The sequence below is a fragment of the Ambystoma mexicanum genome, chromosome 1q, assembly GCF_040938575.1.
Source record: "Ambystoma mexicanum isolate Mex_15411 chromosome 1q, UKY_AmexF1_1, whole genome shotgun sequence".
NCBI classification, from domain to species: domain Eukaryota; kingdom Metazoa; phylum Chordata; class Amphibia; order Caudata; family Ambystomatidae; genus Ambystoma; species Ambystoma mexicanum.
Window position 1 is genome coordinate 312,902,687 of NC_090922.1, and position 144,179 is coordinate 313,046,865.

Consider the following 144,179-nt stretch of genomic DNA (forward strand, 5'->3'; position numbering starts at 1 on the left):
AATGTTAGAAGTGGATTTTGTAGAAAGAATATATCAGAGCGGTCACATCTGAAGGAATTATATGTGTTCAAAAGTCTCTGATCAATCAAGGATACTAAGAAAATAATATGAACTGTTAATGCTATGAAAACAAGAATGAAAGCTGGGAACAAACAGCTGAGGGGAGCAAGTGAAGTGTGAGCAAAATGCTGAACGAGCAAAAAAAAAAGCTGAACAAGTGTAAGTGAAGGCTGCACATAAAAGCCAATAAAGTGGAATTTGGAAAAGCGCCAAGGAAGTGCAAAGAAAGAGAAATCATTCATCTTGAACTTGTGAGCTTCTGAGTTTGTCATGAACCACCAAACCAATCTAGGCCAAGGTGGCAGAAAGCTGGGGCAAGTGTAACTGGTTGTGTGACCTGTAATGGGTGGGCCGTGTGGCCCGTCAACTGCGCCTAGACCAGGAAGCCCCAACAAGTCCAGGATAATTGTGAACACAACCTTGAAACAAGATAAAGCTGAACATTGTGAGGTTGTTTTGTGAACCATTGCTTGAAGCTTGGGGAAGGGAACCCTGAGATCCTTTGTAACATTGTTTTCTGAATCAGTACTTGAAGCTTGGGGAAGGAAACCCTGAGCTCCTTTGGAACATTGTTTTATGATTCAGTGCTTGAAGCTTAAGGAAGGGATCCCTGAGCTCCTTTTGAACTTTGTATACTGAAAGCAAGTGTTCTTAAAACTTGGGTAAGAGAAACCCAAGTCCTGACAGAACATTTGAAACCCATAATTGTTGGAACTGTATCCTGAACTTGGGGAAGGGAGCTAGAGACGGCTTCAAACCTTGTGTTGAACACTATTGAGTGAGAATAACCCTACAGTACATTTTTCTATTAGACGCAAGGGCAAGCATAGGTTTTGACACAGGCAGACTTTTGATTTAGACTTTCGGACATAGACTTTCTTTAGTTTCTTTAGGTAGGGAAATCCCCACCATAGCTATAGGACAAGTTAGGATTTACACCCATCCTGATATTTAATAAAGGTTCTATTGCTGAATTCACAATCTGTTGTCTGTATCATCTCTTGATACCATGCCTGTCTCACAGCGCTCACTCCCCCTTTGCAAGGAGGCTATGCAGCTGTGCATCTGGCTGTTGGAGAATCAGATCTTGGTCTCAGCAGTGCATCTGGTGGGGATGGAGAACGGACTGGCGGATGCTCTCAGAAGGCAGAGCACAGTCTCACACAAGTGGGAAGTATGCCAGGAGGTCGGACTTGTTTACCACAGAGTCCAACAAGAAGGTCAAACAGTTTTGCTTGAGAGAATTCCTGGCAAGAGGCGCAATGGGGGATGTGTTCCTAGTAGAGTGGAACTTTGACCTCCACTATGCCTTCCCTCCGATTCCCGTCATTCAGTGGGTTCTCAGGAGGTTGAGAAGGATTCAAACAACTATGATCTTGATCGCCCCAGAATGGGCGACAAGGACATAATACGCATACCTTGCAGATTTTACCATCTGCACACCTCTCCGGGTGTCTCGTCAGTCAGACCTCCTATCCCAGTCAGAAAGGCGGGTACTACACCCAAACAAGGAATCCCTCAATCTACATGTGTTCCGAGGATGAGATATGACTAGGACCACTCAGAGGAGGTACTTAAGGTGCTGCTGGCTGCTCTTCTGTATGGACACTTGAGAAACTGTCCCATCTGATTACTGGCCGAAACATGTCGACATTTTATATCTCATCAAATGTCTAAATTTAGTCATTTTGTATATTTTGTGTATTAGGATTAGAAGGTATATTAAGTTGCCTCACCTTTTGTGTCTGTTCTCTTTTTGGCTTTTTGTTATCTGTAGCCTTGCCTTATTTTCCCTGACACAAAATACTGCAATTTTATTTTGTGCGCGCGTCTACTTGTTGATGTATTAGTCTGTTGTTTTTTAATATGTTTGACACCCCTAATTAAAATTACTTTCATTTATGCTCACGTGTATGGCTGCCTACAGTTGCTGTTTGCACAGATTAATGTTGTTATGTAAATGTATATATGTGTGACCATAAGTTTTCCAACCCATCTCTGAGGTTAGAGTAGTGAGGGGTAAGCAATTCTCCAGTGCCAGTTCCCTGACACGCCTATATATTTGCAAGAAGACCCTACACAAGATCGATGTACGCATGCGGATGGAGAAGACTTGAGGCATGGTGCAGGGAACACGGGATGGATCCTATCTCTTGCCCGACCACTGCAGTGATGGAGTTCCTTCTGTCACTGGCCTCGTCAGGCCTTCAGGTTGCAGCAGTCAAAGGATATTTAGTGGCCCAATTCCTGAAATAAGTTTCTGCATGTTCCTTTTGTTGTCACAGACTGGGACCTTAACTTAGTTCTCACTTTCCTCATGGCGGCTCCCTTTGAGCCTTTGCATTCTTGCTCCATTCGCTTGCTTACTCTGAAGACTGCTTTTTTGCTTGCCATTATGTCAGCCAGACGGGTTAGTGAACTGCAGGCCTTATCGTGCAAGCCACCATATCTCTGCATTTTCAAGGAGACGGTTTCTCTTAAGGTGCGACCGGGATTTTTACCCAAGGTTGCGTCTGAGTTTCATCTGGTCCATGCTACCGACCTCCCAGTTTTCTATTTGCCCCCTCATCCACCAAAGGAGGATGAGCGTTTCCATAGGCTAGACCTGAAAAGGGTTCTTAGCTTTTATGTTGCGAGAACGGCATAGTTTAGAAAAATTGACCAACTATTTATAGCCTTCTCGTTGGCAAGAAAGGGTTTGGCTGACTCCAAACAATCCATCTCTAGGTGGATTACGCTTTGCATTTCAGAATCGTATCTCAATGCGGGAAAGGAATTACCTTCGGGCATCAGCGCCTACTCCACTAGGGGTGTGGCTGCCACGTCAGCTATACAAAGGGGTGTGCCAGTGATAGACATCTGCAGAGCGGAGACTTGGTCTTCACTGCATACCTTCACCAAACATTGCTGCCTACATGTAGTCCGTGGAGCTGACTATCGCTCTCTCAACCTGTGGCATTCCCCAGGGATCTAACCTATCTCCCTGGTTCTTCAACGTCTATAAGGCTGCCCAGGCACAGGCGATTGCCACCTTCACCTCTATCTTCCAGTGCTATGCAGATGACACACAACTATCTTTCAGGCTACCCTCAGCCGCCTTCTCCTCCTCACTCATATCTGACTGTTTGTCTGCCATTCAGTTATGGTGTGCTGCAAATGACCTATCCCTAAACACCACTAAGACTGAGATTGTGCGCATTGGGACCCCTGCTCCCGCTTTCCCACTTTCACTCTGGCCGGCCTCCCTTGGTCCTGCACCTGCACCTACCTGCGAAGCAAAAAACCTTGGGGTCATCTTTGATTCCACTCTCTCCTTCTATTTTCACATTTCAGATATCTCTAAGAAATCTAACTATCAACTACACCTCCTCAGAGGTATTCTACCCTTTCTCACTTTCCCCCAGAGGCTCACTGTTTCCAGAGCCCTGGTTCTCTCCAGGCTGGACTATTGCAATAGCCTCTTCCTCAACCTCCCTTCTTCTTCCCTGCGCCCTCTACAACTCATCCAGAACAGAACCGCAAGACTTATTCTTGGCCTCAAGCCCAGGGACCGCATCTCTCCAGTGCTGAAATCCCTCCACTGGTTTCCTGTGGCTGCAAGTATGAAATTCAAGACCCTTTGCATTGTCCACAAGGCTGTCTGAGGCCTGCGACCTACCAACCAGCAATGCTGCCTGCCTAAATACTGTCCCTCACGAGCCCTCCGCTCATCAACCTTCTGCAAGTGAGCCGGTTCTCCAAGCAGAGATTTGGTGGGAGATCCTTATCCTCAGAAGGTGCCTCCCTCTGGAATAGCCTCCCTGCCGCCCTACGTCTTGAGCCGAATCTCCTGAAATTCCAGAAATTCCTCAAGACCTTCTTCTCCTCTTCCTTCTCTCTCCCTCCACCCTGCTAACCTAGCTCTCTCTCCTTTCCCTCTCTCACTCCTATTCCTTACAGCACGCTGACTGGCCACCTGGTGTACCTCAGAGTCTCACTGGTCCCTGGCACCCCTGCCCCGTCAGTCCTCTCACACTTGCCTCAGGGCCCTACAACCCACCCTCACTCAACGCGCTGAAAATCTTTACCCAAGAGAGTGGCGCTCTCTCTCTCTGCACTTACCCCTGTCTCAACCAACTGGGTGCACTTGACCCATCCCTCCCTGTGACCCTCTGTGCACTTCTTGATCCGTACGCCCCATGCCTGAAGATTGTCTTGTCTGCCTCTCCCCTGTCTCCACCCCAATTGTACTGTTAAAAACATGCAGAATTGCCGTCAGGCCTATTTGCTATAGCCCACACGGTTAAATGTATTCTATGCACTTACTCAGCCTGTGCAGACGATTATCGTCTCATAGTTTCAAGGGCTCTGAGCGACTGTTGTTTTTTCCCCCGTGTTCCCACCCTCCTTGAGCGCTTTCAAACACTTGCCTGTGTATAAGCGCTATATAAATAAACAATTCAATACAATACAACCAGGGAACAGAGTTTCCCCAAACATTGTTTGAACTTTGTAAGAGACTTGAACTAAACCAGGGAAGGGAGGCATTCCTGAATAGTTCATGATTGGACTATTGCAGAACTGTCTTTTGCCCTGGGGATGGGAGTCATTCTCCTTGGGCTAGAAAAAAAACTTAGAATGTGAGGTACAGAGTAGGATTTTGACATTGGAACTTTTGCTTTGGACATTGACCCTCCGTGTCAGAGTCTTTCTTCTGTGCCCATACAGTATGCACACATTATACACAGAGCCATCACATGTTACTGAGCCTGTCACCAATGTGCCTATCACAGGTAACACACAGGGTCATCACATAGAATAGTGTCTGTCTGCTATGTGCCCATCACAGGTGATACACCACGCTATCAGGTGACTGAGTCTGTCTGCTGTGTGTAACACCTCTCACCAATCTGTGGCCTTGCCGCATTGCATTCATTCATAAAAGTTCACCTTTGTGGGGTTTTATTCCTATCCCACCTTCTGTGGCAGTCTTTCACGTGTATGCCCTTTTCCCGTAGTTTATTTTCACATGGGCACTTTAATTGGTTTTCAAGGTTTGCTTTGTTCATAAAGTTTTTAAAGCACTCAGTATTCAAGATATCTAATTTAGGGGTTTCATTCAGTTCGGTATTCAATATACTTCTGTTATGTATGATTTCACATTTTCATTCAGTTTGGTGTTTAAAATGCATTTGTGAGGTTTGATTTGAAGTTTCCATTGAGTTCTGTAATTACAATGCATTTGTTATGGTCAATTGTAAGTTTTCATGCAGTTCGGTATTTATAATGCACTAGTTATATGTAGTTTCAAGTTTCTGCTCAGTTCGGTATTCAATATGCATATATTGTATTTGTTTCAAAGACTGTTAACAATTCCGGTCTGTTCGGAGCGCTCCGGTGCTTACGTGTTCTCTCTGACACTTACCGGCTGATGGCAGACCCTCCGACATCCCTCGCAGCTTCTCTCTGCACATGAGGCCCGCGGGCCTTCTGATGCAAGCCCTGCTCGTCTGCCGGGCAGTCTTCCCTGCACTCAGAGGATTCTCTCCCGATGCAGACGGTGTTCTCTCTCTCCAGTTTTATCCCACAGCCCCTGCTGCTCGCACTCTGCTTTGGAGGCTCCCAAACCTGTGCCACAACATTGCCCACTTGCCTTGGGCCACACAAGTTCTTCAGGGTCTCTGCTGGCAAACTGGCTCCTGCGCTGGTCCCACCAAAGCTGTCTCCATACACAAGGGTTCAGCTGCTGGTCCCTCCCACGCAGCCTCCCTGTTGTGCTTCTCTGACCCTTATTTTATACACCTGCAACCGGTTAACAGGTTGCACGTGTGTGTCTTTACTTAGGCTTGCCTGACCATGATTAAAGGGACATGCCTGACTCTCTGCAGGCATCTTCTTCGTCCCAGTACCAGAGTGGTAAAAGGAAGGTATAGTGTTTACTACTCTCAGTCTCCTCTTCCTCGTCCCAGAACATTTAACAGTCAAATGGGGGTAAATGAGGGGAGGAGTCTTGTAGTAGCCCAGAAAGGTTGGGGGAGGGTTAGGCAGGTCATTTTTAGGGAAAGAGGGATACCATGCCCCTCCTAAGGGTACCCCAATTTTAACCCCTCTCCTTTTCCCCATCCTCCTGCTGCCTCTAGACTGGTGAAATCTCTTATCATTTTCTTTGTCAATGGGATAGGGGTAAAAATATTCCATGATTTTGTTTGGGATAGGGGATTCTTTGAGAGAAGGGAATGTGGAACACTGTGTCTCACCTGAGGACATTGCATCTCCAATCCCCAATGATTCTCCACCCAGGTGCTGCCCATTCGCTTCTCCGACCCCATGGTTGGGATCCAAGAGTGATGGACTTTCCCTGGCCACCTGAGAAGAGAATCCAAGGGAATTATATGTGATGACGCCCTCAGGTTTCTCACAGTACCTAATAAAGCTGATAGACAGAGCCATCATATGACTGCGGGTCTGCCACTTATGTGCCCGTCACAGTCTGTACACAGAGCTATCACATGTCAGCGCGTATGTCTGCACTGTGCCTGACACATGTTATACACAGAGACATCACATATCAGCGCATCTGTTGGCTATGTGCCAATCACACTTTATACACAGAGCCATCCCAAGCAAGTGAATCTGTCTACTATGTGCCTATCACAGGTGATACACAGAGCGATCACAGGTCAGTGACAATGTGTGCTGTGTGCATATCACGGGAGATACACAGAGCCCTCACATGTCAGTGAATATGTCGGCTCTCTGCCGGTCACATTTTCTACACAGAGCCATCATATGCGAGTGAGTCTGTCAGTTATGTGCCTATTACACATTATACACAAAGCCATCTCATGTCAGCAGGTCTGTCTGCTCCATGCCTATCACAGATGCTACACAAAAACCTCACATTTTAGCTACACTGTCACCAGTGGGCTTATCACATGTGATGCACAGACTCCTCATATGTCAGTGAGTCTGTCTGCTGTGTCCCTTTCACATGTTAAAAGCAGAGCTGTCAGGTCAGTGAGTCTGTGCCTATAGTGGATGATACACAGAGCCATTACATTAGTGAATCAGCTGTGTATTTATCACACACAGAGCCATGTCAGTGAATCTGCTCTGTACTTATCACAAACAGAGCCATCAGCAAGTCTGTCTGCTGTGCTCCTCGCATGTTATGCACAGATCTATCACATACCTTTTTGCCTGTCTGCTGTGTGGAGACAGGCCAATACCATACCCCATACCATCCATCAGGTCCTCCTTGGGCACCTTTGAGTCAATCTGATCAGAACCTTACAATATTTATACATGTGTCTGTGGGGCTGTGTAAGGAATGCATGGTATCAAACAGTAAACAAGACACAAGTGATGGGTGTTTATTGAACTTTAATTGGGTTTGAAAAATGCCTATCTAAACCTAAATATAAAGATGGGAGCAAGCTACAACCATCAAATAATAATAACGCAGTCCTAGCCAAGTCTGTCAAAATAAAAGGGCCTATACTAATAAACCTATTGCCAATCCTTACCTCTAAATAAAAATAGTGTGGGAAACAATGTTATGCAAAAGAAAAGTGTTCAAGAAATTATATGGCAGGATATTCAAGCCGTTGGCTTTCCTTCCTCACGTTTTTAGCACGGGACAAGGCGTCACATTCGAGCTTAGCACACTCTTAGGCTTCTCTAGCATGAGGATACAGTTCAAAACTTCAACATCAGGGCCTTTTGTGCCAAACTCTCTTTGCCATTCAAAGTCTCTTATTTCGCAGGGCCTGATGCAATACGACAAACATTAAAGTTCCTTTCTTCATAGGATTTCACATATACAAGTTCTCAGGTGATTTTCTGTTCACCCTGAATGCCCCCCCCCTTGCCGGGATCAGACCCACTTCAACACAAAACCTTCTTGGGTGATTTTCGCTTCACCCTGGACACCCCTCTGTCGGGCTCAGACCCACTTCAACACAAAGCTTTCAACTCATCTCCCTCTGTCGGGCTCGGACCAACTTTATCAACTTTGCCACAAATGTTCTTTACTGTATCAATATCAAAGACTTTCGATTGTGCGCAGGGTTTTGCTTGACCCATCGCAGGACCACTTTGATTCACAGTTCTCTACAACTCTTTCACTGTTCATCTGGATACATTAGGGAGACCTTCGATTGAGCACACACGTGGTGTCAGATCACTCTGTCAAAGGTATCGTATCTTCGTTTCAAAGTTCAATTACTCATCAGCAGTTCAACTTTACTTGCGTCTTTTGTCACACATATTTCAAACAATGTTCGTTCCATTGCTCGCCATCCAATGTTCCCATTTGCAACCTTGGCTTCAACACATACCAGTCTTGTATCGGTCTCCCCAACTCACCGGCTGTGTTGACTTCACTGACGCTGCTTTGTTCTTGGAGCCAAGGACAGTACCACGACATGTAATTATCCCCGCCTTGATTCTTGACACGGGAGAGCCCCGGGTATCTCTGACACACAATGCAGGATTTTTTGGCCTGATTTCCTGGTCTTACGCTTTCCAATCTCAAGGGCTCATAAAAGCAATGGATCCTTGTCGAAAAGATCAAGGGAACTTCCCTCATTGCAATACTCTTCTGTTTTGCCTTCTTTCTACTCTTGATAAACTGCCATCTTGGAGCTGCTGTTTACTTGTGATTTGCCTTGCTTAGAGTTTCCTCTCGTGCTCTGCCTTTTCCGTGTGGGAAGCTTAATGGAAGTCAGGTGTGTGTGATGGTCAATAATTGCCTGGCCTTACCTGACCATTGTACTGGGACACATCAGGTATTCGGCTCGGGTGTTAGTCCGTTTTCTCTTATAGCGGGCTGTCCATGAGAAAGTGTTTGTGTTTGTTACCACCTCCTGTGCCTTTAAGGCACCAGCCCCCCTGTTGGGGGCGTGCACTATGATGAGGGCTGGAGGGAGAAGTATCAGCGTGGAGACGCCAGTTCCGGTTGTATGTTTGAATAAAGAAGGTTATCTGCAATTCCTCTCCAGCTCCGCGTCCTTAACCTTAATGTATGAATGTCCGGGCACCAACTGGTGACGAGGATTCCCCCACAGGCCGGAGTCCTCCCCGCGGGTGATCCCACTATGTATCTATCCACAGCAGCTGGTGATCCCACCGAGCTGCTCTCCTCATTCTACGCAACGCGGCCCTCACCACATGAGTGACTGGCGACCCCGCCACGTCACTTCCCTCCTCCTGGGCTGTCCTCTCTGCAAGTCGCACAACGCAGCCCCAGCCACATGATTGACTGGCGATCCTGCTACCTTCCAAACCTCCTGCAACGGACACCCAAGCCCGCGAAGCACCCCCGCCCGGAGCGCAGAGAAGAGCTCGTGATCACCCAGCAAGTGGGCTATCGGCGTGATTAAGAGGCGCGCATTTCCCTTTACCCGCCGACCGTTAAGGGACTGAATCGCCTCATATTCATGCGCGGACAAGAGCGCACGCACGTGATTAGTGGGACTTGGCTCTGCAATAAAACTGCCTCACCTGACACGGCCCCTTCCTCACTCTCCTGCTCACAGAAGCCCAAAGCCTGCAGGGAGCACCAGCTGAGTGTCTTTGGGACCCCCCCCTTACCACACCTCGAGTGGGACTTCAATCCTCCACCCACCATCAGATCCACCCACCACCAGTTCCAGAACCTAGAGTGGGGGTCTGACTTCCAAGACTAGGGTGTTAAACCCACCTAAGAAAACGCTACCACCCTCATGGGCGAACCAGCTTCTCCACCACCTGCACGCAGCATGAAGTCCATCCAGCTCCGTATGCCCCTTCCTTTCTCAATGACCCCACAAGTGCACAAAGGGCCAGGATGGACCGAATGGATGGAAGACTTCTACCACTTTGTAAGGGTGTCAGGCGAGGGCGACTCACCTCACCTAAGGGATGTATTACTCAACTTAGTGGGGGGAGGTGAAAACCATTGTTAAAACCATCCCAACAGCAGACCAACTTGATTTTGCCTCCCTGATTACCGCCCTGGATAGACTACTCATCATAGAAACCAATAGAGACTATGAAAGGTACGTTTTCAACCAATGTACACAAAAACCACAAGAGACAGTAGACGTATGCATAACCCGCCTGAGGGTCAAAGGGACCCACTGCTAGTTTGACGCTTTCTACCTGGCCATACACCTGCATGTCATTGAAGGCTGCCTGTCACCATCACTCAAGACACAATTGCTAAAAAAGCCCCTCACGATCCCAGAAGTCAGCAAACTTGCACGGATTTTCGAGAGAGTGGAAGCCCAAGCTGCATCAATGGCGGGCACGCCAACACCAAAGCATGACACTACTGAATTTATCGCTGCCGTCCAGCAGACAAACCCTCGACAAGAGAAAGGGGTGGCACTCCATACAGGCAATCCAATCAGCCGGGGCCCAGACGACAGAGACAGTGCTATCGATGTGGCATGGCATTCCCCCACTCAGGGTCGTGCTCGGCCCTGTCCCAAAGATGTGCCAACCGTGGGAAAGAGGGCCACTTCCAATCCGTCTGCAGGGAAGGGAGACCACTTCCCACCCCGAGACCCCAAGGACCCATTAGGATGCCGCATCGGCCACCGCAACCCCAGTTTCTTTCAGCATAGGTTCTACCAGCCCAATCAACGGCGATATGTTCATGCCGTTGATGAGTGCCACTATCCAGACTATCCTTAAGCATATGGATACCATGACCAGCCATCTCACTTGGCAGGCGAGTACGATGAGCCCCCTGAAGGGTACACAGAGGAAGACAACCAATATACGTTTATGCCTAACCCGGTCACTCAATACTACGACTCACAAGCACACAATGAATTTGTCAACCTCATCCAAGATAGCAAGGAGGCCAGATATGCCCCACGAATCCCCGACAAGATGGGCAACTGCCTTTTTCACTTCCTGGTTGACTCTCCAGCTATCGTGAACATCATGGGGGAGCAAGAATATTTGAAGATCCCTGACAAGCCAACATGAGAATTGAGATCAGTCCAGAATCTTCCAATGGGGCGCAGCCAAGCCCCTGCAGGCCATCGGCCATTTCAAGCGCTTTCTCCTCCTCAGAGGACGGCAGGCAGACACCACCATCCACATCATTCGATGCCCCACCAAAAGACGATGCCTCCTCAGTTACTGCACAGCCTCGTGCCTTGGGCTCATTGACATTCACGTTGGGGCTGATGACGTGATTACTTCAGCTACCATCAACCAAAGGCGGGAGGATGGCGTGAGAGCTGTTACCGGCAGCCCCCAAGTTCTCATCACCAAACAAGACATTGTGGAAAAATTTGCCCAACTATGCACTGGCCTGGGGAAGCTGAAAGGCAACAGCCCAGGCATGTCGGATTCCACCTTCAAGAGGCAGTCTCCAGAGAGCTCAACCAACTGCTCACAGATGGCATCATAGAACCCGCCACAGGGCCCACTCCATGGGTCTCCCCGCTGGTCATAGTGCCAAAGGAAGGCGGGAGACTATGCCTGTGCGTTGACATGAGGATGGCCAACACCACTAACCAGAGGGAGAGTCACCCAGGCCCATGAATAGAGGACATGATTGTGCAACTCAACAACGCCAGAATGTTCTCCAAGCTTGACCTGATACAAGGATACCATCAGCTGGAGTTACATCCTGACTCAAGAGTGATAACGTCGTTTGGCACTCACAAAGGGCTGTTCCGATACTAGCGGCTGAACTTCTGGATCTCCTCGCCAGCCAAAATGTTCCAGGAGGCTGTGAGGCAAATCATCAGGTCAATCCCTCCGGGGTGCACTGAATTGCAGTGATGACATTCTCATCTTCGGGGCCTCCAAGGAATCTCATGACACTGCGCTCCTCGCCACCTGTTCAGCGATCCAGGCCACAGGCCTAACACTCAACATAGACAAGTGTCAGTTTAGTAAATCTAAATTGAAGTTCTTTGGAGACATTTTTTCCGTTGATGGAATGACCCCCGAACCGGAGAAGGTCGACACCATCACCAAGCTGAAGGGACCCCAGCAAGTCGCTGATGTCCAATCTTTTTTGGGAATGGCGCGGTACTGTGCGAGATACATTCCCCATTATGCTTCTATTACCGAGCCACTCAGGAAACTACTGCAAAAAGAGACTGTGTTTGAATGGTCCCCTGCATGCCAACATGCTTTTGAGGCCATCAAGAAGGCTTTGGCAGAGGCCCACTGCCTAGCCTATCTCGATCCGTCAAGGCACACAGAAATGACCATGGACGCCAGTCCCATTGGCCTATGTGCTATCCTGGCACAGACAAGCGGAGCTGACATTAACCCCAGGCACATCGTGGCTTAAGCCAGCAGGGCTCTGTCCACACCGGAGTCCGCCTACTCGCAGGCCGAGAAAGAGAGCCTAGCCGCTGTCTGGGCTTGTGAACATTTCCACAACTTTATCATCGGCAAGAAATTCACCTTAATCACAGATCATCAAGCTCTGTTATCTCTGTTTGGTAACCCACGCACCAAGATGCCCCCGAGAATCGAGTTGTGGGGCATCAGACTGCAAGAGTATGATTACGACATAGTGCATAGACCCGGGGGTGAACTGAACCCGGCAGACTATCTCTCCCGACACCCAGCTGGGCCCCCAATCACTCGGGTCGGTGACATTGCCTACATTGACTATGTAGCGGCCAGCTCGCTTCCCCCACATTGTCCCTGGAAATGGTCGTGGCTGCGTGGGCTGCCGACCCAACGACCTCCCTGACCATCAGCCTAACAAACAACAACAGATGGAAGGACTACCGTCATGCAACTCTGGCTCACCCGGGGTTGTGCAAAGAAGAGGTGAAGAGGTTAGCAACGGTGCAATCCGAGCTCGCTGTAAAGGACCACAACTTACTCCTGAGGGGTTGCTGAATTGTCATCCCAGCAACGCTAAGGGCTGATGTGGTCCGAAAGGCCCATGAAAGACACTGTGGCGCTGAAAACACCAAGAGGCAACTACGCTGCCACGTCTGGTTCCCCTTCCTGGACTCGCTGGTAAATGAGTGGATCAGGAATTGCCTGGCCTGTCAATGCACAGCACCAGCCGAGCCCCTGGCACACCCTACAACACACACAACTCCCGGAGCGGCCTTGGGAAAGGGTCGCCATTGACTTTTATGGTCCACTGGAAACCGGGGAATACTTCCTCCTCCTCATCGATGAGTACTTGCGGTTCCCCATTGTGAAGCGAATCGTCACCACAGTGTTCCCCCAGGTTGCGGCCACCCTGGACGAAGTGCTCAGCGAGTGGGGCATCCCGAGGGTGATTAAGTCAGACAACGGCCCGTCATTCAACAGACACGAGTTCGGGGCACTGGCCAAGCACCTAGGGTTCAAACACTGCAAAATAACACCACGATGGCCCCAAGCGAACGGCATGGCAGAACGCTTTATGGCCTCAAAAAAGAAAACCCTCCAAAGGACTTGTTTAGAGGCAACCAATCCTCATCAGGCTTTGTGCCGACTCCTAAGGGACTATCGCAATACTCCCCATGAGGCCACCAACAAGACCCTGGCGGACCTGATGGTACGATACGATGTCCATACCCACCTTGTGAGAGGTTCCTCAACGCCAGGAGAAGCAGAAGCTTAAGTGGCACAGAGGGACATGGAAGTAAAAGAGAAGGCGAAGCAGGAGTCCGACACAAGGCGAAGGGCGGTACCCAAGGACTTCCAAGTTGGGTACGAGGTGCTTGTCCAACAGCCAATGGTCAAGAAAACAGATTCTCCCTTTGCCCCGAAGCCCATGTGTGTCACAGCCGTCAAAGGGACAATGGTGACCGCCCAGAACGAGTACAAAGAGATCACGAGAAATTGTTCCCTATTCAAACACCTAGTCAAGAGGGAAGATCGTGAGCCCCTTCCACCGGAACCAGATCCGGTAACACGCCAGCCACAGGACAAGTTATGGTCCCCCCCCCATGGGGCCCCAGGCCAAGGAGTCATCAAGGGCGTCCTGTCCGTAAGGGATGCAAGGCCCCAGCGAGTGACGAAGAAGCCACTACGATGGGTTGAGGAGTGCTGACCCGGTCGTGTGGACATTTTGTCCAGGGGTGGTGTTACCGCCTCCTATGCCTTTAAGGCAGCAGCCCCCCTTTTGAGGGTGTGCGCTATGATGTAGGGCTGGAGGGAGGAGTATTGGCGTGGAGACACCAGTTCCGGTTGTATGTTTGAATAAAGAAGGTTATCTGCAATTCCTCTCCGGCTCGGCGTCCTTAATGTATGAATGTGAAGGCCCAGTCCGGGCAACAGTGTTGTAAAGAGGGGTGAGTGGTTGGAGTTCCTAAATATCCTACTTGGTAGGATGGGGTAAAGGTGTTATAAAGAAGGAGATACCCAGTCTCGGCATCCAGTGTCCCAATCCCATTCCCCAAAGAGCCCTCACCCAGACGATCCTCCCGCACTGGTCCACCCCCAGGAACTGAATCCAAAAGCGATGGCCGTGGCCTGGCCACCTGGATGACAGATCCCCGGGGACTAGTGGGTGAGACACCTTCTGGCTTCTCACAATGGGAAGTCGATAAGGGGACTGAAAGCCCACATTTACAAATAAAATGGTCAGCAAAAGGGCTAATTTTCTCATTTTAGGGCGTTTGTGAAGACCTAAAAATCACCAAAGTCTCAAGCAACGCTGTGGACAGCCATCATCTCTGGGTGATGTCAGAACAGCCATTCGAATTAGACGATTGTAGTTTAGACTTCAGCATAGGAATATTTTAGTATAAACATCAGCACTAGATATTTGCCAGTGACGACAGCAATAAAAACGTTTGGAACATTTGTACATCTGAACTCCGGTGACATACTGCGGTGGACTGTAAAGGACCTACAAAAGTTGGTAGAACTAACAGACTATCTCTGAGGTGGGGTCTGAGAGCCCTAATGCAGCCCATCCCACGGCCATGCATTAGAGTGCTGATGGCCTCAGACAGGAAGCAATGGGGTGCATGTAGTCTCCACAGGTATTCCAAGGCTTATCAGGGTCCTGTCCGTGGGAATAGGATGAAATGTCCGAATAAAAAATTACCAACCCCACCAAAAGACCTAAAACACACACCATGAAAAGTTGCAACTACCAAAAGTTGTAACTTTTCGTGGTATGCGTTTAGGTGTTTTGGTGGGGTTGGTGTGAAAAATAGTTTTTTGACAACAAGGCTGCGGGGGGCCGGTGGGGTGTCCCCCGCAACACCCCGATCACTACAGTGAGCGGGGGTTGCGGGGGACACCCCCGCAACTATCCAGACAGAACCCAAAATAAAAAGCAGGATCAGGGGGTGTCACTACACAGTATAGTGAGCAGGGGTTGCGGGGGACACCCCTGCATGTTTGCATGGGAAATGTACTAACATTTTGTATTCGTGCATTTACCATGCGAACATTTCCGTCATGGGAAAATCTGCCACCGAGATATCACGTAGATCCTGGCCGTGGACTGTGGACTGTGGATAGGTGCAAAACGCTGAGTCGTGCTCCTGTAGAATCTGCTTGTTGCACAACAAACAATCTGCAAAAATTATAAACGAATTTGGGCAAAAAAGAAACAGAAAGTCGCTTATAATAAGCGGACCTGTAGTGAAATAAGATAATCAGCCAATCCCAGTGACAGAGCTGTTGGAGTTCAGGGTCTATCCGCGTGGCCACACTGTATTTTCATTTTCATGCTGTATTTATGGCTCTAAGCACCTGTGGGTGGGTGGGGCTACCCTGTTGCCCTATAGGCCAGTCGAAGCCTGGTCCCTGCCTGCAGCAGAAAGTGGTTTACCATTTAACATTGTCCGGAAGGTGAATTGTAGAACCATGGTGTAATGTGCTCTTCGGCCAGCTGTAGTTTGGGAGGCAAGTTGGGGTAGAGCAGGCGATCCCAGGGATTTGAATGCCAGGCGCCGCAAGGCACACTTGTTCGCACAGCAGGATTTCTTTTTCCCCATGTGAACTTCCGTCTGGTTGCTTGCAAGCTACTTTCATTTTTACACTATCATCTAAGGCTATGCATTAAAGGGAGTTTTCTTCGGATCCCAACCACTTTTAGGGAAAGAAGTTCACCAAGGGCATGGTTGAACCCTTAAGTGACAAGCCTCTAAATGAAATCCTGTTAAGAAGGCACACAGGACTGACATGATATGATATATGTGGCACTGTGCTTACACTTGCTGCATGTGGCTAGTAAAGAGCACAGGATATGTGTGTGCTCTGTTACACATGTAGAATGCATTTTAAAATGATGGAAACACGATTCCCGTGGGGGTGAGGACCACAAGTAAGCTATGCAGTCGCCATATTTAAGTCCTTCAAATGGCAGTGTTGTACAGGGGTGCAGTGAAACCTACATTTCTGGGGGGGGCTAAGTGGTGATGGGAGGGGCCCCTTCAGAAAATAGCTATGGCAAACTTGGAAGCTCTGCCCCACTGTTCTACCTCCCCTATTCCCCATGGTCTGGTGTGGGGACCAACTATCAAATAGTATATTTTAAAGCACAATATGCAGAGAGGTGATGGAAGTCTTTCTTGAAAGTAACAGCTCTAAAGTTTTACTGCGTTTGTTCGAGTACATTTTTGAAAAACAAATTAAAACTTTTACACCGCCAGTTTGGGGGAAAAGGCTTCCCTCACCTCTCTGCCTAACAAAATACAAGTGCGCACATCCAGGGGTGCACCTAGGCTAAAATGTAGGCAGGGCTAACCCTTCAAATGTTGGGAGAGGCGCTCATTTCAGAGATGGTGGACGAGTGACAAACATACTTGAGAAGGGGCATCTAACTTCATTACTCATTGTAATGAGACTATACTAGTGAAGCTTCAATGTTACAATCAGTTAAGTCTCTCGTTTAAGTCTGAAAACACCCACTTCTTGCAGATCCTGAAGGTTGTAGAAAGTGTGAAAATGGCAGATGGTGTGCAATGAAAGACTCAATATCATAGCATAACAGGACACACCAGAGTCGTCTCGGGAGGAAGCTCAGTGGCAACTTGCTCGCCTTAGAAGCAAGACGACACAGAGCAACACAGGTTCGATCCCCGGGTCCGCACTTAGAAACCTCTGGGTATTAAGTGCGTTATAAATAACCTATCATATCATATCATAAGCTATCATATCAGAGCGTGGGGCAGTACTCTGGACGGCCTAAGAAACTTTGGTGGCTAGGAGCAACAGGGGAAAAAATGTAATGTTGGTTCTACCATAGACAATCCGCTATACAAGAATCTCTGTTGCACTGCCTGTCAAATCAAGTTATATGAGACTGCTGGAGGGCCAGTGCAGCAAGAATGCAATTCTAGGTGAGAGTATTGGAGCCTCTAGCAGAGGAGCACCAGGGTACACCAATCTTTCCTATTGAAAGGGTGTAAACGTAATCACTTATAAGCACTCCAATTTTTGCAGTTGAAGTCAGCGTGAGATTACATTATTTGCCGGGGATCAAACACGCTAAACAGCGAAGCTAAACCCACTCTGCAATTTGGGCACGGCGACCTTCTTCCACGCTTTACTTGGAAAAAAATCTTTACGTTTTGGGTGTCAAGACCTACAGTAATACTGTCCTACAGAGTTTACTTACAAAATCCACAAATTGCATAGTAAAGCATCATGACAACATGTAAATCCTTATAGCAGCATATTGGGCCAAAAAATTATAAGTGTACCTTTATTTTCAACATCGTGAATGGAAAAATATAAGATGCAAAATATCTATTTACCCACTTTATTTTCAGTGCTTTAAGAAACAATCAAATAAGTTGTGTCATAAACTCACTTCGGTTTGAAGATTCGTCACAAACCCCCTGAGTATTTAAACATGGTTTTAAGAACATTCAACTAAGGACATTAAAGCAAACTTGACTTTTTAGCATATCAAGCTATTCCACGTTATGGATATGAACACATTTTCAAAGGGTGCTTTATTGTGTTGCTGACTTAACTGTAACAGATTTGTAAGGTGACTGGTGGTCTTTTAGTTGGAAATTCACCATCATGCACAAGAAAGGCTATGCTACCGATGACAAAAGAAACGTGTTGTCGAATTCATTATGTAGCCTGTATATCTGAGGGGGCTGTGGCTCTGGGCAAGGTATAGTGCTTGATGGGCCGACCAGATGATAGATTTACCTGGGAAAAAACAAAACGCCCCAGAATCACGTCCCTGACCCTTTAAACTATTAAAGGACACGGAAGCCCCGCCCCTCAGCTAACCGCCCAGTCAACTCCATGTTACTCAATGTCAATGACGTTCGCTCCTGGTGTTGTATGATATTCTGCAACCCCCACAGATGACTGGGTGGGCAGGTGAGGATCTACAAAGATCATCACTGGCCAATCCCAGGAACAGAGCTGTTGGAGGGCGGGCTATCACGCCGAATTTCCAATGTTTCCTTTTTAAGCTGTTTGCATGGCTGTAGGTGGGCGTGGTATCCAAGTGGGCGTAGTCTAAAGACGTATCACATGTTCCATGCAGCACTGCCTCGCAAATTCCCGTCAACACCCACCTGCTCTTCAGAGTCTAGTTTTCAGACCCCCTTTCTCCATTCTCCAATACTCACCACCTTATTAATAACCTGTAGCCAGATGCCACCACCTGCGGCTCTCGGGCTAAGCAGGATGCCAGTGTGACGAGCAGTCGGGCTTATTGTGGGTCCCGTCCCACCTACATCTGGTAGTGTACAATGTGCATCTACTGGTAGCAGGTCATTGGGCAGTTAGAAGCAAAGAAGCGGGGCGGGGAAGTTTTGTACATGAAAAGTACGTGTAAGTGACGTTCTGAAAGCACGTTGGTAGAGCCGTTCCTCTAATAGGAACTTGACAGTGCTATTTTGTGTGTCTTGTACTTGAACTTTCACATTTATGGTGTTACGGACTATGAGCTTGAGCAGTAAACAGAATGACAAATGTGTTGTTTAGAAATATTGGCGCATTTGGTCTGTATTCCAAATAACCCTGTGCACTAGTCTTTTCGCAACATTCTGTCTATTATGGTAAGTGCATTCTAACTTTTTCTTTAGTGTGTGGCAATTAACAATGTTTATCTTTTTTTAATTTATGGATTTCATTGGGGTATGTCTTTTATTTGTAGAGTTCTTTAAGAACTAGAGGAAACGTGCTTAATGACAGAAAAGTGAGGCACCCACGGACTCCATTGCGATAGGATACTTGCCAAAGTTCTTTTGCTAAAAAAGGGGTCGATTATTATTATTATTCATTTTTTTTTTAAGTTTCAAAAATAGTTATTCCCATAATAATGACAGACATTTAGAATATAGGGCAGATGACCCTGATGTGAAGTTCTGGTGGTTTTTCTGTGCAAGCACTGCATGTATTGGATTTATAAAGCGCAAACCTAGCTCGGAAGCAACATAGTGGACGCACCCACAAGGTACAATAAATGGCGCTATGCGAAGGGAGTAGCATAAGGGCAGGGTTGGATAGGGGAGTGGGGGAAGGGTGGGCTCTAGAGAGAAAGAATTAGTGTGAAGTGGAGGAATCAGCTATTGGCGAGATGGTCTTTTATTCCTGCATGAAATGTAAGGATGGAGGGGTCCAGTCTTATAGAGACTTATTCTTTTTCTCGTGCAGATTCCTATTATGGCGTTAATCCCCGTTCCAAGGGCTGGAATGGGGGGGTAACGGCCCGGCAGCCCAAGTTATCGGCCTGAGCAAAGCGGGGGCGGATAACAAGGGCTCTGTGCTGTTACCCCAATTCCAGCCCCTGGAACGGGGGATTAAGGCTATTAGCACCCTGCGGTTGCAAAAGCTAAAAAAACGGTATTTTCCTTCGTTCGAAGGGATGCCGCGTGCGTCTCCTTGAATGAAGGAAAATACTTTTCCAAGATGGCCACCATGGAAAGGAAGAAGAAGTGGCTGCAGCGGCGGCACTTACCACTGCAGAAATAAGATAAGTGGGGGGGTTGGAGTGAGAAAAAAAAGGGACCGAGGGTGGGGGGAAGATAGCGGCGGAGGGAGCTGACTATCAGGCATCATCGAACGCAGCCTTTCACTGGAGGTATTAACCTGTGTTTCTAGCCACCCGATTGGCTGGCTCCCCCCACCAGGGTGCTTATTGGAGTTGTGATTTTTGTTCTGTCCTGTGCACTAATGGCACTTGTCTTCTAATGACACCTTTCAAGTTTTAGTCCTATCTGTTCCTCATATTTCATCTTTTCAAGAAAAGCTGCACAAATGCTGCCCTCTGGTGGTTGTGGCATTGGTTGTATTGTCTTATTATTGGAATGCTTCTTTTCCTTCCAGGAGAAGAACATTGGGAAGCGACGGGGTTGAGTGGTCAAAAGGGCTCTTAGTGAATGCAGGACTGCAACATGGCTGTGCAATCTATCTGCAGAGTGTCTCAACCAACCTGGAAGGTGTAGCTAAGAGCAGTGCCTTAAGTGGGGTGCTAAATCAAAGGGAGGGGGCTCTTGTTAGGGGGCGTGGCCTGAGTATGGTTGTACTTAGGCCACACACCCTAACAAGAGCCCCAGCACTCGTCTTATATTGGGAGCTTGGGTGCACAGGCATTGCTGAGCCCCTCCTTTCAAACAAAAGAAGGGCTGGGCGCACCAAAGGTGTGACACCAGTGTGCCCCAGCTCTCAGACAAAGGATGCAACCCTTTCATTCAAGGAGCCGCATTGTTAAAAACCATGGGTTACTTGAGTGAAAGGTCTGTCTGCTGCGTTATGACTATATACTCAGAAACAGGGGAGGGCTGGAGGACCCGGCTCTCCTTTTTTTTTTTTTTTTTTTTTAGTAAAGTGTCATCAGGCAGCATGAAAGTCCTTTAACCGCAGCCAGCCAGTAGGGTTGCATGAAAAGCAGCACCTAGCACCTAAATCCATAGAGTTCGCAAGTTATAGTGATGCATGGGAAAGGTTTGAATTAATCGTACCCATTTACGATTGTCAGGGTAGCCGCATCCTTCTTTCCATTCCATCGTTTTCAGATTTCGGTCCCATTAAAGAAGGGGAAACTTTATCCAAATTGGGCTTCGTTCCATCTGAAAAATGGCTGCCTTTTTATGGTACATGTTTTTAATGAATTGTAAAAAAGATATACAGAAATAGGCCAGGTAATAGAATAAGCAATCAATACTATATTTATAGTTGATTATAAACCCAATGTGAGTAATGACGAACATATCAAGAATGCTGCATTTCATAGTATAAAATAATATAGCATAAATTATACATTCAAGATCAAATTATTAAATAGTCATAGCATTGCAATATATGTGAATTCATATATATTTATTAAGATGTACTCTACTTGTAACAGACTGTGTAATGACCTGTGCCTAAATGTAGAAGGAAACCTATTTCTTTGGTGGACATTTTCAATTATTGGTTATGTCATTATTGGTTATGTCAGTAATAGGGTGACCAGATTTAAAAAGTAAAAAACCGGGACAGGGCAACTAACATAAAAGTAGGACTAACTCTTGAAAGTGGCACTTTCAAGGCACTACACTTAAGTAGCGTTTGGAGGAGAGGCGGTTTCAGTGTTACTGTTAAAATAAACACATTTTATAATCAATTTCTAACAAACGAACACTATCTTAATTTGTAAAATGCAGCATTTCTTCTTTGCGAGCTATGCCTGCCAGCTATGAAGACACACTACCAAAAACCGGGACCACTGCAGTTTCCAATGGGAACATAATCTTGAGAAAGGGGGACAGAGCAGCAAAAACCGGGGCAGTCCCGGAAAAACCGGGACGTCTGGTCACCCTAGTCAGTAACCCTTTTTGTAAAGACTAGCCTTGCCCACCAAGTATGTATAAAGATGGCGTTCACAGATTTTCATGTAGAAGTAATGCTTATAAATGTAGTCGACAATAGAAGATCAAGGACTTCTTATGATTGGAGCTGAAGGAAAGTGAAGCATCAGCATATGTTAAGAATGATGAAGCAAATGTTACATTTCCCAGTACTGAAATAATATTGCTAATCTTCCCAGACTTAAGTCCAGAAATAATGTTACAACATTTAAAGTTCAACATAGAATGTATAATGCTATTACATGTAATCCTGGACCATACAATTACATTCTGACGAACATACTGCACTGCTCTACTGGATCTGAATAGTAGAATATAATAGCAAAAAATATGAGCTGGGGTACCCCTTCCTTGTTCCACATTGGACTTTTTTCGGCACAACGGGGCTGTCTCCATGATTGAGTGGCACCCCGGGTATCATTGAGTACATGGCGTACCTTGTTACGCTTGTCTGGTGAATCAGTTCTCTCCGTATTGAGACGTCCTCCGGGTCCACCGTAGTTGGGATTATAACATATTTTTATTTGGCATTTTTTATTTGGCATTTTCCTACGCCTACTATCCCTTCAGGGCGTTCATAGCAACAGTTGTCCCGTTGACAACGCGCGGCTGGGGCCCACACCAAGACGGGGATGGCTGTCATGGCTCTCCGCGCGCGTGCGCCATGATGACCTTATAAACATTACCTGTCTTGAGCCACTCGAGAGTAGGCGGTCGGCTGGTCCCGGGATCTTTAGTGCTAGGCAAGATTTACAGCACATCAGGGAACGACAGTCCTCTGTGCAAGGTTTCTTGACAACAAACATGATTGTCACAGCAGCCAGATCCCTGGGGCTGCGGGTGTCCGCATATGGCGGCTGGTGACTTTATCCTTCCCGTATTGTTTTACATAGCACTTACATGTCAAAGACCGAATGGGACTTTCCAGTCTCTATATGCTGTATCGAGCTTTTGTCCCCGTGGCACGGGGGAACTCTTTGATTCACCCTCCGCTGGCTAGGTATTTATTGCACAGACGTTAATGCGCACTACTTTATGATCAGCCTCGTTTTTCCCATATAGAGTGGCAGCCGCCTCTTCATCTTCTTATTTACATTAAGGGACCTGGTTTATCTATGAGGGGTGTATTAGTTAGCCCTAGTTCTGCACCAATGTATTTTTTAAACTTGATACACCTACCAGTGGCTTTCCCCTGTATTGGTCTGGCCAGACTGATCACGACTTCTTTCATTTCTTGTCATCAGTATAGAGATTGCCTGCTTGACCGCGCTATCACCATTGCCCAGCATTTCTCGACCTCATCCACAAGATTGGGTGAGTTATTTTTGTCTTTACCCTCTACGCAGCTTTGATTATAATAGTAGAGATACTTATGGACACACAATACTTACGGCACACATTTACCACTACAGCTATGTCGACTGGGTTTGTTCGAAGGAACAAGGAGGTCAGTTCAATCATAATTTGAATTTAAATTGCAGTATCTATCCAGAATAAACTCATAGACATTCTTGATACTGAATGTTCGTTTTTTTGCAACCCTAGAGGGTCCTATACAAGATAAATACTGAATAGGAACATATAGCTTCCACCCTGAAGATGGATTTTGAATCCGAAACGCGTTGGCTATAGAGACACAGATAAGGAGCTACGTTGGTGTTACTACAAATACTTTATGACATTTGTTTAAGTCTAAGTGTGAATGTTGTAAACACTGGATATTATGTAAACTATGCAGACTTCTTCACAGTGTTAATCGCTACAGCACTTATATGTCAATATGGACGAAGGTCTGTGAATTCTATAACGACAATAAATGTGATTCTTCTTTGTTTATACTACAATAAGTAATCTTTATTGAGGTAAATGTCGATGATGTATGGTGGAATCTGCCTCTGAGCATTTTAAAACTGTGTAATGTTGTACTAAACAATGATCCTCAATGTTCTGAGGGAACTACATAGGTAATTATATTAACAGATATTGGGACAGTTGTCCCCCTAGGAGTGCATAATTGGGCCATTGTGTAGCGATACATGATATCGTTTTTCTGCTGTTCTTGTTTGTCCCAAGTGGACTTGTGACATTAGTCCATTTGCACCTGAAAAAATCTTTGAATTTTGTACAGGATAGGCTTACTACTCTTTCTAAATTCATATCTCTGAAGACATATGAGTTACTCTCCTAGAGGTTTCCGATAGGAGACGGTACAGGTCTGTGCTTCCCCACTTTTCCCTTCTTTTTCACATTTTGGGAAGGTTGTGCCATTAACGAAATAGATGCTTGCGGTCCTTGTATAAGGCCTTCACAATGAAGATGAAAAAAATTCCAAAGCGGAAGGATTTCTATGTATTCAAAACAGAGTCCTGTGACACATATTACATGTCCTTTTCTGCATCCAAGGCCTTCGGTTCCAAAGGTGACTTAATCAGTGCCCAGACGGAAAACATGTGGCAAATCAATCTCGTGTTATCCATGTACAGACAGTATTCAAAAGAAAATCAGTTTGATCCAGATGGACAATAGATTTTATGACTCGAGATAATCGGTCAGCCAGGATTTGTGCATACAATTTAGAGTAGCTATTAATTAATGAAATAGTCTGATATTTATTTTGTAATTGTTTTAATTGTGTTATGGTTTAAAGTACACAAAATAAGTTAAAACCTTTCACAGTAGTAAATCAATATATATATAAAAACAGGAAAAGGAACAAACGATAAATATAACTACAGAAATCCACACATACACAGATAATCCATTAATTTAAAATTCATCAAGTGTTACCATTCAATTAATTCCAGCTTCCTAAGGAACTTTAAAACTCTGATTGTTAGGGGAACAGATCTACCCCCACAACACTGAGCGCAAAACCGATCTGGATCAATATAATAAGGGTTTAGCATATACTTCCTAAAATAGCGAGTTTTCCCACCCCCAAGATAGGACACTATGCCAAAAGATGTTTTAGTGATCAATCTCCAAAGGTATCTTATAATAACAGCAGGTTGGAGCAGGGAATTTTTATTCCAAGGGTATCTTATTTCGCCAGTAAGAAGCAGGTTAAAAGCAGAACCTCATAAACCGGTACCGTAGGTTGGCGTTCAGACATTTTTCCATGTTGCAGGGCAGTATACTCCACTTTTTATTCACTCCCGCCAAATTCTGGTACGCCTTGCATCTTGGTAGGGCTTTGCAGGTACCAACCCAGTCGGCTTCCCACAATCCCTGCTTAACCCAGTTAGGATAGATCAATTTATTTTTTCCAGAAGCTCCCTGCACCTCCATACCCATTTAGACATATAACCAGAGTCACTGCTTGACCACAGTGCGTTAAGATGACAAAATAGGAAACAGGAGGGAGGGTTTAGAAATGTCCTCAGGAGTCGTACAACATTGCACAGAAGTCTACTTTTCAGGGACAGCAAACCGAACTCGAAGCAGACGACCACCAATGGTAAGCAGTTTATAAAATGCAAAATCGTGCGCCATGACCTGGCTTCCAGCATATTTATGGCCTCTCAATCTAATGCAAGCTTAGATTCTCACACACAAATCACTTAAGGGACCACTTTTCGGGTTGTTAATTTTCACAATAGGCCTCAGTGTAAATCTCATGTAATTTTTATTTTTTATTTTTATACGGTTTTTACAAACCTTTAAAAATAAAAGAACATATACTCTTTTCATTCTCGGGATAAGCATCTCCACCTCTGCCTGCAACAAATATAGTGTGAATGCCTTACTCTCTCTATTCACAAAGGGGACCTGCATGTGTGAGCACACATGTGAAGCGCTGCCGTCCTGAAAGAAAACTAAAGATAAGAAATAAGGATGACCATCCAAGGATCATATAAGTGAGAGCACAGTACCAACATTAAGAACATTGAAAAGGGACGACGTAATTTAAAGTTTTAAACATGCAAAACAGTGACCAAGTCAACTATCCGGGAATAGTGAACCATCCAATTTATAGACAAACTCACACTTGGTATAGAGATATTGTCACCAAACGGTTGCATTAAAGCAAAATATTGGCAGATCAGTAAAGGAAGCAAATATCCTCTGAGATACTAAACCATTCAAAGAATACATATAGAACAACTATAACTTAAGCCTATTGAAAAGGAACCTTGGGAAGGAACTTTATAAATATAAATAGTTGTGGACATTGGATCATTGTGGAGAAACGACAAGATGAATAGACAACAGGGAGAAAACATGCTTGAACCATTGTGATGCAACGCTGTTGTAACACATACAAATGCTATACATGAAACCTAGTACTGTATATGCAGGTGTGTGAAAGGTGAATTTGCTAACTGATTAGTACAGGCTGTTTGGTTCATAACTTTTGTGTAAACTACTGTGCCTTGATAAAGCCCAGGTACGGGAGAAACATAAGCACGTGCCTCCAACTGGATAATGTTGGCACCATTGTTCATACAAATTGAATACTGCAAATTGTGGAATTATTGTGGGAATAAAACATTTAGTGTCTTTTATAGTCAAATAATTTTGTTGTCTCATAACACTGGCTACTCACCTATCTTCTGCATGCGTTTAAATTGGTCCTCACCATTTTTCGAAAGCCAGATTAAAATGTACTACTACGTCCCACCTATGTAACCCATTTTTCAACCTCACAGAGTATTACGGCATATCTAGTTTTGTGATCGGACGGTAATTGGATGGGTCGAGTAGATTACCCTTTTTGTAGATTGGGAACACATACCCCAGTTTCCAAGAGTCAGAAGTCCTACCAAGACGAACCACGTTAGTAAATAATACATAAAGATGACCACAAGGGTGGTGATTATTTTAAGGTACTGTTAGAGAGGCAATACGGCCCCCGGGCACAGGAGTTACTGGCTCTCTTAATCCGAAGCAGTATGTTGTTAAAGTCAAACTGCAATTCCCATTTAACTTGCTCCAGAGACGCTGCCACTTCAGTGCACTGACCTCCAGCATAGAGCTCCTCAAAATATTTACCCCGTGACTCCTGTGAAACTGTATTGATTTGTAGCTCTTATTGATCCCTCTGCATATTATTATTCACCAAAAATCCCTCCATTGTTTTACTCCGATTATTTGCAACATTGCTTCTGCATCACTCTGAGCCATTACATGGCGAAGCTGCATAAGATGATTTTTATATTTCTGCTTATATAGCTGAACTAGCATACTATTAATTGCTTGCTCTTCTTTACTGGCTTTAATGGTTCTAAGTTCCCCTTTCCGCTCCTTTTTCATATTTGAGTCCTTCACATTAAAGACCTGAAGATGTGCCACACTTTTATTTTCAGAATTGGTCTGCAAGTGGGAGAGCTTCTTTCATCAGAAAAATAGTTACAGTAAGAGGAAATAGAATGTGGTTGCCCTCATCCCACATCAAACCCAACAATTTAACCATCAGTTCCAATCTCGGGAGGATAGCCCAGGGGCAACGTGCTCGCCTTGGAAAAAAGACGACACAAACCACCACAGGTTCGATCCCCGGGTCCGCGCTTAGAAACCTCGGGGTATTAAGCGCGTTATAAATAACCTATCATATCATATCATATCATATATCATATCAATCGGTTGCATTAAATTCCATTTATTTAAAAAAAGATGCCCACATCAAGCCTCTACTCTCTTTGGGCCCAGTAGTTCCATTGAACAAGGGTACCTCTTCTATATGTAAGCAAGGGATATTAGAATTGAAGTCATCTGCCAACAGGAGGGCACCCTCATGGTCACAATACGGCCAGTCCTCCAATAGAAGGGATAGCTTGTTAAGGAAGGTCTAGAGCAAGGTCATTTTAGGATTACAATAGAGGTTAATTATAAGCATCTCCAAACATGAAGAAGCCACAGCAAAGGCGCATTCAATCGGCAGGCATCCCTAAATTCTGCCCCAACTTTTACCTACATTTATGTCTAGATTGTTATGTATTGCCATTAGCAGGCCCTCAGCCAGTCGACCTTGTGTCACTAGTTGAGAAAACACTTTAAAACAGTCAAACATAACATTCCCCGTCAACCATGTTTCCTGAAGGATGATCACATGGGATTCCAGCAAGATCTCGCATAAAACATTGTTTGTACACAGCTGGAAAAAGAATTCCAGCAAGATCTTGCATAAAAAATTGTTTGTACACAGCTTGGAAAAGCCTCTAGCATTCCACGAGACAACTTTTAAATTCTGCGCGGAGCTAAAGGCTACGTGGGTTAACTTTCCATTCTGGCTTTCCATTTGAGAAGATTGCCGGTAATCAGAGCCACTCAATGTTACTTAATGGCCGGTTCTTACGCGTCATAACTGATCTATCCTCCATACCGCTCTCCCCATACAATGGCAGCGTAGTGAATCATTTCTCCAGCATTAGATCTTTCATAGATTCACATGCTAGGAAAGATTCCCTGTCGCCAGACTGGGAATCCTCAGTTAACTTTACAATAGTAAGGAAAAACATTTAGGTGTCTATTTTGTGCTCCTTTTGGGCACTTTTGGTCCCCAACAATGGGACGTCGAGTATGTAGTTCCTCCTTTCAGATTCAAACTGCATGTCATGCTCGGAGGAGTCCTTGTGTGTTTCTTCTGAGAGAAATCTCCACACCTCATTATTTCTACATAATCTCTTCAAAAACTCTCTAGATGTATCTTCAGGACCTTCTCCTTTTCTCACATAAGTAAAAGGGGGGGATATGGAAGGGAATAACTTTCTTCTTTATAGCCTGCACTAATTGTAGCTTACAAAAAAATTGTTTTTGAGGGGGACAAACATGAAGAATGTATTTGTCTTCACCCTCATCATTCTGTGAGTGAGGGTGACATTTGTAAATGTTTCAGCACAAAAAACACTGAAGGACAGGAAAAGACACCTGGTATGCTGGCTAAATGAAGGCCATCACCCCCCTTCAGAGGTGGAGTTCTCAAGGAGTCTAGCAGCCCCCAGATGCCCAGAGAAAAGAGAACCTGGGTAAAAAAGGGCAAAATCAGAAGAAAGGCCATCTAAAAGGCCTAAGTTGATAATTAAGCAGATAGCTGCAAACAAACCTAGCACTGCTGTCATCCATAGCAGAGGTGGCGAATCCCTCGCCGACGATGAACATACCGCCAACAGCTCCACGCTCGACAACAGGGCAACCGTCAAAAGGGGGTCCATCGATGGAGCGATGGTCGACGACAGAGCGGTCGACAACATACGCCAAAAAAGGGCATTCCCCCTCGACAAGCTTGACGATGGAAAAGCGGTCATTGACGACGAACAAACACTTGTTGACGACACACTCGTCGACAGGCTGCTCTGTGGCGGACAAGCACTCGTCAACAGATCACCACTAGACGACAGACAAACATTTGTCGACGGCCCGCTTGCCGACAGCCCGCTCGTCTTTAGACAAAAAGCTCTTGTCGAAGGGGAAGAGTGCACAGTAGACAGCAAAAGACTCATTGACGACAGATAAATAGAAGCGCTCGGCAACAAACAACAAGAGCATTCACATGCTGCAACCACGAAACCATGCAGGGAAGAGTCCCTGGCACAGGAAGAATGAGGACATGAAGTTGAATTGGGCGTGCAAGCTCACAATACAGAGCCAGCCCAACTGGTTCCGCAACACCAATCAGTGGAGCAAGAATAAATCCACCTCCAGCCCATCTCTGCACTAGTCTCCCCAAATACGTACTCGCAGATCATGTGTGAGGACATCCTACTGTACTAAGTGAATTCCGAGTTTGTGGCAGTTTTCTCTGACTCCGATTCAATAATAATGGAAAAGCCTTCTAAAACTCTTCTACCATTAAGGTCACCACGCCTCCCACAACAGTCACGACACAGCCCTAGGGAGCTAGGGGATATTCCGCCAACGAGGCCACAAGAGCTGCTACTCAATTCGCACTCCCTACTTTCATTGCAAGTTCTGTCCACACTCTGGAACCTGCTTACTGAACTGGACACCAGACTCATGACTGGGCCATAGGCCCTCGCAACTCTGCAACGCCACAAGGCCATCCAGAGACACCGTGGGTAGTGCCCACATCAGAAAATTTGGCGCCTTCAAAACCCCAGCAACAGGCGCAAACAACCGGTTTACCTCTGCGAAAAGCAGACAAAAAGCAGAAACACAGTGAGAGGTCACTCTCCCCATACTACCGCAGCCCTAAAAAATTAACTGCATCCAAGGACAATGGCCCCAATGCAGTGCTAATACCCTGCAGGGAACCAGCGGGGGGCTCTCACTGATACGGATACCGACCAAGGCACGCAAGATACAGCCACCACAACTACTGGATCTCCTCCACGAGAGGACCCATGGGATACAGACGACCAGTTAGCCGACCAAGTGGAGGATGCCCCAAAGCCATCACCACACAATGATATTGGGGGGCATCCACACGCTAATCACAAAAGCAAGAATTTGGCCTCATCCCCTCTGAGGAGAAAAAATTATGTTTTCTGTTCGACCATATGCACAAGAGACAAAAAGCAGTAGTGTTGATTCCAATCCTCAACCATGTGTGGGAAGATGGGCACTGTACCATGAGACACCCCTTTACAGAACCAGCTTTTAAAGGCAGGCTAGAAAAAAAGTTCAAAGCTCCATACCCCACTCCTAAGTGTCTCACATCGCAGCCTTCGCCGGAGGTGTCGTCCCAGCGGCAACAAGCAGAAAATCACACACACAGGCACGCAAGTGTGCGGTGGCACCAAAGACCGAGAGCCGAAAGTTGGATGCACTGGCGAAAAAGGTGCTCACTGTGGGTGCCACTAAAGTGAAAGCGGTCAACGCGCTAGCGATTATGTCCAAATACAACCGTGAAATGTGGCACAGGTTGGAGACCTATTCTGGAACACTTGCCAGAGCAAAAACATGCCGAAGCTGTTGCCATCTTAAAAGGAGAGGAAGCCGCAAACCAGAACATCAGTAGTGTGGTGGATCTGGCCGAAACAGGTTTTAAGCAGATCAACAACAGGGTGGTTCTGCGAAGACCAGGATGGCTGCACTGCACAGACTTTAGACCAGATGTGCAGCAACATGTTTTAGACATGCCATTCGAAGGTGACAGTCTGTTTGGGCCCAAAATTGATGAGACCCTAAAGGCAATTAAAACCGACACAGACACTGTCTGCTCTCTCACCACTCTTCAAACTAAATGTAATTTCGGTATGTTTCGAGGAGCAGCAAGAAGATCAACCTCCTCTGGAAATGTCAGAGGCGCCAGGCAATATTGGAAAACCCTGCACTATTTGCAAGGATATAAAAAAGAAAATCCCATGGATATCAACGACCAAGGACTACAGACAACAGCAGCAGCATAGAGGATCCTCTGGCTCTCAGAGGGGTAGAACAAAACCTCAGGCTTGACGGCGCAAACCCAACAGCACCGGTAGGGTGAAAAGTATCACACCATCTATATCGGTGGCAACAGATAACAACGGACAAATGGGTACTGCAGGTGGTAGAGTTCGGCCACGTGTTACAATTCAACAAAAAGCTGCCAAATACCCCACCGTAAAAAAAACCCACATCGCATCTAAAGGTGCTCAAACAAGAAATAAAACAAATGTTATCAAGAAATGCGATACAAAAAGTACCCAGACAGTAAAGAGGCAAAGGGGTTTACTCTTGATACTTTGTCGTGCAGAAGCCGGACAAAAAGTGGCGCCTGATACTAGATCTGCACAAGCTAAACAAGTCTATCAAAAAGCACTTCAAAATGGTCACTCTACAGCAAGTCATACGGGCAGTGCAACCACACGATTTCCTAGCGTCTTTAGGCCTTAAAAAATGCATATTTCCACATCCCGGTGCACCACAAACATTAAAAGTAACTGCGTTTTACCATAGCAGGACAGCACTGTCAGTCCAAGGTGCTGCAAACGTTCACCAAAAGCCTGCCACCAGTTGAGGCAGCTCTCCAAAAAGGAGGCCATCACGTCTATCCATATCTAGACGATTGGCTAGTGCAAGCACAGACAATGGCAGGAGCTCGCGCATCCATCGCAGCGATGAAGCTCTTGCTGCTGCAACTGGAATTTGAGATAAACTTTGAAAAATCCTCTGTCGTCATCCAAAAGCTTGATTTTTCTGGGAGCTCACTTAGTAACATACAAAGCCCTGGTCCGCCCCTCCAAAGACCGAATACAAACGCTCAAGACGCAAATTCCCCTTTTCCAGCCAGGAAAATGGTTGTCGGTCAGAAAATGCATGGGGCTCCTAGGAACTATGGCCTCCTGTATTCCCCTCATACCGCATTGCAGACTAAACATGCACCCTCTACAAGGCAGGTTCGTGGGACGACAAACTGCAGATCACACCAAAACTCAAGCACCAACTACAGTGGTGGGCAACAGCAAACAATATCACCATAGTATGCCATTTTCAGGACCCCATACCGCACAACACTCTGGTGACTGATGCCCTGCTATCCGGCTGGGCCTCTCCACATAAAGGGCAAATGGACGGCAGAGGAAGCCAGTCTATACATAAAGGTGTTGGAGCTCAGAGCGGTCGCCAGGGATCTGAAATCCTTTGTACCAGTGCAAAAAGTTTTTTTCGCATCTTGACCGATAACACCATGACTGTGTACTACCTCAGAAAACAAGGGGGAACAAGGTCTCCAACCCATTCCCAGGAAGCCCAAGCGATTTGACACTGGGCCATTGCCAACGGGATAATGCTACAAGCGTTTCACCTTCCGGGGATAAACAACGAGGTGACAGACAGCCTCAGCATGGCCACAAGCCAGTGCCATGAGTGGGAGCTATGCGACAACCAGCTCCGGCACATATTTGCCAAGTGGGGGCATCCGCAAGTCGATCTGTTCGTAACAAAGCAGAACACAAGGTGCGCTCACTTTGCAAGCAGGATGGAGCAGCAAGGGTTGATGGGGAAGTGTTCTCGTTCCTGTGGACTGGTCTGTTCACCTACGGCTTCCCACCTTTTCCAATCATCCACAAAGTAATCCAAATGATTCAATCGCACACATGCACTGTAATACTAATAGCCCCAAACTGGCTGAGACAAATATGGTACTCTTATATTCTACACATGTCCGGAGGCAAAAATTCTTCTCCAGAACCGAGCCAACATAATATCCCAGAACCGCAGGAAGGTTCTACATCGCGACCCGCAGTCACTCAAGTTGACAGCGTGGCTCCTGACTTTGCAGAGTTTGGGCACCTAAACTTATCACAGGAATGTGCTGACATTCTTACCGGAGTGCGGGCTCCAGCTACAATTAGCTCCTATCAAAGCAAGTGGGAAAGATTCTGTGCCTTGTGCGCAAGACAGCAAAACATTGAACCGTTCTCAGCATGCCCGAGACTATTCTGTCATATCTCCTGTCATTAGCCCAAGGAGGGCTCTCCCACGCCTCAAAGGTACACCTGGCCGCCATCTTCAGGTACACCTGGAAAAGGCGATCGACTAGTCAAGCATTTTCTCAGGGAGTTGTTCAGAACCTTTCCCCCAGTAAAACGAGTTCCACTACAATGGAGTCAACGTTGTCCTGACCGGACTCATGAGAACGGCATTCAAGCCATTAGCAACGACTCACCTAAAATCTATTTCCTGCAGTGGCATTCCTCATAGCCATTACTTAAGTGAGAAGGGTCTCAGAATTGCAAGCACTAACTATCACAGAGCCATACCTGCGCTTCTACAAAGACAAAGTAGTTGTTACAACCTACGCGCACTTTATACCGAAAGTGCCATCGGAATTCCATAAACACACATCAGTTACGCTACCCATTTTCTTCCATGGAGCAAAAACCACGGCGTAGTTTGCGCTTCACTCCTTAGATGTAAAAAGAGCACTGCCATACTATCTATACAGAACATAGTCCTCAAGGAATTCCCCTCAACACTGTCTCGCCTACGGACATCCAAAGAAAGGAGAAAGGCCATCTCTAAGCAGGGAATTGCAAGGTGGATATCCTCCACCATATCATTCTGTCACAGGCGAACAAACCATTAATTGGACCCGCACAGGCCCATTCAGCAAGAGCCACGGCAGCTTTGGCGGCAATGTGGTCCGGAGTGTCATTCAAAGACATTTGACAAACAGCCACCTAGGCCCTGCCACACACCTTTACTAGGCATTACTGCCTCCAGGAACAGCACGCTGCTGATGCAAGAATGCAGCATCTATTCACATAAGGTAGGCTTTTTTTACCGTTTCCTACCTCCATCTAAGTTCATACTCCTTTGAAATCTGTTCATAGCATGTGAATCTATGAAAGATCCAATGCTGGAGAAGGGGTGCGTTTCTTACCTGGATCTCCATTTCTCGAGCATTGGTGTCTTTCATAGATTCACATGCGCCCTCCGGCCATCCCCTACAGTAAATAGCTTCCCTCAGATACTGTAATTTAGCATGTACTGGGTAGAATCTGAAAGAAGGCTGCAGCGGAGGAGCTACATACTCGACGTCCCATTTGTGGACCAAAAAGATGATAATGGGATACAAAATAGACACCTAAAAGTTTATCTTTATTTACTATTGTAAAGTTAACCGAGGATTCCCAGCCTGACGACTGGGAATTGTTCCTAGCATGTGCATCTATGAAATATACCAATGTTGGAGAAATGGAGTTACAGGTAAAAAAACGTACCCCTTCTCCATCGCCTCTAAGCCCAGGCATTTTAATTCACTTTGAGTGTTACCAGGAGGAATCTGGAGCGAGTACTCATGATGGGGTGTGATGTTGTAACCCATGGTCCTGACGCTTTCGTGCTCTGCTAAAAGCATGTCTCTAATCACCCTCTATATTTGTAACGAGACAAGATCCATTCTCGCCTGTTCCAAAAATACAACCAAGTCAATGTCATTTGAGATGATAAGCCTAAGAATAGGAATCTCATACAACAGGGCCAGAATATTAGATCTATTGAGGAGAGGTTTTATTTTGTACTGCAGGATGAATCCCAAAGTAAGCCGAGGGACCGCAGTCCCTCAGCTTAGTTCCTTGAGGTCCATTCAGTCTCCACTTCCAACAATGGTCCGTACAGGGGAGAAAGTCCTCTGGATAGCCTCCCCTGCTACCACAGTTTTAGGCAAAGGCACCACCACCTGGTCCAATGATTGATTAGCAGTGGCTTTGGCCATATCGGCCTTCTCCCCGCTCTTATCATTGATCCCTTCAGTTAATGTAAAAAGGCCATCTGGTTTAGCGGTCAATGCTTTGTGTGGCAACCCAATGCCATAATTTTACCTTTGCTCGACCATTCCTTTTTCTCCCCATTAACTTGATTCTGTGATGAGGACGTATTAGAGTTTCCCCAGACTTCATGGAGGGTCCAAGACCTCAGAAATTTATGAGATTTCCTGTGAGGTTTTCCCCTCTATTAATTTTTCAATGTTTTTTTCTCAGCTTTCCCCCCCAATTCTTTTATATTTAGCATTTGCGAGGGGAGGCGAAGGGGAAGACTGGTCGATGATTCCCCATAGGACTTCAATTGATTCGCCTTGGGTACCACTGAGGTTAATTTCCATAGACTTAAAGGAGTTTCGGAGTCTGGTTGATGTTTCAAGAAAGTTGTGTCTGGTGGGTCCTTCTGTGGATAAGATTCAAGCAAAAAAGAGCCCCAAAGATAATTTGCATATATTAAGGAGTGCAAACTCTCCTAAAGTATGGATAAAGTTGCCATGTTTTGTTTAACTTCCGTTTAATTCTTTCTTAGAGATTGAAAATAGAGGTGAGTACTAGATTCAGCACTGAGATGGATGTTGGTCCCAGGTTACCAATCTCCGTCTGGGTCGCAGACTCTAAGGAGATCATTCTAGATGCAGAGTGGGAAGAGCTTGAGCAATGATCTAGTGCCCAATTCCCGGAATTCTCTGACCTGTGCCCACCTCTTAATTAAAAGAAAATCCTCAATTGTTCTCTGGCATCAAGAAGCCAATTCGGCAGATGCCGAGATTGACAAGTCCGAGTTCAAACACCCCTTACCACCGGCATACAGTGTCAAGGAGACCCCATTGCAGTCTCGCACATCAGATTTGTGCTTTTGCTTCTTAAATGACACATTGTGAGTCAACCAAAAACAACTAAACGTACTCCCACAAGAAGGCCAATATTTAGCTGTGCGTCTGAACACAGTTTTTGTACGTGGCACCATAGTACTCCAAGGTGCCTAGCAATAGTGGGCCCTTCCTGTCTCAAAGTGTACAGACTGCTGTAAACTTTGGCATACCCTTCACTTGCCATACCAGGATGCAAGGAGCCCTGGAGAGACATGGCCTGAATAGGCGAAAAAGAACCCAGAGACATGGAGGAACGTGAGATGTGAATCCACACTGACTAGCACACTAGCAGCCGCTTCTGACACACAAACACAGCGCAACAAATGTACAGTAGGGGCAGTAACCAAGTCACGGCCGTTCCCCTGCGCTCACCTCTGTTTTAACAACAGAGGGTCAATGCTTTCAACCTACTGCTGCTCGTTCTCCAAGCCTACACAAAGGGCTGATGTGAGCGGGCCCCCAACAAGCCAGCCACAGGTTCAAGACATGAGCAGGCAGGCACCACAATGCTGTACCACAGTAGGCACTTGGCAAGTGATATACAGCACCACAGTTACAATGGCACAGAGAACACGGAGCAAGACACCTGCTTCTGGAAAGACTAGAGGAATGCAACTTTACGCGTGGGGACATCAAGCGGCACCATCAACGTGGCTGCCTCCGGAAATCTCTCCACAGAAAGTTAGTCGGCTACTTCCTACCACTAGATACTCTCGTTTAGTTTAGTAAAGATTTTAGTATGGTCCTTCCCGGGCCTTGTTTATCACCACCACTAAAGTATTTTTAAAAGAACCTTTAACTTCTCTGATATTAGCAATGTATTTAAAGAGGGGCAGTAAATGTGTTGCCAGTATATTTTCAAAGTTTCTATACAATTTGGCAAGAATTCCATCAGGACCAGGCACTTGGCCAGAGCTGGTTGATTTAATGGCCAATGACAGTTCAAATAGTGTTTGATTGTTTTAGTAAAGCTTTTCACTTGGGGGATAATTTAGGGATAGCACATTTATCTAGCAAATGTTGAATCAAATGATTGCAAGAATGGCATGATGCGGTATACAAAACTTAATAAAACTGGTGGAATTTCTTTACATTATTGAATCTGTTCACCAGAAACCCTTTGGCAGATAAGGGAATATCCAGAACCGTGTTTCTCTCCATTTGAAGACAATTAACATGCAGTCTTCCAGACCTACAAACCCCCTAACACTTGTTTGGCTTTTTTATTCTCAAAAGTACATCCTGATGTATTACTTAACAGGCAATAATATTCATATCTTAGTCATTTCATTTCAAGTTTATTTCAGAAAGCAAATCAGAATTTTAATCAAAACATCAGTGATAATGTAAAATCAGTATAAACAGTTGCAAATAATGCTTCTCAATAAGACATAACTTTTATATCCAGTTTGAATCTTACAATAAATGTGCCAAGCATGTAAACTCGAACAAACAACTGACAATCGCAAAAATAGATAATAAAATGTTAAAAAATGATTTTAGTGTAATTTCCACAACAAATTGTATTACTAGGCCATTACTGAGCATTGCCGGAAACTTGGGAGCCCATCTGTTTTTATGATAAACCATGACCACTGACTTTACACTGACGGTCAGGTCAAGCTTATTCATGAAAGCCATATATTCTGAGATAAGAATCTGTAATGCTCTTGGGTGTGGGCACTTAAGACTACATCAACCGTGTAAGCGGGCAGTGGTAGCAATCTATTCCTAAGTTTCGGCACGTCAGCACCTATCTACACCAAAACTTTGTATAGTTAGTTATGTATAAACATAAGAGCAGCGGAGCGAAGACACATCCCTGTCTTACTCACTGAAGTTCATCTCAATACTCTGGGTTGCTGAAATAAGTATCTTATTTTTCAACTCTCAATCTCTTTTTCAAAAGGCCTGATTTTAAGGTTAGCACTTTTATTTATGCAGGCCATAATCCCAATGGCAGTTCCCTGCCTGAAAGACATCCAAATTATTATGAATATTCAAATCTTCAGGAACATTAGAATAAAAAAAAATGTGGACATTCTTTCTAAAACTGCACTCTCATTTTCATTAGCTGAAATAATTTCAAAATGTATTCTCCACCGACTAGAAGATACAGGAAGGTTGGCAATGTTAGAATCCAATGGCAGCATGATCACAGATACACATAGGTTGAATTTTAAGATTTAGAAAAACTCTGTTACACAATAAGAAGGATGCTAATAAGTAATCCAGTATGGATTGTGAGTTATGTTGGTGGCGGGGTGGGATAATTGTTTAGTCGAAGGACATTTTAAACAGCAGGGGTCAACAAGTTTGGTCTTCGTTATCAGATTCCTAAAAGCCATCTGAGCTATGGTAACATGGATTTTATCCTTGTGGGGGGCCTGTTAAGTAGAGGGATAGTACCATATTGATGTAATCGCGTATGGTGTGAAGACCACCAATTTCAGAAATTGTTTGAGTGACAGAATCCCCCAAAAAGGTGAGTCTGAGGAAGAGCCATATATATTAGCAATAGATGTTTTTATTGTTAATACGTTTTGCCACCCCTTATTTTTTTCAGGAGACAGAGAGGCTAACACGATATCTATAAAGCTGAATTTAAGCATTGTATCCTCTAAAGTTGCTAGATGTGTTTCCTGGATGCCTGTAATGTTGTCTCTATGGCCATAAAAGAAATCAACGATTTTTGTGCTTTTTGCCAGGGTGGCACAGACCCTTGCAGTCCAGTTGAATTACTTTAATATCCTGAAAGGCCATACTGAGACAGGATTACAAGTAAAAGATTCTCAAGGTGTAATGAGTAAGTCATGCCTATGTATTCTCAGTGACAGGTCTCACCTGCGTAGTCTTTTTGGCTGTGGACATGAAGGGATAAGGCCTGTCTCCTCGAGAAGCCACCTTCGCTTCTCTGAATGAAAGCACAGTCCCAATTGGGGAGGAAACCCGATCCGAGAAAAAACCTCTTTCTATAGTTTCAGATGCGAGGCAAACCGGCACTCCAAAGGCAACAAGAAAGCAAGTCCTTGGTAACAAAGAAACAGCATGCCAACTGAATCCGAAGCGATCAGGGATTGAACACAGTTTGAAGGAACAGCAGGAAATTTGAGCAATAGCAAAGAGAATACAGGAGCGAGGAAGGAACAAGGAATGAAGCCTATAGGAAAAAGAACTGGAAAGCGGAGCGTAGGCAACTTGAAGGAAGCCAGAGATGCGACACGAGGCTTACCGGGCTCTGGTTTCCTTTATACTTGTTTCCAGGCTCTGAGCAGTCCGATGGATCTTCGCTTTACCTGAGGGAAGGTACCTGTCACTGTCAGCGTCTCTCTCCTTAGCTGGCTTCTCTCTGCAGCTTTGTATTTCCCATGGCCAATCCCAAAAGGGCACATTTATTTGTCTGTTTATAAAGTGCCGTAGACCGCAGGCATCAGGGGGCAGACTAGACAAGTCATTCTGAGACTCACAGGTGATCCTCTCAATGTCGGTCCTCTTCTTCATCGCTGTTTTATCCCATGGTCTTAACTGGGGATACACAAAAGTTTGACTGCCAGTTGCCATATGAAGTTCTAATGCAACCTTACAAAATGCCATGGGGATTTGTGGAATTTCGGGGTATGATTATTTCCTAGGGGAAAAGGGGGATAACATGTCTCATTTGATGCCTGTCCCTCACCCTGTGGGTCGCTTCCCCTCATTTAGTCCTCCGTAATATAGCCGCCCCTATGGTCAGGATCAGGTAGCGGCTGCTGCCGCCTGTCCCCGTGAGGAGGGCTACCTCCAGGAAAGGAGTGGTGACATCAGATTCATCACAGTATATATAAAATTGAGGAGGCAAGTGACTTTTTGAAGGTTGGCCAGTAGCTTGAAATTTGAATATTTGCCCCCTGCACAAAGCACCCAACTTCTTATTTACCAAGAGTTAAATATCACTTGCCAATGGCTGGTGGTAAATACAAATGGTGCACCTTGAATGATACTACTTGACACAAGTTTGACATGGAACATGACGGCCAAGTAAACCAAGTAAACATGCAATGCAAAGTGGAGGAATGCTCCTGTAGTTTAAGAAACCTCCAAAATATGTACACTCCAAATTAAATCTAGACAGGAGCACAATACACCTCATGCCTGAACTTTGAATTTCTAACATTTGTGCTCATTCCGACGCTGTCGGTCCTGAAAAAAGTGCTGGTATTTTCTTAGCTGCAACAAGTAGCATATTGCGCGTCTTCAACACTCAATATATTCTTGGCTCTTATGTTTGACGAGGAAGGCAATTTCCGCTGGCAAGTAGGAGTCACTGTAGTGCAGCCCTGTGATGCTTTCCTTTAGAAAGAGGACACCTGATGTCCATCAAAAGGTATTATGTATGCCCTCGGAGATTATGCAAAGAAAGATACTTGTTTAAGGAACGCCATTGGTCTGTGAACTTTTGATATTTATAGTGCAACAAAGCTGTAATACAAATCCCGAGAAAACAAGCGACGCCAATAATGTTTCAGTTGGGTTTTTAGTTCAATCTGTGCTGATAAAGAGGCATTCTATTTGGCACTTGCTACTCAATTATTATGAAGAAATACTTGCTACGGTTAACATTGGTGTAAAAGGCTTAGCTTAAAAATGGGCGGGTCTATGCACAGGAATCCAATGCAACATAACAGCGTTTACCATGTCTTGGTCTTTTGTCTTTGGAACCCCAAAATAAACCTATTTTTATGTGTAACAGGCCTGATCCACTAAAGTAAACGGAGTGAATTGGACCAAACATTATCTTTGTGGACCTGCTTGTTACAGAATCTCTGACATTACAGAGCTGTTTTTACCAAATGCTGCTACCTCAAGGGGAATTTGAAATACTTGTGCAATAATGTGATAACCATGTTATACTGTAACATTGATAGCAAGTTACTGTGACATCAGTAGTGGCCAGCATCTCTCCTAGTTAGCCCAGCAACATCAATTTGATATCTCACATGTGTGAACCCTGTGAGCCCAGTTCAGCTGTGGAAGAGTTATGTGTATTTTCCCCAGCCAGGTTGTCCTTGCTGCAGCCAGCAGGCCTTAAGTCCTGGGTAATGCCACTCTTTGTTACTGTGTGAGGATAGTTAACACCCTAACCAGAGAGACTGCAACTCCACAGGAAGCTGTCATGGGAACAGGAATCAAAATGAGTAACCTTACACGACGGTGCTGCATACCAAAGGGCCATTTGATTCTAATTAGAAGGGAAGGGGGCATGGTTAGTGTAGAGAGAGGGTGCTCCTTAAAGCTGGAGTACGGTTCCACTATCTTGTTTCTCTCTGCCTTTATCTTTCCTTCCTGTCTCCTCCACTTCTTGCCGCACAAACCGCTTTGTGTGGGATATCAGAAGGCAAAGTTCACTTGTTCCAAAGACAGGGATTAGGGATTAGACCCTTGAAGCAGGTTTGCCAATCATCTATAGACATTTGACTTTAAAACAAGAGATCTCCCTCCACTTCTTTGAATCATCGCTGAACTTCAAACCTTCAAGAAGATTTTGTTGTACCCTGTTGGGAGAGCAGTCCTTTAAAAAGTCTTCCAGTTGAGTGTTGAACACAGGTGTTCCAAGGCAGAGGCAAGAGTGTCACCTAACCATCCCCAGGTGGATCAATTGTGGGTGAATTGCTGCTGGAACAAGTCCTGCATCTCTGGCAGCCACACTGCTTTGCAGAACCTCACTGCCTTCAGCACAGAGAAGGTGTGTGCCAGCCTCCTCTGTGCTTGAGAGCCTGAGAAAAGGACTCATCTTGTTCATGAGACCCTTGAGTGGAACTTGCAGCCCCTGAGAGCCAAGACAGCCAGTATTCTTGCAATTTTACCAGTGAATCACTGTGAGCCATGAATCAAGTGCATTCGACCCACTTTGTACCAGCAAGACGCTCTGGAGTTGCCTTTAGTACTCACCAACATTGGAACTGCATTATTCGAACCAGTTTGCCACTGTGCCACCTAAAGTGCGTCATATCACCTCGAAAAAAAGAAGCATCGCTCAAATCACCTGTCTCTTTATTGCCACTCCAGTCAATGATCGAACTGACTATCTCCTAATAGCATCCTTTGAGCCTTCACATCGAACCGACTCACCTGTGCATCCCATCACAAGCGTGACTGCCTCAACCTCCGAACCAAACCTGATGCACTCCATGATTCGCATTGCTTGAGTAACACTTCGGCATCCTTACGACCCCGTCTTGACATCTGCTTGCCACTGGTCCACTGTCACTGCTGCATCTTTGAACAGCGCAGAGACGCCTGGTTCGCCGTTGCCAAACCGCCAAGACACTGCAAAGCTGGTATTGCCTGATAATTGATTGCTCCACCGCCCCCCCCCCAATAGCCATTGTGGGCCCTTGAAACTGGCTAGGGCACATTAATCAATTTTTGTAACTTAGCATATCCTTTATGAAAATTGTGGTTTTTACTGTCTTTACTCCCATTGTGTCATGACACAAGGAGCTGCATCTTGATATCTTGCATATTGTGTGTTTCTTCTGCATAGGTGCGTTTTTGTAGTGTTTTCTATTTAATTATTTTTGCATGTGGTGTGATAAAGTTTATTTTTTTATAGAAACTTGATTGGATGTTCCTTTATTGTGGGCAGTTATATTTCACTATTTGGGTTGCTACTGTTTCACATTCACTCCCCTCTTGCGAGTATAGCCTACCCTCAGCCCACGTTACCACAAAAGGCAAAGGATGGATATCTCTTAACTGTGCCTGTTTTACCTTTTATATTTGTGTTGTCTCTTGGTTTGTAGACGTGTGATGTGTGAGTAGGCACTTTACCCTCCTGTATTCCTGCTGGGCAGAAGTCAATTAGGCATACCAGCGCAGTCCCTGGTGACTTTTTTTTTCACATATTAATCTGGGGAGTTTGAATTTTAGCACTTCTTTAAATTGGCTTCTTTTTCCAAGAACACACATTTTGTTCCTCAAACTGTCTTTCCTTCTTGGAAAAGGTCATGCTCAGTGTAAAACAAATGATCTCTTTAATCTCTCTGCACCAGGGACATTTTTAAATATTGCTTTCTGGTTCCTGAGTGGTTGGTAGTGCTGCTAAACGGGCACATTTCGTACAGCATGCAGCCCATTTATAATTCACAAAAGGTAGAAAATAGAGATGATGCAGCCTATTATTCCTCTGGACTCTTACACGTTCTGCCAGTACCCGAATACTTCTTGCAGACCCTATCTGTGCCACCCTCCTCTACTACATACCGGCAATGTGCCCATAGTGTGATGGTGATACACGCGTAATGGCAAAATCTGCCTCTGAATACCAAACCAGTTCTCACTTCGGGACTGCCTCTCGCTGCTGCTCTCACTCTACTTTTAACCATAAAAACACATCCCACCCCTTTCAAGATATATCAGTGTTCTTTCTCTGGGCACACTGCTGTCCACAACAGCTGGTGTTGCTCTAGCAAGCTTACACCTGACAATGCAGCCCTTGTCCGCAGAGAGTGAGAGAATGAGTGCGAGCGACAGAAAGATATCCTATCAGATGACATGTGTTGCTAGTGTATAATAATAGTGACTATTGGTAATACAGCACACCACAAAACCATTTCTTTCTTGGCTTGCTCACGGCAGCACCACTTGAAAACGATGGTGCTCTTCTAATCTCTGTACGTGTTCACATATGTGCACCTTTGTTTGCTTTGAATCCTTATCTTCTATATTGCTATGCTTACTGTGACGGGGTGTCCCGCCACAAATAACCAGGCCAACTCTTATGTCAAGTCCAAGGGTGTTTATTGTAGTTGTACAGCAAGACCAGACACAATTTTAGGTGCGTTCTGCAGTTTTCTGGGCTTGGGGTTCTCGCACTAGGGGCGTCCCTCTCTGGCTCGACTTCCTTGGACGTTCCCTCGTCCCTAGCCCAGGCGCCTGTAATGGGGATGTTAGTTCTATTGAACAGTGCCACCTATCTGTATGATCTTCTATCTGGGATTAAGGATGTTCCACAGATATTTTGGGATGGTGACTTTTTCCCCCGAGGCCCACCTTCTCCTCTTGTACACACAGTCTCAGCTGACCCGTCCCTGCAATATGTCCCAAGATTCTCCTCTTGCCGTACTACTGTCCCTCTGATCTCTCACTCCACCCTTTCCTCTGACTTGTCCTCCTACTCCTGCTCTAACTTTCACTTTGATCTCCAACTATCACTCCCAGAGACCTCTGCTGTTATATTTTCCTTACTCCTGGCTTCCTCCACCACTACAATGACTGCCTCTCCTTTCCTACTGCCTCTTCTTCCACAACTCCTATCTCCCACTCCCTATCGCTACTAACACCGCTGTGCAGCCACTGCTATCTCTTGCCTCCTCTACTCCCTCCCAATGCATGCCTGCAAGTCTCCCAGGTGCTTTCTACCGATACATGTCCCTGATGGTTTAGTGGATGATAAAGGCCCCCCAGAGGGTCTTGTATTTAGTAGAAATAGCCTCCCTGGTGGGCTAGTGGACTCCATACAGCCATGTGCTTCGGCAGCTCTGCGCTGTCGCACCTCTTGATTTCTTTTTACCGGGCCGTGTCCCTATGTTGACCGGTGTAAGGTTACTTGCCACACCCCGCGGCATAGCGTCAGCCTCCGCTATGTGGCTAAAGCGTCTTCCCGCAGCTGCTCCCCTCTGGCTGTGGTGCTGCGGTGGCAGGGACTGCTCTGGCCCGCCACCAACATCCTCCAGGCAAGGAGGAGTGGGAGGGTGTCCGCCCTCACTCTGGCCCCGAGGAGGGGTGTTGAGAGTCCAGCTTCCTCCCCGCTTGAGAGGGTCACAACGCTGACCCTGTCACATTACTTTCTCCTTTGCTTCTAATTAGTCTGTTGTACCCATGCGTGAGCACTTGTACATTATGTGATGCAGCTAATCTGTGCCCTGTATCAATAATGTACGTCTTATCCCGTTCCTGTATTTGCGCTACAGCACATGCAATTTGCTCTTTGCTTCCGATCTGAATCTTGTGTTCATGCTAACGATATACACCTCCTGCTTCGCTTCTGATCTCGTAATTGAAAACATATGCTCTCGTATATATGTACCTTCTGTGTTATGTCTAATCTAGTTTCTGTATCTTTGCTGGGGTATATGTACCTTTTTTTATGGATGCTAATCAGTATTCTGCTTCTATGATGCAGCCTATAAAATGTAACTGTGGCTGCTATTAATAAAATGTGGTCTATGTCTATGCTTGAACACATGTTACCCTCATCCTGGACAGCTAATGCCACTTGTTACTTATTCTGATTCCAGCAGAGGTGACGAGGGGAGGGAGGGGAGTATTTTAATCCCTGCCAGGGTTGTTAGTTGTGAATGTGACAAAGCAGGGCTGAGGAAAACTGCTTCTTCAGTACCTTAATTGCTTTGGTTTGGGTGGGGCCTGAAATTGGTCTGTGCTTGAAGTTGAACGTCCTCAGTTACAGGAATATTGTAAGATCAGTCAATATGAAGCATACCTAAACTCTGTGTTGTTGGTTCTAATATAAAACATTTTTTAAAGCTTCTTTTTTTGCATGATGTAGTTGTGTTTTAAACAGCCAAGTGTTATCAGATGCATAACTTTTGTAAATTCTATTTCTGCAGATCATAAGTTCTTGCAATTCAAGGTGTACATCAGTCAATAAACCACGACCAGAAACCTAGTAGAAAAGACACTTTACATCAAAACTCATCTCACTTAACTTGGTGAGCGTTAAGTTAACTGCAATGAACCCGATGTTGAAGCACTGGAGGGAAGCTGCTACTTTGATTTTAGCTGCAAATATTAGAACTGGAAATAGAGTATTGAAAAATAATTTACCACAGACAAAGGGCTGGCCACAGAATATTGACTTTGATTATGATGTGCTTTTGCTTAAGAGGAGCCAGACAAGTAGCTTTATGCCCAATGCTTTTGTCTTTCCCGGTGGACTTGTGGATCCTTCTGATTTTTCTAGTGAGTGGATGGAAGTATTTGCTCATCATAAGGAGAAGCCAAACTTTGGACTGGGGTTAGTTAAACAGCACTCCACTACCAGGGCCCCAATATTTGCTACCGACAGGGCAACGTTTGGGTCTCCTATTCCAGGAGAGGTAGCCTTCCGCATCTGTGCCATCAGAGAAACATTTGAAGAATCTGGTGTTTTGCTTGTTGTTTCTGACATCTTTAAACCAAATGTCAACCATGGACTGACAAAGATGATGCATTTCGATACCAAGGAAATAAGTACATGGCGACTGAAGGTTCAAGAAACTCCAGCCAAATTTATCGAGATGTGTCAAGAGCTGAACTGCATGCCAAACATCTGGGCATTACATGAGTGGTCAAATTGGCTGACCCCTGTTTCTGGTAGAACTGTATTAAGCAGAAGATATGACACTGCCTTTTACATCTGCTGTTTGGCAGACCAACCATACACTATTGATGACCAGAAAGAAGTTACTTCCTTTAAGGTAAATGTTTTTTGACCATGGATGTATTTTTAGAGATAGTTTGTTTGCATTGCGTTCCTCTGAATTGAACAATCACGTCAAATAGCGTAGCGTACATGTGAAAATCTCAGTAGTTCAGGATTTGAGAAAAGATGGGCATTGTCCAACTTTTGAATATTTAATCGAGTGACTTGTTTACTGGCCTTCACATTGTTTACATGCCACGTACTGTATGAACAATACAAACAAATCTCATACCTGCAAAATCATTTTTCCTAACCTAACAAATGTAAACAAAACACATTTCAATTGATTACACATTACTACTAAATCATAACTGCAAAGCACATTACTTTGAAGGAAGTAGCGACACATCAACCATGTCCTCTGAACTCCACACACCAGATAACCACATGCGCTTTTCTCAAAGTTTTAAAAGTAATAAACTATGGCATCTTTAAAAGTATTTATTATTAATGTAAACCCAGATAGGTCACCTTTATATTCCTTTCAATTTTTTTACATATGATTTTAGAGCAATCGATCCAGTCATAAACACTACATTATCAAATTAGGAAACAATTCATTGGTTGTAACGTTGACCAACACCATATAAATGCACGCCATAAAGTCCAACTCTGTCCATGGCGGGTTGTGTAAACCACATCAACTCTGATCATGCAGAACATGTTATGTACACAACAACAGAACAAAAAGTGGACACTTGACACTCTAAATATTCCCAAATCAACACACAAAACAACACAAATATGCGAAATTGGGTGCAAAATCATATGCACATAATATAACCTTGGGTCTTGGAGCTAATTTGGCAATATAATTCCCAAACAATGAATATGATACTACCTTAAAAACAAATACATGTTTGGAATTTGAGGTTACTATCTATAGATATTGTTTTATGTTATGTTTAGTGTGTAAACCTTCACACAGACATTCCCAAAGTTAATAGAATTCAACTATTTATAGATATTAAATTTAATGTTTGAAAGTTTTCCTCGCTGTGAATAAGGGGAACACTGGGCCCTAAACTATTTGTGAACAAATCACACAGTGCCATGCCTTTTCCTCTGGTTACCCACAGCCAATGTCTTGGAGCATTGCACTGTAAATCAGTTGGTCAGGGATGTTTGCATACGTGTTTCCACTGCTGCCATTAAAACACTAGTTGGTACAGAAGATGCAAGGGTCTCACATGACATCTGGTCACTGTGCACATCTGAGTGAGACAAGTCTTGCATCACCAATGAAAATTCCTCCTAATACTCTTACTCTAACAGGAAAGGATCCAACATCCAAATCATTATACATTAGACATAGCAGCTTGGCTTCCGAGGTCATTGAGTTTGGATATTTAACTGCCAAAATAATGTATGGACATATTGAGGGAAAAATGCAAACCGAGCACAAAATTCTGATACTGTAATAAGAGGGGCAAAGTTTGTTTTTTGGTGTGTGCTGCGACTGGTGAACTAACATTAGTGGACAGAAAAAGATTTTTTTAAAACTATTTTTATTAATTCCAACAAACAACAGAACAAAACTAAACAGTAAACAACAGTTATTTATACATTGCTACCATCATATATAGTCTCATTATGTGTCTACTGTCCACCCGTTACCCCCCCTCCCCTACCTCAAGCCTACCCCACATCATCACCTTCTACTCTTAGTTCTGGGACCATCCCTTCTTCTACTTCCTCTGAGGAGTCTTCTTCATCCAGGCCAGTCTGAGCGGGCCCTGACAATGTAGCTACTAAGTGCCTCCATGCTGTCAGTGTCTCAGCTTCTTCCTCTCCCCCTCTATGAACTGCCTCCCCTCCACGCCCCTGTTTCTGCATCAGCCCATTTAAGGAGGTCGTGCCACCAGACTTCCACTCTGGGTCCACTACTTGCTTTCCAGCTCATGGCAATTCTGCGCTTCGCCAGTATATAAGCCAAGTCCTTGAGTCTGCTCACATCAGTTTACGCGGCCTGGGGAACCCCCCCCCCCCCACCATACATGCCCACAAAGACTCAACATCTAACCTAATTTCCTTCTCGGTTAATTGGAGTGCGACCTCCCTCCAGAACCTCCGTATGTCTGGGCACGCCCAGAACATGTGTACCAGTCCCGCATTTTCCTCCCCACACTTGGGACATGTTTGTGTTCCAGCATTCTTTAACCTTGCTACCTTCTGGGGGGTCATGTACGCTCTGTGGGTGATATATTGCTGAATTTGTTGCAACCTTGCATTTCTGGACACTTTTTTGTGGTATCCTTGCGCCCTCACCCACAGCCCATCCCTCATGGAATCCCCTGCTTCTTCCCAATCTTGTCTCGGTTGGACCACCTCCTTTCCTACCCTTGACATCAGCAGTTCGTAGATCCGGGAGACCTCATGGCTACCCCTCTGACACATCATAAAATGTTTCCCCGGCCATGTTAGGCTGGTTTCCCAGCTCTATTTCCGACCAGGTGTCTGTTATCATCTGCAACAATCTAATGTAGGTGATGTACTGTCCCTGTTGTAATCCAGTGTCTTCCACCAGTGTGTCAAACTCCACCGCCTTCACATCCTGCCATACATCTCCCAGTGTTGCTATACCACTCGGTTCCCTGTGCTAATGTACTATCTTCCTCATTTGCTCACCCACTCCATTCAGTGCCGCTAGCTGCGTCTGTGGGGAACACGGGTGCAGGTTTTCCATAGCCCGGCACACCCGTTGCGGCATATTTTCCATCCCAAGTCCAACATTCTTGTCCCTCTGTCACGCTGGGATTCAGGCAACCATATCCATTCTTTCAGGAAAAACAGGACACATTCAGCTCTCAACAAACTGGACTCTGACGTGGGGTCTTCCGATAACCACCTTGCCACATACTGTAGCTGACTGGCCAGGTAATACATCTCGAAATTGGGCAATTCAATGGCCCCTTGGTCATACGTGTTTTGCAATTTCCACAACGCTATTCTGTTCCTAGTATTGTGCCATATGAACCCCCTGCATATGCCCTGAATTTTAGCAAAGAATCACCTGAGAATCATATATGGTATATTCGCACAGTAGTGTAGCAGCCTAGGTAGCACCACCATCTTTAGCAGTGCAGCTTTCCCCATCATCGTCAAGGGGAGCTTAGCCCAAAATATCATGCTGTTTTCAATGCTGGCCACGCCTTCTCTGTATTTTGTTTATGTTTGCCCTCTACACTATGATGTACATCGATCCCCAGATATCTAAAGCTCTTTCTCCCGTTGTATTTGTAATACTGGCAATTCCTCCCACGGTAACCCTTTATATCTACCGAGGGGAAATATGCATGATTTCTTGGGGTTCACTGTGATACCAGACAGCACTGCATATCGCCCCATTACTTCTAGAATGTATTGTAGGTTCTCTTCAGGGTATCTTAAGAACAGCAGCATGTCATCCGCGTACATTGATATCAAGTGTTACCTTTCCTTTGTTCGGATCCCAACCTCCCCGTATTGTTGCCTCAAGTATATTGATAGGGGCTCTAACGCAAAAATGAACAGCATCAGGGACGATGGACACTCTTGTCTGGTACCCCTGCCGAGTTGCCATTGGTCTGAGATGGTCGCTCCCGTCCCACTCTAGCTAGTGGTTTACTATACATCAGTTGGACCCATCTCAAGTATATGGGTCCCATCCCATATTCTTTTAGGGCCGCCATTAGCCAAGTCCATTTAACAGAGTCGAAGGCCTACACCGCATCTAGCGAAATTATAGCGGCCTGCTGGGGGTCCTTTTCAGTTGGTTCTACTACGTGGTGGAGCCTTCTAAGATTGTCAGTTATGTTCCTGCCTGGAACATACCTCGTTCGGTCAGGGTGTATGAGTTTTTTGATAACCCGTCTCAGCCTATTTGCCAGCACTGCCGTGAGTATTTTGCTGTCTTGGTTTTCAGCATGGATGGCGGTCTATATGAGCCTCTATATGAGCCTCAGTCCGTGCTTGGTTTGTTAGGCTTCAGAAGTGGGATGATAATTGCCTCCCTCAGACTCTGGGAGTGCCCCCCTTTCCAGTGCCTCGTTAAGCATTGCTAGTAGCGGGGGGGAAGCAACTCCGCTTTGTACGTTTTGTAAAATTCGCTTGGGAGTCCATCCGCCCCTGGAGCCTTACTAGTAGGTAGAAGCTTGATCACTGCTTCCAGTTCCTCTAATGTGATGGGGACCTCCACGTTCTCCCTCTCTTATACCTCTAGTTTGGGAAGGCCAATGTCTTGTAATGTTTCTACCACATCAATCTCCTCTCCATCTTTGACATCTGCATACAATCGCTGGTAGAACTCCAAGAAGCAAATATTTACCCCTTCTTGGGTATCTAACAATTGTCCGTCCTCCCCCCTTACAGCTCTGATTACTTGTCTGGGTGACTCGTTCTTATACAACCAGGCCAGCAACCTGCCCGGTTTGTCCCCCTCCGCATGCTGTCTTTTAACGTACCTTTTGTAATTCAGGTTGCATAATCTCTCCCAATGTTCCCCGCACTCCTGCTGTAGTTGTCGTATGGTTGCAGCCTCCTCTGGGGAGTGCCCTTCCTTGCGCATCACTATCTCTAGTTTCTCTTCCGCCTCGTGTAACTTCTGCGTTATTCCGCCATGTAGGCCTTTAGATTTGGATATTGCAGCCCCCTCACCACCACACTAAATGCCTCCCATAATGTGCCCACCAAATCTATGCTCCTGGTGTTATTTTCGAAGTATTCCACTATTTCTTTTTTCAAATCCTCTCCAAATCCTGTATCTTTAAAGGCTTCGGCTCTAAGTCTCCACGTCAGGATCCGTGCTCTGGGCGGCAAGTACTGCCATATCGCAATCAATGGTGAGTGGTCTGATAGAACTCTCGCTTTATATTCTGACTGCACTTATACAAAGGAGTCTAGACGCAGACAGAGCTGTTAAGTTTTAGATGACTATAACACTCATAACAAAGACAAGCCAATTTATCTTGCCTTTCACAATTGCACAGAAAGGATATCCCATCAACAAGGAAGGAATCTCAAGATGGGTAGTGCAGTTTGTCTAAGAATGTTATAAGCCTGCACACAAACAGACACTTGACAAACCAAGGGATCGTTCACCCAGGACAACAAGAGCTAATCTTGATTTTCTGGCAAACATACTACTCCAATCCCATACACAAGGCTGCAATTTGGTCTTCTGTTTTTCGTATTTTCACAATGAACTGCATGATCCACAAACAATATGCACTTAATCGCAATAATAAGAAACATATATTTTACACTGTCCCTATCTTACATCCTCTTACAGTAGTGAATGTTGCTAACTAATCTATGCATAGCATGCAAATCTAAAACTGATTCACAAGCTGAAAAAGAAAAATGTTACCTACCAATAATAGTCATTTTGATGCTTGTATTTTTTTAAGCCACATGCTTCCCACCCAATCTCCCCACAGGTGAGTACTGTGTAGAAGACACATTCTTACTTATACTAAGATGTGCATAGATGTGAAAAACATACCTTCTATGGTATATTTATAATATATATTTTGCCGTGAAAATACTCTTTTCAGAGTTCTTTAATGACCTGTTCCATAAATAGGTTTTCTAATAAAGTGTTTTAATATAAATACACGCAGATGAAAATATACAGCGGCATCCACTAGAAGGAACATTTCGGGTAGAATGTACACATAATACAGGTATCGTAATACTAGAGGCCTCTCTCTGTGGACTCACTGCTGTTCAGTGACCATTTTGGAACATTCTTGGCCATCCATTTGATAGTGGATTATGCATAGCATGGGTCTCTAAAGAAGATCCAAGCTGCAAAATACTATTCCTGGCAAGTAAAGTTTTTCTTCTATGCTCAACAGAATGTTTGGTGTTTTGTAGAGATTATTTACCTTAGATTAACACTTTTTGTACTGTTTGGTTAGTTCTTGCACTTTTACACCACTCACTAGAGAGACACCTAATAGAAATTAGGGTTAGACCAGAATATTAGTCAGTTTGGTGATGCTCTTTTTCTGCTTCCAGTTTCCAGAAATTCTTAATAGTGATACTGGTAGACTGGACCGATCTGGGTTGCAGCATCCTAACTGGCGTCGTCCTTAATATGTTACAAATTAATTTTATATTACTGCTCCAGATTCATTGAGTTGTATTATTTTTCAGCATTACTCTAGTGGTACAGGATTGTGACCATTACAAATATGTGTACGAGTTCTATTACCCCGTCTGTTAGCAAACCGTATGCTTGTTGATAGTTGACAGTAATCTGTACCCAGACTAAATTAAACGGTACCACCCTAATAACTACTATTATTCACCAGCAAAATATTTTAAACAAGTATTGACAACGCAAGTAGATTTTACTTGGCAAATATACAGTGGGATGCCTTTTGGTGTCACGTGATGGTGATACAAAAACATTGTACTTTACAAAAAGGCAGACATATTGTTAGACAATTTCCTTTTACGTTAGCTGGGAAGAAGCAGATCCAACTAATCCAACTTCTCTCTTTGACTTATCAAGGAATGTGGTGGCACTCATCAAGGAATGTGGTGGCATTGATGGAGATCGGGATACACTATTTATGAGATCACAGGGCCTTTAAAAGACCATCTCTTAACATACATAGTGGTCTGATCAAGTGGTGGGAAATAAGCGAGGAAGCTAGATCCTTTTATCCTTAAACAAAAGATACAGGCAATATGGCACAGTTCCTCAATAAAGTACAAGGATTCTGTGTTGTGCAAAGTTGCAGTGTAATGCAAGCAAGTGTAAGGATTCTATATATCACCTGTTGAAAATACATTGCATATTTTATGTCCTAGAATGCAATCGTTTGGTGTAAATCCTATTAAAATCAAATCAATGCCACCTTTCCTGGAGAACGTGCAAGGGATCTTGGCCTGCTGCAAAACAATTCCTGTTCGTTTTTGAGTTTTTCAACACACTTATTCTAAACTCTCTGGTTTTCAGTAGTTTGGGAAATAATTTTGGTTTGCATATAGGAACAATCACTATATCAATCCATGCAGATCATTTTGCTGGTTATGGGATAAACTTTTGGGTTTTGATGGTCAATTTTGCATTTTGTCCTTTTTTGCCCATCTATCTTGATTGTCATCCTCCTAATTTTTGTTTTTAATATTTGGTTAAAGTATATGAACTGCTGAACAGCATAAATGCTGTCTACGCAGACTGGCACAGACCTGCATATACAGCAAACATACTTGGTCACAAGGCTTGCATAACCCCTTTTGCACCCAAGAACAAGTCTACATTTACAATTTCTTGAGACCCTCAGCTGGTGATATGCTCCAAACTCACCCCACGCCACATGGCCAGGAAAATTATATTCATCTAGGGGTTGTAGGCATCATTGTGAAACTACTCTACTCCTGCAGCACCCGTTCCATTCTATACCACACACTCGCCTCCTAAGAAGTACAATCTCAGAGCGCAAAGCATGTCATGAACCTTAATAGATGAACAGGACAGGCTCTACTTTCGACCATCCTTGATGCTTCCTACAAACCAAAAGTGCCATCCTAGAATGGCAGTGTGTTCTTTTCAGTACCAATAAGTTAATAAATAACCATACTTCTCAAAAATCCCTACAACAACTTAAGTATTGTAATGAGATAATACCTTTATTTTTTAACTTAAAAAATAGTTACAGTATATATATATTCTGAAGACACAGCTGTTATTCTGTTTTGTGTTGCACTGTACCATTATATATTGCACACATGGAACGCGAACACTGAAAATAAATGTTACTATGGACCTGACATATGCAAGTACACAATAGCAGAGTCCTCCATATCCCACCATTTCAAAATAGTGCCCATGAAAATGCTCCTTTAATGAAGATTTAACAGCACATTCTTATAGTAATCTTTGACCACACCGTAAAGCTGCCAAACATTGGAAAAGGATGTCAAGGTACAAGCATTGTGGAAATAAAAGAAGCTTTTAAAAGTAACATTCAGAAATCCCCCACCCCCAATTAAAGCAGTCATAATTGTTTCTGTAAAATAAGCAGTACTGTAATAGTGCTTTCTCCAAGATGTACTCCTAATGTACCACAAGAACAATAAAGAAGGCTTTAAGAGCTCTGGTCCGGAAGGTATGCTCTATCTAGCTACATCTATAAAGACCAGAATAACCTGGCCCTAAAGAATAATTTGGTCTTTTTCTTTTACCCGAGTAATGCTATTCCTTAACATAGAGGGCAGGGTCATAGGTTATACAAAGGGCTTGCAACCCTTCTTGTGTACTCACAAAATCATTTATTGTATGGTTACTCATTATAGGTCCCTCCATATGTTTTGTACTTTAACTAACAGCTTTTCAATTCAAATCTGTTCCATTGGTCACCCACTACCAGGCACACTGTCGCCATATAACCCTGTTCTCACTCCAAACCATTTGTGAAGTGGGTATGGCTTTAAAAACAGTTGGCCTGGGGGTCTACACGAGGTATGAAGACATGTCGTCATGCAGTGTCTTGCCAGATATATCACACAATCAGGACGGTTCTAAATAATTTTCTGGTCTACAGATCGGCATGTTCCCGCAGCTCTGTGCATACTCCTTTGAAAGAATACCCTATAGTGACACCTTGACAGTTGACAATTGTTCTCATTTGAGACTGTTTATATATGAATCCATTATGGAATCTTTACTCAAACAATAAACATCATGCTAGATGGGGGTACTGGATGCAAACACTTCTAAGAAGTTATTATATAATTTTTGTATGTGTTCATTGGTAGTCTCAGTAGTTCAAAGAAAATACCTTCCAACGGCCTTTAAATTAGGTGTTTTGTTTTTCATTGTATTCTGAAAATGGCCAAGATAAACATAATCTGCACATGCCAGCAAGGGAGCTAGTTGCTCTGAAGACAATCGCCAATGGCTCCTGGATTAAATCAATCAATAGCCGAGGTTACTTCTCTTTCCCATGGCTCCTGCATTACTGCCAGTTTGGTGTCCTGATTTGAAAAAATGTGACCAATATATGCAATTACCTATGTAGCAAATCACAAAGGCTGGAATAAATGTAAATGTCTGGGAGAGTTATAATTCTGTACATTGTTCACATCTCATGTCTTGTTTCTAGTGGTCTACTCCTTCTGAAGTAATTGAGAATTATGAATCTCAGAAGATATGGATTGCACCACCACAGTATTATGAATTAAGTAGAATGGCTCGTCTTCCTTCTTTACAAGAACTGTATCAGTTTTGTCTTGATCGTGCTTTGGAAGGGTGTGAACGTTGGATGCCTTTTGTAGTGCCAGCTGAAGATCGCTACATACAGATTTTACCAGGTACCGTAATAAGCTAATTTTGTAAAGAATTACAGATAGTATGTAGTTGTTGCTCCGGTTTATTGTGAAACTTTTTTTTAACAATTCTTTATTGAATTTTTCGAGTCCTAACAATAAACAACCACACAGAGCAACAGGCTCTAATACAATACACATCAATTACTTAATCATATTTTCCCCTCTTTTCCCTAAACTACCTCTACATAAGACCCCCCCCCCACCCTGCTTCGCCTGCCTATTGATTGATCACTCGGACATATTACTTGCATCAACTTCCTCCACACGTTGCACGCTCCCGACCTCCCGTACATTAGTGAACAGTGTTACCGTCAGCGCTATCCATCTTTGCATGTCTAATCCTGACTCTGAGTTTTGCGCTCTTAGTGCCTTCTCCCACACCCCTGTTTCTGCTCTACAGCACTTTTCCAACTCCTTCCACCATCTGATCAAATTTGGTTCTCTCGTATCCTTCCACCCCATCGCTATGCTGGGCTTAGTCATTATATACATCAAATCTTTGAGTTTATTTAATGGTTTATCTTTCACATTCTTCTTATACCGACCCAGCATGCATGCTGCCAGTGTCTTATCATCTAAATATATGCCCCCTTTGGCTGCTTTGTCTGCAACCTTCTGCCAGAACCCATGTATCACCAGGCACCCCCAAAACACATGCGTAAACCCAGCCTCCTCCCTCCTGCACTTGGCACACTCTTGCCTCACGGCCCCTTTAAAGGTGGAGATAACTTCAGGTGTAAGATATGCTCTTTGAACTATATACATTTGTATTAGCTGTAATCCGGCGTTCCTGCATGCCTTCTTGTGCAATCTTTTTATTTCTCCCCATTCATCCTCCTCAAATGTCTTCCCCAATTCCTGCTCCCATTTGCTCTTGCATTTCAGTTCCGTCCGCGAGGTGCAGCCTATCAGATTCTCAAAGTCTCGAGACAGCGTGTCTGCCCCCCGCCCTCATTGCCAATATCCCCCTCCGCGACATTCGGCCATCTTTTCTGTAACATCCCCATAGCTGTGTTGTACAACAGGTGTGACCCGATTGTATATCCCGGTATAGTACAATTTTACCTAACCCCAAAAGTTCGACTCCCAAAAGTTCGACCCCCCAATTTCCAATATATATATATATATATATATTTTTGTGTGTGTGGGGATAAAGTATATAAAAAAATTATAGTGGTGAGGTAGGGGGGCTGTGCGGGGTCTCCTCCAAATATATATTTGCGGGAAATAAAAAAAAAATCAAACTTTTGGGAAGTCGAACCTTTGGGTTCGATAAAATCACTTAGAACCTTGTATCCCTGCTACTTCTCGCACCTCCACAAACATTTTCTACCCACCCTCCTCTCTCAGGTCCCCCACTGTGGCCACCCCACACGTCTCCCACCTGGATTCTATCATGGCTCTGTCTCCCCTCCTGCCATCCAGGATCGCCACTTTTGGTATTTGTGGGGAAAGTGGGTCCACCATCCTCACCACCCCACAGGCTCTGTTCCAGACTTGGATACCCAGTTTCACTAGGTGGGAGCTCCCCTGTTGCTCTTTGGCGGGAATCCACAGCAGATCTCTCAGGTGCCTGCGCCGCAATACAGGCTGCAACAATGCCATCTCTATCTTAGCCTCATCGGCCATCCATTTCACCACATGCTGCAGTTGGCACGCCAATAAATACAGCTCGAAGTTTGGTATCCGCAATCCTTCCTGGTCGTACGGCCTCTGTAGTGTGGACAGGGCTCTCCTATTCCGTCCATCTCACCACAAGAACCCTCTACACATCTTCTCTAGTTCTTGAAAAAACCTCTTCGGAATGTCGTATGGGACATTCCCAAAGCAATGTATAAGATGTGGCAGAGCCACCTTTTTTAGCAATGCCGCCGTCCTCATCATTGACAGAGGCAGTCTACTCCAGAACAAACATGATTTCTTCTTATTGATGCTAATACCCGTGAACATGCTAGAGATATCCAGCACCTCCAGTATGTATGGCAGGTTTGCTTCCAGATCACACACACATATAATGGCACATCATCCGCGTACATAGATTATCACATGTCTCACCCCGTTTATGTCTATGCCCACATCCCCGTATTCCTGCCGCAAGTACGCTGCCATGGGTTCTGCTGCCAAGATGTATAACATCAGGGACAGCAGGCACCCTTGTCTGGTGCCTCTGTGTAGCCGGCATGCCACTGAGTCGCACTTCCTGTCTTGACCCTAGCCATTGGTTCCGTGTATATCGAACGCACCCATCTCATAAACACTGGGCCAATTCCCATTGTCAACATTGTGGCATACAACCAGTTCCAATGCATTGAGTCAAATGCTTTAGTGGTGTCCAGGCAACTGCGCATTTTGTTTCGCTACCCGCTGTGTTATATATCACATGGTGAAGTCGTCTAAGATTCTCCGAGCTGTTTCTCCCGGGCACATATACTGTCTGATCCAGATAGATCAGCGTGTGTATTACCCGACGAAGTCTGCTTGCCAGAATAGCTGTGAGAATCTGACATCCTGGTTTAGCATGGACAGAGGCCTATAGGATCCACAATCCGTGCTTATCTTATCTGGTTTAAGCAGTGGCAGTATCGGGGCCTCTCTCATGCTCCCAGGCAGGATGTTGTCCTCAAACGCTTCATTATACACCTTGGTCATCAGTGGTGCCAAACATGTCAACGTAGGCTTTATACAACTTGCTCGGGAGCCCATCTGTACCCGGCGCTTTCCCTGTCGGCAGGGATCTAATAGTGGCCACCACCTCTTCCAGTGTTATGGGCGCCTCTAGTGCTTCTAGCTGGGGACTATCGCATTTGGGTAAATGTATCTGTGCCAGGACATCCTATGTATCTTCCTGGGTGCCGCTCTGAGGGGCGGCATATAATGCCTTATAATATTCCCAAAACACCTGGTTTAGCCCCGCCTGCGTAGACACCTCCTCCAAATCTGCATTCCTGATGGAGCAAATCGGTGTCCTGGTGGTCTCACGCTTACTCAGCCACGCCAACATCCTCCCCGGTTTATCTCCTTGCGCATGACTCCTCTCCAGGGATTTTGCATAATTAAACTTCCCCAAACTGTCCCACTGTGCCAAGCCCACCTGTTTCAATGTGATCATCTCTTCCAGGTGTTCCTTGCTTGTCAAGGCCTCCCCCTCCCACTTCTTCAGTTCCCTTATCAGGACCTTCTGTACCCCTCCAGATTCTGTGATCATCACTCCTCTAATGACCACTTTGTACGCTTCCCAGACTGTGCCCGCCTTTTGCACACTCCCCTCATTTACTGTAATGTATTCCTCCATGCTTTTCCTGACATTCCCAGCAAACGCCATATTGTGCAGCGCTTTGCTTCTCAATTTCCACGTGGGAATGGGCAGACTGGGGACGGACACTCTCCATTTTACCACCAATGGTGAGTGATCCGATAATATTCTGTCTAGGTACTCTGATTCCGAGAACTCAACCCCGCATTCCTCTCCTGTGAACATAGTCTATTCGGGTGTATACTCTATGCGGTGCTGAGTAATGGGAATACCCCCTTATTTCTGCATGCTCAGCCCTCCACAAATCTTGCAATTGGAAGTGTTCCACCAGCGAGTTCAGCACCTTGGATGGTGGGGATGGCCGTTTATGTTTGGTATCAGACCTATCCCAGACTGGGTCCCTCATGCAGTTGAAGTCTCCACACCAAATTAAAGTGCCACTTCTGTGTGGGCCCAATCTTGCGTATAGCGACCTGAAAAATACTCTGGCATCATGGTTTGGGGCATAGGTGTTGACCACACAAACTTCACGATTCTCTAAGAGCCCAAATACCATGACCATCCTGCCCTCATTGTCCCTTGTCACCTTCAGCAGTTTGAATGGCATGTTGGGGGCTATCCAGATAAGGAAGCCCCTTGCGTATGTCGAATATGTCAAGCCCGCCAGCACTCCGCCCCACGCTCTTTCCAGTTTCTTTTGCTTCTGTGCATCTAAGTGTGTTTCCTGTAACAGCGCTATCCCAACCGTATTTTTTCGAATGTACGTATGCACTCTCTTGCGTTTCACATAGTTGTTAAGGCCCCTGACATTCCAAGTCATAATTCTAATTGTATCTGCATAATAGATCCTGCCAAGGGTATTAGTGGGGCTGCCAGCCAGTGGCCAGCCTTAGTAGGAGTTAGATGCAGTTTACAAATAACTTTGGTAGGCTCCCCCTTATTTCCCTGCCCCCCCTCCCTTGCACCACACACAACGCACTACAAACCAAACTCATCCCGCTATGCCACGCATGCTGGGATAATCCGGTTTCCGCTCCATTCAGCCTGTTCGCAAGACTAGTTTCCTGGTGCCTTATGGGCAGGCCGCATATATTGGCCCCTAACTACCTAAGAGGGGGTAGAAGGTCTGCTTTACCGGTCCCTCTACCGGGATTCCGCAGTGCTCTGTCTCGCTCCCTCCAATTTAACTTATCATATCTAGCCATTGCATTTAATTGTTTCCACAACTAGCAAAGCTGCACCCCTCATCCTGTCCGCGCTACTTGGTGCTTGCAGTTATAACGCCAGCTTGCTCCTCTTCTATCTTCGTTGTTCCGGTGTCTTAGCTGGGGTCCATCCATTCTTGCGTTTGCTCTGGCGTTTCGAAGAAGTGAGCCTTGCCATTGTGAAGCACTTTTATCCTTGCTGGGTATATCACCATATTCTTAAGTCCTGCCTTCCATAGTCTGGCTTTCATGGCGATGAACTGTGCTTTCCGTTTCTGCACTTGAAATGTATAGTCGGGATACACTGCTATCTTTGCAGAGTCTCTTTGTATCCCCCCTCCCCCAGCTCTGGAGGACGGCAGTATTCTTTCTCGATCTTTAAAGTTGAGCACCTTTGCTATCACTGGCCTGGGTGGAGTGCCCGGGAGCAGTCTTCTGATGAGGGAGCGATGCACTCTTCGTATTGTGAACCGCTGGTAGAGTTCACCTGCTCCAATTTCCTTTAGCAGTAGGTTTTCCACATACGTGGTTGTGTCTGCTCCTTCGATCCCTTCCGGCAGGCCAGTGATGCATATTGTTCCTTCGGGCCCGTCCCTCCGCTTCCTCCGCTCTTGTCTTCCACTAGCTTCACTTTATGCATGAGGACATCCACGTCTTTTGTCATCTGTGCCCTGATATCTCTGTTTTCTTTTACTTGCTCCTCTAGCTTACTAGTGCGGTCCGCAATTGCTCGTACATCCTGGCGCAGCAGTATCAAATCAATTTCCACAGCATCTATTTTGCCCTGCAGCGGGGTTTGTAGTGCTGCAATCGCCTCCAGGATCTACTGATTTCCCAGTTCTGATTTATCTGGGGTCGGTGGCTGTTCCTTCATTTTGTCACTGTCTTTTTCTTGCCGAGGAGTTTGGCCTGATGCAAACGTTTCAAGCGTGGTTTGCTTATGTTTTGCCTTGCCACCCTTAGTCGTCATTCTCCTTCTAGGACCTGTAGGGTTCGCACACTCCTTAAGTCCTGTGGAACTTCTTTACATCAGGATCCGCGGGGTCAGGTCTTTCGATGTCCCGCTAAGCGTTTGACTCAATTATGGCTTGGCGACTAACTGTAAGCAGGTGCCTCGATGCCGTTGCCTTTCATCAGTCTTCACATGGGTGGGTGTGCAATTGTGCTCTGTCGTGCAACTCCGCCCTCACCACTGCTACTGGATCCACACTGTGCCCTGTCCTCAGCTGTACAATGTACAGGGGCGTCTGTTAGCACCCTTCCATTGGGGTCGCTTCCCTTGTTTCTGGTGACTGCCACCTGCGCCCTGCCAGTGGGCCAAGAATCTGCACCCCAGCTGCCACTGTCACCCTTCCAGTAGCTACTCTGATGTATGTGCCAGGTTCTCTCCCCAGCTACCAATTCTCACCAGCCGTGTTAAATGTTTGCTGGCCCAGTAGTGCTCCAGACCCTAAACCGAGAGGCCAATCCCTCTTCTGTCTCAGGAAGTGCCAGGCGGCAGGGGGCCTTGTGTTTGTAGGCACTCTGTTGTATTTAGATAAGGGCCCCCACACCCTCATCATCCGCCTTCAGGCTGTCTGAGGACTCTTTATTTCCTTCACACCACACGCGCCTCTTGGGCCGCTGTGTATGGCCCTGCTTCCTTTTTCATTGTGTGTCCTTGCCTCCGATCTCGCACGTCTCCTGCCGGGTCCCAGCCAGCCGCCCACTGCTTTTTCGGATGCCGCAGTGGTGTCACTTCCCAGGCCGAACTTCCTTTGTTCTCCCTGGGCCGCCTATATTCTGTTCTCTTCGGAATCCGCCTCCTCCACGCCAGTTCCATCGCCACCTCTACATCGGTCTCACAGCCACCTAGGTCGGGCAGAGCAAACGACACCGCTTCTGTCATGCAGTTAGCATTGCTCCTCATCAATCGCCCCCTCCTCAGCGCTTACTCAGTCCCATCTCGGCAATCGCCATTTTGGTCCTTCACCTCGGCACTGCTGTCCTTCGCTAATTCACCTGGAGTGCTGCTCACGTGTGCCTCGTCCTTTCGCACAGAGCTACCCTGATACTTTAAGCATCCATGCGTTCTTCAGGGTACCATTTAAACTGTTTTAATTATATTTGCTATTGCTAATCGTTTTGCGGATCCCGGGAGCTCCTAGGGTCTGCATCCTTCTCACATGGCCATAAGCCACGCCCTGTTTATTGTGAAACTTATCAAAAAAACATATTAGTACCCCCGGCAGGGGGCTGTGGGAGAGTGTGCCGGCCTCCCAGCCAATCAGGAGGCTCAGAACGGGGGCTTTACCACATGTAAAACCCCAGCTCTGAGCTTCCTCAGAAGCGTGAGGCCGCCATCTTTGCTGCCAGGAGTCGGGTAAATTTCCTCTCCTTCCTACCCCCACGCCAATGTCAATTTCCACCTGTAATGCCCCCGCCCGTCAGGTTTATTGCTTAAATGTTAATGTTAAGATACTAAGTATGAAACAGTAAAAAAAGATTCATTATTTACAAAGTCAACCCAAGAACCCCCACCTGTAGAAGTACATACGCACACCCCAAGCATACAAACATATGAGAACTCTGTGTATGTAGATTTATGAGACAACAAGCAGTATATTAGTTACAAATGGGTTTAAAGAACACTAAATTCAAACATATTCACAAGATATTTGTAGTTTCTCTTCTTCCAATGGATATATTGTACCATGTGGTTACATAACTAAGATATGCATAATAGGACACATGTTTCACAATACGTAAGCTAAAAACATTTTGCGCAAGTTGAGTGCTTCTTCAGTGTTATGTTCAGATGATTTTCCAAAGTAGATTCAACAGTCTGAAAAAATAGAAACGATGAAGAAACGAAAAAAAGATCCATCAGTAATGAAATAAGGTTATGTTGCGTTAAAATATTCACTCATTTAAACTGTCAACTCTATTAGTTATGAAAGAAATTACATAACTCACTTATGGTATAATCTTCATAGCGAGGTAAGTTTGTTCTTCTTAATTAGTCAGATGCAACAAGGTTTGGGCGTGCTACAAGTTATGAATCTTGAAATGTTATGTCTCTGTATGAGTACTTGGTTTAAAGATTATGGGCCTGATTCACAGAACGTTTTCCTATGAGATTGCACCGTTATAAAACACTTCCATGAATCGTGCCCTATATGTATATATCCAGTAAATAAATTGAATATATATGTTTCAATGTTTTTATCAAAAAACTGTATGATTTTGGGTATGTATTGTTGAATACCTTAGTAACACTTATTTGTTCAGCTAGTGAATGATTCAAATGTGAATAACTTTTCTTTGTCAGTGACTGAATAGATGCAATCTTAATGACAAAAACGGTAAAAATACTGCTGTAGAACCTGCATACCCTATTTGTTTTCAATTCGCATGTCTTTTACAGTTATTAATCGATCAAAGTCACCTTATATTATTGAACTGGTGCATAGGTAGCATAGTCTGCAGACTGTGTGTTCCCGATATGCATTAGTTCTCAGGACGGCGCTGTATTACATATCTATTTATGTGCGTCCGCAGGTAATTTATATTAGTAAAGATGGTCTAATGCTTGCAATCAAGAGGGCCATGCTGTAATAGTGTATGTATAGAAAGTAATATTTTTGTTATAGACATGCAAGTTACTCCACCATTTCCTTACACTAAGGACTACGTGCAAGAATATATGCATTTTACCCAAAAAAAAGTTTCTCTTAATTTAACAGTTGCTACTTAATGAGTTATATTGGCCAAGCTAGTGATGTATCTATATGGATCCAATCCTTTCTTTCTGGCCAAACCACTAGAGGCACCGAAGCAGCTGACCCCATCCATGTCTCCCATGGCGTCTCACAAGGCTCCTGCCTCTTCCCCACACTCTACAATATGTACACTAAGCCCCTCTTCGATTACCTGGATACCCTCAACATACCGTAAAACAACTTCGCCCTGAATACGCAAGTAATCCTTAAAATCACTGGCAACCACCAACTAGACTCAACCAACATTATCCTTATCTTCAGCATCATACAAGCATGGATGTACACTCGCCATCTGTGTCTGAATGCTGAAAAAACAGAGCTCCTTATCATGGGCACTCCACACTGCCTCGAACAGCTCAGTCCTGCTTTCACCTCCTCCTACTTCGATGGAAACACCATCCCTGTTTCCACCCACGTCAAAATGCTAGGCGTCTACCTTGACGCAGAACTAAACATGCAGAAATATGTCAAAGCAATCGCCTCCTCAGCGGCATATTCCACCAAGCTAATCAACCTTACCAGAACATTCCTCACCCCGAACAACGGCCTCACCCTAGCCAGGGCAATAGTAGGCAGTAAACTGGATTACTGTAATGCCATCCTAGCAGGCACCTCAACCAAAAAACCTATTACAAAACAACACAATCGGAGCAGTCTGGGGCCTAAAACGTTCTGACCACATTTCACAAATCCAACAGGAGGTACATTGGGTCCCCATTAAAGTTTGCATTGAATTCGAACTCCTCACCAGCACCTACCGCTGCCTACAAAACACTGCCCCCCCTTACCTCGCGAACCATATCACCAAGATACACACCACCCCCTCTTTCCAGATGCACCCTGTCCCTTGGTGTATTCCTGTGTTCTGTTGTGCTCTTCCTTCCTCTGTCTTTCCCCCATCGACTGCTCTGTTGCGTGGTATTGCTTTGTGTTCTGCTGTACTCTTCCATCCCCTGGGATTTTATTCATTGACTGCTTATCGACTGCTCTATTGCATTGTACTGGTCTGTGTATGATGTACTCTTCCTTCATTTAGGTTCACTCATCGACTGCTCTGTTCTTCTGTACACTGTTCTGTGTTCTGCTGTGCCCCACCCTCTCCTAGGTTTCTTTTGTGGTTGCTCTGTTTTTTGCAGTTGCTCTGTTCTTGATGTCCTGATAACCTGATTACCGTTACTATTTGTTCTTGTCCCTTTCCATCTCGTCTGCTTGCAACACTCCCTGCATTCTGCCCCTAATTCCCCCCCTTACTGCCCTTTCCCGCTCCCCTCCTCCTCTCTTCTTTCTCTCTTCTCTTTCCCCCACCTCCTCTATGGTGCTCTCTTTCTACTAGCTTTTCCAATTGCTTCTCTATTGACTATCCTTCTCTTCTCACTAAGTCTGGTAGGAAGAAGTTCAAAATGTATATCCTGGTCTCCAACCCAGGCCTCCTTATTATTGATACCTTCACCAGGGCTTCCTCCAGATAGGCCCCCATTGACATCCTATTCATCGTTCCTTTGCCAGACCTATGGACTCCTCATATGGTTTCTGTGCTCTCTCCTTTCCCTTTTTCTAACATTAATGCTGGCACCTGGTGGGAGGCCCTCCTGGCCTCCTTCCACTCCTCTAAGGTCATCATTAATGTTTACCTGAATGGCACTGTCCTGGCCCGCAGGCCAACCTTCTCCTCTTTGATAGACGCTCCCCATGCCTCATCAATTTCCTTTCTTCTCCTGCTGTCCCTTTTCTCCCTTCTTTGGCTTCCTTGCCTCCCCCCTCTGCCTCCTTGCTGGCTACCTTGCCCTCTCCTCCTTCCTCTTCTGCTCTCCCTCGGGCTCCTTCTACACCTCTATAGGGAGTACCTCTAATTTGTATGCCTCCCCGGAAGTCTTTCAAGGTTGGCAACCTTCTCCATATTGCCACTCCCAACTCTTGCTCTGCCGTCAAACACTCCTCTGACATCTGCCGCCTCCTAGAAGAACTTGACCTTGATATCCTTGGTCTCATCGAGACTTGGTTGACGGCCAGCTCTGTTACGAGCTTTGACACTCTCCTACCTGATGGCTACACAATCCTCTCTGCACCCAGATCCAAGTGTCCTGGTGGGGGTGTAGCCCTGATCTTCCCCGAGTAGATCCCTGCCTCTGTCATTCCTATGCAGGCCTACTCCTCCTTCAAATGCCTTTTTTGTAATCTCTCTCTCTCTCTCTCTTTCTCTCTCTCTCTCTTTCTCTCTCTCTCTCTTTCTCTCTCTCTCTCTTTCTCTCTCTCTCTCTCTGCTGGCCCCTCTCTCTCTCTTTCGCTCTTTCTCTCTCTCTCTCTCTCTCTCTCCTGGCCTCTCTCTCACAGTGGTTACTATCTATCGGCCACCTGGCCAGATCACCTCCTTCCTCTCTGAGTGGGTGGACCTCTCCTCCTCCCCCCTGGCCTCGACTACTCAACTACTCCTCCTTGGAGACTTCAACATCCACCTGGATGCTTCATGGCCCTCCATTGGACTTTTTTGCGACCTCTGCGACTCTCTCTCTCTCTTTCTATTCTTCCCTGTGGCCCGACTCACTCTGCAGGGCACACTTTGGATGCTCTGATCTCCTCAGACCTCCCCCTCTCTAACCCTCTCACCACTCCTCTCTCCTGGAGTGATCACTTTCTCCTCTCCTCCCATCGCTCCCTCTCTACCCCTCAGGCCAAGCCAACTCCAGCATTGCCACCTACCTTCTCTGTCATTCGACCCATGAAGCATCCTCCATCTATAGCTGACTCGCATCCTGACACAGCCCTTTCCATGCTCCACTCCTCTATCTCTGATACTCTTGATGTTCTTGCCTCTGTCATGAGGATCCACTTGAAGCCCAAAGCCAAGTGCAGCTCTTGGTGCGGCTCTGACCTCATCACCCTTAAGCGCAAGTGTTGGGTGGCTGAGAGGAAATGGCTGGCTTCTTGTGCACCCTCTGCCAAACTGGCCTGCCGCCTGCTCCAAAGGCAGTACCGGCTCTCTGTTCGCTCTAAGAAGTGAGCACACATCCAAGCTCACATATCTGCGGCATTTAACAACTCGGCCGAACTCTTTCAAATCTGCAAGGAGCTGGCCAATCCTGCAGGTTCCTCCCTGTTCTTCCAAAACCGTCAAGGACCACATTGACACCCTTGCTACAGCCTTGCCCGACTTCTGAAATTACTCCTTCGCCACTGGAGCCTTCCCCTCCCCCTGACGTACTCTCTTGTGCACCCTCTTCTCAAGAAACCCTCTGCTGACCCCTCGTGCTTGGCTATCTACCGCCCAATCTCCATCACTCCTTTCCTGGGCAAACGCCTGGAAAAGCTGGCCATCTCGCAGCTTAATCTTCACTCTGAATCTGTTGGTTATCTCCGTTACCATCAGTCTGGCTTCAGAGCAGCCAAAAACTGCTCTCCTGAACATCTGTGAATACCTGCTCTCTAACCTTGATTCGCATCTCCCCTCTGTCCTCATCTTACTCGATCTCTCTTCTGCCTTTGACACGGTCAACCACACCATCCTGCTCAACCGTCTGTGATAACCTTGGTATCGCTGATCAGGCCCTGGCTTGGCTGACCTCTTTCCTCTCCGACCGACCCTCCCAGGTCCAACTTGGGTCCTTCCTTTCCTCTATCTCACTCTCTACTTGTGGTGTTCCGCAGGGGTCTAACCTCTCTCCCTGATTGTTCAACCAATACCTGGCACCCCTCGACCACCGCATTGCTGCTTTCTGCTCCAACATTCAGTGTATGCGGATGACGCTCAGCTTGTTTTCAGGCTCCCCTCAGCCACCTCTTCTCCCTCTCTCATCACCAACTGTCTGCAATCCAGGAGTGGTGTGCCACAAATGGTCTCTGCCTTAATGCCACTAAGGTGGAGATCCTCCTCATCGGCATACCTGCACCTTCCTTTCCTGTCACTCTCTGGCTGGCCTCCTTTGGCCCTCTTCCTGCTCCCATCTGTGAGGCTAAGAACCTCAGGCTCATCTTCGACTCAACACTCTCCTTTTCTCCTCACATCTCTGATTTCTCTAAGAAGTCAAACTACCAACTGCACACCTCCTGAGAGTTATTCTTCCTTTCCTCACCTTCCCCCAGAAGCTCACAGTCTCTAGAGTCTGGTTCTCTCTAGGCTGGACTACTGCAGCAGCCATTTTCTAAATCTGCATGCTTCTACTCTTCGCCTTCTGCAACTCATCCAGAACAGGATTGCGAAACTTGTCCTTGGCCTGAAGCCCAGGGATCGTATCTCTCTGGCCCTGAAACCCTTTGGCTCCCAGTGGCTGCAAGGATCAAGTTCAAGACCCTCTGCGTAGTCCACAAGGCCTTCTGGGGCTGGTGTCCTCTACCTCCAACTCTCTCTTCAGAAATATTGTCCTACTTGAGCTCTTCGCTCCTCCTTCTCCAACTCCCTCAGGGTCAGTCGCTTCTCCAAGCAACAAGTTGGTGGTAGATCTTTCCTAGGCTGGGGCCTCCCTCTGGAACAGCCTCTCTGCCTCTCTGAAACTTGAGTAGAACCATCTCTGGTTCCGGAAGCACTTTAAGACCTTCCTCTTTGCTTCTGCCTTCTCTCTTCCTCTCCCCTGTTGATCTCCTGTCTGATACTGCACTGATAACCTGGCTACCCTTTGAATTCATGCCCAGCTTCCCTGCCCGCCTAGTTGCACACCTGCACTGCCTCTTGGCAACTATTGCACTTGGGGCCTTATCTGTAACCCTACAGTCCCCTTACCTGCACTTACTGACATCTGGTGTCTGCACTTACCCTTGCACTGACAGCTGCTGGCCGCACTATTTGTTATTTGATCCTTTGTACTGCACTTGTCCTTCCTTCCCCTCCACTTGCACTTTTCCCCTCCCCTCTCTCCTGCACTTGCGTGATCTCAGTGTCACTTGTCCGAGTAAGATTGTTGTCTCTGTCCTCCCTCTGTCCCCCTCCCTTGCCTTGTTGTGCCTTGAAGCACTTGTGTATAGGCACATTATGAATATCATATCATATCACCCGGAACCTCTGCTCCTCCTCTCCATTGGTCTTGGTGACTCCCAGATTCACCAGAAAGAGAGCTGGCGGCTCCTGCTTCACCACCATTGCTCCTTCCCTCTGGAATGCCCTTCCCCAGTACATCCAAGATGAACCTACTTACTCGCTCTTAAGAAAGAAAGTAAAACATAACTGTTTAACAAATATGTATAATCTACACCACTTTCATATCCTGTCTTTACATCCTTATGATCCATTATATTAATCTATTGAACGAAATTGTCACCCCTGTGTTTAAACAAATAAGTTAACTATTTCAGACCTGTAACCTGCTTGTCTTGTACAAACTACTTACCTACACTACTTCTCTTAGTGCTGTGATACCTCCGTATCTGGGCGCTATCAACAAATAAATAAAATAAATGTGTGTCCCATTCAAGGAGAGCAACTACAGATATGGTTGTATTTATTGTTGCTTTATTCTCATTAGGGATTATTATGCTGATTGTATTCTGAATATATTCAATATCTAGAAACACTTGTATGTTTGTTTTTTTACATTAATACGCTATGCATGAAGATAGGGTTTGTCTAACACTGTTGATTTTTCTGTTTAAATGCCAATAATGTTTTGCTGTAAAAATAACAAGGACATATTTTATGAAGCCTTTATCTTGAACCAGATGGGTCTATATTGGGACATATTTTTAAAGAGCTTTTGACATCAGATTGTAGGTTTAAAATAGTACATACATATTTGGTGTTGATAAAAATGTACTGCAATCTACTGGCTGGTTCTGGGACCTTTTGTGGGATGCAAATCTGTTCTTACAGTGAAAACGGCGTTGGTGTCCATGTAACATCAACAAACAATGGAAAAGATACTAATTGAAGCATTTGACAGCTGTGCCATCAAAGTGGGCCGACCACTGATTTGATCAGATTCTGAACTGCTTTTTGTTCTCATAAGCAACATTTCATTAATGTGTAATGTCAAGATGTGTGCAAAATGTGCACTTACCTCTAGCATTGGCTACTGATAATAGACCCTTGGTGAGTAATAAATGAGTAATAAATGGTGTGCTGTCAGTATGTATATAACGTAGGTGGCGAGTGATTTTTTTTTTTTTATGGCTGGCTTTTAGCTTGCAACTGACATTTTGCACCTTGGGCCACTGTTTAACCTAACTAATTTTGCACCACTTCATTCAGTTAAAAAAAAATGCATAGAAAGTACTACAAGGAAGTCAGTTCATAGTGTCTGCAATGTATTTATGAAAATTAATTCTGTGGATGCTTACATGAAAAGCATCCCCGTACAGAAAAGACAGCAACAATATGTATTCCAGCTATCTATTGGGATGGTGGAGCTACAAAAGCCTTTGAGGAGCTGGTGTCCAAGCTGTGCAATATCTCCATGATAACCATGCCAGATTTTTCCTGTGAATTCATGTTACAGCTTCATTGCTAGGTCTATGAGCAGTCCTCTCTCTGAACTGTTTAAAATCCTAAAAGAATTGGAAACACCTGGTCCGCCACTGGAGAATCTGCAATCAAAGATGCAGAATGGTGTGCCTCTGTACAAAAAGCAATGTTAAATAAACTTGATGGGATTAAACAAAATATAGAGCTGAAGAGAAGTAGTTTCAGTCAAAGTAGACAGTGAGCAAACGTAACACTATGACGCCTGTAACAGAGACAGAACTTACCACAATCATTGACAAGATATGTGCTAACCCTTCACCAAACCTGTACCCAGCAGGAGAGAAGCCATGCCGCCAGCAAGCACTCAAACTGGACTTTATTCCTAATAGTGTGAAAAGTTTCACTTGCAGAATCAGACATTCCTGCCCCTGTTGTTCAAGGAATACAGGGGCAAGTGTATTCCGCGCCTATGTATCATGCCAATCTGAAAACCAAGACAACTTCCACCATGTTACTTGACACGTGGTGAAAAATATTAGTCATCCCACTAATGTGACCCTCTGGATGTCTAAATACACATACAGATGGACGAATTGGTTGGAAGATGGATCCCACAGAACACCAGGCTGTAAGGAGGTGGGGAAAAGGCACTGTTAACCACAATGTCAAACTACAGTGCAAAACATAGACTATCAACGCACTTTCTAACCTGCACTGGATGATGACTTGAATATTGGAGAATGACAACCAGGTGAAGTAGTTGGATCTAAACAAGTAAATCTAAACAAGTAAATCAAGGTATCAGCAAAGTATTCTAACCTGAAGTACACTGATATGGAATAATTAGGCGTAGATCTTCCCCAAGAATCCGATGACATGTGATAAGCAAATCGGAACGGATGAAGAACAAGGAAAGCAAATATGGGAAGATTGAACTGCGGTGTACCAAAGGCAATTCCTAAATCCAGACAGAAGTAAACCAGAGTCTCCCTCGGTGCGCACATTTGTGTTTCCACTAATGATCCAAAGGAGGAAGAAACAGCTGCTTCCTCGGTGCGCGCGTTGAAACGAGAATGGAAGAAATGACCAATTGGAGGTTACTTAGTAGTAGGTACGGAATGTTTTCATGTAGATGATGAACAATGGGAATGCACAATACATACATTATGCAAATTATAATATGATGTAAATAATCACTTGTGCTGGGGACAAGTGCAGTCAGACTGCACTTACATTTGTCGGAATTACGCTGACTGCGTTTGTGGAGATTTGCCCTGGCCGACGAGCTTGGAGAGGAAGAGGAGGAGCTACTATTACTTCAGCACGGCTGAGGATAAATGCAGTTTGACTGCAGTCCGACAGAGGAAAACTGACATTTAGTAGCTGCGGCTTTACTATCGTTTGTAAGTTACCATCTTTACAAGTGCTGGCTCTGTCTGTTGTGCTCTACCCCAGTGTTACAATCTCGTAGCTGAGGCATGCATGTTATTAACTGATTCAGTTGTTGTGCACTGACTTTTATTAGCACTTCCTCAGTGCCAGACTCAAGTCTGCAGCGTGGCCAATTTTGGCTAGTGAATATTCAACAGGTTTCTCCCACCCTGTTTATTTGAGGGGCACATCTCAGAGAGGTCTATGTAGCTCCTACTCTCCACGTATTTTTGTACTCTTACCAGTGTCACGATGCAAGGACGTTGGAAGCACTACAATTTGAGAGACAATTCGAGAGGCAACAAGGTGACACCCTTGGCTAAGGAACTCGTGCAAGCTTTAGGTAATGCAGAGCTTTAGGTAACGCAGATGCAATGGTATCTGCTGACGGTATCACGCGAGAAAATCACGTTGTCCTTCCCACATATTTCTACAAAACTTTATTCCGAGGGAGGAGGTTGAGAAGTCATGTGGACCTACATCTGAGCTGTTGGGGCCGGCTGTGGCGACTTCTCCTCCAAGGGAAGGCTTAGATCAGGCCAACACATCTTTAATGAATGTCTGTTTGAGCCTAGAGGATGCAATTCGTGATTTGTACTTGCCGGCTACTCGCTTAAGTGATTTTCTGAGTCTTATTTTTTAATTACCAGGTAATTCTAGAGCATCTATGGTGGATTTAAGCGACAATAATAAAGCTGAGCCCAGCACTGGAACAAGAAGTTCTTTATCATTCCAGGGGGATGAATCCATTCATCCTTATTCGACAATGATGGGGGTAGTTCACTATCTGCTTTAAGTCTTGTCTGACTAAATGACATTAGTCTTGAAGTAAGGGCTCACTCAGGGATTCTGACTGATAGTAGGACTTTTCTAAGTGATCTTACTCTTCGTCCTCTTCAGTCGGCTCCGGCCACCTGTCTCAGGTTTTCACTACTGGCTCCAGCCCTCTCAATCCATAGATTCAGGAAGCCTCTGTGCCAAAGTATTCCCTTTGGGAAACTCGCAAGAGGTGGCAAAAAAGGCAAGTTTGGAGAAGTCCCAAGGTAAAAAGACAGAATGGGCGCACTGGCAGCCATAGGAGCTCGAATGTTTCTTCGGAATATATCACGTGCCTCTCTGGCTTGTGAAAATTGTGACTGTATCTCTGAGGCTATTAAGGGCTTGGACGCTGAGGTCATAATCATTCATGAATCTCTGTTTGCAGTCCTCTGTACTAATCAGAGTGATGAAATTGAGTTTGTGGTTCCGCCAGGGTCAAGTCCTGGTGATGATTTGATTAGGTCCAAGCCTTCTAAAGAAAGAAGAAAGTGACTAAATGGAAGGACAAACAGTTCTTCCCTGCCAACACTTTGGAGTTACCTCGAAAGGAGCCGGGCCCTTCAACTGAGATTCCCGGATCCAAAGTGACCCCTAATGGAGATAATAACTTCCCTATTTGGGACCCAGAGTATACACAGTTGGGCTTGGTTGTGGGCTCAGCTGTAATGCATGAGGGGTCAGTGTTGGAAAGTGAAGAGGCTGTAGAAATGGTTAAGAAAGTGCAAAGTCCTGTTGGTAATGGACAGTTAAATCGGGAGATGGTCACAATTGGCTCTCCTCTGGCACTATGTATTGAATTCAAGGATTAACAGGATGCTCCTTTGAACAGGTCTAGCATCCTGATATGATATGATATGGCATTTGTAACGCGCCTATACACAAGTGTTTCATATATTATATATGGGCGATACCTGCGTTGTCTTCAATCTCCGGGGCTGATCTTATCAAATTGAATTGTTTGATGACCACCATCTAGATGGAGGCATAGTGCACTTTTTCTCTCCTCTCATGTGGGGTTTAGCAAAATCTTCTTATGTTGATCTATTACAGAGGGGTTTTGAGTTATTTATTTCCAGTGCGAAGAAAATTCCCCTAAACATGGTTTCCAACAAGGGCATATTGGGCTCTGTTCGAATCAGCATTTGTGAAAATTGGGTTATAAAATAGATACGTCAGGGTGGAGATGTATGGTTTATACAGCCATTGGAGCTACTGGGACAGGCGATTAGATCTTGATGGCCCTTTCAAACAATTTAATCTATATCTCTATTAAGTTGGAATACACGTGGTGTTCACGTTTTTTTAAACCGGAAGATGCTGGTACATTTAAAAAAAAAGTGACATTTTATTTTTACAGAAAACTTGGTTGCAAGAATTGCCTGTTATTGATGACTTTCCTAGAATTAGCAAGAAAACAAAAAAAGGCGGCAGAGGTCGACCCTCAAGGGGACTTTTTACTGCCATAAAAAACATTCCAGGTTGGGATTTAGCACTTGTTAAATCAGAGACTGATCAATTGCTGGTTACAAAATTGTCAATATAGTTCAGGCATGTTATGTTGATATATACCGCGCTCCGTTACCACCCAAGGGCAGCCTCCAGGTGTCTCAGTGGGGATAGGATGATAGGATAGGTGCAGAACCAGGAGTAATCGGCGTCTGCGAGTGTTATTTCGCATGTGGGAGTTGGTTCGGAAGGCCCTTGTTGTAACCGTATGGGTAGGACTCAGTGCCTCGAATGTGTGCTAGTGTTGGTATGTGTGTCGTGTGATGTTCAGGTGGAAAGTGGTTGTGGCACTGGTTAGCTGTATCCAAAAGGGTCCAGAGGATGGCTGTTCGGTGTATAAGTAACTATTTCATTGGTTTGTATTGGTTTAGTATTAATGGATTTATGGACTATGTGCCAGTAAGTTCCCTCTAGGTTTGCTTTCAGAATCTGAGAGAGAGATGGTGGCTGTTGGGTGGTTGTACCTTGCGTGTTCCAAAGGATTTCCTTTGTCAGGCCCCTGTTCTAAGGGCACCTGTCTATCAGAGAGCTTTCATTGTGCAGGCAGATGCCTCTGAAACTGGGATAGGTGCAGTACTATCGCAGCTAGGTGATAAAGGCAGGGAACATCCCATCTGTTTCATCAGTCGCCAGCTTAACGACTGAGAGCTCAGGCGGTCTGCTGTGGAGAAGGAATGTTCTTCCATAGTTGGAGCCTTAGGAAGCTGATACCCTACCTCTATGGGACTCACTTCACTGTACAAACTGACCACAGGCCCTTAAAGTGGTTGATGAACACGAAGGGAGAGAAACCCATGTTGCTGAAGTGGTTCATAATTCTTCCCGGCTTTGACTTCACCATAGAGCATAGGCCAGGGGCACTACATTGCAATGCTGATGGTCTGTCCAGAATGTATAACCGACTGGAACAGGAAACCCATCCAGGGGTGGATTAGACTTAAACAACCATTTTAAGTTTATTAAACAACCATGAAGGTATACAGAAATCGAGCCAATTGTGTCTCTGAAACCTCTTGGGTTCAGCACTTCTGTACCCTGTTTGCGATTGCTGAAGGTAATAGGACAGATATGCTTAGGCTTACAAAGTCCCCCTGGAAGCTGAACTTTGAGATGGAGGGTTTGAAATTGGTTCTTATCAACTTTAAGAACTCCAGGGCCTTTGGGCCGGACAGTGTCTAACAAGGTTTTAAAGGGCAATATTGCATTATGGTCCAATATCTTGTATACTCGATTTGCACAAGTTGCTTCTGACCTGATTCTTCCAAGGTCCTGGGTTGAAATCCTGAAAGTGTCTATTTTCAAAAAGGGTAACAGGATGGCCCCTCAAAGTTATAGGCCAATCTCATTGATAGATACTTAGTGTAAGGTGTAAGGTTCTGGCAGGTTTTGTGTGAAAGGATCTGGTTGGATAGATACTACAAAAAGGGTGAGCATCTTCTAAACAGGTTTTTTTAGAAAGGGTATCAGGACATCATTGAATGGATTGATATACACCCTTTGTCTGACTTTTCAAGAAAGGCTTAACTTCCGATCCAAATTGTTACCGCCCAATATCTTTGTTGGATATGTCCATTAAGCTTTTTAATACATGTTTAATGGATGTATAGACTAGAGGAATGGGCTGAGAGTAATAATATTGTCAGTGCATCCCAAGCGGGGTTCAGGAAGGGTTTATTCCACTATAGACCAATATTTTATATTGAATGTTTTAATTGAGAAATACTGTAGGGGTAGCGGGGTAAGCTATTTTTGCGTTATTGCACCTGGAAAAGGCTTTTGATTCCGTAGACAGGAACATCCTATGGAGGAAACTGGATGCTCTCAAGGTCACTGGAAGCCTCTTGAATCTTATTCAAGCCTGTTACTCGGACACCCATGCTGCAGTTTATTGCTTCTCAGAGGTACGTTTTACCCAAAATGTTAGTACTAATAGAGAAGTAAATTAAGAATGCTCACTGGCTCCACTTTTAGGTATACCATTCATCTTGGATTTTAGCCCCTAACAAAGTGGGTCAAGAATTGTCCCTATAGTTCTTCAAAAGGTGTCATATGGTTTGCTCCTGTTTGCGGATGATACTGCATTACTGGATCTTACACCATGAGGCCGCCAACCGAGTTTGGAATATGCAGATAATAATTTTCGCTTTAATGGCCTAAAGCTTAATATGGGGAAAACACAAATTCTGGTATTTAGGAAAGGGGAGAATACATATGCTTGGAATTTACTGGGCCATATAATTGAAGTGGTAAGCTCTTTCTTCAGCAGGGGGTCTGGCATGGATTCACATTCCCATGAATATTCCCTGTCAGGCTGGGAATCCTCGGTAAAAGAGAAAACTGTTTAACTTTCACTTTAAAACTGTATTTCCTCTCTAAACCAATCACTGTCCTCTGGGGTCATACTTCCCCCCCCCCCACCCCTCCCCTCGTCCCCCCAACCAATGACAGGCCTCTCCCTAAGCTCTACCCCTGGTGGCCATCTTCAGATTGTTACTGCAAGCTTTAGTGTTGAGAGTCCTCTTAGTGGTCTCTGATCTTTTCCCTTAGATTTCACATTTTTGATAAAAAGTTTAGAATTTTTTGACCGATTTTGAATCCTCATTCCGGGCACCCTTTGTTGGTGAAGATCAAGCTTTATCGAGGATCTTCGTCAGAAGGCCCAGACTTGGGCCTACTTCGTGCCTTTTTTCACTATGACCGAGGAGAAGAGGTGCCTCTTCAAACTCTGCGTGTAATGTGGACTAAGAAATGTGAATCCATGCCAGACCCATGCTGGAGAACAATAGTTACAGCTAAGTAACTAAACCTTCTGCTATTTGGGGCTCACCTTCGATAAGTCTGCAAGCTGGGACCTGCATATTAATTCAGTAACTGTAAGGCTGACACCAAGGATGGCTGGCTTGTTGAGGTTCTACCATAAATACGGGGCCCAGATTTGAAATAAATGTCTACAACTCTACAGAGCCAAAGTTGGGTCAATGCTCCTATATTGGAGTGAGATCTGGGGGTTTGCCAAATGTGACCAGCTGGGGCTAGCTCAGAACAAACCTCTTTAGAAACTAACCGGCCTTCCCCTGGGTGCTCCTAACCATGCAGTTAGGTTGGAACTGGTGTGTCATGCCTGCGCCATGGGCGCATACATTGGCGATCAATATGGACAAATTGTTATTCATTTATCTACAGAAAACTCTTGGATCAACCGCTATTCACTATTTGGACTTTATTTCCCATTTGCGAGACTTTGGTGCTTTTTTATTTTTCCCAAAAAACTACACTTACCATAATGCACTTGGCTATAACCATCCTATTCCTATTTTTCTTCATCAGAACAACAATCCCCAGAAGCCCTAGGGATTTGCTCTGCTTCCACCAGCTCAGGAACAGAGAGGGAGGTGGTCGATTGTCTGCAGGTGTGCTGAGCCAGGTGCAACCAATTAGCCTGCCTCTGTGCTGGGCTGGGCAGTATAAAAGCTGCTGCCTGCCAGAGCTCAGTCTCTTGCATTGAGAGTCCTTCCGGCACCTTTTTGCTTCGAGCTACAAACTTTGTATGCTGTTTCCTGCTTTCACCTGCTTTTTGTTCCAGTGCCCTGGCGGGCTCCTGCCTTGCAGTCTGCTACACCCTGCTGCCTACAGCCCTAGCCTTTTGGGCTCCCTGCCTCAGCCCTGCTCTTCCGGGCTCTCCACATTGCAGCCGATCACATTCTGCTGCCTTCCAGCCTCCGCCCTTGCCCTGCCGGGCTCTCTACATTGCAGGCGATCACGCTCTGCTGCCTTCCAGCCTCCGCCCTTGCCTTGCCGGGCTCTCTACATTGCAGCTGATCACGCTCTGCTGCTTTCCAGTCTCAGCCCTTGTCCTCTGGGCTCCCTGCTCTGCAGCCTGCCTCACTCCGGCTGCCTACAGCCCTTGTCCTCTGGGCTCCCTGCTCTGCAGCCTGCCTCACTCCGGCTGCCTACAGCTCTTGTCCTCTGGCCTCCCTGCTCTGCAGCCTGCCTCACTCCGGCTGCCTACAGCCCTTGTCCTCTGGGCTTCCTACTTTGCAGCTTATCACGCTCCGCTTCCTACTACCTACCTTTTTCCGCTGGGTTCTCGGCCTAGCAGCCCTCTACAGTCCTCTGCAACCTTCTACGGTCAGCGGCCCTGCCCCTCAGGGCTCACACCTTGCTGCCCGGCCCTTCTAGGTTCCTTGCCGTGCAGCCTGCTTTACTCCGCTGCCCTAAGCCCTTTCCCTCTGGGCTCTCTACCTTACAGCCCTGCTCCTGTGGGCTTGCTCATTGCTTTCCTGCTCCTCTGAGCTCTCAACCTTGTTCCTTACTGTCCTCTGCTATCCAATCCTGTTACACGACTTTCCCTTCATTTCCTTCTGCTAGTTTGCTATCAACCTCCTTTTCCTGGATTTGTCTGTAAGTATCTTCTCTTGTACTGTTTGTAGACCCTTTTGTACAGAGCTTGTCTGTTGGTTCCCATCAGTCAACCTCTGCCCCTTCCCCTGTCTCGTTTCTACATTACAGACACCCATAGCTGCTGTTCCAAGCCATGAGCAAACAGCGTGGGCCTCTGTTATAGCAAACTGTGCAGAAGGCTAGAGTTTTTCCTAAGGTTCGTGGAATACTCTTTTCCTATATCTGCATACACCCCAATAGGGAATTCATTCTGTACCTTTTTCCTTGCTACTCTTGCCTACTCTTCGTTCTCTTTCATTTCAGCTGTGTGTGTACTTATCTGTCCACTTTATTTTGGCACAACCACCCAAACCCTTTCTGGGTGTCCTGTGCCACTCTTAATAGAGTGCCATCCCTGACCTGGTGTGCCGAATATGGTCACCCTGGCAAACCTTAGAATGGCAACTTTGTATTTAAATGCACATCTGTTGGGCTTGAAGAATCCTATTATATCGAACACACTGGGGGAGATGGCCTGTTCTGATGCTAGTAGGAAATATATTTGGTACAATGAGGGATGTGCTCTTCTAACTAAGTGGGGTCACAAAAAAGTGAAGAATTTGACTGCACAGGAATTATTTAAAATAAAAAAGGAGTTGTCAAACCAAGCCATCTGTCGTGACAAAAGAATAGATGGAGCTAAGGTGTGTACTTTACCCTCTCTTGCTCTTTGTAAGGCTACCCGGCTGTACCTCAAGGTCGGAGCGAAGTTTGTAAGATTAACTGATACGACTGCCGGAGGTGTATGATGATGATCAGACTTAATGCACTCCCTTTAAATGCCTACAGGCCCTGGAGAATGGCATGATTTCTCTGAAGTATAATTGTGAAATGGGAGCTGAGGAGGACCAGGGCCCTTTTCTATTAATCTGTGGGAATTATGATGTTCAAAGTAAAAGGTTGGCTTAGGCCCCATTTTCTAAAGGCAGGGATTAGAACCTACCAAGAGGCTATGTTTTATATCATGAACTGTAATAATGAGGATTGTATTTTTTGTTTGTGTGAAGATGCCCGTGAAGCTTTTATTATTAGGGATGTTTTAATGAAAAATTGTTCTTAGTAATTTCTCATGGTTTATTGGGACTTTTTAGGAAGTGATGTTTTGAGAGTTGTTCTATTATTTTAGGATGGGTCATTTGGGATGTTGGGATAATTGAAACAACTATATAATTGTATTGTGCATTTATTGGTCTTGATTTAATGGAGAAAACCGAATAAAGCTATTTGACGATGATGATTATTAAAGCAGGTTGGGGAAAGAACTGTTGCCTGTACTCTGCCAGTTTGGTCTTATCCGCCGCCTTTCACAGGGTGGATAGAGCTCGGCTCTAGGCGGAAATTGGTTTTGTGGTGTATTAAGCCAGGCCTGTTAAATATTTTTGCTTAACAGCTCCCACTTGAACCTTAGTAAAGAAAATATTGGGGCTAAGGATGTTGCTTATATCTCCCTTATGAAGATACTCCAGGCCAAATATTGTAGCTATTCTCCATGTTCACTGTTAGAATTTGATAAAACAAAGGTCACTCCTTCAGTGTTGTATGGGTTGGAGCTTCTCACAGTAAGGAATAGAAAATGGCTTGATATCCTTGAGAGTAAAATGTGGAGGTAAGTGTTGGGCCTCCCACCTTCATGACCCAATGGAGCCATCAGGCTTGAGTAATTAATTATTGGTGGCTAGTGTACACGTTGTCTACATTGAGGCTCTTTTTTTAAGGTAAACAATGGTAAAGGTGATTATCTATTTGCTAATTCGGGAGATATTTGTTTCGGTCAGAGAGGGATGCCTCTTTTGAGGTTGTGTGAATGCTTCTTGACTGAAGCAGGAATTTATATGGATGTTCCCAATGCTGAAATAAGAGAATTCTTCAACATCTACAGGGCCCCCCTGATTAACCTCATCAAAAACATGGGCTCGCCTGCTACAACTACAAAGATGACACTCAAATCATATACAAAATCAACACCAGCGAAGAACAAAACCCAACACTCACCAACTGTTTCACTGAATTAAACCAGTGGATGAGCACAAACGGCCACAAACTCAAGACTAACCAAACAAAAATCAAGATTACATCCAAAGACCCGTTGAATAACCACCACATGCCATGGCCCATCGAGCTGGGAAACCAACCAGAACCATCCAAAGTGATAAAAAATCTTGGAATCCAATTGGCCAAGGAACTCGCACTACAGCCGCAAGTCAACAAAGTAGTTAAGAAAAGCTTAAGTGTTCAACACTAACCGCTGTAGACTGGTGGCAATTAATGTTTGATTAGACCGTCAGGGCATTGACGATAACAGTAACTTTTTTCCCTGAAGAGATATTGCTTCAATTTAGTGCTGTAAATGAGGATCTTTAATAAGTTGTTTTCATCTCTCTGGATTTTCATTTGATACATACTATAAGGTTGTGAGCTGGAAGGACCAGCATATGCACTTGATTTACTTTTATGCATAGTGTTCATACCTAAGCTTTTCTTGGTGGCTATTTGTTACCTCATTTGCAGGATACCTGTGCAGTCTTTTTTGAAGTGTGATGATTTTACTGATTAAGTGTTGATGTAATTTATGGATGGTGTAATGTTTGCTTTTTTAAAGGTTTGTAATAAACCGTATAAAAGAAAAAGAAAACAAAAAAGAGAAAAGCTTTTTCCACTTGCACACAATCAAGAGGATACTTCTCTTCTTCACCTTCCCACACGGAACACTTGCCGTCATCTCTCTCGTCATGTCAAGGATAGACTATGCCAACTATCTCAGAATGGAAAAATACCTTATGGGAAAACTACAACAAATACAGAACTCAGAAGCAAGACTACTCATACTCCCTAAGAGAGAACACATCACATCAACACGAAGAACACTACATTGGTCACCAGTCAAAAAACAAAACTTCTTCAAAACACTCTGCATAATACATAGAGCAATCCCCACCTCCAAGGAGCGGAAATTCATATGGGGAAAAATGTCAGTCTACAAACCAACATGAACACTATTGCCCAGCAATGACATTCACCTTAAACCGAAACAGTACGCAAAACACAAGTTCGGAGGAACAACATTCTCCTGCATAGCAGTGAAACTTTGGAACTCACTCCGAAAGGAAATACAAATAACAGAAGATCATCTAAAATTCAAGAAACTGTTAAAAACATGGCACTTTAACTCCTCAAACTAAAAGAGGGAACCCCGGAAAAATAAAAACCACCAACGCGACACAATAACAAACTGCAGAACCAGATCACCCAAAGAAAAAACTTGATCCCCAAACTCAATAGAATAAGATTAACCCAACGGATCAACCTAATTCACAGAAATAGACCCACACAACGCCCAACTAACCTTACCAAAAGCTCTCTAATGCTCTGCATACCTACCACCCAACACTGAAGACACAAGACACATACCTTCATCACAAAAACACTATAAACTACAAACACTCTACCGACTCTCCACAGCAACCAAGACGCACATAAAACACCTGCATTCAACCACCCACCAAACACCACACAAATATCTATCAACTAAAAACATACCAGCAAACAGTGACTGGTTTTTCCGAATCAGACGCCACCAACAGCACATCGGTGCACTCTTGCGCTTTTTCCCTCTCCATCCCACTAGCTAACCCATCCCAACCCCCTTCCTTTTCAGATCTGCATGGGCGTGTGGAAACAATGAAAATGGCAGTGGTGCATGGTATAAATCAAAATAAGATAACATAATTTAGAATCTGTGTAGTCCTTTTTCAATTTAAAACTCTGTATACAAATAATTACTATTATTCGTAGTTGGTCAAAGTGTCCGAAGCCTTACTTTATTAAATTTCGATCTAAAAGCATTAGAATGTGGTTCCTTCCTAAAACGCAGGCTCAATTGTCTACACACTCTAGAAGTAATTTGCCCTCGAATTTGATTACCCAGAAATATGCATACGTGCAGATTGTGTGAACTAGATTGTTTGAACACTTTACACGACCTAGTTATTTAATGGCCATTTCTTTTTTTAAATGAATTTTATTGGCATTTTCTCAAAGTGAACATTTAATTATCAAAACACCCCATTCGTTCCCCCCCCCCCCATCACTGCAAATCCATATCATTAAGGGCACATAAGTTCACATCTTTCCGTTGGGATTTCTAATGTAGATGAGAATTTTATTTTTTTAGGAAGATTTGTTTATTCAGTCTCGGGTTATCTCGCAGATTTTATGGAAAAGGTTAAGGGGCATCTCTGACAATTGCCTTAATTGCTTTTCTAACGTAGATTTTAGTGGGGGAAGGTGAAGAAGAGAAGTATCCTCTAAAATAGGCGATATTCCTTGTTTAGCCCAGTATCTGCTGAGTTTACAGGAGTACATATAGGGAGTTACTCACTGTTAGTGGCTATGAAATTGTAAGACTTTTTTTGTTTTGTTAATTTAACCAATTTGTTTTATAAAACGTTATTTTATTAAGAGTCACATCAGTAGCAACACAGTACAATTAAAGCAACGTTCAAACAATCTGAGTACGACATCTTACACATGGAGTAAAATCAATGAATCATGGTGTGGAGGTTGGAGACAAGTCACTATCTGACACCATATCACACAAAAAGCCTCTGCAAGGTGCCCAAATGTCCTTAGGGCGGCTCACTGCTTGTACAGCCAATACATATTGCTCCTCGCATTAATTGACAAATGTGAGTTCACAAAGGAAATCAGTAATTAGGGGTGCACTCATGGCTTTCCAGCATTTCAATATACAACGTTTTGCAACAGCACAGGCCACATTGAACAGACGCCTGGTGGTTTCAGCCACCTTACCAATGTCTCAAGCAGATAATTCAAGGGGGATAGTGATGCTGGGATTGATGTTATTTTCTTATTTTCTTCGAGGATCTCTGCCACATGACCCCAGAACTCCGAGACTAAAGGGCATGCCCAGTACATATGGAAAGCGTTTGCATTTGGTTCACCACATTTCAGACATTCCCCAGAGCAGGTCACCGTGAATTTGGCCATCTTGGCGGGGGTTTCGTTATGGCGATTAAGAATTTTGAATTGGATCAGGCGTAGGCCAGCATTCAAAGACACAGATTTTGTCAACTGGCAACATCTGAGCCATTGTTCCTCGCCAAGTGTTACACCCAGGTCTGCTTCCCATTTCGTTTTTATTTTATTCAGGGATTTGGAATGTGCTTGTGTCAAGGTATACAAATTAGAGACCTCCTTCTTCACCCCATTTTCAGCTGTCATTGCACGTATACACTCATGCGTAGGGGGCTCTGCAGGAAACAACGACCATCTCGCTGCAGACGCGGCTTTCATGCAGTGATATTGGAGCAATTTTAGCTGCCCACCCCCAACAGTGTTTACAGAATCCACAGAGCTCACGTAAGTACCCTCAGGAAACATATCCTGCATCTTTAGCTGTTTATCTGGGTCCCATGCCCTCTGCAGTGCCCCGTCAAATGTGAGGGAAATACCAGGGAAGTGCCATAGCGGGGCCTCAGGGCCATAGGGTATTTCCACCCCTATTCTTTTGTATATCCTGGACCATGCATGAACGCTGGTGCTAATGGGGTTGAATTTGCATGTGTCTTTGTGACGGGGACTGAAGATGACAGATTTAAGGTCGGTCAGGGGCGCTGCATATTTCTCTATGGGGATATGTATGGCAGTATCGTCTGTGTCGTACCAGTGTTTGGCGAACTGGGCCTGAGCCGTCAAATAAGAGTTTGAAATATGGCGCAGCAATACCACCACTCAAATATGGCTCTGCCAGTCTGTCCCATTTCATTCTTGCAGCCCCTCACCCCATATGAATGAAGTGGCTAGGGATTGTAGTTTCACGAAAAATGCCCTTCCTAGCCAAAGGGGGGCATTTCCAAAATAGTATAGTAGTTTGAGAAGGATTACCATTTTAAGGAGCGACACCCGGACATATAGGGATATGGGGAGCATAGCCCATAACTGGAGTTTGACTGTTGGCACGTGTAGGAATGGGAGGAATTGTTCTGCTATCAGACAATTTGATGAACATGAACAGGAGTTAACAAATTGGTTGAGAGAATGAGGGTGCCCCAACAAATGTATAAAAAATATGAAAAAGAGAGCCAGGAATATCAACAGGAAAACATGCCTGACAAAACACAGGAAGAATGTGGAAGAAGGAATAACCTGTGTAACAACGTACAGTCCGATAACCTCAGCGATAAAAAGAGTGTTTTGAAACACTGGTCCTGGGTAACTACGCCTGACTTTCAGCCGTCAAAACCGAGATTTGCCTTTAAGAAGACCAACAACCTTAAGCAAATGCTTGTACACACCTACAAAGCGGAACAAAAATCAAAATCTGACCAGACAACACTGTGGGCACTACCGTCTGTAACAGGCCACCACAAATGCGGACAATGCTCAGTATGTGATTTAACAACTATCACAGAAAGTATTAAATTATACCATATTGAGTGGAAATTAAATGAATTTTCAAATTGTAAAGCAGCATGGGCCATCTATGGCATCAGATGTCCATTTAACTTATGGTATATTGGAAAAACGAAGAGACCTGTACGACAACGCATCTGCGAGCATCGATCGTGCCTAAAAAAATTGTGTTCCAGATAAACCTCTTGTAGATCACTACCTACAAAAAAACACAAGTATACAGAGTTAAAAAGGTATGTGATCCAAATTGTAAAAGCAAAAACCAGAGGCGGCGATAGAGAGCTAGAGCTAAAGAGACTGGAACAAAAATGGTTCCGGAAATTGGACAGTGTAAAGAACGGTTTAAACTCCGCTATGGAATGGAGCTTATTCTTTTAAGATCACCAGTGGCTAAAGACAATAACATCCACACATTAGTGGCCTCTTTTTTACTGGTCTCACCCGACATAAAATATTTGTGTAAAAAAAACGTGATGATACAAATGTGTAACGACCAAGTTTGGGAACCTCAGGGGCACCAAGTTTGTGACAAAGGTGAACCAAAATACCTTTTGTCCACCATGATGTTTCTGAACTCGTGTATATATAAGCTTTAACTAATATCAAGATGTTGGAGATGTTGGTGACTAGTAGTAAGGGAGGAATCCCGGTAGTCACTAGACCACTGGACAAAGTGTCTACTCTGTCTATACCCGGGAAGGGAAACACATTAAATTATATATGAGACAGAGCTCAAAGGACAGGTTGCACGATCAACATAGGTTTACGAGGAAACCCGTATACAAATTTTTATTTCATACACATTAAAAATTAGTAAAACACACAATTCATAAAAGTCATCACACAAATGCTAAACAAATACATTCAGTATCTTGCTGGATCATTACATAAAAAACATAGGATTTCATCATTAACAATCAAATGGTTGATTAAAAAAAATGAAATGGCAGATACATTCAACATATAACTGGTACTGTATCAGTTTCCAATTATTATTGGATAACTAAAGTTGTTCTTTCCCTGTACCAATGCAGGAAAATGTCTCGGCATGGTTCTGTTCTTAGGGTGTTACTCAGAGAACATTTGTCAGGAGGGTTGTCATAATCACGAAAATCCCAATTAAAAGTCAAATGCTTCGTTAGCGGAAAAGTGTGGTGTGCACGTGCAACCTGTGAATTAAAAGAAAAGGGGACAAATAAGGGGCTAGAACTCTAGCTAAGTCAGTTTGTCAGTTTCCTAAAAAATGGAAAAGAGGACCACTAATCTGGTTATAATTACCTTTCGTGGTGCTCGTGGGGGCTCACAACATAGGTTACTCAAGTTGTAGCTCTTCACCTGTAACTAATACACGAAAAACCTCTGAGTGTTTTTCACGTGAGCTAAAAAAAACAAACTCTGAATAGTTCAAAAATTACATCAGGACAGAACTACTACATAATCGAATCTATGTTTAACATATATAGTGATTAGCCTATGGCTCACCGGTATGCCTGTTGCTAAGATGCAGACTTTGGCAAGAGGGTGCCGGCTCCCTTGATGTCACTCCACTCAAGCACGAAGGGCTATTATTAATGCTAGATAAAGGTATTCACCTCCAGAGTGGGCAGGAACCAGCAGTCACTAGACAGAAAAAAGGGGTCATTGCTAAGTATAGTCCGTTCGGAAAAGATAAAATGGTTATCTCAACACGGGTGTCAATATAGCTGGAGTTAAATTGGAATAAAGCTGGCACCAGTCAGTTGTAATTCACTAACCATATTAGCAACCGGGGGAAAAGAGATAAGTTGACCCGTGAATAATCGAGCCAAACCCAGAAATGGAAGCAAGGAAGATCATCAGTGTGGTTGCTTCAATCAATGACCACACTGTGATACATAGACAAAGATAGACCCAATCTGAAACCATAAGCAAAAAGATTACGGTCAGACTCAAAATAGACAGAATTGTCGTAGCGTGTGACTGAACCCAGAGAGCACCCAAGTGTATGTTATAATCTCGCAAGGCTGTATCTTACCACCATAGACTAGACGGGTCTCTACAGTTCGTAGTGCTAAATGCACCAGCTGCCGACACGGTACATCCACAGCTGATCAGTCCTCAAGTATCAGTCTATGGTAGATAAAACATATAGGGCGTAAATGCCAGGTACACACATAAATGCGTGTCTAAGGACTTTATAAAAGAAGATTCAATCCGCTGTTGTAGACATACCTCGGAGATCAGCACGAAGGCGTCCACTGGGTACGCGGATGACAGGGACTCTGCACAAAGGTGCTTCGCGTCTGTGTAGAGAGCGAGTGGCAACAAGACTGTGTTTTTATGTTTCCTTGGAAACGGAGCGCGGGCCCGTCCTGGAGCAGGAAGTAGTACCTCGCTTCGAAAAAGGGTTGGTGAGACACCAGTCTAAAGTTTATATTTGATGTCATTGAATGGGCTCAGTAACCATTTGTCAAAAGAAAGTGTAAGACATGGGTTGATCAATAGAAAACCATTGTCTTTTGTATGAAACTAACATCATGTATGACTTAAGAGATGTGATATAAAGGCATAACTGTAAGAAGTGACTGTACTACCTGCTTAAACAAATCATGGTGGTCAAAATGACCCTCTAGGCTATACTTTTCACGGTGACTTTATTTAATGTGTCAAGCATCTGTATGATAACCGTCATCTACTGTAATAAAACATATGGAAAAACTGCAATGAAAACCTTATTAGGGAGAGAGGTTTCTACAAGTGCTAACCTAAGTGATAAGTTGTATGAAGCCAATTATAGGTGTCCCACTATCCCTAAATACACGTTGGGTTACAGTTTTCAAGATGAGAATACACGCAGAGATAATTGCACTCCACCATTATGAGGTTTGCTAACCACAAGTGGTGACCCCTCTGTATTGTAACAGTACGTGTATTGTTTGTCCGTCGGGTTCAGCATACGCCAGGTATCTCTCAAGGGTATCTGCAGTAATATCTGTTGTAAGGTGGTGGCAGCCTTTGTGAGCATGCAGGGAGCAGTGGACAACCTGTCCAATATCGTGTCAAGGATTGTGTTGAAGTCCCCTCCCCAGAGTACTAAAGTCTCATCCAGCGGAACAAGCATGTCCAACACAGCCTGGTAGAACCCTGTGTCATCAACCTTCGGCCCGTATGTATTGACCAGGACCCCTGAGCAGCCAACCAACTCCCCCCACACCAACACAAACCTTCCCATAGGGTCTATTTTACTATTTAAATACCGGAAGCCTAGCAACAGATGAATAAGTGCAAGGACTCCCCTGGACTGAGCAGAATATTCTGTAGAATATCGAAGTGGGCCCCAGCGTGTGTTGAAGTATTTACTTTCTTTAATGCATGTGTTTCCTAGAGCATTAATATCAGTGGGTTGTGTCTTGACATGTACGCCGCCACTTTTCTGGCCTTACCCAGGCTATTGAGGCCCCGTACATGATATGATAGGTTATTTATAACGTGCTTAATACCCAGAGGTGTCTAAGCTCGGACCCAGGGATCAAAACTGTGTGGCTCTATGTAGTCTTGCTTCCAAGGCGAGCATGTTGCCGCTGAGCTATCCTCCCGAGACATCCCAAGAGAGCAGCCAAACTGTCCGCCCGCTGCCTGTCTGAGTGTTGTGTGGCATTTGTAATCACAGTGTTTATCATAAGTTTCATATGCATAGTCCACTTCAATACTGTTCGTAGCAAATTGACTTTCAATTTTCAAACTTTTAACATCCCCAACTCTGCCCTGTCCACTGTCACCCCCCCCACCCGCACCATCAACCCCAACACGAGGATGACTTTCGACCTTGAACTTGTGGAACCTTCCGGAGGTGCGTATGCTGCAGCCCAATGTCTGCCCCAGCTGGGTGCATCCGGTCCGGACCACCTACTAGCTTAAGTTGGCGCCACCCGTTAACACAGCACTGAGAATAGAGATAATAAACAACCAAAGGATATTGCATGTCACTACATTCAGTCTGCGGGATCTCTTCTATCATCATTGAGTCGTGGGACTAAGTTCTGATCCACTCCACGGTCTTGTGGTGTAGCGGAATAGAAGCCTCGATTTAGTCCATCGCTGCAGTGGGGTTCTCGAAGAAGTGAGCCCTGCCGCCATGCTGGATCCGCATTTTCGCTGTAAAGATTAATGCATACCGGACTTGATGCAGTCTGATTTGTCTTTTAACTGGTTCATAGGATCTCCTTTGCGCTTGTACTCCTGCGGCGAAGTCGGGGTAGATAGGTATGTTATTGCCTTCATTACGTAGCGTTCCCATCTCCTTGGCCATTTTAAGGATCAAATCTCTATCCCGATAATTTAACAGTCTGGCTATGATGGTGCGAGGTGGGGCCCCGGGTTTAGGTGTCAGAGCCAGGGTGCGATGCGCTATCTCCACCAAGAAGTGTTCAGAAAACGCAGTCGTGCCAAATAGAGATTTTAGGAGAGCTTCGGTGTGTGTCTCCATGGGACACTTTCCAAGGGATTCAGCAACTCTGACTGTCCAGATATTTTTTCTCCTGGATCTGGATTCCAAATCCTCACATTTGCCTTGCATTTTCTTGAAGTCTGCTTTCATTTGGGCAATGTCGCGCCCATGTTGGCCGATGGTGTCCTCATTAGTGCTTATCCTGGCCTTGGCTTCCATCACACGGGCACTTTCTTTATCTACTCTCGCCTTGAGAGATCCGATTGTGGCCACAATATCATCTAATTTAGTGTTGACAGATGGAAACCCACTTTGCATTGTGTCATCCGTTGTCAGTGTTGTTATCACTACGGCAGGGGTCTGGGAACTAGTGAATGAATCCATCGGACCCTTTTTCCTTGAGCAGGAGCCCTTCATCATTATCGATGCATTGTGCATGGACGTGTGTCCGTCCCCTTATGGATCCTGTAGTCCTGGGCATTGCCCTGATTTAGGTAGGGGAATGTCAGTGGGCCAATTGTATTGTGCATGGTGATCAGGTCGTATGTAGATAACTTAGTTGCTGGATATTAGGAGCGTGTTTCACTGTGTTTATACATTTTATAAATCAGTGTATTCTAGCTATGTCCGGTATATAAAGGATCAACAGGTTGTGGCGGTAGCCTGCTCGGGCAGTGCAAATGCACCTTGTTATAAGAATCGCTCCTTTCAGCTGGCCCCCATAGTGATTTCCATCCGGTCCGCTGAGTCCATCTGTTGATGACCGTGTTCTACTTGTGTGAGTGGAAAGGGGTATCGCCCGGCTTCTTCTGTACAAACCTTACTAGTTTCCAAGCAGCGTCAGTAGCGCCCCCAAAGTAAACCACAGCACGGAATGCCAACCATGCGTGTATTCTGTCAATATCGGACCTTCTCAGCAATGCTTACAAATGTGCCTCCTTGCCCACATCCTGGATATTAATGGATTCTTTCCTCTCGCGCCTTCAGGTAGGTCGCCCTTTATGTTGTCATAGTCTCAGCAGGGTACCTGCCACATGCTCTATCCCAGTACGGGCCAAAATTAGTAATCCGGAGGACAGTCCCCCGTGGCCGCCGTGGTTCAGAGTGCGTCAGCGCAACAGGCGTTGTCTCGATCAGTCAGGGCTTGCTATGACGCCCTAGTCGCCTTCTCAGATGCGTGCCTGTATCTTGACGTTGGTCTCAAGGAGTGTTGCCCCTTCACCGCTGTGGTAGCTCTCACGGGTCGGGTATTCTCAGCATAGGGACCCAAATCAGGGCCTGCCCCGACAAGATGTTTCAGGATTATAGTCTTATGCAGAGGAGTCACCAGTTTTAGCTAGCAAAGTGAAGTATAATGTTCAATATTCACCTTAAATGTTCAGCCCATGTCGGGTATTTGTAAATGATGGCTCCATGACGTCGATGTAAATGCAAGGCCCTTCCGCAAGGAACTACGGATGGGTTGTGTTCTCCCACGTGTCCGTTGTTTGTATGTGCCTTACTGGGCCACTCACCAGGGTGTGCACAGCGTATTATGATGCCTCGATCCCCCACGCAGCACACCGAATGCACTGCCTGCCAGATTGCAAGGCCTGCGTATGGGGCCATCAATGCTTCTCCCCGTATGTGGGGATCTCGGAGGCACGTGTAAGCAGAAGGTGTTGTGCCTGGGGCGTCGCCGTCGTGCGAGAAAAGCAGGGACCTTGTCGTGGCCCGGTGCAGTGTCCACCGTAAAACTCGATCAAACAGTCTACTCCGGCAGGGCCGAGTTTGGTATCAGGCTCGGAGGGGGAGTGGGGGATGCCCACAGCCTGCCACGCCTTTAGGGCAGAATAACTGGGGGTGCAAATAAAGGTCTACCTCTGTAGTGTCCGCACCAGACACTGTGTGTTCAGCCATGTTCCGGCCGGTCAGGCGTGCAGCGGGCTCAGACATGATCCAAACTGGGTTGATCCTGTTTTTTGCAGCTTTGGCCGTGGCCGGTGTGTAGGGGCGTCTCTGGTACAGCTCCACCGGCGTGGAGCAGATGTGGATGACCCCAGCCCAACCAACAGTTTTCTGGATCGTCTGTTGAAATTATTCAGGCAGAGGCAGATAGAAGTGTTTCCCGCTTTAGGGCTACTTCGAAGTGTTAACCCACCCTGGGAGACCATAGACTGAGGAGACCCTGTGCATGGCAGTAAGCAGCGTGGCTGAATCCGGATAGGCTCCTCCCCTCTCACGGCCTGTAGTGATCAGCCTCATCAGCGGATTGTGGCATGCTCTGCATGGTTCTCGCCTCCGGCTTCAACGCCATGATACCCCCGGTCTTGCAGTCCAGGACGGATAACTCGGAAGCTTCTCTCCGGTTCACCTCACAAATCACGTTGGGTGTTCTAAAGACTATTCATGCATGAATGTAGCTTGGAATTGGGTCGCAGGGTGAGTCCAGAACGGATTTATTTGAACAAAGGATCTGGCCCGAATCAGAGCCCAACAGCTAGGCAGCAATCACGTGCGTGCGCAACAGTGCCCCCTGGTAATTTAACCAATTTAATTGAATGTTTAATTGTGAGTTGTAGGTTTCTACCAAGCCATTTTAATTGAGGTATTCCTTTCAGAGGCCTGCAATTCAGTGTACCTATGAGTGGTCCAACTGTTTTTTATTGTTTCTCCGAACTGATATTGTTAACTGTTTTAACTGACGGAATTGATTTAATTGAAATATTATCATTGATGTGATCTTGCTGTAATTTCTTTAAAACATTTCTGTGAATGACATACTCTTACGTCCAGTCGCCTTTCACCAGAAAAAACCACCTTCCCTTTTAAATTTAGAGGTGTGCGGGGGTGCGGCCCTCAGAGCATACGCTGCTCTCACTCCGCCCTTGGGCGCCACCCCCCAGTCCCTTTTCTGCATCGATGGGAACGGGCCGAATTCCCCAGTGCTTCTGGGTGTGGTTTCGGCCATGTAATTCCACGCGCGGATACTTCTTCTCTTCTGTCCCTTTTGTCTTTTTATCATTCAGGTACTCGGTCCTCAGGCATCAAGCTCCTCCCCGGCGCATGTCGACTTCTACAGGGTTCAGCAGGTGTCCATCCTGTGACAGGCTCTTTCCGACTAAAGATCCCCACGCCCTCTACCTATGTTGCCTAGAGGACTTTGTCTATATCGATTCAAGCCCAAGGTAGGGCTGCTCTTTTCCAGCGCACCCCGCAAGGGAGACTCCTTCCCAAGGACTCACCCGCATGGGAGGGAGCGCTCAGGGCCTGGGACCAGCACAAGTACTGAGGCTAAATCGGCTACCGACCAGCAGGCCGAGAAGTTGGTGGATCATGCCGGTGACAGTGCTGAGGGACTGGAGGCTTCTTTTACCGGGTCTTCAGCCTAGCACCGGCAACATGCTCGAGGCGGCGCCTATATGCAGTTCTACCGGCAGATCTGCCGAGGGCGAAACACCTACCAGGCCTCGGCCTGAGGAACAGGGTAGGCCCCATGATCCACACTCATGAGCCCTGGACGGGGCGGGGCCCAGTGAATAGAGCAAAAAGACACAGGCACATGGAGGGCAACTCGACAAAATGGCCACCGTGCCAGATATTTGAGACATCCAGCCGATGCCGCTCCAAGGCAGACAGCAGGTGGAGGAACGTGTGCCAAGGTTGGACTGATGTCAACAAGGTATGTGGCCTACAGCTTACCCTTCCTTCGCGCAAGGCAGTTTCCTGCTGCGTCCATATGGGCAGGGCATGCAACGGCTCCAGCAGCCGCTCGCTGCCCCGTCAATATCTCCTACCACCAATCTGGCCTGTTTCTCAGGCTCATGAAATCTCCTCGGATGTGGGTCAACCTCCGGGACGCCATCGGGGACGTGCTCCCGCCCATGGCTCTGGCACCGCAGGCCCCAGTAGAGGCACACCTAGCCCCTGTTCAGCCTCAGCAGGCCCCGCTCCGGCCCCCCAACCGATTCTGCAGGCGGCTCGGCACCAGCGTCCGGCCCCGGTCTCCACACCTCAACCCTCGGCTCCCAGCACTCCTCCTCCAGTGCCGGACCAACCAGACCCTCAGGTGGACACAGATGAGGAAGAGGACCCCAACACACCATCTTCAGCCAAGGCCTTCCACGAATGTCTTGCGGGGCTGGCAGAGTACTTGGGCAATCCTCAACCCGAGGTCGAGCAACCAGCAGAGGGGGTCCTTGCAGAAGACCTCACGCTGCGTCCCATTGCCAGAACGGGGATCCCGATGCAGAAGGACGTAGTTGCCTTGGCCAAGAAGCGTTAACTCAAGCCTCACTCGGTCGAGCTGGTGAATAAATGCCTGGACACCAAGTACAGGCAGATGGAGAGGGATACACTCTTGCTATCGGCCCACCCTCAGCCACACTCCTCTGTGATAGCTGCAGCATCACTATACTCCAAGCCTCAGCCGTCCTCAGCCTCCTCCTCTGTGGCGCTGCTAGGCACGGAGGAGAAGGTCTTGTAGGCGTACAGGAAGAAGTTGTATTCTAACGCATCCTTGCACCTTCGTCAAGCCAATGCGGGTGCCATGCTGGCAGCCGTTAACCAAAGGCTCTGGCAGGAAATTGCAGATTTCCTCCCAGAGCTTCCGGCACAGAGCTAATCACAATTCAAGGCGGGATTGGCAAAGGCCAAGATGGTGGTGCAGGGCATCATGGAGTCCACCATGGCCCACATCGACACCTCTTGCCGTGCCATCTGCATTGCCATGGACATGAGAAGAATGAACTGGCTCCGTGCTACGAAATTCAACCAGGATGTCCAGGAACGCATCTTCGACCTTCCGTTTGAAGGGGGTATCCTCTTCCATTCCACAACAGATGAGGAGCGGGACAAAAAGAAAAACAGCTCACAAACGGCCAAGTCTTTATCAATCCTTACAAAGACCAGGCCCCAAACATACACCCAGTCACAGCCGTGCTCCGACAAGGGGCGTACATACAGAGGGTTCCCCGGTTTCCAAGAACGGAGGTCCAGGCAGCCTGACCATTCACCGACCCAGCATTGGCGCAAACAACAAAAAAGGGGGGGTAAAGGTTTTTTCCAGTCCCCCTCCTCTGCAATAGCCTCAGAGAGAATGAAGGCATGACACGACCGTCTGGGTCCACGTGTCTCCAGTGGGGAGCAGGCTTGCTCTCCATGCACATTTTTGGTGCCAGAATTTCACAGACCCCTGTATCCTCTGTAGTATCCATGGGATACCGCCTCCCTATCCCAGCCTCTCCTCCCTCTTCCCCTCCACTCCCACAGGTTGGGACAGCAACTCTTTTGGCAGAGATCCAGTCGCTTGTCGAGAGCCAGGCAGTGGAGGAAGTCCCAGCCTCCCAGCGAGGCTTGGGCTTCTACTCCAGTATTTTCACCATTCAGAAAAAGAACCAGGCGGACCTGAGGGTTGTGCTGGGCCTTTCCACCCTCAACCTCTCCCTACCTCTAGAAAAAAATCAGGATGCTTACGCCAGCTTTAAGAAGACATTGTGCAAGGGAGACTGGATGTGCTCCCTGGATCTGAAGGGCGCGTACCTACACGTCCCGATCTGGCAGCCTCATCGTTCGTTTCTACGATTCAGGATCATGGGCTACCATTTTCAATACAAGGTGCTTCCTTTCGGCCTCCACTCGCCCCCCAGGGTCTTTACCAGGCTGATGAATACAGTGGCGGCCCTCCTCAGGTCGCAGGGCCACCACATCTACCCGTACCTCGACGACTGGATCGTCAGGGCGGCATCTGCGGAAGCTGTGCAACACACTTCCCATGCTCTCATGTACACGCTGCACGAGCTGGGTCTTTCACTCAACCTCAAGAAGTTGCAGCTGCAGCCTACGCAGAGACTCACTTTCTTGGGCCTTATTTGGGACACGTGCTCTGAGAAAGTTTTTCCCTCGGAGGACAACATCACGGACATCAAGAGGGCCACAGCGCACTTCCTAAGCAGAGAAGTGACCTCGGCCTAGTGGTACCAACACCTACTCGGTCTCATGGCAGCAGTCATCTTGGCCGTCCCACACACGAGACTCAGGATGAGGAGGCTACAGCTGCACTTTGCAGCATCTTGGGACCAGGAACGGGGCTCTCAATCAGAGATGATCAACGTTCCTCTGTCACTTCCCCCGGACCTCACATGGTGGTCCAGGGACTGCAACCTGCGAGCTTTTCCGGCAACCTACCTCACAGGTCACCATCACCACGGACTCCTCTCTCGAGGGTTGGACGGCCACCCCGACAACCACTGCGTCCATGGCACCTGGACCCGGCTGGAGCAGGAGTACCATGTCAATTGGCTGGAACTGAAGGCCATCTGGCTGGTGCTCGGAGCCTTCCTTCTGGTTATTGAGGGCAAGGTCATACTCATTTAGACAGACAAATCGACCAGCATGCTCTATGTCAACAAGCAGGGAGGTACAAACCCCCCCCCACCAACCCACTGTGCAGGCTGGCAGTCAGCATGTGGGAATGGGCCCTGGAGAACAACATCTACCTCACGGCCATCCACTTGCTGGGGGAATCCAACCTGGAGGCAGAGAGGCTCAGCAGACTGGGAGCGTACAAATACTAGTGGCAGTTGAACGACTTAGTACTACAGAAGATCTTCTACAAATGGGGACACCCTTAGGTGGACCTCTTTGCCTCCTGGGGCAACAGGAAGTGCCAACTGTTCGCCTCCTGGCAGGGTCCGGGCCCGGGCTCCCTGTCCGATGCATTCCAGATCCGGTGGGATGGAATGACAGCATACGTCTTTCCGCCCACACCGCTGATACACCGGGTGATATGCAAGATCAAGGAGTCTCGCCACCTCAGCATCATTCTAATAGCACCATGGTGGCCAGCCAGGCCATGATTCTCGGAGCTGCTCAGCCTCTCGGAGAGGCCTCCCATTCGCCTTCTGATGGGCCCAGCACATCTTCTGGCGCAGCAGGGGGGCAGGGTCATCCACCCCGCTCCTCAAACTAACCCTCACAGCGTGGTTCCTGAACAGGTCACACTAGGCCACCTCAGCCTTTCCAAGGCTAATTTGGAGATCATACAGGGCACCAGGAGCAAGTCTAGTGCCACTTGGCAGACTCTAGGGGTATGAACCCCTGGCATGTACCCTGGACGATGTGCTCTCCTTCTTGGCGCACCTCGCCTATTCAGGCTTGCAGGTGGACACTTGCCGCACCTACTCTTCCAACCCAATTGTCAAGAAACATTTGACGGGACTCGCCAAGCTCTACCCGCCCATCAAGAGGCCACACCCCGTGTGGGACCTCAACATAGTTTTGGGTGCCCTGTGCACAAACTATTTGAACCAATGGCGTCCGCGGACATCAGGCTGGTCACCATTAAAACGGCCTTGTCAGTCGGCCTCCCCTCGGCTCGCAGAATCGGCAAAATCCAGGCGCAGGTTTCCTCTGAGCCGTATACTACGTTTCACAGGGACCAGGTAGTCCTTCGGACACACCCAGCATTCATACCTAAGGTGCCTTCCGCATTCCATCTGAACGAATAAATAGTGCTGCCTACATTTTTTGCTGAGCCCAAAGACAAGGCACAGAGAGTTCTGCAGTGCCTTCATGTCAGGCGTGCCCTGAAATTCTATTTAGACAGGACCAAGGGCTTCTGCAAGTCAGACGCACTTTTTGTCACCTTCGGCGGATCAAGACCGTGGTATCGGGCCTCAAAGACCTCCATAACCCGTTGGATGGTCTCGGCCAGTAAAGAAGCTTACGAGGGACAGCATAAGCCACTTCCTGCCAACATGCACACCCACGCAGTCAGAGCCAAGGCAACGGCCATCGCTTTCCAGAGGAATGTCCCCTGGCAGGTCATAAGCAGGGCGGCCACATGGGCCACCCCTTTGGCTTTCTGCAAGCACTACTGTTTGGACGCCGGCTCTAGATCAGACGCGGCCTTCGGACAGGTGGTTCTTAGAAACCTGTTTGCTTAAGGAGGGTCTCCTCTCAACCCTGGGGCTACATTCAATTGTAATCGCCCATGCAGTATGGAGGAAAGGGGACGGGATGTAAGAGTAATTATAAGTTACTCACCGTAGTGATTAACGTACTCTTAGTCCCCTTTCCTCCCTTCGTCCCACCCCCCAACCCCCAACCCCCAATAAAACTGGTGTCATTAGGCAATATTAATCTAGTGTCGACGTGTCTATGCGGTCTGAGGTGTGGTGCCGGAGGGCGGAGTCAGGGCAGCGCATGCTCCCAAGGCCGCACCCCTGCACGCCTCTAAATTTAAAGCGGAAGAAGGTTTTTTCTGGTGAAAAAGGTTTCGTCTCCCGTCCCCTGGAAGGGACGCCCCTGCAGTATGGAGGAAAGGGGAGTCACTACGGTGAGTAACTTATAATTTATTTTGTATTTGTAAAAGGTTTTAAACCCAAAACAAAACAAAAAATTACTTTTTTTATTAGTTATTGTGACACAATCAAGAAATCGCAAGGTAAATTGAGTATTCATCACAATTAAAATAAAAAACGAATCTGCAAAAACTAAAATAAAGTTGTTTTTTTTCTCCAGGAGATGAACTATATCCAGAAGAACCAGATTGGACAGGAGAGAAGGAAAACGTTCTTGCTCCAGATGATTTACTGAAGCGCAGCAGTAAAATGAATAGGGTGGTACATTGGGGCCCTTACAACATGATTATTCATGCGAACATTGAACAAAAGTACAAACATATCCATCCACTGATCGGAAACTTGTACAACCATTTAGACTGCAGTTGTAAATTATAATTGCACATTAGATTTGTAATTGATAATTAAAATACATAATCTATAACAACGATAGTTGAAGTCTCATGAGAGCTGCTCATTATTTTAACAGTATTCTGCAGCGTGAGTAAAGCCCAAGTGCATTGCACCATTACACAATCGGTAGAAAAAAAGGCATAATCAGAATTGTTGAAATGTTCATAGTGGATTACAATCCGGGCAAGATAAAGTGTGGCTAATTTAGATTATAAAATTTAGTTTACAATAGGGATTTATTATGAATCGAGAAATGCACAACTAGCACATACATTCACTTTGACGCCATTCAATGTGATTAAGTAGCCGCCTGTTTAAGAAACTGTACTTGGAACAATAGCCTTTCAAATGTATTACATGCCCCTAACCTTGTGATTGCAATTTGCGGTTGGTGTACATTATTCACCGTCATCCATTACCCTCAAGGCAGTCCCCAGCAGCATCTTTACCAATCTCTAAACCTATAGCATGTCATTGGCTAGTTAATTGGTCATTTGTTTGGATGAATTTGCCAGCATGAAGAACCGTTGTTTTCTTTTTTCAGCAATAATTTGAAACATTATTGATTAGTACTCAAAGTTGAATATTAATGTTCAAAATATTGATGTATCCACCTTTTATGAGAAAAGTTCCAGACAATGGGCCTCATCACGACTTGGGCTGTAACGCCGGCGGTATTAGCCCTACCGCCGAACTCCCCGATGCTAATAGCGCCGGATCACGAGTTTGGCGGTAATGTCAATCCCCATTCCCCATTGAGCCCATTCGGGAATGCCCCATTCACCATTGGGCATAATGGAGAAATTTCGCGCTAATACCGCTGGCGGATTTCCTGCCGGCGGTAATAGCGCAAATTTTCGGCGGATTTCCCCCCAGCTCAGAGCTGGGGAGAAATCCGCCAAAGTCCTTGGCGGACCCTTAAATCTGACGGTAATGGCGCTACCGCCAGATTCAAGGGTTACCGCCAAAGTCGTGATGAGGCCCAATGGGCCTGATCATGACCTCGGCGGTAACGCTATTAGCGCGGGGGCTATTAGCGTGACGGCCATAGCCCCCGGCGCTAATAGCGCGGGATCACGAGTTGGGCGGACTTGGAGGTCCCCATTCCCCATTAAGCCCATTCGGGAATGCCCCATTCCCCATTGGGCTCAATGGGGAAAATTCACGCTCTTACCGCCGGCAGATTTCCCGCCAGCGGTAATAGTGCGAATTTTCCCCATTGAGCCCAATGGGGAATGGGGCGAAATCCGCCGAAGCCCTGATTCGGCGGACCCTTAAATCCGGCGGTAGTGCTATTACCGCCGGATTTAAGGGTCCGCCGAATCAGAGCTTCGGCGGATTTCGCCCCAGCTCTGAGCTGTGCTAGCGCGAAGATTCCCCATTGAGCCCAATGGTGAATGGGGCATTCCCGAATGGGCTCAGTGGGGAATGGGGACTTACATTACCGCCAAACTCGTGATCCGGCGCTATTAGCGCTGGGGAGTTCGGCGGTAGGGCTAATACCGCCCGCACTAATAGCGTTACCGTTACCGCCCAAGTCGTGATGAGGTTGAAACCGGGGGAAGGGGGGGTTACCTTTTGTATACATTCTTCAATGTGACATCACCGAGTTTGATCTCAGGTCTTGGCACGAGTTAAAGACCGCTCTTCTGTGATAAAAGCAATGCTAGACATTTGTGCCTCATCACGACTTGGGTGGTAACGCCGGCGGTATTAGCCCTACCACCGAGCTCCCCGGCGCTAATGGCGACGGATCACGAGTTTGGCAGTAATGTTAATCCCCATTCCCCATTGAGCCCATTCGGGAATGATTTAGCACCTTAGTCAGTTCGGGTTATAAATAACAGATGTGATGGGGTGTCCCGCCACAAAGAACCACACAGACTCTTAAGGAAAGTCCAAGGGTGTTTATTGAAGACGTTTGATGGTCAGAATGTCTGATTTTCAAGGTTCTTAGGGGCTTAATGGTGCTTGGGATATTTGGCTCTAGGGCCAGCCCTCTCTCGCTGATTTACTCCGGCCTTGTCCCCGCCTCCCCTAACCCAGGCGTACCTGTCAGGGATATTAGTAGCTCTCCCACCGCTAAGACGATGGCTACCTGACTCCCTAGGGAATTTCTAACTTTCCCTCTCTTGTCATCGGTTAGTACTCAGTGAATGGAACACAGTGCCTTCTTTCATCCAGCGTCACGCTCACACCTTTCACACCCTCTTGTACCTGTCCTTTTCTATACTGGCCTCTCAGGCAGTTCTCCTTCCACCACGTCACTTTCCCTCTAAACTCTCCCTCTGCCTTTCCCACCCCACCCTTCGATCTTTTTCTCTTACTCCTGTATTACTGTCGCTCGTACATCCACTACCCCTTCTTCCTCCGTTATTTATTTATTTGTTTGCTTTTTGGGCGCTTATACAGGAATTACAATTCTGTTTCAAAGCGCTCACAGAGCAGCAGGGACATGGGGTAGCAGTGCAATTAAATAATAAAAAATACAGAGGGGGAAGGGACAGCAAAACCCACTATGCCTTGTGAGTATTCAAAACGTACAAGTGCAGGAAGGTAGAGGGCAGTGGGGTAGGTGCTGAGGTGCCCATGTTACAGGGTGAGCCACAGAAGAAGTTCTGTGTATAGTAAGTGCTATGCGCCAGGAGCCACGTTGAGTGGAAAGTGCGAATCTCCAGTGCGGAAGGTGAGCCGAGGCAAGTGCTGAAGGAAGACAGACGCTGGAGAGATTGGGTGGGAATGGTAAGGGGCCCAATGGATGCATAAGGCTCCAAGCCACCAATCACAGCAGCTGTGTGATTAGCGGGGGAAGGAGGAGGGGAAGCAGGCGGAAAAGAGGAGAGTCTTAAGGTGTTTTCAGAACTTCAGAAGGACCTGCTCAAGACACAGCGAGAGGGTGAGGCTGTTCCAGAGGAGGGAACCAGCTGAGGAAAGCGAGTGGCCTTCTACTCTCTGTTTAGCGAACCTCTTTACACATGGAGAGCTGGTGCCATAGGAGGGTAGAGGTCTAGAAGGAGAGACAGTTGCAGATGGAGTGGTCCCGGCCCCAGACAGCCTTGTGGATGAGGCAGAGGTATTTGAATTTGATCCGTGCAGCAACCGGGAGCCAGTGGAGGCTTTTTAGGGCAGGAGAGATGCAGTCCCTGGGCTTAAGGCCAATGATGAGCACTGCTGCTCTATTCAGGATTAGCTGAAGAGGACGCAGAGTGGAAGAAGGTAGATTCAGGAGGAGGCTATTGCAATAGTCAAGCCTAGAGAGAACCAGGGCTCGGGTAACATGGAGCCTCTGGGGAAAGTGAGAAAAGGGAGAATTCCTTTGAGAAGGAAGAGTCGGAAGTAGGACTTGAGGGAGGAGTCAAAGATGACTCCAAGGTTTCTGGCGTCAGACGAAGGAGGAGGGGAAGAGCCCATGGAGGGTTGCCAGAGAGAAGGGAAGAAGGAGGGAGCAGGGGTCCCAATTGGAAAGATCTCAGTTTTGCTGGCATTAAGGCAGAGATCATTGGAAGAGCACCAATCCTGTATGGCAGACAGGTAGTCAGGGATGAAGGAAGGTGCGAGAGAGTCAGCAGGATGTCCGAAAAAGAGTCGTGTCATTGCATAACACTGGAAGTTGAGGGAAAACCAGGTGATGAGGCGTGCCAGTTGTGCAAGGTAGATGTTAAAGAACCTGGGCGAGAGGATAGATCCCTGGTGGCACCACAGGTGGTGAAGGAAGTAGGAAAGGAGAAGATGCCCAAGTTGACATGGGAGGAGCAGTCAGTTAGGAAAGAAGCCAGCCATTGCAGTGCCCATTCCGGGATACCAAGGGTATCGTGGAGCCTTTGTATGAGGATGTAAGGTTTTTTTTTTAACTAATTTTATTATTTTCATTAACAGTATGACTTACAGACTTTCACATGCATACACTTAACAATGCACAGCTGATTGTGTTTGTTTGATCCCCTTCGCCCCAACCCACCCATGCCAGCCTATTCCACGTGTTACCCCAAATCACATTCTAACTGACTGCACAAAGTATCTGTATTTATCTCTTTACTGTGTAGGAGCCTTTATTCCTGCCTGGGTTCCGCTATGCGTAGAAGCCATCAATTCTTGCAGCATAGGTCTTCAAGAGTCCAAGTCTATATTTAGTTCACTTTGGCCTTGACGGACCGCTTCTTGCCACACTGAGGTCTCTGCCAGCGACCATTTTTGAAGGTCACTCCACCACAGTTTGACTTCCGGACCCTTGTGTGCTTTCCATCCCATTGCTATCTTGCGTTTCGGTAGGATATATGCTAGGTCTTTTCAGTTTACTAACATGTTTTGCCTGCTTTGGTCATGCAAAGATGCCAAGCATACAGGCTGCGGGAGACTGTGTGTCCAATAATATACCTGTCTTGGCTAGGAGCTGAGCTATGTCTTCCCAATACTGTTGAATCTTCCTGCAGGCCCAGGACATATGTACAAGATCCGCATTAACCAATCCACATTTTAGGCAAGTTTGTTCTGTTGCTTTGCTAAATCTAGCAATTTTCTTGGGAGTTAAATACGCCCTATGGGTTATATACAGTTGTATTAACTGTAGCTTTGCATTTCTGGACACTTTTATATGATTAGTTTTCCCTCTACCCCAGTCCTCATCTGTCATCTGTCAACTGTTCCTGCAAATATGCTTCCCAGCTTTGCTGGGTTAGCACAAGCATATCCCTGCGCCGAGGCATAAGTAATTTGTTTATTCTCAATACCGTATGCCCCCCTTCTGAAATATCATAGTGTTTCTATTGTTTTATTCTGCTGCAATTCACTATCTATTTTCGGCCATTTCTGCTTTAACCTGGTAAGGAGTGTAGCATATATTATGTGTTGCCCACCATGTAAACCAGTTTCTGAGGCGAGTGCTCCGAAGTCATTGGCCTCCCCTCTTGTAATAAGTCTCCACTGTCACTACCCCCATGGGTTCACAGTACCTCCTCACATTCAATCTGAAGTGTAGGTCTTCTGCCTTTACTGCTATAAATGGAATCTGAGGAGAATAGGGTGACTCCTTCCCTAGCAAGCAACTAGCCCTATGCCATATCGTCCTTCCCAGCGTCTGCAACAGCAGGTGTTTCTGGCTATGTGGCGTCTGGATCCATATCACCTCTTTTAGAAAAAATGGGATGCAAACCTGCTGCAGCAGCAGTGTATCTTGCGGCTGCTCGTCTGACAGCCACTTTATAACAAATTGTAGTTGGCTCGCTACAAAGTATGCTTCAAAATTGGGCACTTTCATACCTCCCTGGTGTCAAGATGTACGTCCCTGGGACGTTGCGTACCTGTGTTTCCAGGAGTTGTTTGTTGAGGAGATGCCAGGCTGTCGGTTGGTGGGTAATCCGAAGAGAGGTAACGCCAGAAGTCAGCCCCACTCCCGCCCTAATGGCACAGGGCTGAAGGGGAACCAACTCCTGACGCCACAAATGAGGCACTTCCCTGGATCTTAATGTGGCGCCAGAACAGTGCAAGCACTGACAGGGAAGGCCGTCCCAACGAAGTACAGGACTGGTAGATGTTCAGGTCCGGATGAGAAACCAGGAAGGAAGGACGAGGATGCAGGAATACAGGATTGACAGGACTCCAAGCCAGGGGCAAACAGGCAGTCAGGATCAGGCAGAGGAGCACGGGGTGAGCCCAAGACAGGACCACCAGGAGGTAGGAGAGGAAAGTAAACTGGGCCCAGGACAAGGAGGGGGCACAGGGAGCAGAACAGGTGCTGGACGGAAGGGGTCAGAAAAGGACAGAACTAAGGCAGAACCAGGGCAGGAGCAACTGGAAGGGCAGGGAACAACCTCCCAACAAGGCAGGAGATAAGGCAAGACAGGAGCCCTACCCAGCAGGGCAGGGGAAATGCGAGGTGCTGAACGAGTCAGGACTCACACGGAGCGATGCAGCGGGTCGGGAACCAAGCAGCGTTGAGACGCGACTTGTTCCTGACCCGACCGCATAATAAGGAAGTCCCTGCCAAAACGAGGCCTGGCACGCAGCGCCTCCTCGCGCGTGCCCACGGTGCGAAAGCGAGGCTTGCCACGCAAGCTCCGCGCCGCCGCCTGACTGCGCATGCGCAGCATTCAGGAGTAGGCGAGATGAGCTGACGCGGGGCGGTGCTCCATGCACTCGTGGGCCCCCCCAGCGGTAACGGGGATACAGTCTCCAAGATCGCCCGAGACCCGGGGACCCCCTCAAAGACTGCCAGGTAGGTGGTGTCCTAACACTATGCCCCTTCCCAGAAAGACCAGGGGCCCCAGGCTTCCAGGGATGGCGAAGAAAGAACTTGCGAACCAGACAGGGGGCATGCACATTACCCCGAGGTTCCCAGGTACGATCAGAGGCAGGATAGCCCTTCCAATCTACCAAGAACTGGAGCACTCCCCGTCGGAACCGCGAGTCGCATATCTCTTGAACCTCAAACTCTGGTGTGCCCTCCACATCAACAGCGGAGGGACGAGAGCCAGAACGACCATAGGGATCAGGTAGGTACGGTTTCAACAAAGAAACATGGAAAACGGGATGGACTCGCCAGGAGGCTGGCAACTGTAACTGAAATGCCACAGATGAGATCCTCTTCACAATCCGAAAAGGCCCAAAGTAGCAGGGAGCAAGCTTGGTGGGCAAGTTACAGACCGGCAAGTTTTTGGAGGAAAGCCATACCTGATTCCCCACCTGAAAAGCGGGTTCAGGGCTCCGCCGTCTGTCTGCCTGATCCTTCATGCGCTCGCGAGCCTCAGCAAGAACATTCGTCGCCAGGGCATGGAATTCCTGAATCTTGGTCACAAGCGAATCAGCCGAAGGCACGGCACTGGGCTGGACTGGACAAAGTGGCAAAAGCTTGGGACGTAAGCCAAAAGTACATTGATGGGGGCTCATTCCGGTAGCCGTATGTACTGCGTTGTTATAAGCCACCTCGGCTAGATCCAGATGAGCTGACCAATTGGTTTGGGTGGCGTTGGCATAACAGCACAGGTACTGCTCCAATGTTTGGTTTGTACGCTCAGTCTGGCCGTTAGTCTGTGGGTGGTATCCAGAACAAAGGGCCCGCCGTACATCCAGGTGGCGGCATAGTTGACTCCAGAAAGAAGAGATGTACTGTGATCCACGATCGGTAAGTATCTTCTCTGGAAGTCCATGCAAACGGTAGATCTCGTGGAAGAATGCTTGTGCCATCTGAACAGCAGTAGGGATCTTGGAAAAGGGGATGAAATGGGCCATCTTAGTGAAGCAGTCAATGACAACCATGATACAAGTGTTGTTTTCAGACAGAGGGAGAGCTACAATGAAGTCCATAGCAATGGTATGCCAAGGATAAGGTGGCATTTCTGTGGGTTTCAGAAGTCCCAAAGGTCTTCTTCGTGGTGTCTTCGTCTGAGCACAAACAGGACAGCTCTCCACAAAATGCTTGGTGTGACTAGCGCACCCGGGCCACCAGAATTGTCTCGCTATCAGTTCTTGGGTGGATCGAATGCCTTGATGTCCTCCGATCTTGGAATCATGGAATCCCTGTAAGATAGCAGATCGTAGTGGAGCAGTAGGGATTTATAATCTGTTGTCATAGTAAAGCATCCCGTCCTTTTCTCTGATAAGAGGTAGTTCCTTCAATGTTATCCGTTCAGGGCTGGCCAAGGTGTCTCGAGCAACAGAACGCAGAAAATGAGAGACGTACAACAGAAAATGCTTTGAGGCGAGAAGAGACTGGTCCAGATGGTCTTGTTCAATGTCGTCTTCGAGAGAGCGGGAAAGCACATCTGCTTTCAGATTCCGAGAGCTGGGGATGTAGGTGATGATGAAATCGTAGTGGGAAAAGAAGAAGGCCCATCTAGCCTGGCGGGAGGTCCGACACTGCAAAGAACGGAGATACTGCAGGTTACGGTGATCAGTACGGACCTCTACCGGATACCTTCCGCCCAATAAATGGTATCGCCATTCTTCAAAAGCTGTCTTTATGGCCAGGAGCTCCTTCTCGACGACTGCATAGTTGCACTCGCTGGAATTCAACTTGCGGGAGTAGTAAGCCACAAGGAATTCCATCCCCGACTCTTGGTCCCTTTGTAATAGTACAGATCCTACGGCAAAATTGGACGCATCAGCCTCCACAATGATTGGTTTCTGTTCATCTGGATGATGCAAGATAGGTGATGTGCTGAAAGCTTCCTTAAGTCTCCTAAATGCTGCCGTGGTCTCAGACTCCCATACGAACGGCACCTTGCTGCTTGTTAGATGTGTCAAGGGGGCGGACAACTGGGAAAAGCGAGGAATGAACCGTCGATAGAAATTAACGAATCCCAAGAAACGCTGCAAGGATTTCACATCGTATGGCAAACTCCACTCAAGAACAGCTCGTACTTTAGCGGGATCCATCTGAATGCCTGAACTACTGATTACATAACCGAGAAACTCAATACTGTCCTGGTGAAAAAGGCATTTCTCGGCTTTGGCATACAGATGGTTGGAGGATAGTCGACTGAGAACTTCTTTCACATGGGAGACATGGTCCTTCAGGCAGGAAGAGAACACCAAAATGTCATCGAGGCAAACCCAGACGGTGACTCCAATCAAATCCGAGAATATCCCGTCCATGAACCGCTGGAAGACGACTGGGGCATTACACAGGCCAAATGGCATTACCCGATATTCGTAATGCCCGGATGGTGTTTTAAAGGCCGTCTTCCATTTGTCTCCAGGTTTAATCCGTACCAAATGATAGGCCCACGGGGATCCAACTTAGAAAAGATACGTGCTGTGCGCAGAGATTCTATGATGTCTCGGATCAAGGGAAGGGGGTACCTGCCCTTTCGGTGATGTCGTTCAGCTGTCTGTAGTCCACACAGGGACGCAAAGTGCCCTCTTTCTTTTTAACAAAAAACAGTGGGAATCCTGCTGGGGACTTAGAAGGAGCTATGTAAACCTTACGCAGACATTCCTCCAGATATTCTTGGAGTGTCACTCTCTAGTTGGGAGTCAGAGTACACTTTTCCGTGCGGGATGACCATGTCAGGTAACAACTCGATGGAACAATCACAAGGCCTATGGGGAGGTAATGGTATGTCCCCAGGCTCTGAGAATACATCTTGAAACACATCATATTCTGACGGAACTGATTCCAACAAGCAGACCCTAGATGTTTTATCTCCTTCAATGCTCATTGTAGCTGTCAAGGGTTTTGGAACAGCCCTGGCTATATAGCAATTTTGAACACAATGAGCGGAATTGAAAGTCAGGGTTCGTGTTCCCCAGTCAATCTTGGGATTATGCTGCAGCAACCAGGGTAGCCCAAGGACGATGGGATACGCAGGGGACTTGATCACATCCAGAGACACGATTTCCTGATGTCCATTGATTTGGAGCTGCAAAGGCTCAGAGTGTTGTCGAATGGGTCCGGAAGCCAACGGCGTTCCGTCGATCACTTCCACTAATGAGACTTGTTCCTTGGTAAGAAGAGGTATGCTGTTCCTGACAGCAAAATCAAGATCCAAATAGTTTCCAGAGGCTCCACAATCCAGGAGACCGAACATATCCACTGACTTGTTCTGCCAGGATACTTCAAGTTTCAACATCATCAAGACCACGGGCTGCATGGGCTGTAGGATTGTCTCAGAACCAGGAAGGGTTGTGGCAGTTGAAAGGCCCGTCCTAACCTTCCCAATACACGACAGGCCCTTCAGTTTTCCGATTTTCTCAAGGGTCGTAGGGGACAGGTCCCTAAAAAGTGACCCGCAGCTCCACAATACAAACACAACCGTAGATCCCTCCGGCGCTTCTTCTCAGTTTCTGACAATGGCCCTCTTACAGCGCCCAACTGCATAGGTTCTGGACCGGTTTCGGCGGTACCTGGTACTCCTACGGGTATCGGCGGGGCCCTAGGGAAGGTTCTTTCATACCGTCGTCTTTCACCCTTACGTTCCACCAATCTATGGTCTATCCGAAGCACCTGGTCTTGGAGGGCCTGTAAGGTGTCAGGTTCCGGTATGTGTAGTAGCTCATCCTTGTACTCTTCCCTCAGTCCTCGCCGGAACAGAGTCTTCTGGGTTATTTCCGGCCACAATGAATCAGTGGCAATCTGGCGAAAACGGCTAATATAGGAGATTATGTCGTTTGATCCTTGTCTGAGATCCACCAACTGATTCTGTGCTGTGGCCGCGAGATTTGGAGACTGAAAAACCTCCAAAAAGGCCTTCTCGAAAGCACCAAAGTCACTAAGAATGGGACTGTTAGCCGCAACCAAAGGCGTTACCCATGCCAGGGTGTTTCCGGTCAGGTTTCCCAGAATGTAACCAATCTTAGCCTTGTCTTGACTAAATTGTGCAGATCGGTACATGAAATGGATTTTACAGTGATTGCAGAATTCAGCCACGCATCTGGGATCACCGTCAAACTTCAGCGGTATCGTATGGGCCATGGCAGCCTCTGCTTGGGGAGCAGTACCGGCCCCGTGAACGACCATCTGTCTCAAGTTCACATTTTCTTGGCGTAGAGCGGTCATCTCCAATCTCAAGGCCCTCATCTCTTCTCGTAGTTCCTGAGTGTCGTCCATCTCGGAATCGGAACAAGTGGCAAGGCGTCTCAATCTGTCAAGATGTACGTCCCTGGGACGTTGCGTACCTGTGTTTCCAGGAGTTGTTCGTTGAGGAGATGCCAGGCTGTTGGTTGGTGGGTAATCCGAAGAGAGGTAACGCCAGAAGTCAGCCCCACTCCCGCCCTAATGGCACAGGGCTGAAGGGGAACCAACTCCTGACGCCACAAATGAGGCACTTCCCTGGATCTTAATGTGGAGCCAGAACAGTGCAAGCACTGACAGGGAAGGCCGTCCCAACGAAGTACAGGGCTGGTAGATGTTCAGGTCCGGATGAGAAACCAGGAAGGAAGGACGAGGATGCAGGAATCCAGGATTGACAGGACCCCAAGCCAGGGGCAAACAAGCAGTCAGGATCAGGCAGAGGAGCACGGGGTGAGCCCAAGACAGGACCACCAGGAGGTAGGAGAGGACAGTAAACTGGGCCCAGGACAAGGAGGGGGCACAGGGAGCAGAACAGGGGCTGGACGGAAGGGGTCAGGAAAAGACAGAACTAAGGCAGAACCAGCGCAGGAGCAACTGGAAGGGCAGGGAACAACCTCCCAAAAAGGCAGGAGATAAGGCAAGACAGGAGCCCTACCCAGCAGGGCAGGGGAAATGCGAGGTGCTGAACGAGTCAGGACTCACACGGAGCGATGCAGCGGGTTGGGAACCAAGCCGCGTTGAGACGCGACTTGTTCCCGACCCGACCGCATAATAAGGAAGTCCCTGCCAAAACGAGGCCTGGCACGCAACGCCTCCTCGCGCGCGCCCATGGCGCGAAAGCGAGGCTTGCCACGCAAGCTCCGCACCACCGCCTGACTGCGCATGCGCAGCGTTCAGGAGTAGGCGAGATGAGCTGACGCGGGGCGGTTCTACATGCACCCGTGGGCCCCCCCAGCGGTAACAGGGATACAGTCTCCAAGATCGCCCGAGACCCGGGGACCCCCTCAGAGACTGCCAGGTAGGTGGTGTCCTAACACCTGGTTGTGTGGTCTCTGCAGTTTCGTAAGTGCTATTCTGCATCTAGAGTCGTGCCATAAAAACCCACGACATGTAGTGTCAAGTTTCTTAAAGAAGCTCTTAGGGATGTCATACGGGACGTTAGTAAAAAGGTGAAGGGAGCACCACAATCTTCAACAATGCGGCTCTACCCATCAGTGAAAGCGGCAGTCTAGCCCAAAAGTCCATGGATTGCCCTACTTTTTCTGCCACCTTCTGTGTATTTTTTATGTGTTCCGTCTTGTGTTCATGGAAGATTTCCACTCCCAGGTATTTGAATGTGTTCACTTCCCACTTAATCGGGAGCACTGGCAGTGTATTCAGAGGTTTTCCTCTATATCCTGCCAAGGGGAACAAGCACGATTTCTGTGCACTAATCGTGATGCGCAAAAGGTCTACATAGCACTCAAACGCCTCCAAAATATACTGTGGGTTGGTTTCCGGGTGCTCTAGGTATAAAAGCATATCATCGGCGGATAGGGAAATCAGATTCCTTCTGCCATGTGTGACTATACCCGCACCTTGATACTCCTTCTGGAGATACACCGCTAAGGGTTCTAAGGCCATTATAAACAAAATAGGGGACCATGGGCAACCCTGCCTCGTACCTTTTCCTAGCGACCATTGGTCTGAGATATGGTTCCCTGCATTAACTCTCGCTACTGGACTGCTATATAGCAGTCTTAACCATTTAATATATGTGGGCCCATTGCCAAAACTCTTTAGTGTAGCTAGCAACCATGGCCATCTAACCGAGTCAAATGCCTTGACCACGTCTAGTCAGGCCACAGCATAATAATGCGTGCTGTCGATGGTGTGATCAATCATATGGTGCATCCTTCTCAGGTTCCACGTAATATTCCTATCTGGCACGTATCCCGTCTAGTCTGGGTGTATGAGCTTGGATATTACTGTCTTAAGCCTATTGGCTGATAGGACTGTAAGTATCTTCCCATCTTTATCAAGCAGCAAGAGGGGTCTGTAAAATCTGCAGTCTGTGTCTGGCTTGTCCGGCTTCAGTAACAGGATGACAATTGATTCTCTAAGCGATATTTGTAGAATACCTGTATCTAGTGCTTCGTTCAGGATTAACAACATCTGTTATGAATTACTTAAAGAATTTGCTGCGTAGTCTATCTGATCCCGGAGTTTTGCCAGTAGGCAACCCTCTTATAGTGGTTTCTAATTCTTCAAAGGTTATAGAAGGTTCCAGCCTTTCGGCTGCCTCCGTATATAATTTAGGGAGATCTATCTGTGCTAGGGCCTCATCTATTTCAAGTGACTGTGTCTCTGATGTCTCTGCATATAATTCCTTGTAATAGTCAAGGAAACATTTGTTTATACCCTCGTGCGTCATACATACTTCCCTGTTCTTCCCTTCAATCACCTGTATCATATCCCGCTTGGATTCGCTTTTATATAGCCGAGCCAGAAGCCTTCCTGGCTTATCCTCTTCTGCGTGTTGTTTTTTCTTTTTTTTAAAAAAACCTTTATTTATTACTGGCACAAAGATACAGGACAGAGGGTACATTTTGAATTATAACAAGCATCGCAGGGCTTGGATTGGTGGAGGAGAAAGGAAATATATAGATCTTCATACTCTTGCGCCCATGTTGGTGCAATCAACCATTCTTTTATACTTTGGGTATTCCTCTCCTTCCATTTCAATAGAATAGCTCTCTTTGCGATCATGCCTGCTATCTCTACTAACGAGCAATGAGTTTTACTAGTAACAGACGGCCAGATGCCGAGTAGTGTGCTCTCGGTCTAGTGGAATAGATAATATCTGTGAGATTGTGTTCAAGATACGGTCCCGGTATTTACCTATCCGAGGGCATGCCCAGAACATGTGTAGATGGTCCGCTGGAGAGTGTTGGCATCTAGGACAGACCTGAGGTTGTGTATGAGCCATCTTCGAGAGTCTGGCCGGGGTGTAGTACAGTCTATTGACAAGTTTGAACTGCTAGAATTTTAATCAAAAATTCTGTGAGACTTTTTGGGAATGTAAGCAGATGCAGGTCCATTGGTTATCTGTAATCGCGTAACCTAGTTTTTGGGACCAGCCTGGCGGGTTTGTGGATTATGGGGCGGGCGGTCTCTAGTATTTTATGTAGTGTAGAGAGAATATGTCTACAATCCCCGGGATTTGCAATATAGGCCAGTGCAGCGGTATTGGGGGGGTTCAGTCGGGTACGAGGGCCATCTGGCAGCGATGGCTGCCCGCAAACTGTAGTATGGGAGGTGCTCCATCTCCGAGCTCCCATGGCCCGGTGTCCAAGTGGCAGTTGTGATGAATTGACCTTCTGGGAATTGGTCTGCCAGGGCCATATAGCCTAGGCGTTCCCATGCTGATTGATCGCCCTATCCCATGTGGGTTTTATTTCAGGGAATTTCCACAGGGGGAGCCAGCAGTAATAGGGTTTCGGCGTGTCTGTGTGAGCGAACAGTAAGCGCCATGCACGCATTGTAGATGCAACCGGGTCAAAGGGACAGTCGTCTTTATAGCGATGATGAAGTATCAGCATTTTTAGATCGTAGTCGGTTGCCACCAGTGTCTCCAATTTGACATGCTGTGGGGTGGGATGTCATGGGGGACCAGAACATGGCGAACTGTGCCTGGGCTGCTAGCCAGTACAGTTCTAGATTGAGGGCAGTGAACCCCCCCCCTTTGCCGTAGGGGTATGTCATCTCCACCCATTTCTTGCGAACCACACCGAAGTGCCATAGGAACTGAGCGAATAGGGCATGAGTTCTGGCGAAGTATGGTTTTCCCAGCCACACTGGAACATTAGTGAAGGTGTATAGCAGTTTGGGGAGTATTACCATCTTGATTAGCGAAAGCTTAGCAGCAGGTGAGAATGGGAGGGCCTTCCGTTTGTGTATTTTGGATTCTGTGTATGACTTAAGGTATAGTTGGCATGCAGTATGGTTGGATGGCCATGTGAAACAGTCACACCCAAGTATTTGATGCAGTCTGGCGACCATCTTAATGAGGAGGTACCTCGGTAATCAGCAGTGGCATCAGCGAGGGGAAATCTTTCGGACTTCGAGAAATTAATCGTGAAGCCCGAGAGTCTCCTTATGGGTGTGATGTCCTGTCCTTGAGGATTGCGGCCAAATTAATTGCGGGGTCACGGATATACAATTTCGAATCATCCGCATAAAGACAGACAATCTCAGGCGGGCCGTCTAGTTGGATTCCTCTGCGACTGTGGTGTATCCTGATGTGTTCTGACATGGGCTCGATGGCAAGGGCAAACAGGATAGGAGAGAATGGTCATCCTTGCCCGGGCTCCCCTTTCAAGCTGGAAGTGAGCAGAGGTGCAGGCATTTACAAGAACCCTGGCCAGTGGTTGTGTGTATGTAGGAGTTTGATATACGTAATCATGTTGGGGCCGAATCTCATTGTCTCAAGAGTTGAAAATGAATCGTCCCAAGCAACCATATCGAATGCTTTTTGTGCATCAATCGTTATTGCAACTGCTTGTGCCGCGTGGTCGATCCTAGCCATTATATTAACCAATCTCCTGATGTTGAGGGTGGTGGACCTGCCAGGGATGAAGCCAACCTGGTCTGGGTGGTGGGTGGCCCAAGTGTGGCATTAATGGAAGAAGGCAGTTGGCCAGGGTTTTCGCGTATATTTTAGTATCACAATTGATGAGGGAAAGGGGTCTGTATAAGCCACAGCCATTGCTAGGCTTGTCTAGTTTCAGCCTTACAGTGATTAGAGCTTCCCTCAAGGATTCTGGAAGATCTGGCGACCTAGGGATTCCTCACAGAGAGCGAGGAGGGCCAGGGCCAGTGTCGCAGCATATTCTTGATAGTATTCGGCCGTGAGGCCATCGGGACCGGGGGCTTTGCTTGGGTAGGGTAGAGATGACTGCTACAATCATCTCAAGAGTGATCAGCATTTCGAGCTCCTCTCTGATTTGGGCATTCAGCGAAGGCAAAGGGGTACTCCGAAGGAAAGTCTGTATAGCTTGTTCATCGCCTGGTTTGGGTGTGGTATATAGGGTATGGTAGAATGTGCGTAACACTTCGACCACGTCGGCATCAGACCATTTATTGTCCCCATACATGTCGAGGATGCAGTCCACTTGGTCCTTGCCATGCTCGAATTGCACCACTCTGGCCAGTGTCCTCCCTGGGCCAATCGCCTTCACCATACTTCCTTGCCGCCGTCGGACAGAAAAAGTACTGGGCTTCTCTTGTGGTGAGGCCCTCAAACCTCTCCAGCAGTGTGGGGTCCAATGTTCTAGAGTGTTCCTGCTTGAGGCCTCTGAGCAACCCCTCTGAGTTCCCGAGCTCCCTTCTAATGCACTGAAGCACCCCTGCCTCTCTCGACATTGCCATGCCTTTGATGTATACCTTAAAGGCATGCCATCTAATACTGTGGAAGGTGTGGTCTGGTGTATTGGTCACGGAAAAAGTGTCTATATCAGACTTATGTCCGCTTTGAAAACAACATCCAGCAGCGCCGTGGATTTAAACCTCCAGGCACAACCTGACGGGCTCGCTTTAAATTTCAGGGTGAATGAGATCGGGGAGTGGTCGGATAGAGTTTGGGGTCCAATGTGCACTCCGGACACTCTCCCAAGCAACGAGCTGGAGTTGAGGAAGAAATCGATACGGGACGACATGTCATGGACCGAAGAGTAGAAAGTGTATTCTCTCATTAGAGGGTGTGTGGTGTGCCATGTGTCCCTGAGTTTGAATGCCTGCATAATAGATAGTAGTCGGCAAGCCGCATGTGATTGTATATGGGGGGCTTTGTTAGACCTGTCAAGTGTGGGGTCCAGGATGAGATTTAGATCACCTCCCCATATCGGGGGGGGAAGCTGAGATAGGCAGTCAGAATATCGCTGAGTTGGGCAAAGAATTCATTTGAGTTTATGTTGGGGCAGTAGGTGTTTATAAGTATGAGTTCTAGCCTTTCCAGGACACAGTGTATTACAAGGAATCTGCCCTTATGATCCACATAGGTATGTTTCGCTACGAATTTCAGGGATTTATGGACCAACACCATGACGCCTCTGGATTAAGTAGAGAGCGAGGTGAAATCTCTATTTCCCCACCATGAGGTAGCTATGTTGCGGCAAGTGTTTTCTTTGGCATGTGTCTCTTGTAAGAGCAGTATATTGGCCTAATGCCTATGTGCGTGGGAGATTATTTTGCAGGACTTGTGAAGTTTCCCAGACCCTGAATGTTCAGCTGAGTATCTTTACCTGTTGCACCATTGCTCCTTCAGTGGATCATGACTGTCCCTGTTTGTGCATGTGGCTGCGGTGTCCTGGGTGTAAGAATCCCGTATGACCCTGAATCCAGTCGCCAGTTTTTCAGTATTTTCCAGCCGTCGTACTGGTGGGTAGGCGCAACGGGCGCCGTTGTAGTAGCTTACGTAACGGGCGTATAGAGTAACCTCAGAGTCGGAATGTAACCCCTTTTTGGTAACCCCTCCTCACTGCCTCCCCCAACCCAGCAGTGTAATTCCCTAACCCTAGCTTCTCCCCAACCATCCCTACTTGCCAACGGGGCATAAGGAACGAGAGCAGCATACTTCAAACTAGCAACTACAAATGGGAGCAGCTTTGCCTTGCGATAACAATCGACAAAAGGGACCTTACGTCCCATCGATAGCAAGTGTTCAGGTGGCGAGTTTAAGGAGGTTACAAGCAGCACGTAACATCAGAGACGTTTTTATGGGAGGGCAAAAGGGGCACTTTCCCAGTGCCCCCACCTTGGAGGGGGGCCCCACAAGGCTGCCTGATCTGAAGAAGTAAGATTCCATTGTTCACCAGTCTTAAATAGCACACGTCAGGATATTTTATGGGGTGCTGCTGAGGCTCTAAACCCATTGCCTTTCTGTTTTGACAAGTACACTCTGCCTTGATCAATTTATCATGTATTGTATCCAGGAATATACGAACAATTTGAGATCCAAGTCTGAATTCCTTCTTTTCCCGGGCTAGGCGGAGAAGTGTGTCTCCGTCCCGGTAGCTCAAGATTTTTGCTATAATAGGCCTGGGAAAGTCTCCTGATTTTGGCTTAAGTGATGGTGCACAGTGAGCTCGCTCTACTGCAAAGAACGGAGAAAGGGTGGGTTGGTCTCAGGGTCGGATAGGCTCCTCGGCCAGGCCGAAATCGTCCCTGGGGAGTGGGGGCCGGTTTCTGGCCATGCCTGGGCCGGTTTCTGGCCATGCCTGGGCCGCTTTACAATTTATTTTTCTTCACATTTTGTTCCAAAAAGCCTTTCATCCTTCTTAGGTCGATAAATGAGTACCAACACAGGTTGGGTGATATTGTATGCATATTTGTTCTATAAAAAAGAGCTTAAGCGTAAGTGCTATACAATATCATATTATCATTTGGCCTTGGCCTTGGACATCTGCTTGGATTCACAGTAATTTAGTGTACTTGGGTATAATGATATTTGATGCCACTTCCTGTTTTGTCAAAGGGTGAAAGGTCGTGTTTCATCGCTCTTTGGGGTGGTGGTCAAATGACATCACTTCCGGTGATGTCATCAGAGGCGAGGGGTGGTCCACTTTTTTTTAGGAGAATGGTGGGCCACTTTTTTTTGGGTGACCTGGCCTATTTCTTGTCCCAGTCCGACCCTGGGTGGTCTAGTAGGTCCTTGAGACTGCCAGTTCCATATTGCCGGTCAAAGCATTTTCTGGGACCCCTACTATCTTGACGTTCCTACGGGATCGCGATTCAAGGTCATTGCACTTGCCTTTGACTTGCTTCATGTCTCTGGAAAGGGTGGCCACCGTGTCCTGCAGTAAGCAGATGTTATCTTCGTTGGTGCCAAGTCTGTTTTCTGCTTTGGTTATCCAAGCTCCCTCCTGTGCCAACTGAGAGCATATCGAGGCGACACTGGTGTTGAGGTCATCCAGTTTTTCGTGCATGGCTGCGAAGCCTTTCGCCATGGCCTCCATCATGCCTGTAAGGTCCAGGGGTATTGTGGGCGATGGAGCGGAGGTGGATGGGTCCGATGATATTTGTCTAGGTTGGTTAGAATCTACTTGCAGGGTTGCCTTAGCAAACTTATCCATTGCCCCAGTCTTCTCCCCCCCCCCCACCAGAGCCTTGGATCATGGCTGGGTGTTGCTGAAGTGGGTAGTGCAGAGCCTCTGTTGTAGGGTCGGAAGGCCGTGGTCCGCTTCTGGATTGCTGCAGTTCCCGTGCCTCAGTTGGCACTGGGTTTCCAGGCCAGGCGTGTGATGTGGGCACCCACTTAAGGGGGAGGTTGGGGGTGTTGTATCGTGGGAGGCTTTGGCGACTACTCCAATGGGGTATAGTTAGGCTTTCAGGCCGTTGTGCTGAGCTGTGTGCTTGGTTCCTGATGCAGCAAGGGCCACCTCGCCTGCCCGGTCTCGCTGGTGGTGTGGGGTGGCCAACTGTCCGACCACCCCACCCTGGTGAGATGGAGCATAGCCCAAGGGCGGCCCCCCCTCGACGGGCGGACCACGGCAGGGTAAAGATTTGCCCCTTTTGAGCACTTCTGGATGGCATTCACAGGCCCTGTGCAGCTTTGAGGTGCAGTGTAAGGGTCATGGCTTGCGCTCTGGCGTGGATTCTCTTTTTGGAGTTGTATCTGTGCAGTACGTTTGGCCAGGAGCAGCAAGACTTTCAAATAGGCCCTCTCTGGTGGGATTCGAGCTCTGGATGAGCAGAGGGGCACCAGCAGATGAGTCGTGGTTCCCAGGATGGGCAGGGACCCCTTCGGCATTTTAGGAGGGGCGTTGGGGCCCTTCTCAGGATTATGTGTCCATATTGTGGGGTATCCACACTACATACGGTATAATTTTCTGTCATTGTTCATTAAAATTTATCAAGAACTGTTCTGTGCTCAAAAAGAGGGACACTGAAAAGATACGTTTCACCAGAAGCTGCCATTCGGCATTGCTTGACTAGGTCACAGACGTTTGACCAACGCTGATACCAACTTCTAATTTGTATTACACTATTAACACAAATTTACTGCATACCCATGCAGGATTTTTGCTAATATCGGACCCGGAAACAACATGGGCTACCAATTCCGCTTTTGATGCACGCTGCTCTCTGTGCCTTACATGACCACAGATTGCACCTTGCACCCGCACGTGCCCAGTAGGATACCAGTCAACCACTGCCGCCATTATCAGCAATCATCTAAACTTGTTTGCAATATCCATTTAACTTGACAATGCTGAGGTTATTTCTACATACACAGCAACTACAGTGCCACTGCACGCATATGGAGAAGTTGTTGCCATTTACCTTAGCAACAACACGAAACACGAAGCCTCCACTCACCCCTCATCGCTGACTGTGCTACACAAAGACGGCACCATGGTCACTGTGGCAACGCTTTTCCTGCTCAATCACGAACCTGGAGGCGGTATCATCCATTAAGTACACCCCCTGGCTTGATGCTCCGACACAAGCACTTGAACGCGTTATTAAACCTTCTCCTTACAAGAGAATTTGCATCTCATTTTGTTTTCTGTTTCATTTTCTCTCTGTCTACTTGAGTAACTTTAAAACAAGTAACGATCCCACGCCCGGGACTGCACAATTACCAAATAGTAGTGTCCGCCGGGGAGTGCCGCTCTTTGGGTCACCATGACTGCAAGCCCTACCATACAACTACAGAGACTGCGCGTCAAGAGTAAAGCAGTCCTTCAGCACCAGGACGCGTGCAGGAAATCAAGCCTCATTCAGCTCCGGAGTATGAATCGGACATACCTTTTTCTAAGTAAGCAGCCACAATAGTAACTAGGCGTTGAACGGACTGTGTGAGGCTCTGGCATTTACAGTAACGCTTTCTTCATACACACTCACAGCCTCGTGTATACCTCGTGGACACACAAGTGCAAGAGGACTGGAGTAACCCGTGTGCCTCCATCACAGCGACTACCCTAACAGCATTCTGTGCCTGGAAACCTTCTTCCACTATTCATTCAGGGACCCGAAAATCGCAATAAAGGTATGCATCCACCATTTTATTTTATTTTTATTTTCAAGCTTTATTTCAAAGTATATTCACATTCCTCTGAGTCTCTACAAAGGGTTTTTGAGTTAGAGCCTCGAATCCCACGACCATACTAAACCAGACTGCTACAGTATGTTTCCTCATTAAGAGAGTTACCCTAAACTAGCCCTCACCAAACATTTGACTACACATAGATTAACTGCCATAGACAACCAAAATACAACAACATTTGAGTCTCAGTCCTGATTATGCACTGTTCCAATAATAATAATATGTCCAGTCCGCTTTAAGACACTGTTAAAAACAGCTACTCTTGGTTTCTATAATTGCTTGCATATGAACCTGAGATTTACTAGCAGTCCTCCCTTCTCGATCACCGATACTAGGGGCGAGACAGGAGAAAAACAAAGAAACTACAGAACCAAATTAAAAACAAGCAGATGAGACTTTTGAAGCTCCAATAACAAATACCTGGAATTAGACCGAAGGTAAAGTATAGACAAGACATTGGTCCCTACCAAGCAACTTATGAAAAACTGTGACAAACTAGCAGGACACTCTTATCTCGAATAATATAAATGTCCTCATTTTTACAGCAACCAGGCCATCTAATCTTACTAATTACTAAGTGACTACAAGGGTCAGTCCACCCGCTCCACAGGACCGTCCGTTTCTGGGAACAAGGTCACATGTTCTTCATACCCCTGTCAGAGGTACAGGGTGAGTATCACGTGGACACTTGCTCAACAATTGAATAGCAGTATCTTTAAAATAATGTTTTTTGTAAGAAAATGTATTAATATGCTTTGAACAAAACACTGACATGTATATGTATCTGCCTCCCTCCCTTTTAGGACTATGAGGTCCATTCGCCCTGAGGAAGGCTCAACATAGACTTTGGCAAAGCCGAAACGTGCCTTTAGTGCCCTTCTTTTTGAATAGACTTATACGAGCACTGATCTAGAATGTTTGGATTTAGGAACATGCACTTTGGCAGATCAGAAACATGACCAAGTACTGATCATGTAACAGAACAGAAAATCAATCAGGAATAGGTTTCCTGTTACTGTTCAAAGTAGAAGAACAGCTCTACTACATAGAAACACTAATGATTCTCCTGATCCAAATCTATGTGTTTTGTGTGTTTCAGAACCTTTAATCCTCTTTTGTTTATCCGTTAACTTTTGTTTTGGTTTATATATGTAATTGTGATGACCCATTTTATATATCTTGTGTTGTTTTTCGGAGTTCAATCTTTAGAAATTGTTACTGCAACATGTATTTGTGAATATGTATTGAATTACTATTAAATGCTAACAAATTTCAGACATCTTTTTATTTGTTTTCTTATTTGTGACCTCTTTTGAGCTCAGAATAGTTCTTGATAAACTATAATGAACAATGACAGAAAATTATACTGTCTGTATTGTGGATTCCCCTTCTTCTTTTGTCCAATATTATATACTGTCCCAAATCCACACTGACACCAAGGGGCAACCCTATTTTTTGTGTATCCGTATTGTGGGGTGCCACCATCTCCGTGGGCACCTGTAGCCCATTTCCCCCCGATCTGCAGCCTATATGTGGGCTAGTGGGTGCTGTGTCATAGATGGAAAATGCGGGCAGTTAGGGTCGTGTCACAGCACCCCTGAGGTGTAGTTAGCCCTGCATGGCCCACGCGTTCTCTAGGGTACTCCCCGGGGGTAAGCAGGATGGCTGTAGGTTTGGGGAGAGCCTCTCACCTTGTGTGCAGCCGATGTATGGTGACCTTAGGATCCGCAGCAGCAGCTAGTGGTAATTGCTGTGTCGCCTGCGCCAAGAGTGAAGCAATGTAATGATGTAATGGAGAGCGGGGGGTGTCAGCAATTTGGGTTTATAGATGTGGATGGGCCCGCCGACCTGGCAAACGTGCACCTCGACACCCCCGCGCAACTGGAGGGTCCAGAGGCACGTCTCCTTGCTCCAGCACAGAGGCGGGCAGCGCTGTGCATATGGGAGTGAGGGGGAGGCAGACAGACTCAAGGCACTCCCCTGTGGCTGTGAGGAGGTCCAGCCTGTGTTGGTGTTGCAGGCGGATCCTTTGCAGGAAAGGACCGGGGTACTGGGATGGCAGGAGCCCACAGGGCTGAATCGGCCGTAGTGTCTAAGTGTTTAGCCTCGGGCTCGGCTAGGATCCTCCGGGCTTCCCAGGCATATGTTGTGGTAAGGAGTTACATCCCTCAGCACGCCCGTGGCTTGGGAGCATGGAGGTCGTGAATGGGCAGGCCGGGCACCACAGGGCCGTGAAGTGGAGTATCCCACAATCCCACAAGCCTCTGGGGCGTATCAACGATCGAGCAGCATTCTGGGTGGAGATTGCCCCTCAGTCAGCGGTGAACCATGCAGGCTCTGGGTCCCCACCTCAGCGCTTGGCTGGTGTGTGATGGTAATCCTCATTATGGGGGATTGCAGCATCCCAAGCAGGATGGAGCATAGCCGAAATAGGCGGTGCGTGGGAGCCAGGAACTGTGGCACTGCTGGCGCTCAGCATGCAGCAAGCCCTCCCACGGTGCAGGGGACGCCAATCGCCCCGATAATTCAGTCGGCAGTGGACCACGGTCTCAGAGGTCAAATGGAGTGTTTTGAGGTCTGAGGAAAATACGGGACCGTCACCGTATTAGGTCGTCTTCTTGCTTGACGCGAAGCTACAAAGCTAGGCAGCCATTTTCCAGGCTGGTCAACAGCACTCCCTGCATGTTGTTTTTCTAAATATTTCCTGTGATTCAGTGCACCTAATCTATCCCAGTTATTCAGGCACTCATGCGTCAGGTGGTTAACTTCCTGAGCCCGCTCCCTGGACATGTCTTGTGCGCAGTCCATGGCTTCTAGTGTGGTTTCCGCCTTGTGCAAGTCTCTCTCTAGTGTGGCTTGCATTCCCTTGGTATTAGCTATTGCCGTCCCTCTAATCACTGCTTTAAAGGCTTCCCATAGTGTCCCGGCTGAAGCTACACTCCCTTTGTTGTGTTTAAAGTAGTCTACGATGCCCTCCCTTAGATGTCCCTGGAACCCCTCATCTTTCAGGGATTTGCCTCTGAGCTTCCAGGTCGGGATACATGCCCTAGTAGGGACAACCTGCCATGTGACTATCAGCGTATGGTCAGTGTGTGGTCAGATAGTACCTGTGCCTTATATTCTGCCGTTTTGAATTTGCCTTAGGTTTCCTCCCCTGTGAAGACATAGTCCAGTCTGGTGTATAGGTTTTTGGGGGCTGTGTGAAGTGATTATCCATGGGTTTGTGGATGAAGGTTTCTCCATATATCAGACAGTTTGAACGCACGTAACAACGTGCTCAGGGCTTTAGCTGAAGGGGCTGGATTTGCGAGTTTAATGTCTGATCTATCGAGTTCTGGGTTTAGCGTGTAATTAAAGTCCCCTCCCCGCCCAGTATAATATGCCATTTCTATATTGGCCAATTTGGGTGTATAGGGAGTGGAAGTAGGCTGCAGTGACATGGTGTTAATAATACATAGTTCGAATGGATTGTGTACTCCAACGTATTCCACATCTTTTACATGCAATGTCCACAGCTGTTCTGCTTCGGCAGAGGCCGTCCTGCGTCGATGGCGTCTGATCGATGTCCCTGATCGACGTCATCGGATGTTATAAATAGGACGCATGAGCCCATAGCCTCGGTTCTGTTTTTTCCACAAACGTGTTTGCTTTGAGAACTCAGCACGTCTCGTGTGTTCTTCTTCGTGAAAATGTCTTCATCTACCCCTCCAACTCCACGGTCTGGCTTTAAGACTTGCAGGGACTGTAAGTCCAAGATGACAATTATGGACCTGCGCTGCATTTGTTTGTGGTGTCTGGGCGAGAGTCATGATACCGACGACTGCTCGAAGTTTCAGTCGTTGACTGCTAAGGCCTTGCGGGAGCGTAATGGGAAGTTACAGGTAGGTCGGATTTCTAAAAAACCTAGTAAGTCCCAGGACCTTCGGGGCCATTTGGCCGGAATTTTCCAGGGGAGGTCCCTGGTATGGTGGATCCTCCAAGAAAGGCTAAATCCAAGACTGGGCAGCCTCTTGTGGACTCCAGGCCCACTCCTTTTCCTAGGCAGGAGTTCTTTCAGTCTCTGGATGATAACTATGAGGATGAGGAAAGGTCGGATTTGGAGTTTGACCCTGTTGTGCCTGATGAGGCTTCTGTCTTTTCCAGAGACAGTCTATTGGAGGAGTTGCGTCAGTCATTGCATGATGCCAGTGGCCTGAACACATCTCCAGAGGTAGAGTTTGGCAGGCCTGAGCCTGGGGCTCATGTGGAATCCTCCTATAGGAGATTGATGGCTAGAGTTACTGAATACCTTGGTTGGTACAGTCCTCCAGTGGCATTTGTTCAGGATGACCTCACTGATATTTTGGATCAAGGTCCGTCCACTGACCCAGTGTTGCCGTTTCATTTGACTTTGCAAAATAGGGTGGCGTCTACTTGGCAGACCCCGGAGTCTCTTCCGGCAGTGAACAAGTCATTAACTAAAAAATACTCCCCTTCCAGTAGCGACCCCAGCTACCTCTCAGCTCACTCTAATCCCGAGAATTTGGTGGTTCAGGCGGCTACGGCCACCTCGAGGCAGGCGGTGTACCCTACCATCCCTCCTGATAGGGACGACAAACGCTTCGATGGTTGGGCACGCAAGGTGTTTTCTGCGGGGAGTATGGCGCTGAAGTCAGCCAACTCCACTTGTGCCTTGGCAAGATTGTCTCACACTCTGTGGAATTGTGTCTCTCTACCGTTTGAGCATATTCCCGAGGGGGAAGAAAGGCATGGGTTCCTTGCTCTCGGGCAAGATGGCAAGGATGCTGTTAGGGAGAATTCTCTGTTTAGGCTGAATTTCCTAACCTAGTGAGTCCCCCAGCAGCTTTGCTGGATTTTGGGGGTTTATTTTTTTCTCCTGCCAAGAGTGAGACTCTTTTACCCTCACTCTTGGACATGATTTGATTCTAGATGTGTTCAATGGGCTACGGGGTCTTTTACTCCATAGGGCTTCATGTGTTTTTGTGATGTGTGTTACACAGCACCCTCAGTGCAGTAACACAGGGGTGTCATAGTGACTCCCCAGTATAGACTCCATACCCTGGGACTGACTACTGTCTCCCAGGGCATGTAAAGTCACCATTGACTTTACTAGTCTTAAATTCTGAACAGAACCAGTACAAACCATCATATTGTGGACGTACTGGCTGGGGCAATTCGATTGCCCCGGGGTCTGTTAGTCGAGGGGGCACGTCTCCGTCCACCCTGATCGAGTTTTGGCTGGTGGCAGTGGATACTACTTTTTATATTCAACCGCGAATATTTCTCTATGGGATTTTCCCATTGTTCGAGGCTACTATCTTTATTTATTTAATTACGATAGCCTCGAACATACCGCCGGTTTATTTTATTAATATTAATTCTCTGGTTGGTGTTTTTTGCCAAAACTCGGTTCTAAAATGGCGTTTGTGTTCTCTTCTGTGACTCCAACCCAAGTCGAGCCCTTTGTTCCACTTTTTGGCGGGCTTCTCCACAGAAGCCCTCCAAAGTGGTGCCACTCTGTCTGGGGTACTTAGGAGGGGTTGAGGGGGATTTAGGCACCCTGGACTGAGTAACCTAGGCAACTCAAGTCGCACTCTGTCCTGATTGGCCCAAGTGGTGAGCCGGCCGGCTCACCACTTAGCATGTTTGAGTGACAGCTAGGCTGAGTGAATGGGGGTTTTCTGCATAAAAGCAGGGCTTTGGGGACTGGAACTTCAGAAGTCACCACAGGACCTAGAAATCCGACGAGGGAGAAGCTGAGCCCACCTGCCATGACGACACCTCCGGTGGAGCCCTGCTGGACCGTCTCCCCACTTTTCCCAACGACAGAGGAGATCTCCCGCCGGAGTCTTCTTCCTTTGACTGGTGGGGATAACCAGTTTCACCGTCTTTTCGCCTTCCCGACGTATCTCGTGGCCGCCTTGCCTGTGCCAAGCACCCCGGCAACCGGGATACCACGTTTTACCATGACCGTGAATTAAAGGGTAATACCTTTAACCGGAAAACTCTGCGGCTGGTTTCTTCCCTGGCAGTGCAACGACCTTCATCTTTACTCCAAGTCGAGATCTTCTGTTCCCCTGGATGACGACGAGACTTGCACCCGCTGCCAGGAACAACTGCCACCGCTGGAGGATCCTTCCCACTTAAGGTACTGTGTCCCGCCCGGCTTCCCTTGCTACCGACTGTACGGGGTAGATTTAGCCCCCGGCTTTCGAACCTGGGTTAGCCTGGGACACCCTGGCTAAACTTTTCTGAGCCTCTCTAAACCTTTTTTGAACTCTCTGCAAGACTTTCTAAGCCTAGTGTAACTGTGTGATCTTGGGCGCATTTGTGCTCTGCTCTCTCTAAGAGTGGGCCCAGCCTATGGACTTTGGCTCACAAGTGACTTTTGCTCTTCTGCCTTGCTTATAGTGTTCCTAAATCTTAGAGTGGTGTATCTCTCCATATTCTGTCTTTTTCCCTCCCTTCTTCATGAACTTGTTGGAGTGCCATCTATAGTTAAGCACTCACCTCTGTATGGAAATAAGTGGTGTTAACTAAGACTTATCTGATCAGGAATAAGGGTTGTATGTATTATAATAGTAACTGTGTTTAGAGTGTTTTACAATAAGAGTGCTGGAGTGTTTCAAACAGTGCGTTTTTAAATAAATAATTATATACTTTGATACCAAAGCTCTGGTCAGTGTTTGCTTGTATTATTGTCTGAGTGCCTATTGTTTATACTTTGCATACTGCCTAACTCTTCTTGAGGGAAGTCTGACTGCTCAGCCACAGCTACCAGGTAAATCTGGGTGGTACAGACTGCTACCAAGTGGGTTTACTGCTAACACCTGTAGTCCTAAATCTTTTGCAGTGTTCCCAAAGGGAACTGCACAGGTTTCTGCCTAACAGATGCCATGTGTGAATCCCTTCAGTCTGGGTTGGACACCGCCGACAGTGTTACCCAGTCCATGGCTGCGAGCACCGTTATATGCAGGTTTGCGTGGTTGCGGAAGTCAGGGTTTTGCTCCGGATGTACAGGCCTGTCTTCTGAACATGCCTTTTAATGGATCTCATTTGTTTGGCAGCAAGGCTGACGAGAGCCTTGAGAGGTTGCAGACCTCAAAAGCTGCTGCTCAATCTTTGAGCGCAGCTGTGCCTCAACCTCTGCCTTTTCGTCCTAGGGGACAGCAGTGGAGGGGAGGTTCTTTTTGTTACTACTCCTCTTTTGGTAGGACGAGAGGAGCTGCCAATCAAAGGGGTCAACGTAAAAGTACCCGTGATGGTCGGGGAAGTAGAGGTGCCAAAGTTGCTCAGGCAGCTGCCTCTTTGCCTTCAGGCGCTGCCGCAGCCGCTCCAAAACAGCTATGAGGCCATGTTGCATTGTTCGCCGGTTGGGCGCAGACTGTCTCAGCATCTCGAAGAATGGCGAGCTATTACTTTGGATACGTGGGTTCTGGATACAATAGCCCACTGCTACTGCCTTCCCCTCCTAAAGCGGCCTCACGACAATCCACCAGGGTCTCTCTCTTTGAAGCATCCGGATCCGCTCCTTGTGCAGGAAATCTTGACCCTGCTGGAGAAAGGTGCTATAGAACTGGTGCCTGTAGCAGAGAGGAACGAGGGATGGTATTCCCAATATTTTTGGATTCCAAAGAAAGACGGGGGATTGAGACCCATCTTGGATTTGCGTTGGTTGAACAAGCTCCTCAGGAAGGTCACCCTTTCTCAGGTCCTCCAGGCCCTTCGACGTCAGGATTGGTTGGTGTCTCTGGACCTACAGAATGCTTACTTTCATGTGCAGATTCATCCAAAGCACAGAAAGTACCTGAGGTTTGCGGCTGGCAGCTCGCACTTTCAGTTCCGGGTCCTGCCATTCGGATTGACCTCCGCCCGAGGGTCTTCACCAAGCTAATGGTGGTGGTGACAACATATCTCAGGCGAGGGGGGATTCACGTCTACCCCTACCTGAACGACTGTCTGTGTGCGTGTTCTCCCGAGCAAGCAATGGATCATCTCAGTCTCACCTGCCTCTCCCTCCACAAGCTGGGCTTCTCCCTCAATTTCTAGAAGTCACATCTGACACCTTCTCCAACAGCTCCAGTACATTGGGGCTGTGTTGGACACATCCTTGGGGAAGTGCTCGCCGCCCAATGTGAGGGCTCATCACGTTGTACAGATGGTGGACAAATTTTAACATGCCCAGCGTTTTCCGGCTTTCGAATTCTTAAGGTTGCTCGTCCTCATGGCATCCTGCATTTTTCTGGTGCAGAGGCCAGACTGAGGATGAGATCCCTGCAACGGGTTTTCAAGATGCAGTGGTCACAATTCTCAGGCAAAATGTTGGATCACGTTCAGATTCCCCTCTCGGTCTCGCAGGATCTTCTGTGGTGGGCCAACGATGTGAATCTGATGAAGGGGGAGCTGTCTTGGCAACTGTGGCCGCAGGTGACAATGGTGACGGACGCTTTCCTCACAGGATGGGGAGCTCATGCAGACGATCTGACCGCCAGCGGTCGTTGGTCTCCGTCGGAGTCCAAACTCCACATCAACATGTTAGAGCTGAGGGCCATCAGGCTGCCCCTGAACGCTTTTCTGCCGTCTGTGCGGAGGAAGAGTGTTCTGATCATGACGGACAACACAGTGGCCATGCATTACCGCAACAAAAAGGGGGGGGGGGTAGGGTCACTCCCGTTGTGCAGAGCGGCGATGCAGGTCTGGTTCTAGGCAATACAACAAGGAATATCACTCTCGGCAGTTCATCTGGCCGGAGAGGAGAATGCGGCAGCGGACACTCTGAGCAGGCAGAGCACGGTCTCTCATGAGTGGGAGTTGGCTCAGGAAGTCCTTCTGGAGATCTTCGCCCTTGGATCTGTTCGCGACCAGTGTCAACCGGAAGTGCGAGAGATTGTGCTCAAGGGAATTTCCTCTGAGAGGAGCCTTAGGAGATGCATTTGTCGTGGATTGGTCATTCCCACTTCTGTACGTGTTTCCTCCGGTCCCCATCATTCTGCAGGTGTCAAGGAGTTTACGGAGGTTCGGAACCCACATGATCCTCATTGCTCCGGATTGGGCCAGGAGAGCGTGGTACCCGGACCTTCTAGAATTGTCCATCTAACCTCCACACTGTCTTCCCCCACCGAGAGGATCTTCTCTCTCTCTCATGTGGGGTGGGTTGTCGGGTTCTCCATCCAGAGGTTAAGACTCTCAACCTTCCCGCTTGGTTTCTGAAAGGTTGAGATGTAAGGATTGGGAGCTCCCGGATGACATGATGGAGGTGTTGCTTTCGGCTAGGGCGGCCAGCAACCAAATCCCTGTGCCGTTGGCGTAAGTTTTGCGACTGGTGCAGAGGGCACAATGTCGATCCTTTTCAGTGTTCCATTCCAATGGTTCTTTCTTTCTTGTTTTCTTTGGCCCACATGGGTCTTCAAGTGGGTACCATTAAAGGTTACCTGGCGGCCCGGTCTATTTTCAAGCGCTCGTCTGAAGAATGTTCTTATTTTAAGATTCTTTTGATTTCCCAATTTCTGAAAGGGCTCACAAATGTGTTCCCGCTGTCCCCGTTTCAGGTGCTGTTTTTGGATCTGAATGTGGTCTTGAAATTCCTAATGTGCGCTCCGTTTGTGCCTCTGCACTCTTGTCCTGTAACGCTCACCTGATTCCCACGGAGGCGCCGGTCTTGGCAGGATGGTGTCTGTGACTCGAAAAGTGAAGTGCAGGACTCGATTGGCTTCCGGGGCTGAGCCTCTTCGCACTGTGTGTCTAACTCGAAGAGTGAGATATCTGCAGGTGAAAGAATATGGGGTTAATGATCTGGGGTTGTCGGGTATCTCTCTCTCTTTCCCTTTGTCGCTTTTCCGTGGAGCCCCAAGGTCAACGTGCTCACCTTAGATAGGTGAATGCTGGACTCTCCATCTGCGTCTGGTGCAGGGTGCCGTTGCCAGTTCCTTCACTGGGTGAAACGTAGGCCTCTTGACATCAGAGGATTGCTACCGTCGTTAACTGCACGAACGGTGAGTTTCCGGACACCTTTTAAGTCCTTACAGTCTTTAGGTGCGTGGGCACGTTAATATGGAACAGGGCTCTGTATAATGCTTTTTCTATTTGTCTTGCAGGGCTCTTGAGGTAGAAGATGGTGTGAAGAGAGCCGAAGTTCGAGCCAGAGCCTTGGAATGAAGCGCTTGGAAATGCGTAAGTAAATGCCAGTTGCCTGCTTTTCAAAAGCTCTCTAACTGTCTCTTTTCCCTTGCAGCTGTGAGTTCGGGTGCTGAAGAGATGCTGGAAAAACGCCGGAGTATTTGCAGGCGCCCTATTGTGGCGGGCGCGATGGCGCGTAAGTAAAATACCTGTCTAATGTCTCTTCTTTTGTCTTTCAGGTGCAGGATTGCAGCGTTGAAGAAAACCGGAATTCGCGGAGTGCCGGTAAGTAATTCCCCACAGGAATAACTATGCTTTTGTCTTCACAGGCGGAGGAGCAGCGTGAAGAGATGGTAGCTGCCGATGGATCAGGTGAGGAAAGCGCTGCGCGTGAAGGTTGCCGTGCTAACCTGTTGTTTCTTGTCTTTGCAGGTGCTACTGAAGGCTGGATACAGGAATGGTAAGCGTTTGTTCTTGCAGGTTCAGGATCGGAAAGAAGAAAACTGGAACAGACACAGTGAGCGTTCTGCTGCAGATGCAGAATAACGCGAAGCACGTTTCATCAATCGGGTGTGGTTTAAATAGCCTTGGAGTGATGAGGCGTCTTCCTCCACGGCCTTGCCTAGGTAAGAAAAGAGTTCCTGTTCCAGAAGAGTTCCAGTGTTGTATCCAGGGAGTGGAGCTTGCCCCACCCAGGTAAGAAATTAGTCCCGGCTCACAGAGGATTCCTATGTGGCTGGTAAGTAAGCAGCATGGTCTGCTGCAGGTAAGTCCACCCAAACATCTTCATACAAATTATGAGCCCCGCGCTTCCAGTGCCGGGACCAGTGACTTTGATGAGCCTGGGGCCACCGGCGCCAGGACAAGGTCCAAAAGGTCCCAGTGGGGACCGGCTGGTGCCTAGGATGAAGGTTAGGGGCCTGCTTCCAAGGACGTTGGGCTGGTCCTAGCTCCTTGGAAGCAGTGATCATGACATGTCCTTTGAAACTGTTGTCTTTCAAGACGGTTTTCTTTGTTGCAGTTACATCTGCTCGCAGAGTGAGTGAATTGCAGGCACTTTCATCTAAGCCACCTTTTACTGTGTTCCAGAAGGATAGGTCTGTACTGAGGTTATGTCCATCCTTTCTACCTAAGGTAGTGTCTGAGTTTCATCTAAGCCAGAAAGTGGTACTTCCTGCTTTCTATCCTCCCCCTCATCCTAGTAAGGAAGAGGAGCGACTTCATAGGTTGGACCCTAGGAGAGCTTTAAGATTTTATATCTCTAGGATGTCCAGGGTCAGAGTGGACGACCAGCTCTTTGTGAGGTACGCTGGACACCGATTTGGGCAGGCTGTTACCAAACAGACCTTGTCCAGGTGGATTATCCTCACCATTACTGAATGTTACAGATTGGCGGCAAAGGACCCTCCTGAGGCTTTGCACACTCACTCCACTAGGGGTGTTGCTACTTCCACGGCCCAGCAGCGGAGGGTTCCTGTTAGGAATATCTGTGATGCAGCAACGTGGGCTTCTATCCACACCTTTGTCAAACATTACTCCCTGGATACGCTCCATGGTCAGGATATGGCCTTTGGTAAAACGGTACTTTATTCAGCCATCTGATTGGGTATTCTAAATTCTTCTCCCTCCTCCATTCTCTGGTACTGCTTTGGGAGTCCGTCAAAGATGTGGAATACGTTGGAGGACACAATCAAATTCGAAGAACAAGTTACTTACCAACTGGTAACGTTCTTTCGACTGGATGTTCCTCCAACGTATTCCACATCACCCTCCCAGCCTGCCCCTCAGGAGAATTTCCTATGATATTGCAGCTTGCGTTCCCTCAAGGCTATGTGCAGTCAAGCAGGCATGGTGTACGAGCATGTCACACATTATGGAGGGAAAAACATAAACTGAGGCTATGGGCATCCTAGAGATATAAAATCTTAAAGCTCTCCTAGGGTCCAACCTATGAAGTCTCTCCTCTTCCTTACCAGGATGATGTCACCCTCAAAGGATGCCTTTGAGGGACATCGACCCGACGCCATTGACGCAGGACGCCCTCTGCCGAGAAATTTCCGAAGCAGCACAGCTGTGGACATTACATGTTAAAGATGTGGAATACGTTGGAGGAGCATCCAGTCGAAAGAACGTTACCAGTTGGTAAGTAACTTGTTCTTCTCTTTTTTCCATAAATCCCTGCACTACAATCATCCTGCCTTCTTTATCCTTGAATGTATTATGGATCCTAAAAGGTATAGACGGTGCTAGCCATATAAAAACCCCTCTAGCATATGCTGACTATCGCGAGCCTAGGGTGGTGCCACTCCATTTTTTGGTAAGGGTGGCAAATTTCTCAACGCTGAGGTGTGTCTCTTGTAGTAGTGCTATATCAACTTTTTGGCGGCGCAAGTATGTCTTTACCCTGTTAAGTTTCCTATAACTATTTAGCATCCTGACATTCCAAGAGGCTATCCTAAGGTCACCCATCTCAAATGTGAGGTCCACTATTTGACTTGTCAGTCTGATGCGTGTATGATTCATACTCTGTGTGGTTATATAGGCTATTTCCCCACTAACTACCCCAACTTTCATACCCTCTCCACCCCCAACAGTTTCCCAGCTCAGTAGCTTGGGTTCAGGCATTCTAGCTTCTCACTCCTGCCCCAGTTACTTGTCCACTGGTGCCTGGAGTGCGGCAGGCAGATACGGAACAGCTAGTATCCGAAAACAAAAACCCATTTTAGGTGAAGAACGCTTCCACTCAGGACACTCCTGACTCCACAGAGTCTATGCTGCTTGTTCCTGCAATCTACAGAAGTGGTATTGCCAAAGTCTTTTGCTTCTTACTGCTGTCTGTCAGCTTTTTGCACATGACTCGCCCTTCTCAGGTCAAACGAGGTTCCCTAAGCATGTGTCCATCTCGCCGACCGTTTGGCTGTCTGCCATGGCTGGGAAGTTTTCCGTGTCCATCCACTTGTGTACATCCGCAGGGGTATCAAAGAAGATGGTTTGCCCTTTGTTTATTATTTTCAGGCTTGCTGGATAGAGTAGCATATATTTGAGGTTCGCCATCCGAAGCCGCCTTTTAACCGATGTAAAGTGCGGTCTCTGTTTTTGCACTTGAAAGGTGTAGTCTGGGTATGCCGTGATATTCGCTGATGCTCTGTATCGTACCACCTTTCCGGAAGTGTTCAAGAATCTTCTCCCTGTCTTTATAATTTAGTATCCGGACGATTATGGGCTGCGGTGGGGCTCCTGGCGGTGGCTTCCGGTATGCCCTTTCTACTCTAATACCCCCGAGTGAGAGTGGCTGGGCCGATTTTCTTGTAGCAGCATGTTCTCCACAAAATTAGTGGGGTTCGCTCCTTCTTCGCCTTCAGGGAATCTGATAATTCTGACATTGTTCCTTCTGGCACGCCCTTCTGCATCTTCAACTCATTCGCTATTGCAGAATTGCGACATCTTTCGTGGTGTCCTTCAGGCTGACCGTGTTTACTGCAACTTCTTTCTCAAGGGCCCTAGTGCGTTCTGCCAGTGAGCGGACATCTTACCTCAGGAGGTTCACATCTAGACTGATGGCATCCATTTTGGATTCTAGAGCGATCTTCAGGGCTGCTATTGCTGCTAGGACCTGTTGGTCCCCCTTCATTTGTTTCTGTTCTTCTTGCAGTGTTTGAGCCGCTGGCATGGTGGCTTCACTTGAATTTGTTGGTTTAGCGAACATGTCCAACATGGGTTGCTTGCATCTGTTATTTTGGGTCTTGGACGCCATAAGTGGGTCCCCAGGTACCTGTCTATACACCGTTCGCTGGCTTGCCTGTGCCTCACCTCTCAGTTGCTGGCCACCGGCCTGTACTGAGTGAATAGCTGTGCTTCTTGATCCGAGACTTCAATGCTGGCAGTTCAGCGCAAACAGTGTGCACTGCAGACAAGCGTTGCTGCCGTACCTCGCCGTGTTGGCTAGCGTCAGTGCGCAATTTTTAAACAGGTGGCCACATACACATCTGTGAGTATTACTCGTTGTGGAGACTGATGTGTTCCTCATGGAGGGACGACCATTCCCAGATGTCCTCCTGTGTGTCCATATGGGTTTTTCTGAGTGTGCACCCAGTTCTGATCCCGTATACTGGGGGCCCCCATTGTTTCTTGGAAAGCTGGGAGTCGTTGCGTGGGTGACCTCTTATACTGCATTTGAGGGCTTCCTGTGACTGGTATCTTCCTTCCCTTTCATTGAGCCAAAGACATGCGTGCATGCAGCATCATAGACATTTATAAAGTCTTATGTGTTTAACTGGCCAACCTGCTATATCTTCACAAGTGACTGACACTTTGTAGCAGCTGACTGTTTCCTTATTAAAGTTTACTTACGCAATCCGGTAGTCATTCATTATACATGGAGCCTGCCATCAAGGCCGTGCCTGCAGGGATGTTGGATTGCACTATTAGTTCTCTTCATAATCCGGTGATTCATATATGTTGCCTGTGTGTCCCCCACACCCCCTCCCAAGTATATTCCATTCAGGGTTGGCTCCTACCCCTACCCCTGCCCCGTTTCCTGGGTTACACCATGACTCAATTTATGCCCTTTGTTTGTGTGATTTGCAGGGCTTATCAGGGGCGTGGGTGGGGTGGTGGTCAGGTGCCGCTGCAGCAACCAGCCCTCTCTGTTTACCTTGTCATGTGCTTGTGCACAGTGCTGTCTGTCCTCAACAGACCATATATACAGCCTGCTCCTCGGGCCTTGACTGCCCCTTCCTGACTCACCGCTGCTTTCCGTGGTGCCAGCGGAAATCCTCTGGTGCTTCTTCCTTGCGCCGAGTGCTTTGCATCCGCTTACCGAACAGTGTCCGCTGCAACCGCTGTAGCAGTGTGGTCCAGTCGGATCTTGTCTATGCTATGTTGCCCATTTGGGAACAGGTCGGGTCGCTGTGGCTCCACCAGCAGCCATGTTGCTGCTTCATATCACCACACTGCTTCCAAGTCAAATTAAGTCTCTGCACCCGCATCCGCTGCCATGTTGGATCCTACGCAGCCTCTGGCAATGTATACTTCAATGAGCCGGATTACAGCTCCACTTCGCCCGTTTACTCTCCGGATTTGCACACGTGTGCCTGCACACTTCCCCCACCGGCTGATGTGCTAACATGGACTTAAACCATGCAGAAGCCGGTATTGTAGGCCAGGATCTTGTTGGATGAGCAGGAGCAGAGGGAAACGCATCCTTAATGCATGGCTACTTAGCCACGACCCTAAGGATGGAATGGTTGACAGTGTCAAAGGCATAGGAGAGAACAAGTAGAATGAGTACAGCTGGGGACTTGGAGTCCAGTGATGCAAGCAGTTCTTCATGGGTGTTCAGAAGAGCAGTTTCTGTGCCTCTGGATGCTCAGAATCCAGATTGATGATCATGAAGGCCACCACAAGGAAAGTGTACAAGTTGAGTTGGGGCAAGGCCAGCTTCTCCAGCAGTTTTCCCAGGAAGGGGGTGATTGAAATAGGGCAGTAGTTGGATGGACAGGCAGGGTCTGCTGAAGGCTTTTTCAGTACTGGGCGTATAATGGAGTGCTTGAGGGAGGAGGGGAAAGAGCCAGTGGCGAAAGTGGTTGCAGAAATCGGCGAGTGCGGGGGCAAGAGAGCCAATGTTGTCCTTGAAAGTTATGGATGAGCAGGGGGGAACCGGTTTGGAACAAGCCTTCATAGAGCAGACAACTATGATAACTTCTGCAGGTGTGACAGGGGTGAAACAGGAGAAGACAGAACGAGTAGGAGGGGTGACCAAGGGAGGCAAGTGGGTATGAGATGGGTTAGGTGGGTGTGTAACAAGAGTTTGCAGGATGTCCTATGTTTTGGTGGTAAAGTGTGTGGCCAGTGCATTGCAGAGGGCCTGGGAAGGAAGAGGGGAGAACGAGACTGCGCAAGGGTTGGCTAGCTCCCTGCAGATTTTGAAAAGTTCAGCCGTGTTATTGGATGCACCAGATACCCGTGCCTGAATGTGGGCCATTTTCTTGGCACAGATGTTCAAGTCTGTATTGTCTTTGGAGCAGGCGGCAGGTCAGTTTGTCAGAGGGTGAACCTAAGGTTTGCCACTTCCGTTCTGCTTCTCTGCACTTACGTTTCAAGGCTGCAAGTTGGGAGTCAGACCAGCTGTTACGTTTAGAATCAGGTTTCAGGCGGATCCTCGTGACTGGGGCAAGGATGTTCAAGGGTGTTGGTGATTGCTAAGTGAAGATCATTGAGAGCAGAGTCTGAGGTGGAGTCTGAGGTAGGGGGCAAGGGGGGATAAAGGTAGAGGCAAAGGGAGCGGCTGACACTTGTTTCATCGGGCGAATGTTCAAGAACGAGGTTGGCAGGGCTTTTGTGGGTGCGGTAGGAGGGCTGAGGAGACCCAGGTGAGAGGAGAGGATGGTCTGACTAGGAGAGAGGGGTGACCAGAGGGGGAGTGAGCGAGATGTCGGAATGGATGATGGCATCCAGGGTGTGTCCAGCCGAGTGGTTGGAACCGGGTGGGAGGATGGAAAGGGAGAGAAGCGCAGAGGTCAGTGAAAAGAGTGAATGCTGAGGCAGTTGGATGTTGAAGTCACCGAAGAGGAGGAGGTTGGAGGTGGATGACAGTAAGGAGGAGCAGAAATCTGCCCATTCAGAGAGGAACAGGGTGGTAGCGCCTTAAGGCTGATAGATGGTAGCAATGGTCAGAGTGGAGGAGGGACAGATGACCAACTTGCAAATCGGGCTCTTGAAGGAAGTGTAGAGTTGGGTGGGTACGAAGGGAGAAGGAACCCACTCAGGATAGATTAAGGCGACCCCACCACCAGAATGGTGAGGTTGAGGCTTGGAAATTATCTTGAAGCAGACATGGAGGAGGAAGTCAAAAGCAGTGACAGAGCTGGCATTGAACCAAGTCTAGGTGAGAGCGAGAAGGTTGAGGTCAGTGTCTTCAGGAAGGAGACAGATGCGGAGTGTTTGTTGGCAGAGCGGGCGTTAAGAGTTGCCAGGTGGAGGTGGTCTCTGCCTTTAAAGGTTTTCTGAAGAGGAGTACAGGGGTGTGGTACTCCAGTCAGAGGAGGAGGGGCGGTGAGAGTGGTGAGGGGAGAGGGAAAAGGAGGAAGGAAGTTGATGAGGCAGGATCCGGTCGAAGAGTAGAAGGTAGGGTTGAGGACCCTGGATCAGGATACTGCCAGTGTGGTAGACATTAACGATGTAGTGTGAGGATGAGAAGCCAGCCAAGAGGACTTCCCACTTGGTCCTACCGTTAATTGGAGAGGAAGTGAAAGGGGAGAGAGTAGAGATAAGATGAGTAGTCCAAAGAGCCGGAGAGGGGACAAGAAGAGGATATCAGTGAAGACCTCTCTAGAGATTGCGCTGATGTAGGTGTCTGCAATGGGAAGATCAGCGAGATAGGAGAAATTGGAGAAGATAGGAGAGATGGTAAGTGCCATTAGAATGACAAAGGGAAGTTGAAGGAGAGCGTGACTGCACTGCAGAGTTCTGGCCTAATCTCACAGGTGGGCTAGCAGTGGCAAGTCACAAAACAATGAAGTTAGGATGCAGGATGTCAATACACACAGCTTCTTTTTTTTGTTTTCTTTTTTTAATATAACATTTTATTGATTTAATAGCCATATACCAAAACAACCATTCACTTTGCCATCACTTATCGGTAGTATCGACCATTTTGTTTCTCGAGCTCCAGCAATCGCCCACCTCCCGCCCCACCATACAGGATGTCGGTTTCCACATAGCTCTCAATTCCCCTCCTCCCATTTATGCCAGATCTTCCTTGCCTTTTTCGGCCATCCTCTTGCCATATATATACATTGTTCATGGCCATGCATATGTTTACATCCGCCACCCATTGTGCAAAAATTGGAGATTCCTGGGATCCCCACAATTTAGCAATGTTACGTTTTTTTCAGTCCCGTTGTTGTGGACACAAAGAGTCTCTGATAGCGGGTAGTAGTCCCTTCCTCACCAATTCCCAACAATAACATCTTGGGGTCGAATGGCACCTCTCGCCCCAACACTCCCGCTAGTTTATAACAGCATTGCCTCCAGTAATGTTGAATCAGGGGGCATTCCCAGAGAATATGCAAAAAAGTGCCCTCAACAGCACAGACAGTTAGGGCTGGTAGCCCAGTTACAGTGATACAACACAAAACTGGGATATTATACTAGGTGTAGAATTTTGACTTGTATCAGACGGAGTCTAGAGGAAATTGTGATTCCGCGTGAGTACATCAGTGCCACTATCCAATCCTCTGGTTCTATGGTACCCACATCCACTTCCCATTTTGCTTTTAGGTTTGACAATTGTGGTGTTGCGAAGGCAGTTCTAGTGTTCTACATTGTGGAAGTAACCTTGGTGGGTATGCGTTCCAACAGAACCTTTTGTTCCAGTGCTGTACATTCTGGCATATCTGTGATTAGAGGAAGGTGCATGTGTAGTGCGTAGGTGAGTTGGAGATGGTGGTAATGCTCCACACCAGGGAGACCGAATTTATGTCTGTTCTTCGAAAGGGATCACTTTCCCCCCTGTAAGTATGTCACCTACCGTCACAATCCCAGCCTCCACCGACTCCGGCAAAACTGGCAGTCGGTTTATTTCAGGTAGGTTACCATTTCCCCATAGGGTTTGCACCGGGGTCACTTTTTTGTCCAAACCTATGTTTGTGGGCTTCCGTCCATGCTAATGTTGTGTGTTTTGCCATTGTCCGACGGCAGGGATCTACCCAGGGGTCGGTATAGATTCATGAGCTGTGATATATCCTGTAGTCCTATAATCTCTGCATGAATGTGTGGCAGTACTCGGTCGCCATGAAGGGCGTTGTTAATGACCATCATCTGGCTCGCCCAGTAGTACGATTGGACATGTGGTAGTCCTATCCTCCCTCCCAGATGGAACGTTGTAATGTTCGAAGGGCGATTCGTGGATGTCGCCCTCCCCAGATGAGACCCCTGAGAATACCCTCTATTTTATGGAATTTCAGGTCGGGAATCCGCAGAGGGGCATGTTGTAGGACATATTGAAAGATTGGCAATGCAAGCATTTTGAAAAGGGCCGTCCTACCCAGCAGAACTAATGAAAGCAGTGTCCAGTGCTGGGCATCAGTTGTAAATCGCTTGGTGATTGGATGTAAGTTATGGGCTAGATATTCAGAAAGGTCCACCGTCACCTGGATCCCGAAATAGCACAAGTGATCATATTCCATGCGGTATGGACAGTTAGGGGAGAGTGTGTGATCCGTCCCTTTAATCGGGGAAAAAGATAGATTTACTCCAGTTAACTTGTAACCCACTGAATACCCCATATTGCTCGAATATTCACATGACAACTGGGCAGGAGCGGATTGGTTCACTTAAGTATATCAGGAGGTCTTCTACATATAATGATAGCCTATCCTCTGCACCTTCGGGCCATTGGAATCCCGTCCACAAATCCGTGTGACGTAGCAGTGCGGCAAGGGGTTCATTAACCATTGCAAATAGCAACAGGGATAGGGGCCACCCATGGCGAGTCCCTCTTCCCAACGGGAGAGTCTTGGAGGGCCACTCATTGACCTTAACTTAACAGTGGAGAATCATATAGTAATTGGACCCGGCCTAAAAAGACCTCCCCAAATTCCATCCTGCGCATGATTTCCCACAGGTTCTCCCACGTCACAGAATCAAAGGCTTTCTCAAAGTCAATAGCTAGTAATGCAAGGTGTTCACAGAGAACTGGTGACCTTTTCAGTAGCAGATGTAGTCTGCGGATGATCATGCGTGTCGACCTATCTGGCATAAAACCGCATTGATCCGGGTGAATTAGGGAAGGGATCACTGTTTGCAGTCTGGCCGCAAGTACTTTTGCAAGGATTATTTGTCTATATGAGCTGCAAAGTTCAGGAGGTTTCCCCGGTTTCGGAATTACTACAATGCTAGCTTTGCGTAGATCAGGGGAGAGGATTCCCTGTTCCTTGCAATGAAGAAACATTTTAAGTAGGGGGCAAGCCATAGTCTCTCCTCCCAGTTTCTTCCACGTTTCAATGGGGAAGCCGTGTGGACCTGCTGTCTTGCCAGAATATAACTGAGAAATGGCTGCTGCATTTTCAGATTCTGTAATGTCCTTATCCAGCTGCGCTTTTTGAGTCACAGATAGACAGGGGAGTGTAATGCCGTCCAGCACCATGTTGTCAATCGGTGCAGTCGGGCTCTTGTACAGTTCTGCATAGTAATCAGCGAAATCTTCAGCAGTTTTGCAGTCCAACTGCTGCCAACAGTATCGTTATTCATTTCAAAGTAGGCTGTTGTTTTGTCCTGGATGTGGTTAACAAACTCTGGAAAGCCAAGGTAGTAGTCGTTTAATCGCCATGTGTGGTATGGGGTGGGTCTGTTCGTTTTTAATTCTAACATCAAGAGTGAATGATCAGATATTCCCGGGGGAGCAGACTCGCAGCCAACGTCATCAGATGTTATAAGTAGGACACACGAAGCCCGTAGCCTCAGTTCTGTTTTTTCCATGAACGTTTTCGCTTCGGCGATCTCGGCGCGCCTAGACTCTTTGGAGTTTCTGTTCTTTTGGTTCTTTGAACCTGTTGGTTTTGTGCAAGTTTTCTCGGGATGTCTTCCTCTTCTTCCACCCCGCGTCCGGGCTTGAAGAAGTGTGGGGACTGCGGGTCCAAGATGTCAGTGACAGACTTGCACGACGCCTGCCTCTGGTGCCTCGGGGAGGCCCACGACACGGATGATTGTGTCGACTGCCAGTCGCTTACGTCCAAGGCCTTGCGGGAACGTAAGAAGAAGCTGTCGGTCGGTAAGGTGCCAAAAGCCCCGGAAGGCGAGGTCCACTGGGCTTTCGACGGACGATTCGAGGGGCGACTCTCCGCATCGTAGTCGTGGGTCTAGGGGGTCTCGGTCCCGGAATGGGTCCCGCCACTCCTCTGCCTCTTCGAGGCACTCCCGGAAGCGCCGTCATCGGTCGCCTTCCCCGTCCTCATCTGAGGACTCCGCCCGTCGGCGGGTTTCTTATCCCACCAAGTGTTCCTCTCCGGAGGAATGGGCTTCCTTCGGGAAGAAAATGTTGGCAATTCTTGAATCGCAGGGCTCGGTCCGTCCGCACCTCCGAGAGGGGTCGGTCGTGACCGTATTGGAGACACCGCTCGTACGCCTTCGGGATTGGGTGGTCGGCACGATTCGCGGGAGAGGTCCCGCTCGGACAAGGGGAATCATTCCAGTCATGCCCATTCCAGGTCCCGGTCCTCGACGCGCTCGAGCCTGTGTGCACCTGTGAAGTCTTCGAAGAAGACGTCAACTCCAGTGGCGCCGAGGTCGTCGATAGACTCTCTCGAGGCTCGGCCTCTGAGGAAGTCGTCGACGCCATCGTCGCCCAGGCTGTCGAAGGACATGCTCGGGGCTCCACCCCCGAGGCCTGTGTCGAAGCCGTCGATGCTGTCGGCGCCGCGCTCGACGTCGACGCTGATTCACTCGACATCGAAGCCGTTTCGCTTGACGCCCTCGACGCCTTTCGAGGCTGTGGTGTTGGAGGTACCCCATGGCATGGGGGAACCCCCTAGAATGGCTCTGGCCAAGGCAAAACATGTCTTTCTCTCGTATTCATTGCCCCCTTTCCAGCCTATGGAGTATATTTCCGAGGTCGAAGAGGGTTCTGAAGATGAGTTGGTTCCAGACACGGTACCAGATGAGGTTCTTTCTGGTCATAGCCAGATTGAGGACTTGCGTCAGTCACTGCATGACGCCAGTGGTCTGGACACCTCTCCGAAGGTGGAGTTCTGTAGGCCTGAGCCTGGCACCCATGCCTAGTCTTCGTACCGGCACCTTATGTCGAGGGTCACGGAATATTTGGGGTGGTCTGCGCCCCCAGTTGATTTTGTGCAGGATGACCTAACGGATATTCTCGACCAAGGTCCACCCACTGACCCGGTACTGCCATTCCATATGGCTCTGCAAAGAAGGGTGGCAGCGGCTTGGACTGCTCCGGAGAGTCTCCCGGCAGTGGGCAAGTCTTTGCCACGAAAATACCGCCCAGCCAGTAGTGACCCCTGCTACGTGACCACGCACCCCACTCCGGAGAGTTTGGTGGTGGAGGCGGCTACGGCCCCAGCAAAGCAGGCGTCGTATCCTACCATCCCTCCTGATAGGGACGACAAGCCTTTTGATGGCTGGGCGAAGAAAGTGTTTTATTCAGGGGATATGGCTCTTCAGGCGGCCAACTCCGTATGTGCCTTGTCACGTTTCACGCACACTCTGTGGAACTGTATTTCATTAGCGGTTGAATATATTCCCGAAGGGAACGAACGGGATGGTTTTCTTGATATTATTCAGGATGGCAAGGATGCCATGTGTGAGTCCGTTCAGTCGGGTTTGGACATGGCAGACTGTCCATGGCAGCGAGCACCGTGATACGCAGGTTTGCGTGGTTGAGGAAGTCGGAATTTATTTATTTATTTTATTTATTTGTTACACGCCCAGACCCTCGGGTGTCACAGCGAGGTTATAAAACAGCTTAGAAAATAGTCATATTCAAACATTACATTAGTTGCATTACATGATATAGGTTACAACATATTCACAACAATATACAGTGGCCTAAGTATTCACAACAGTATCCGATGGAAGTGGTCCTATCTTTGGGTGCTAATATTGGTTGAATAACCAGGTTTTTAGCTGTTTCTTAAAGATCGTGAAGGAGGATGCTTTTTTGATGATGATGGGTAGGGTGTTCCAGTGTTTGGGGGCTAAAGTGGTGAAGCTGCTGCCCCCTGCTCTTGTGGTTTTGAATCGGGGGGGGTCCAGGAGGAGTTTGTCGTTGGATCTCAGTAATCTTATGTTAGTTTTAGGGTGCAGAGTGTTATTGAGGTAGATAGGTCCTTTTTTTGTAATGCATTTGTGGGTGATGCATAATGTTTTGAAAATGATGCAGGCTTTGATGGGGAGCCAGTGGGCATCTTTGCTGGTCTTGGATATATGGTCTGATTTTTTTATGCCTAGCGCTGCCCTCAGGACTTTGTTTTGCAAAAGTTGCATTTTGGCTAGGTTGGTGTTGGAGGTGCCCAGTAATAATACATTACAGTAGTCCAATTTCGATAGGACCAGTGCTCTGGCCAGGGTGAGGCAGTTTGCTGGGGTCAGAAATTGTCGGCTGAGTGCAATTAATTTGGAAGTGTAGGCCGTGGAGGAGGAAAGTACATTGATCTGTTTAGTCATGGTCAGGCTGGCATCGAAGTACACGCCCAGTGTTTTTACTTGTTTTGACACTGGAATATTAGTGCCGTCGATGTTGATGATTGAATATTCTGGCTGAAGGGTTGCTAATTTGGCTGGAGCTCCTACAATGAGGACTTCCGTCTTCTCATCGTTAAGACATAGGCTGTTTAATGCCATCCAGTTTTGTATGATGACGTACATTTTATTGATTGTTAAAGTGTCCTGGTCATAGTTGCCTGTAAGAGGTATAAGGATCTGGGTGTCATCCGCAAAGTTTGTGTATATAACACCCATATCGTCAAGTGCTGAGAACAGGAGCTTGGTATATGCGTTATACAGCGTGGGAGAAAGGCAAGAGCCTTGGGGCACTCCTATGGGGACTGGGATGGGGTTGGCTGCTTCTTTGCCTATGTACACTCTGGAGGTGCGGTCAGTTAAGAATGATTTCACCCAAGCAGTGTCTGCCCCAGAGAAGTTAAATTCACGGGCAAGTGAGTTGCAGAGTTTGTCGTGGTCCACCAAGTCGAACGCAGCTGAGAGGTCCAACAGCAGGAGAATGCAAAGTTTCCCTGAATCTCTGATGGCATCCATCTGGATTTTGAGGTCCAAGAGAGCTGTTTCAGTGCTGTGGTTGGGCCTGAAGCCTGATTGTCTGGTGCTGAGGAGCTGGTTAGATTCTAAATGGATTTGAATTTGGTTGTAGGCTAGTTTGTCGATGATTTTGAGTAAGAATGGGACCGTGGTTATGGGGCGATAGTTAGTTGGAATGGTGGTGTCTAGATTTAGTTTTTTTAGAAGTGGTGTGACCCAGGCTTCTTTAATGCAAGTCGGAACTGTATTGGAGTTGAATGAGGCATTGACACATTTCGTGATGATGGGGGTCAGGGTGTGTGCACAGGCTTTGACTAGTTAGGCTGGGACAGTATCTCCTTTGCAGTTGGATGCTTTTAGTTTGGAGATAGTATCGAGTACGAGATTGTGGGTGACTGGTGTGAATTGGAACGGGGGGTTGGAGTTGTCACTGGAAGGGGTACAGTGATTAGGGAGGCGGGGTTTTTTTGTAGCTAGGAGTAATTTTTTGGAGTTGATTTTGTTTTGTAACATAGTGATTTTGGAGGCAAGAGCATCTTGTATGGTGGTACACCATTCTTTGCTTGTGTTTATGGGTGTGTCGGTCGGAAGCGGATTTTCAAGTTCTCTAAGGATAGAGAAAAGCTCTTTGGAGTCGGATGCTGCATTGTTAATGCGAGCATTGTAGGCGTTGGCTTTATGTGAGATGATAGCTGATTTGTAGAGGGTATTTGCGTCTTTGAATGCTTTAGCTGAGTCTGGGGAGGGATGTTTATTATGGGCATGCTCAAGAGAGCGTTTTTTCCTTCTAAGGGCGATTAATTCCTCGTTGAACCAGAAGTTGGATTTTTTGTTGAGGCGCCTTAGTTTGGAGGTTACAGGTGCTATGGTGTTAATCGCTGTGGAGAGGCATTTGTGGTAGTACTCAGCGATAGTAGTTGGGTCATTGCTGAGGATTGAGTGGGTATCTAGCAATTTGTTCAAGGTGGGGTCGAAGTTCTCAGCTGTGAGCTTTTTAGAGTTTCTACTTTCGATGAAGTCCATAGCTATGTTCTTGGGTGTGCAGGGGTCGTCGCTAGTGATTGTAAATTCTATGCAGTAATGGTCTGTCCAATTCAGTGCGGTAATCGGGCCTAAGGTGATGTTGGTGTTGAGGGTGAGGATCCAATCAAGGGTTCTGCTCTTGGTATAGGTGGGGACATTGACGTGTTGGCAGAAGTTCATGTCATTTAGTGCCAGGATGAGGGCGGTTGCTTTGGTGTCTTGGTTATCATTAAAACCTAGATTCAAGTCACCAATGATGATACATTTCGTTTTGGGTTTGAGGAAGGGCGCCAGTATTAGTGGGATGTCTGTTTCTGGGTGGCTGTTTGTGCTAGGGGCTCTATAGATGACCACTATGTTAATTGTTTTCATTCAATGAGAGTTTGGCGAGTAGTAGTTCGTACCCTGAGATTATTTCAATGGAACTTGATCTAAGTTTGATAGTGTTTTTTGCAATGATGACCACACCGCCTCCTGGAGTGGTGGTTCTATCAGATCTGAGAATGGTGTAATCTGGTGGAATAGCCAATGCTAGCAGAGGGCCTGATGCTTGGTGTAGCCAGGTTTCTGTGATTACTAACATGTCAAGGTCAAGTTCGATGATGAGGTCATGAATATCAATGGCGTGGGCTCCAAGGGAGCGGGCATTGATGAGTGCATTTTTGAGACTAATGGGAGGGTTG

The 144,179-nt window shown here is 46.9% G+C and overlaps 1 protein-coding gene and 1 long non-coding RNA gene across 5 annotated transcripts; both read left to right on the forward strand.

Moving 5' to 3' along the window:
• Window positions 1-18,490: 18,490 nt before the first annotated feature.
• NUDT19 (nudix hydrolase 19) lies at window positions 18,491-98,029 on the forward strand. Of its 4 annotated transcripts, XM_069639064.1 has the most exons (5): window positions 18,794-19,001; window positions 23,039-23,108; window positions 45,420-46,268; window positions 55,372-55,579; window positions 97,758-98,029. In XM_069639064.1, exons 3-5 carry the CDS (start codon window positions 45,543-45,545, stop codon window positions 97,973-97,975), a joined length of 1,152 nt encoding a protein of 383 aa, XP_069495165.1. In that variant the 5' UTR covers window positions 18,794-19,001; window positions 23,039-23,108; window positions 45,420-45,542; the 3' UTR covers window positions 97,976-98,029. The 4 variants fall into 4 exon arrangements, with proteins under 4 accessions (XP_069495174.1, XP_069495173.1, XP_069495165.1 ...); XM_069639073.1 differs by lacking the exons at window positions 18,794-19,001; window positions 23,039-23,108 and adding an exon at window positions 18,491-18,774; XM_069639072.1 differs by lacking the exons at window positions 18,794-19,001; window positions 23,039-23,108 and adding an exon at window positions 18,491-18,768.
• A 1,444-nt stretch (window positions 98,030-99,473) lies between these two features.
• LOC138527787 (uncharacterized) lies at window positions 99,474-119,861 on the forward strand. The gene is made up of 2 exons (XR_011284042.1): window positions 99,474-118,296; window positions 118,385-119,861. It is a non-coding gene; the product is annotated as an uncharacterized lncRNA (long non-coding RNA).
• Window positions 119,862-144,179: the final 24,318 nt, after the last annotated feature.

Bases quoted from the DNA above. Each gene is read 5' to 3' on its own strand.
- NUDT19 (XM_069639073.1), top strand. From the start codon at position 45,543: ATGAACCCGATGTTGAAGCACTGGAGGGAAGCTGCTACTTTGATTTTA. The intron at 46,269-55,371 runs GTAAATGTTTTT...TCTTGTTTCTAG, and splicing joins AAGAAGTTACTTCCTTTAAG to TGGTCTACTCCTTCTGAAGT. The intron at 55,580-97,757 runs GTACCGTAATAA...TTTTTTCTCCAG, and splicing joins CTACATACAGATTTTACCAG to GAGATGAACTATATCCAGAA.